The 144,179-nt window shown below is 39.1% G+C and overlaps 4 protein-coding genes across 4 annotated transcripts in view; 2 read left to right on the top strand and 2 right to left on the bottom strand.

The window, feature by feature from the left end:
• Positions 1-1,769: 1,769 nt before the first annotated feature.
• On the bottom strand, positions 1,770-34,579 carry LOC139731366 (SPARC-like). The gene is made up of 7 exons (XM_071642258.1): positions 34,377-34,579; positions 11,815-11,848; positions 6,049-6,282; positions 5,359-5,516; positions 4,334-4,513; positions 3,174-3,251; positions 1,770-1,820 (listed from the first exon to the last, which is right to left on the bottom strand). The coding sequence occupies exons 1-7, from the start codon at positions 34,422-34,424 to the stop codon at positions 1,770-1,772; spliced, it is 783 nt and encodes a 260-aa protein (XP_071498359.1). The 5' UTR covers positions 34,425-34,579.
• Positions 34,580-44,579: 10,000 nt separating this feature from the next.
• LOC139731324 (uncharacterized) lies at positions 44,580-109,994 on the bottom strand. The gene is made up of 2 exons (XM_071642213.1): positions 109,517-109,994; positions 44,580-47,339 (listed from the first exon to the last, which is right to left on the bottom strand). Exons 1-2 carry the CDS (start codon positions 109,911-109,913, stop codon positions 44,740-44,742), a joined length of 2,997 nt encoding a protein of 998 aa, XP_071498314.1. The 5' UTR covers positions 109,914-109,994; the 3' UTR covers positions 44,580-44,739.
• Positions 109,995-112,267: 2,273 nt separating this feature from the next.
• On the top strand, positions 112,268-130,016 carry LOC139731291 (hypoxia-inducible factor 1-alpha inhibitor-like). Its single transcript, XM_071642178.1, has 8 exons — positions 112,268-112,432; positions 120,620-120,864; positions 123,438-123,586; positions 124,124-124,269; positions 125,739-125,845; positions 127,837-127,900; positions 128,773-128,883; positions 129,605-130,016. The coding sequence occupies exons 1-8, from the start codon at positions 112,268-112,270 to the stop codon at positions 129,677-129,679; spliced, it is 1,062 nt and encodes a 353-aa protein (XP_071498279.1). The 3' UTR covers positions 129,680-130,016.
• Positions 130,017-139,329: 9,313 nt separating this feature from the next.
• Positions 139,330-144,179, top strand: part of LOC139731290 (uncharacterized) — a 12,404-nt gene continuing 7,554 nt past the window's right edge. Inside the window, exon 1 of the mRNA XM_071642177.1 lies at positions 139,330-139,458. Within this exon, the coding sequence (XP_071498278.1) occupies positions 139,446-139,458 (13 nt within the window). The 5' untranslated portion in view covers positions 139,330-139,445. The remainder of the gene's footprint in view (positions 139,459-144,179) is intronic.

Genomic DNA, 144,179 nt, shown 5'->3' with positions numbered 1-144,179 from the left:
CATTTTGTAAACGATAGAACAAGAAGCGACAAAGTCCAAATAGAATAGAAAAACAAAATCTATACGATCTTTATTTCAAAAAATTGTGTTGGGAAGAATCTAAGAGTTAGTGACTTTGAGCTAGTGATCATCAGTGACCACTATCAAAATATGAAATGTGGGCATCAACATTTTCTTTAGACCCTCCCAGTATATATATATATATATATATATATATATATATATATATGAATATATAAGCAATCAAGACTGGAAAATACCAAAGTATCTCTGAATAGTAACGTCTCTAGGACACACCCCTTTTATCTAAGACAGTATTCATATGCAAATCACACAACAATCACTCACGATGCATATGATGATCACAGAATGATCAGGCATTAGAATCTAATTTCTAAAATAAGTATTTACTCGCTAACAAACCACAAAAATGCGTACCACAAAAATGCGTATCAAATTTGTATTTAGCAGAATTGTATAAAATTAAGCGGGAAAAAGATAACAAGAATTACGGGGTCGAAAGTTACACTCGCAAGCATTACATAATAAAGGGTATAAAAACATAGCACCAATCATAACTCATATCTTAAATACAGTAGTGCAGCTACAAAGCATAAAATGGACAAGGCACATACCGTTATTATTTACAATAGGCTGTACATGATAGAGAAATAAGAAGCACTGATAGATCGTATGTTGTTTCTACCCTGTGGTACTTCCTTTACACGATTCTAGAAGGAATACATAAAATGGAAGCTAAGAATGGACTACACAACAATAATAACGTCTATAATGTCTACGACTTATTATGATGACTAGAAAATCGTCTGAATGTAAAACCTAGGAAATATGGCAAGATAAAATGTTGGCCATCTTAGTGTACTCACTGAGTTGATCTTTAAATTCTATAGATATTGGTAACTAGTCATACCTTGAACGTGAGATCATTATGGTTCTGAATCCTCAAGTGGAAGAAAAGTAAAAATACCGGCTATTTCATTGCATGTCTATGTAGGCACATGCCTGACTGTCAACACAGCAACTTCCAGAGCCCTTTCCTTCATGATATTGATTTACAATCTGTGCACTTTGGGATAATTACAGTTGCTGCAGCAGTAACATTAATTACACACAACTGCTTGGTTATTCTCTAGCTGATGACAGAGTGATTGATGATATTGCAGCTTACAACAATAGAAAACCATTTTATGAAACGAGCCACTGGTTCTTTTCATCCCAGCCAAACAAGCCATTAAAAATACAAGCACCAAAAAATCACCAGTCTAACCAGACTTGTGTCATGGGTGTACATGCGACTGAACTGACGAACATAATTTATAGTCCAACAAAAATTTTCGTTGCTGTTGACGGTTTTATGGGTACCTTTTCGCAGACCGTTCTTCCCTCGATTCAAGACCATATAACAATCTAAAAGTTTAATGTCATTCTTCAACAGGAGTATGAGATAACAATTCTGTCAGACCTTCACTTTATCAGCGATGTTCTTACATTTTTCCTCTAGATATGCCAATGACCATGTAGGGTGTCAGTCAAAGAAGTGATTATCAGCACAGTTCTCACAGTTGGTCACGTGATTAGACACGCTGGTTTATATTGTTGCGCCATCAGTCTGTACAAAGGTCACAAGTACGTCTCGATCACTTGATGAATTCTATACAATTGCCCTGTTTCCAGCACAGTATCGTCGTCACACATTATTGAGTCAGGAATTTAGTACTAAAAAACTACACTTTGATATGGCAGTGTCTTCAGTAGAGAGCTGGTGGTATCGAGTCAGTATTAGCTTCATGGACTCCAATCTGGTGATGGCGTCGACATGATGAATTGAGCTGAGTCATGGTATCTTCTGTATCATCTCTTTCTGGCGGAGTTCACTTATGGTGCCTCTGAAAATGCAGTAGGATAGAGGTATTCATTCAGACATCAATTTGATTTTGATTTGATTTGATTGTTCCACATCTCAAACACAAATAACATGATACAATCGATTGAACATAAGACTAGATATAGCGTCTTAATTCGAAAAGAAGACAAGAGAAGACAATTTATGCAAACATGAAATGTGGGGGACCTACTTACTAAAAAGTATAAGGCAATAGCGAAGAGTGATATCCATTATTGTTGTTATCGTAAACAATACAATGCCTAAATGATTTGATTTACAGGTCAGGAACCTCATGTGTTTTCACGCTTCCCTCGAGGATATGTTCTTACAGATGATGATATCATGAGACATTTAGGCACGAATTCACGAAGGTGGTACAAATGAAACCATGGTTTAAACCATGGACAAAAACCATGGAGCGCCAAGTGGCGCACGGAATATTTCGTTACGAAATCAGTCATTTCGTCGATGAAATGATTATTTTGTGACGAAATGACAACATTTTGTAACTAAATGAACATTTCGTCCACGAAATGATAATTTCGTTAACGAAACGGTCATTTTGTCGACGAAATGACCAATTTCGTGACCAAATATTCCGTGCGACACTTGGCGCGCCATGGTTTTTGTCCATGGTTTAAACCATGGTTTCATTTGTACCACCTTCGTGAATTCGGGCCTTAGAGATTTAAAGGGATCGTATAGTTGGGGTTGAGACCTATCCTCGGATTTGTAACGTTTGGGCACGCGCGCGTGTGTGTGAGAGAGATAATGAGAAACCTCTTATGAAATTATGAAAGAGCATACAATTCCAAGAGGGATTTAACATTTGATGAAAACATTGGTTTTGAAATGGCTGAGATATCCACAACAGAGCAATTCTAATAAAAGGTGGACCCACCTTATAATATTGAAATAGCTTTGTTTTACTTTGTTTTTGGATGTCTCAGCCATTCCAAAACCGATTGTCATCTAAGAAACCTTGAATTCATCTTATAGAATGGTATGCTCTGTATTATTTTATCAGTGGTTTCTTGGTATCTCACAAAAACTTAAATTCCCAATCCTCACCTCCACCAATACTATACCATCCCTTTAAGATAAGAATTATTGTTTTTGGGACGGTAAAGAGACAACTCAAAGAGTGAGTTTCCATATCCTGCTAAAAATGAGTGTGTGAGACACATGATCACCTATCACCCTACCTCTATCTATCTATCTACTGTTCATCCTCTTCCTCATCAACGTCCTCCTCCTCCTCTTCCACCTCCTCAACGGGCTGTTGGGCCTCCTCTTCGGTCTGGGCGTTCTCCTCTGTCTCCTCAGGGGGAAGCTCGTCGTACACCTTGAGGTGTGGTAGGATGGGTAAGAGAGAAATTGGTGTGATTTAGTGGGGTACACGTGGGGTGCAGGAAGGAATTGGGCGTGGTGGGATGGGTACAGGTGCAATGGAGTTTAGTGGGGTAAGGGAGCAATAGGGTGTAGTGGGATGGAGTGCAGTGGGGTGTAGTATGGTGAAGGTGCATAGTGGGGCAAGGATGAAATGGGGTGTATGTGGGTATATGGTTTAAGAAGATAGGTTGAGTAAAGATAGAATGTAGGGGGATGAGGGAGATTTGGTGTGATTGGGTGAGGAAGATCGCGTGATTTAGATTGCGATTTTTTAAAGTTTGTTTTTACCAATTATAGAGTGACGTGAGGTAGGGCGAGAGGCTACGAAGGCAAATTTTGATTTTTATAAGTCCATATTTTGATACAAATAATATTCTTCAGCGTATTTCGTTCGTTAGAGTTGAATTACTGATTAAACTAGGCACTTTCTTTTTCAAATTGAAGAATATGTGCTCATTTTTGTTTCGAACAAAGTATTCAAGTTTGAATCATCGTTTACATTAAGTGGATTTGCTTTTGTAAGTCGAGGTACTTTCTCATTTCCCTTCCACCATACAGCGTTGAACTCAAAGAAATCAATTTCCATCGCAGCGCCATCTGTTGGTCACCGTTGAAGATCCATCTCTGTCCAATTACTTGCTACCCCCTAAGCTTGAGAGTATCACAACTTTAATGGCATAAATGCAAATAGCTACCTTCTGGCATCAGCATTGAATTCCAGTGAGCTTTCAAAGTTTATTTTGTCAGATATCATTTCAACAACTTTATCTGCATCAAAATGTTGTAAAAAGGAAGTCTGAGAAATTTCAGAGAAATAAAGATGAGCTATTTCTGTTCTGAGACAAAGATCCGCTCTAACGAACGATTTGATTTATACAAAATAATGTGCCAGAACATTACATTGTGACAGAAAAGACAACTTGACATTGCTGACTGAAGCATCGGAAAAATATCCCCTACGGTGATGGCATGTTCTGTTGACTGAGAGACAAACAAACTATACATCGCTCATGTTCTTTGGAAGGAGTATCTCACCTTGAGACAGTCTACCCACTCCTGAGCACTGATCTTTTTCGCTATCTTGTCGCCCTTGGCGCAGCGGGTGAAGAACGGCGCGGCGCAGTGCTCGAGTGGCATCAGCGCATAGCGGAATCTGAGCAACTCTCGCTTGTCAAGCTGGTCGTCATTGTTCTCATCCATCTGGTCAAACTTCCACTGCGTGGTCGTTGATCACGGGGTTGACAAGACGGGCATACAATGGGAGAAAGGGAGAGACAAAAAACAAGTAGAAACAGTTAAAACAGGACTGTAATACAGCATGTACACCAATGCTTGCGTTTCTGATTATCACGGTGCCCCTAACATTAATATTCAAATTTGCATAAGCGTCCAAACGAAATTACCACAGTGTGGTTTTAAAATAGGCAGAATACAAATCTCTGAGCAAAATGAAGCAGAGGTCACTTCTCAAACCATATATGCAAGGAGTACGTAGGCCTATAGCTAAAGCCAACGGGGCAAAGCATACACGGAGAATGATGGTGACCACGTGGTAACCCACCACTGCAATATTTTGCTCAGTCACTGCTGGATGAAACTACATAATACTCCAGCTTGTGATGTCACATGTGTAGAACGATATAAGAAAATATAAAGGAAATTCAATAAATTTTCACTTTTCAAATGATAAAAGAACACATGACTTCCATCTTTCAGAAGGCAAGGGGAATTATTACCCCTAACATACGTCAGTGACAAGTCGAGGAAATGTACTCTTTATTCCAAAAAAAAAATTGTGAAATTCTCTTTATATTTTCCTTATATCTTTCTACGCATGTGATATCATACGCTTTAGTAGTCTTCTCTTCCAGCAGTGACTGCGCAGATACTTTAAAAATGCATAACTTGTGAACGGATTGTCCGATTTTCCCCAAACTTTCACCGATGTGTTCTACTAATATTGCTGCATTTACTCAATCCACATGTATATGAAGGTGGACTTGTCCTTTAATATGGACTTGCATTCGAAGACGCCAACGAAGAAGAGGAGGACATCTCACCATGGCAACGTTTTCCCTGACCTCTGGCCCGAGGTCAATGATGTGCCGGTTGGGGTCGATCCTTCCCATCTCCTCCTCCGACTTGAGGTGCATGAACCATTCCAGAAGGCGGTAGGGGAACTGGGAGTACTCTTGCTTCGTGCACGGTTGCTGGGATGCTGCCACCAGAACAGAGGGGAATAGGAAGTGATGACTTTACACAGACTACATTGGGTGAAACGCGCTGACAGATCCCACCGTCAAAAGACAATGATTACTTGTAAAATTTTCTGCCAACTTAACAATTTTTGACTGAGAATAATGCACGCTATGTTGAAAGCAGATCGACTTAAGGTCTACATTGTTACAAACAGAATATCTAGAATAAATACAACTTATTCCTTGAATAGTAGAGGCCTACTTTTCACACGCAATTTGACTAAGGTTTCGTATAACTTGTTACCATCATGATCCAGCTTTAGAATGAAATTGTCACGTGTTAGTGAGAAGCATCCAAAAATTCAAAGAGCGAACAAAACATTGACATCCATCTGAGGTAAATTACTAAAAAAAGTAACAACAGCAACAACAACATACTAATAATAATGATAATAATAATAATGATAATAATAATAATGATAATAATGATAATAATAATAATAATAATAATAATAATAATAATAATAATAATAATAATAACGGCAAACTCACCGACACAGGGCTTCTCAAAGGCAAGGCGAATGACCTTCTTCTTCTTGCACTGAAACCTGTGGAACTCGCAGATGTTGTCGTACTGCTTGCCGAAGACGCTGCACACGGGTTTTTCGGGAAATTCCGCGCAGCTTTCGGGACATCGACACTCAGCTGTGGGTACGCCCTCCCTCATGACCACCTGACACCATGAGCCACGTGGCTTCTTGCAGCTCATAGTCTCACACAGCTCAGCTGTATGCAGAAAAGATCGTGAAAAACAATAGAATTATGATACACTATAAAGAACATTCAAATATCAGATTAAAAATGATATAATTCGTTTATAGTCGCCCTATATACGAGTAAGTCATGTAAGTTGGAAGTACAAAATATAAAGGACAACGAAACAGAAATCCATTCTTATTTTAGACATTTTCGACACCCCTTCAACGGTCATGGAATCAAAAGTATATAGTGCATTCCCGTTATAACGAACAATGTTATAAAGAAATTCCGGTTATAACGAAGGAAAAAAAATTTGCCGGTTATAACGGAGACGTCGACTGTATACAAATCCTTTGAAGCGTATTTTTAATATAGAAATACGCTGTGTATAGCGTAAGTCGAGAGGGCGCTTTCTTCAGTGGATTGAAGACAGTTTTGTAGTCAGCCTAGTCCATCGTTCTGTAGTGCCACCGAGAAAACGAGATCATTCATCACAACCTCGGATCTCATCACATCTCACTATCTCGCCTTATAAGACCAGGGATATCGAGAAGACGAGAGCTCACTATCCGCCTTCTCGCCTTTGCGGACAGGATGAAGACGATATCTTCTTTCACGCTTTCTTTCCTTCCCGGAACCAAGAGGTCGAGAAGACGAGACCTCAAATCTGAGATCTCAAATCTCGGTGGTTTTTTTTTTTTTTTTTGTCTCCTCGGACCCGAGAAGTCTAGGAGACGTTATCTCGGATATTATGGCGTGCTATATCAATGGTAGCATCTTTGGTAGCATCTTTAAAGGGGTTTCTGCCACCAGTGCCCTATATAACGTTGAAAGGTATACTCATTTACATACCTGGGTCGGGAGGGATATGGTGGGTAATGACATCTTGTCCAAGGGCGGAAGAACTCGATTCAAGAGTTTTATCCTCTTGTCAACAGCGCCCTCTCGCGTTCTCTTCTTCTCGGACACCAAGAGGTCGAAACGTCAAAGAATGACTATTGCTTCTACTTCTTAGTAGCACTTTTAAACTTCCCTGGTTCACTTGTATGGTCTCTCAACGAACTCTCGCAGAGAACACACTCTCGAATTCACGATGCTAATTGGATACTTAGTGACGAGTGAAATAGAATCGGCTGCTCGCAATTTTGGTCAGAAATATTGCAACACAGTTTTGTTTGTTTGTTTTTGTTTCTCTTATAGGCCAATATTCACCAAAATTTCGCAGACCCAATGTTTATTTGGGGACAAGCCGATAGGTGATGGATGGTGGTCTCCAAGCGAGACGCCCGCATCACCAGCAACTGCGAGAGGATGACTCTAAAAAGAAGGACGCAGTCATAGGGTCACAGAGAGGTGATGTCTTTGTGTTCTCTGTGAGCGCCTACCAACATTCATGGGGCGCACTGCGTGTGGTGGGGTGCAGAGTTCTACATGCAAACTAGCTTCCTAGTGATCTCAGTAGTGAGCCTGGGATTAGTTATTCTATATTCCCCATGCCTTCTCCGATCGCTGCAAACTCCCATTCTTTTTTTTCGCTGTTGTCCAACCGTTATACAGAAAACTTGCGTATAAAATAGTAGAAGTCAACACCAAGAGGATATAGGGGTATAAGTTTATCACAACGAAATATTCACGGTCAAACTGAACAATGTCATAATGCAAGTGATCAATTGAGAAAAAAGAGAATGTGAAAAACATACATTGTTGTGGGATGGCAAAATATGAATCCCACACATCATATAATTTTCCAAAAGGTTATGACTACAAGCTATTTTCGCGATTTACATGGTATTATAAAGTAATCTAATTTTGTCTTGCGAAGTTTGTCTTTTTTTACAATGTTGAATGATAGCAAAACTTGTGAGCGATTTTGTGCAAATAAAAGACCCTCCTTGCTATCATAGATACAGTATATATAAGTTCAAATCATGAACGATCATCGATGATCACAAAATCAAAGCGCCCTTGTGATCTATTCTTTACCGTGACGATGTGTGAATACATGATTGCAGAAGAACATAACGCATAAGGCAAGCTACCTTTTTTTTAACGAACTAGCAATGATATCAGAGATTGTTTCTCCCCTCCAGGCGCAGTGAAAGTCAGCGTTGATAACACTGATAGTTTGGGATTCGAGTTGGGAGGTTCAGGGCTAAGCTGGTGTCAGGGGACACAATTAGTTCTGTCCTACCACTGGGGGGCAGTTTGCTTATAGAAGATATTTCTGCCAAGATGCCATGGCGGAATCATGATTTCTAAAAATGGACGATGATGGAAATGTAGGTGTTTACCCATAACGCTATATATGCTTGGTCTAACTGAGAGACGGTCCTTTCCATCTCCCCTGTGTTTCCAAGTTGGGTTACAAAAATGACAATGAATAACAATTTGCTACAACCCTTCCCAATTTGTTCCCATATCAACGCGCTCCCAGATCTCAGTATGGGATTCTTCGCTCTTTATCATGATTCCATAATAAAATGATTTCTATGGGACAATTATGATATCCTACTGCCAAAACGGTGATTCTTTGTTTAGTCATTGTAACTGTAAGATAGTGCGGATGAAGTGATGACCAAAGGACCGCAAAAGTTCTTTATCTCATAAATCAATTTTTTTGTAAAATTCTATCCCTTTCTTCATCACATTCAGTGAATTCCTTGGTTCCATCTGTCGCCTCAACTTCGGTCTTCCTTGTGTGTCTGTTTGCCTCTTTGTTTATTTGTTTGCTTTTTGAAGAGACCGCCTTTCTTGAATTCCGTCTGCACCTATGTTTTTCACAATCTGTCTCCTAAACATACGCACCTACAAAAAAGTAGTATCACAACTCATTGCTCAATTGCAATAATGTTCAATCCTGCGGGTGTTTTTCTGCTAAAATAGGAAACCAAGTAACAACATGATGCACGAGTGCTGTTGGAGAATGTGTAAACCCCATTATAACACGGACGAAGCAGACGTAGATCTCTTCTCGTCTGTCGGGGGAAAAGTGTAAGATGTCTCCACTTTCACAGGTTATTGATGTTGATGATCAGGAGAGTAAAGGTCGTGAAATCTAATTTAAAATCTAGTTATGATTCTCACTCTTGAAAGGGCGTGTCACCTGAGCTGGTATTGTCAGACCCATATGCTGCCACAGTCACGCCTTGATATTGGGGTTAGTGGCCATCCAAGGGTGGAAGAAAACATGGCGCACCCTCCTCAACCTCTCACTGTGGGATTCTTGGCAACCTGTTCTTTCAGTACTCTCTTCGCATACATGTGATGTGCTAAACCCCGTTGCGAATAACATTAAGGGATTTCGAGTAGAAATTGGTTCATGTCTGGTTTGAGATTTTCCCAAGGTAAACATTTTTTTTTTTCATTCCATGGCTTGAAGTCACACCCGTAGTGTGATAATACGTAACAAAGATGCCAGAAGACAGTTCTAACATTGGGAAACCTTCATAGAAAAATTTGCGTCTCTCATTACCAAAGGAAAAGAAAATTTTACCCAAACTTTGGCTCCTGTGGCAATGTTTCGTTTAGTTTCATTTCTTGGAAGAGAGAGAGAGAGACAGAGAGAGAGAGAGAGGGGGGGGGGAGGGAGAGAGAGAGGGAGAGAGAGAGAGAGAAAGAGAGAGAGAGCGCTGATACAAATCATATCGAATCTTATCTTTACTGATAGGACAATTTCGGTATGATGTATATTTGTCTACATTGCTGTACGTACTTGTGTCCCTGATCAGAAGAAGAACGAGGTTGAGACGTTACCTTAAAGGGGATGGCTAGTAACCGATCAGTGGGAATCAGTGGGAATGCTAAGGGATGATTGTTCCAGTCCTTGTGGGATTCATTTAAGAGTACATTATATATCTACTGTTGTGTGAAAAGTATTTGCTTCAGAATGGTCTCATATTCAAGTAATGTGCAGATTAATGCCCCGTCACTGACCAGGCACGCTAACCTGGAAACATTAAACTGCACATTACTTGAATATGAGACCATTCTGAAGCAAATAATTTTCACACAACAATAGATATATAATGTACTCTTAAATGAATCCCACAAGGAGTGGAACAATCATCCTCCAGCATTCCCACTGATTCCAACTGATCAGTTACTAGCCATCCCCTTTAAGGAGCCCTGGCAAGCAAATTTCATCTTTGAAAAAGAAATGGACTAGAAAGGGACCTGGCTTAATTCTTTTGTCGTGGATTCCTCTCAATAACACGAGTCTGAAGCATTTAATCCTAGTCTAGTATGACACAACTTTCCTGTATCTAAACGAGAACTTTCATAGACTAATTTTTTTGAACATCGCTTTTCTTGCGTTGCAACGCACGAGAAATTTTTCGTCTTTATACAATTCATACATGGTAAGAAATCTGTAAACACAACCGCTTTCTTGCACTCTGTTGTTGACTGAATTTGATTTCACTTTCAACTACATTATATATTCTTTCGAAACAGAAACGAATAGGGCAGTATTAAGTATTCTTGACTATGAGTGATGCCTGGAATGTACTAAGCCATCTCAAATACGCCGCGCTAATGTTCCGTGAAAATCAGTCATTCCAGCCACATCAGATTGAAAAGCCACAATGAAATACGATAAGAACAACTCTTTACTTTTTAATACCCCTTTCCTTCTCGTTATACTGTTTGACTCTCTTTCTTACATATAACATATCATATTTCATAGGCGAACGAACAGTAGGGGTGAAAGGTCAAGTTTGGGGGATACTCTGACCTGATTTCAGAGACGAATCCTGCATCTGTTTCACGTCTGTCCCTTCAACACAGACCGTTATGTTGGTCCAGCGGATCAACAAGATCATATCCCTATGACTGATGAGTAGCAGGCATACGTCTTTAAACTACATACTACCCATTGAAACAAGATTTCGCAAATGAACGCTAGTCATTCTGATACTGTATAAAAATTGGTTGTATTCATTTTCCTTTTGGCGTAACATTTCGAGATATGGGGACACACATAAAAATTCCAATAACAAGCAAGATCAAATGAATATTGGTCCAGTTCCCTTTACCTGCTCAAGAAATGTGTATAGGGCCTACTTCTTTTCCTTGTCATCTTTCCGAATCCTTTTAGAGAAAGGGGGGTGGGGGCAGAGGGGAGACTGAGTGTGTGTGCTCTGTGTGCCTGAATGTGTTATTTATATATATATATATATATATATATATATATATATATATATATATATATGTATGTATCTATGTATCTATGTATATATATATATATATATATATATATATATGTATATACTATATATATATATATATATATATATATATATATATACATATATTATATATATATATATACATATGGAAGAGAGAAAGAGAGAGAGAGAGGAGATTAATACCGATTCGGAGTAAAAACAGAGAAGGGAGATGGGGAAAGAACGAGAAAGGAAGTAAAGCAGGAGGGGAGAGATGGAGGGGGGGGGGGCACGTTACCAACCACCGTCTAGGGTTGTGAAGGCGGTCTCACTTCCATTTTGCAAACGTTTCATGTTCCCCTCAAAATTCACACAAATTTCGAGGCATACTCACCATACTGTTCTGTCAGGGCATCTTGAGACAGAACCTGACAAGAAAAATAAGCAGAAAAATAAAGGAAACACATAAGTGAAATCAAATGCAGTAGTCTTTTATTGCTGTTATCAAAAAACATCAATAAATTCGTAGAATTCATCCTGTTGGGAACATAGAGTCATAAACAGTACGAATAAGATATAAAGGTCATAAAGCAAAATTGTTGTTTTTATGACTTTTATATCTTATTCGTATCGTTTATGACTCTATGTTCCTAACAGGATGAATTCTACGAGAAACTTTGCTGGAATGTTTACAACAGCGAAAATGACATTGACTTACGTCCCCATCAATCAAAAATCGATATAAATGACAGTTTGATCTCAAACGACATCAAACATGAAAAGGGCTGAATCATTGCAAACGATATGAGATAATTATAAGCCATTTTGTAGGGTATACGTGTAAGAATGTGTCGATACGCTGGTAAATATAAAACAAAACACATGTAAGCCCGTGCCAACAAGTGAAGAATCTGATCTTAAAGTAAAAACGGGTTAAGTACAGGTTTTAAACATTTTCAGGTAAGTCCATCATCAGGGCAAAAATAAATACAATTTTTCCAGTGATAACTCATCTGTTGCATAACAAGGACTTGTTAAGTTATGATTGAAATACTAGTAAGCTGTACTTTCTTAGTATCTACTTTGCTTTTATTTTTAGCACCTTTATAAAAATACCTCAAATTAACAAAAATGGAGTTAATTCTCTTTGTAATCAAACTCTTACAGTACTAGCGACAGCAAATCCCTGATATTAATTGTATCAAATTTTCGATACATGGTTAGCGTTTGGGTGGAACAAAGACGGTAGACATGGTAGAGATCGGTGATTAGTTTGTAACATGATCAACACATCACTGGTGTTTATGATAACAACGGAAAATGATGATTGCATCATTGCAAGGTGGTATCAATTAACAAGCTGTCATCCACTTTGACCAATGGGATATGATAATCAGCTGGGAGACAGACAAGACAGGAAATTGACCAAGGTATCCATCCGCAGCCTATACAGCCGACATCTGGAATGATGGATTAACTTTTTGGCCTGGAGATGAGTTTTGTCTGACATTCGATGACCTCGATGGAACGAGTTATTTTTCTCCAAATTAAACTAGATACGACCAATTTCCTTCAGTTATTTTGTTTATAAAAAAAAAACTTTGCCAAAAAGGAAAATAGCGATGTGAGAAACTTGTATGAAGTACGGAATTCTAAGTAGTGAATGAACATACTCATTCAGGATATTTTTCATCGTTGAAGAGTCAGAACAGACCTCTTCCTATGGCACATGCACAAATTAGATCATGCACCAATTAGAGAAAGAAGACTTTATCAAAGAAATGTAAAGCCATCATAACACACAACGCAGCCAAAGAGATCCCGGGGTACAGCCGTTCAGTCGTGCTTTTATTTTTTTTCTTTCTATTTCGATCTGATTGTATAGATAACACGGTTGGAAAATACGCACTCATTTCATTTCATCTGATAGCTGCAGATGGAATCAACCTCTGAAAGCAGTTTTCTCAAGAGATAATACAACAAGGTTGAGAGTTCTTGTGAGAAAAGTATTCCATTTTTACATGGATTTTGGCTTTGCATTCTAAGTCGCTGTTGCTTATCACAGAAAAGATACCGTGTGTAATCCAGCTTTTCATATTAGCTCGTGGTCAGTGTTCGCGGTTTTGGGCGTTGGTTATAAACTTAAACAGCCTCTCTTAAAATCTCAGATGGCGGGGATCGCCGGTACGATGCAGACGACAGTAGCTTTTGGAACAGATGGTTGTATTTTCCTCTCCCGCCATGGTCAGCTTCATCCGTCTGGCTCTACGGGGGACCAAGCTATGGCCCATCTGTCCAGGAAGGAAGCCACGAAGAGCAATCACGACAGAATGCATTTCCTTCCCATTCCCGAAACGAAAATAGCAGGCAGGGAACAAAAACGTGGCGTATTTGTTCTATAAGTCGGGGGCTCTCGATCTTTGATGCGGATCATGTGTCCATTTTCAGTCCACTCTGCAAAATATCGTGAATGTTCGCTCACAAAGACAGAGATACCAAAATGAAACTACATGTATATACAGGGCTCGATTTCAGTACGAGTATCCCCGCCGGATTTCGTCCAAATGTAGCTGAATAACACCGTCCTCGCTAGTCACTGCTAGTTCGTAGTTGCTTGCTTTATGGAGGTGAGAGGAAACCTCCCTGCTTGCATTGGCATTTACAGGCCACAACCTGATATTTGGTCATGTATTATGCTGAAAGAGAGTAAATAATGCATACATCCGTCATATCAAAGTGTCTTCAAAGCTGCGTTCTTAATTATGTCAACCACATTAAGCAAAGCGTCAACTATTGGCTTCGCCCACGCTTAATGAAGTCTTCCTTCACGACCTTGGAGCCTATCGGAAACGTTCGTTTTGGTTATAAGGCATTTTGATAGCTCGCCATACAGACGTGTGCTAAATACAGGAACAAAACACACGAAAGATATAGGCCTATGTCTCTTCGTGTATTGGATATGAGTACATTAACAGTTAGGCTTACTAGTTTCACCTGAGCCCTGGAATTACGGGGGGGGGGGGGGGGGGTGATTGATGTCTTAACACTCTTTGCAGAGGGACTTGGAGTAGGAGTATAGTTGTTACCTGTATACCTCAATTGTTTGTTTGTTTGTTTGTTTGTTTTGCTGATGAGGCACACTCTACTGAAATATGATGAATCACGTTTCCCACCCATCTATTCGCAAGCCATGACTCTTGACAGTGTTCAAGATGGTGCGTTATCGCAAAAGGCTATGAAATCTGCCCATAAAGATAGAATAACCCGTGAATTTCATTTGTCACTGTTCTGTGTTGCTATTTCTAGTATCAAGCTGTTGATCCTGATGTTACTGGCAGCCCTCCAAACGTGCGGCCCCTGTATTCGAAATGAAATTACTTACAGTCAATCACCTTGCCCTTTAGGGCTATCCAAAATGTGATTTAATATCATGTGACAGTGGGGTCTAACCTGCTATCTCAAGGTAAAGACTGAAAAGTATAAAAATTGATCTCAATCAGTTATGAAGTATAAATTCGGTTGGAAAGCAGCTAGGTGTCACTATTTCCAATCATTTGGCTCGCTTTCAAATTTTGTCATGTCAGATCGAGTCAAGTCGAATCGAGTGGCACTGTTCCCTTCGGAAGTTCTCATACATGCAATACAAGGTAATGCTGACATAAGTTTGTTTTATCGAAACATTGCATGGAGTGGTTCGTGAATTAAATTCATGAACGATAAGGACTGCATGGATTGAGGCTGTAAAGAAGATTCCCATGATTTTAGAAGACCTATTCTGTCGTTAATTATTAGTAGTTGCAACAGCAACCCATACTAGTAATTCAAGACTAATGCATGGACACAACGAGGATTATATTCTACTTGTGTCACTTGGGAGAAAAAAGAGAGGTTAGCATAATAAAGAACTAACTTTAATGAAAGTCAGATTAAAGTGTAATTCCACGCAAAGGTTCGATCAACAATGATTAATGGATAAAAATAAAGTCAAACAAAAAACAATGAAGGGTTTCATCAAAACCAACGATGTGCTTGGAAAGTAATGGAATTTCAAAGTTTTACGTAGCATGTTTTCATATATGGTATTGTACCGAGATTAGTAGCTGACACATCATCAAACATAATCATTGTAGGCCTATGATTACATAGGGTGATAATTTCACAGCGACATTTCATACACGTAAATCAAAATTGCCCCCTTTTCGACATATGAAAATAGAAGAAAAAGCGAAGTGATAGACCAAAAAAGGGGACTTTTTGTTGATATTTCATGCGAACAAATCAGATATAAAAAATATGTAATATTTTTTATATTCCATGACATGTTTACTTTCATGCTCTTCTGAGTTTACTCCTTAATCAAAATAAAGTTAAGTTCTGTGGAGTTGCACTTTAAACGAAGGGTTTGGTAGAAAAACAGTGGTGCTGCAATGAAGAAGGAAGTTTTCGTTGTGTATGTCTGTGGGTGTTTCTTTTTTTTTCAGTTTTTAGTTTTTTTGGTTTTCCTATAGAGAGGTATTGTTTTGTCAGATCTATTATCTTCTTCCGTACAGGCATTGACAGACTGGAAAGGTCCTGTTGGAAGAAACAATAAAATATCAGGACATGTACATGTCGGAAAAGAGTCAGGAATGTTTATATCACTGCACGAAGCTCGCCATGATCTGTGTATCGCTATGTACTGATGTCATGGCATTGTCAATTTTCCATGTTTGTGTTGTACACCTTGTTACCACGTTGCAGGACGTCGCGAATGACAATGCACATAAACCACAGAGTAGGGCTACCCTTGATAAAGAACGCTAAATACAGGAACAGATGAACTGATAAAATGGATAAATAAACAAAACTGTTAAGTTCCTGTTTTGCTCAGCAGTTGCGCTGCTAAATTGTTTTGAATCGTTTATTACGCAATTCCTGTTGAAACTTTAATCGTTTAAAATCATCAGCGCGCGATTATAATCGGAGAATGTTAGATGTAGGACATTATGGGGGGTAATTAAAAAAAGAGGAGGAAGTTGGGTTTCTTTTTTGGGGGGGGAGGGGAGGACGAGAATACAGATATTTTACGGAGTTATTCAAAATACCGCGTTCTCAGCGTCTGCCAACTCTTTTATAATACAAGTTCGTCATCAGACGCCTCCTGCCTCGCGACCCTAAAAGCGAAGTGACTGTGGTTACGGATGGCTCTTTCTTATCTGGTGCTTTCCTGCACTTGACTTCTGGTTCCTTACAGTGCGGTTCCCTTTCGCCGTGCATCAAAGGAGATTCATGAGACAGGTGAGGGGAAATGACATATGATTTTAGCGCGTTTCGAAAAGAATAGGATAGGAGTGGGTTGATTACAGGCGTCTGTCCGAGCACACATGGCTGCAAGGTAGACAGCTCTACATGAACTCTACAGACATTGTGAGGTTTCGGGGACAGCGGTGTTATCAATACGTCATATCGGATCATCTCCTCTTATTTGGGCTATGTTTATTTTGGTGTCTGGTCGTGGAATACTTCCGCTTTCTAAATCCTGCGATTATGAGAATATAAAACAGCAGGCTTTGACAGGCGACAAATTCATACCCCTTTTCGAAAACAGATTCTTAAAAAAGAAACTAAAATGCTGACAACATCACTTAAAAGAGACCTTCATTACCTGGTCAAGATGACTGAAGTGCAAAATCACACAAAGAGGACAGTGAAATCTTGTTTACATGAAACGCCAAAAGTATTTTTCATCAATGAAAACTAAAATGTTTTCCATACACATTGTTGTCTGCAAGATTTTTTTTTTTCAAATTGATTACTGATGGGGAAGCTATAAGATCGTATGGCTCGCACATATGAAAAGAAAAACATTCCTCACATTTCTATCTTTTGTCTAACTTAAAAAAAAAAAAAAATCAGTTTTCCGATGGTTAAATTTTCTTTATTTCCATCAGTGAGTACGTGAACTAGATGTGGAGCTCCAACGTAAAGCGTGTGCGTCAGGTTTATAAGCCTATTTCAACGTAATGATCCATTGGGTGCCCTGTCCATCATTATCCTAGTACGCTGAATAATCGTACAAATCTATATTGCTCGAAATCGCTGATTAACTACGTGAAAACGGCCAAATTTACCTACTACCCATCTATAGATATTTGAACCTTGAATGGGTAATCCCTGCAGCAGCTGGTAGAAAGTTAAAAAGCAGGGATGGTGAAGTTCACTGAACCCTGTATCTTTTAATTCATGTACTTATCCTTTATTATGGATTTGAATGATTTACCTTTTAAACAATACTCGAAAAGAGAATAAACGAGTTATCAGTGTGTATAGGTGACTGCGTAGGAGTAGGCCTACATAATCATGGTAACATCTCCAACGAGAGAACATGCGTCCAGGGGGGTGTTTGGTCTCACCCCCTCCTCCCCCCCTCCCCCCCCCCCCCCCCGGGCCCCCATGCATGATGCGTCAGATGTTTGTCAAAGTTGAGAGACCTGAAGGAAAGTAAACTAAAACTAGAGATTGTAATTTGTCATTACTGACAAATTAAGGTGATCCGATTTTTTTTTTCATCAATGATTCGAGTCCTGATCGCAATAGGCATGACCATACAGGTTTCGTCTGTTGTTAAAAACGTTGGCCGTGTGATGTTTGAATTCTCGTTTAGAAAAGGGAGTCATATCTGCCATCTTTGGTACCAAATTCCGTATACACTAGATAACGAAGATACAACAACAAATACATATGACCTTTGACCCACCTTTACACTTCCAAGATGGCATCTGAGGAAAAAGTGGATATTTTGTGAAATGATTCTTGCGACATCGTCTATACGTGTGCAAAATATGGAAAAGATAGGACAGGTATTCGCCAAGATACAAGATGAAACATTTATGACCTTTGACCCTAATTTACATACCCAAGATGTTGTCCGATCAAGTAGTTGTTATTTTATAAAATAATGTACGTGACATGAACTAAACATGTGCAGAATATGGAGGTGATAGGGCGTGTTTTTCTTGAGTTATTGCAAAGAAAGTTGCAGAAAGAAAGAAATATCTCAATACATAGAAGATAAGCTTTAATTTCAACCAAGTTTTTTATCGTGATCCCGACATCGTATGAAAAAACGAAATGAAAGTTATCGATAGCGCAAAGTCTCAGCTACAGCATATTAAAATCTAAGAGAAATTCACCGAAGGATAAGTGAGCTAGTGCTCGATAAAGACAATCATGTCAATTTTCACATTTAAAAAAATTCCCTCCCATAGAGATAACACGTCATAACGAAGATACAAAAAGAGGTACATATGACCTTTGACCTCAATTTGCACAGACAAGATGGTATCTGAGTAAAAAGTGGTTATTTTGTGAAATGATCCTTGTAACATGGTCTTTGCGTTTGCAAAATATGGGAAAGATAAGACAGATATTCACTAAGATACAGGATGAAACACTTATGACCTTTGACCCTAATTTACATACCCAAGATGGTGTCTGATCAAGTAGTTGTTATTTTATGAAATAATGTACGTGACATGAACTAAACATGTGCAAAATATAGAAGTGATAGGGCGTGTTTTTCTTGAGTTATTGCAAAGAAAGTTGCAGAAAGAAAGAAATATCTCAATACATCGAAGATAAGCCTGAATTTCAACCAAAATTTGTGACGTGATTCCGACATCGTATGAAAAAACGAAGGGCACACTTACGGTAGCGTAAAGTCTCAGCTACAACATATGTAAATCTGGGAGAAATTTACCGAAGGGTAAGTGAGCTAGTGCTCGATAAAGATAGTCATGTCAATTTTCATTTCCAGAAAAACTGCACTCCCATAGAGATAACACGTAAACTGGTCAAATTTGATAAGATTACTTTCAATCCATTTTTACGAGGTGATACCGTCATCCAATCAAAATTTTGTAAATATATGTTTGTAAGAACATTAAATAAGCTACAACATACCGAAATCTGGGTGAAAATTGACAAAGGACTAGTGAGATATGGTCGAGTGAACTTCAAATTTGATGACGTCATTTTGAAAATTCACTTTTTTTACTTTATTAAGAAATTTGATATCTTTTAATCATTTTGTCAGCATTGCCATCCAATGAAATGACATGTACAACTCATCAGCTTTCAAAATATGTAAAGAAAATGCGGGGTCACCGTCCATCCTGACGAGTAAAATCGGATTTAAAATTGGCAGTTTTTTTGCATAGTTGCACTGTATATCGCCATTGACGCGCGCGCGGAATTTCAACTTTGACGGGCCCGTATGACGTCATATATTGAGTCGGATCGACTTGAAACTTGGTAGAAATATTCCTTGACATTTCAGACATTCGATCCGTGCGATAAAATGGGAAATTTATATTGCATATGAGCTGTGCGTGCGTATATGCGCGCGCGCGTACGCGTCCGTCGATTTTTTCGAAATGCTGTAAATGACCTGAAACGTGTGCAAAACAATTTTGAGGTTGATTAGAGCATGTTAAAATTTCAACGCGCGCGTACGCGCTCGTTTACTATGAACGTGACTAAATTTTATGAATTATATAAATAGACCTTGACTTGAACTATATGTCTTAATTTCATTCAAAAATTCCGTTCCATTAATGAGATATTGATGTAAACGTGATTTCAGATAATGACGTCATAATGACGTCACGGTTAACTGATCACATTGATACACTAGATCTGTCGTCCTTAGGACATGATACATATATGGTATAAGTTTGAAAGTGATAGGTAGGGGACTTTTTGAGTTAACCGCTGCACAAGATTTGAGGAGAAAGAAATAAAGAAGAAGAAGAAAGAATCCGTACAGATACAATAACTAGGTGATCCGAGAGGATACTCGGATCACCTAATTAGGGAACAGAAATAGAGAAAAGAAGCCCGCTTTTGGCAAGAATGTGAGAATGCTGCTTTTTTAACAGTACTTCTCTTGTTCAGTTTGTGATGGAGATGTATCGGACTCAGGTTAAAGTCTGACGGATGAGGGCGGCATGTGTGAGTGGGTGTATCCAACTCTTGACCTGTGACCCCTGTGAGATGAACTTCAGCACAGAGTACCTACGATTATGTCGGTACTCTACTTAGCTACAAACGCAGCGTGCAGAATGAATCCCCACGTCCCACCCCAGGGATGAATGCAATTTATCCCCACCTCGTTCATGTATAGGGAAGATAAATATGCCACCACCTCTTTCATCTTTTTTTTTTCCCAGGTAATTTTGTCAATAACTATACCAATGTTACAGGTCCATGTAGCAGTGCTTAATTCAACTTTCGGAGGTTTGAGGTAAGAAGGGCATCACAACTGATAAAAAATTTTTACAAAATTTTGTAGGTGATGACGTGTCCTATAAGCACTGGATATGACAGATATAGTATGGGGCAGGGCTATTTCTTGTTGACCCCTTTCAGGGACTCACGGTTTAATATTTTGCATTCACAAACAGTGAGGATACAGGGAAACTATAAAGTTACGATAAATATTGCAGCTTAACCCATTGAGGACAAGCCGCGAGTCTTGTTCACATTAATCTTTTCAGTGTTATCACCTTTCGAGAAGAGGTCTGCCATCACAATTACCCAATCCCTTAGCTGTCATGCCAGTCAGGTACCCATCTAGGCGTATATAGGAGAGGGGAATATCTTGTCCAAGGATGTATACTTGGGACTCAGATAAGCTTCGAACCCATCACCTTAGATCCAAGAGCCTTATGAGCTATACCACTGTGCTCCCACACTTGCTTCAACCACTCTACTCATTTTTTTGTTCTTTACGATGAATGGCAAACCATTTATTACAATTAAACGCTGCATGCAACTATTTGCCGGGCATCCTTAAGTTTGGAAGACGAAAAGAAACACGCGTCATCTCCGTCTAATGATATACACACGCAATTTTTACGAAGAACTGATCAGTTTTGCCGTCGACGCACCGCCTATAATTATTTGCGGAACAATTAATTAAAGAATGTCACACGTGTTACTATACAGCTCTTGTTTAACTGCTGTGTCAATATGTCAGCTTCGCCTGTCAAGATTTGATTATCGAAGAGAGAGAGAGAAAAAAAATCCTACGTTACAATGAAGCAACAAAGACTTTAATTGGAATAAAAAAATAAAAACTAGAGCAAAAGCAACACTAAGAAAATGGAACGAACAGCAAATGTCTTTTGTTTTCTGGGTAACATTTTAGTCACTCGATCTTTCGCGCTAAATCGAGAGCGGAATTATGGTAGGCCTACACTCTCAGTTTTCTTTTTAGCACACATTTGAACCTGCGATAACCTTTGCAAGACATGTATCGCAAAGTTTACGACACTGGTAGAAGGCGTGGTAGCATCTTCAGCCATTGTTTATTCTGGCCCATCGGATGTTTGGGTGCCTAGCTAAACAGGAATGTTCATAGACTAGGCTGAATGGCTTTTTAGTAAGTCCTCCTAGTAAATCTTCTTAGATAAGAGACATATAGACAGAGAATAACACATAAAACTGAAAAAGTTAGGTTACTAGATCTTCCAGGATTCTGTCATGGTATATTATACAACGTTTATTAAATCGCCCACGTGTGCAAAGTCCAACACTGTTTCATTTCCCGCGCAAATCCCATCCACAGACAATAAAAGCCACCTAAGATATCCTATCCTATCTTGGACCATGAATCGAAAAGATCCTGTCATTCACTCCAATTCCCCTCAGAAAATATGAAATTGTGTCCTTGACATGGTGGCATACACGAACAAATTGGGAAATGAATTTTCAGTGCAATTGCAGTCTTTGAAAGCAGCCCTGCTCTAGTGAACGTCGTAGATGGTCTGGAAAAGGTGATCTTTTCAGTCCTTAATTGACAACAATGACAGCTAAACATTAAAGTGTCATTGTTTAACGTTGAAGGTCGGTTAAAATTGACTTCGTATATTTTTCATTTTATTTGTATGCATGAAAACTATTCAAAGAACCTAGAAAGTAATTATAAAATCCTTTAAAATATCAATTCATGTTTTGCACTGCAATACAGAGATATCGTTCAAACCACACACAAAAATGGAATAGATTATCATAATAACGTATCATTCCTCAGGAAGAAATAGAATAAAAAAAAACAACAACAACAACACAACTGCCTATATAGGCTATAGGTTTTTTTGGTCATGAGGTAAAAGAAAAGAAAAGAACAAACGCTTCACAATTCATATCGTTTGTGCATCATCGATTGATTACGTGCCCTGTGGGCATTTTTTAAAATTTAAATCAAGTCCAGCTGACCGGAAGTATTTAGCTATAATATTCAATCAGTCCAACTTGTCCTAGGGTATGTTGACTGCGTGAGATCGGCAATCAAGGGAAAGGTAAACATTCATGCTGAGAGAATCAGAAATAAGGCCACCGCATAAAGCAGCAGGCAAAATGAAGCCCCGATTTCCTTAACGGAAATCTAAAAAAAAAAATAAAAATAAAAATAAAGTTTAGACATTGGCTGGATGTATTATAACCTTATCCCCTCCCCCTCCCAAAAATAATTTTAAAAAAAATTTTACCCTGAAGGTGATGCTACAGATTATCTTGAAAACAACTCTTCTCGGTGCATTTTAAATTATAATTATTGAGTGATATTAAGTGTGTGTCAGCAAACAGAAAGTTTGGATTGTGAGTGTGGACATATACAAATTGGTATAAATAAGAACAGAGGGTAAGATACGATGAAGAAGACAAAAAGAAAATAAAAACGAGACAGACAGATAGACAGATAGACAGATAGACCGAGGGAGAGAAGAAGCGAGAGAGGGAACAACTGGTGGGAGGAAGAACAGAGGGCGGGCGTTATTAGTTGCCCTAATAAAACAAAAGTATAAAACCAAGACACAAATACCTGACCACGGTGGGAAAATGTTTGGGCGTATGCCCCGGATGCTCCAATCATCCTTCGGGCTTATCATAACTCAAATCATGGAATGTGTCATTATTACTCTGGCCACGAATGAACGACATCCCATAAAAATTAACATAACGGATTATTTTCCTTTATGTTCCAGTGATCAAATAAGAAATAAAAGAAAAGAATTAAACTTCTGAAGTGGCATGAAGTGACCTCATGATTATGTGATCTTGGGCAAACGTCGAAAGCTTAATTTTTCTATAGTAATTAACAAAATAAAATCAGTATTATCTCACATCAAAAAAATGATAAAGCATTTGTGTGTCAAATGGCGATCAGCGGTTAACTCATGCAACGTACCATAGTATGAATGAAAAAAAAAAAAGACAAATGAATAAATTCCGTTTACTTTTTCACAAAGACATGTGTGTCAAGCCAGTAAGCTTACTTGTGGCGAAGTGATAGAGGTTTGTATGAATTGAATGAACAAGAGCTTAATCCTAGAGAGTGATCAGAGTGTTCTTGGTTTTCTTATATAGGTTTACCAATATTTAATGAAACATGGTTCTTATTATATTATCTCATTTGTTGTTGTTGGTTTTTTTCGGCTTGAACTCTAGCTGCAGCTTTGGTTCTGCTATAGTTTTACTGATTGTGATCCCGTTTTGGGGACTTTGTAGACACTTTGATAAATCTTGTACATTTGCAACTTTTGTCGGAAATTCTAGAGACGGAGATTTGTCGTTTTGTCCCCCGCACAGTTGCTTTTGTTGTCTTCCGTTTTAGTATAGAGGTTAGAAATGGGCATTCCAAGTGATCAACTTTCACACGGAGTGGTATTTGTGTAGGAGGAGCCTCAATGCATAATGCAAGCCCTGCCCTACATGTCTTGCCCCTTTTGGGTCTCCAGTGTGACGTAGCCAGTAAAAGAAGGGATGATTATACACCCTTGTTTGTGTCTAACAGAGGATCATCCGTGTCATTGATGGTGAGATAAGAAGAACGACTTTATACTGAAATTCCAAAGAATGATCTTTTCCCCTTACATGCCTGGTTATCATCAGCGCGTAAGACGTGATGCTGTGTGCATCTCGCCACCTAACGAACTCTCTATCATTCTGGTCTAAGTTTTATCTATCTGCCTGTCTCTCCGTGTTTCCCAGACCTCAATTCATCGTCTAGACGATCTCCGCATCCACCACTCTCGCTTTCCTCTCCCGAGACAGGAACCAAGCAGGAACCAGCCAACGAGGATGCCAATTTCAGTGAGCGGGACGTTCCCTCTCCTCCCTCCGTTTAAAGGACCTACAACAGTACTTGAGTGTAGGGCGGAAAGCTATTTTAATTCAAGTAGGACATTTGCCTTCATGGATACATCTCCGGGACTCACATCTCACAACGATAACTGCCTTCTTCCAACTTCTATATTATCATCATTGGCATTATTTTCATTACATAATCAATTAATTTGATATATATTAATCTGTTTGGTATTTCAAATGGACGATAGTCACAAATTATACTAATTCTTTACAAGAGAGAGAGAGAGAGAGAGAGAGAGAGAGAGAGAGCCACTTTCTCGTAGTGTACTTCTTGTAAAAGGAGTATATAAAATTTATCTGATGTCGGCTGTTAACAACATCGAGAAAGGCCATGCATGCAAACTATTTTCGTTTATGCTCTCCTCAAATACTATGACCCGATTTTAAAATGGTAATTGTCAAAACGGCAATACAGCTTTATAAGCACACATAGGCAAAGCGCAATAGTAGAAATCGAACCACATTGAAATATTTGATGAATACAATGTATTATTAGGTGCATTTTCTGGGTGTTTTGATTTGATGGTAATACATCAACTAGACTTTAAGAAACTATCTCCATGAATAGATACCAACGATGCCACCAAACTTTATCCTAGATACCACCACCCCAGTCATTCTCGTTTTTCACCCCTGAGACTGATCTCAGCACGAATGCGACTTTCGCTCCGTGGTTTCCTCCCCTCTCGCGAACTTAAAGTGCCACCCAGGCAGAAAGAGAACGGAGCATGTATTTCAGTGACGTAGCGAAGGGAATAAGATAAAATATGCACACGAAATACATTTTTTTTTTGTCTGCAATAATGTGATAGTGTCTGCTCAAACGGCTTGTGGAAAGCCGCACGGAAAGGGTTCAGTGATAAAGGGTTCTTTTTTAGGCAGTCTTAGGGCCCCTGGCAATATAAATAAGATCTCCCTTTGGACTTGTTTTTCTTATCGTCTGCTTCTACGTCATCTCGTAAAGGCATTAGTAGAAACAAAAACATATTAGTCCTGACATCATTGTGTCGATCGATGTGATTTTTGTTGGTGTTGTTGTTGTTGTTGTTGTTGTCACTAGCTATCACTGCCATCACAGGCATTATTATACATCTTAATCTATGGGGCTCACCATCTCAATCGAAGCAATATTCTCAAAATGCCGAACTGTCTAACGGTTACAGTTCGTGATTCCGAAGGTTCGATTCTCCGAAAATGAAATGATGCTCATTATTCCAAAGGTTCGTTACTCCGAAGGTTCGTTAATCCGAAAATGAAATGAGGTTCATTATTCCAAAGGTTCGTAACTCCGAAGGTTCGTTAATCCAAAAATGGGAAAAAAAGAGGTTCGTCATTCCGGAGGTTAGTTAATCCAAAAACGAAATGAAGTCCGTAATTCCGAAGGTTCGTTAGTACGCACCTTCTTTTCATTTTCGGAATAACGAACCTTATTTCAATTTCGTACTAAAGAACTTTTGGAATCACGAAACTTATTTCATTTTCGAATTAACGAACCTTCCCGATGATAACTACTCTGTCCGACAGCTAAATGTAGTGAATGTTATAAGTAACTAGAATAAGTAGAACCCAGAGATATAATCACAGGGATAACTCGTTGAAGACGAGTCCCGAGCATACTCGGTCAGGTGCATGGGAAATGTGTGTTGTAGCAAAATCAAACCGTCCTCGACGGGACAGATGGAAAGGATGGAAAAAGTAAATTCTGGTTATTTCCATACTAAGGTAATTTTTATTCATTCGGATTGTTGATTATTATGGTGAGTCGGTATACCAACGGTGGTTCAACCCAACGGCGATCAAGTTCTAACTGGGTCTGCTGCTGCAGTCCCAATGGATGGGGTATTGTCTTCACCCCGAGGAGTAGGCTTGATGGCGGCCTTATGACCCAACATATTACGATTGGGAGTCACACGCTACTCTCTTTACCATAGAACGTGATTACAATGGATGTGTGTGAGAGTGTGTGGGCACTGGGTTGCATCAAGCAATCTGGACAACCCCCTCCAAAATGACAATGTTTATTTATTGACGCTGATATGTACCAGACGACAAAGATATCAACTGGATGTAGACTCAGACAAAAGGAAATTACTATCACCTTTGTGAAACAGGTATTCTTCTCAGCTAGTCCACAGCCAAAAATAATTGATACAAAACAAAACACATGAAATCACTAGCCTCGAGAGCAGATAACTATCATTAAGTGAATCTAGGATACAGGGTGTCATAAGAATGTTTCTATCCTTGAAGAAGATCTTTTTAGTGTTTATTCGTATTATTTGTTGGTGAAAATGACTGAAATATAGATTATTCGAATAGCAAGCTCGGAAGGAGATCGGAAATGTGGCCGCCAAACTGACACTTTAACGAAAGCGAAATCTCAGAGCATCGGTTGGGCCGATCGCGAAGAAAAAGGAGGAATGTATACAGGATAAGAAAGTTTGGTGCATCTAAGGAGGTAAATACCTCCTTCATTGGTACATCATTCTCGATATATGCAACATTTGCAATAAAAGAATAATGTCCATTCTGCTTCCTGTGTGCTTGGCTTGGCGGTTAAAAAAAAAGGAAGTATAAATAGACTCTCAAAATACTATACAATTGACATCCATGAAAAGAAGGTAACTCTAGCATACTTGGTTTTCTCTTGTTCAGAAATCCAACTCGAGCAAGTGATCTGATTGTAGCGAGGCAATTGAATTTGTTTTTTTCAGTTCCGAGTTAACAAAAAGACAGCGAAAAAGGAAACAGACAAACTTTTGAAGGATTCGGCTAGCTCTGAAGAATTATACCCATCAAAGTTATCAACACACAGTCATCTTTTTTTTTCTTTCTTTCTTTTTTATACGGAAGCCTATTTGACGTATTATCAGGCCTGCTTTTGACTAAAAAGTTTTGTGTCTGCGATGCAAAGTTCGAAAACTGTTCAAAAAATCTGCCCTCTCAGATATCTCAGCCTAGGGGTGAAAAGCATCAATGCCCTGGAAAGCACCGATTTTGTAAAGATTCTTTCGTTGCTTTTTAGTGTGACCATGCAGCCAGACTTAGGGCAGGGCTCTCAGTGCAAGAACTGACTACAAAGTGTAGTAGTACCCAGCGGTTTGAATGCTGAATCTCACCCAGATATTTTTATACCATGCACAATGCCACTGAGTAAACAGTTTAAGTGACGAAGCTAAATTTCAGGCATGGGAAGTCGACAAAATGCGATGGTTCACATTATAAACAAACAAAGGGAGTGCCCTGGGAAGGTTTCAGCTTTCACACACTCCAATATCATCCATTACTGACTCGCACGACACAGACAGAGGAATACATTCGGAAATTCAATTTTCTTTTTAAATTCATATATTTTCATTGATCGCAACATGTATATGTAAGTTTAAACCTCATTAGTTCATTTTCTTTTGAGATGAAAACAGTATTCCCGAGCAGTGCTAGAGGGAAGAACGGAGCGTGTCGCATCAGATCAAAGAAGATGAGATAGACGATCACCAAAAAAAAAAAAAGAAAAGGAGGAAGAAGAGATGGAGAAAGAAAATAAGAAAAAGCTGAAGAAGGAGAAGGAGGAGGAGGAGGAGGAGAAGAAGAAGAAGAAGATGATGATGAAGGAGAAGAAAGGGGAAGAGGAATGAGGAGAAAAAGAGAGAGAAAAAAGCGAAGAAATAAGATCTTTGTAACTTACACGACAGTCACATGCACAGATTGAGGCAATGACTGCTTATACAAAGGGAACTATGTAGGTTAACGATGTTTTTGCCAGATTCCGGGTTTATGTTGATCGTCTGATTTCAGTCTGTGACCTTTGACACCACAAGAATTAATGTCTACCTCATGGTTTATATCTTCTATACAGTTTCTAAATCAAAGAATTATATATTTCTTTTCTACGTATTGCACAATCTATTCTTCTCGTTTGTTAGGTCACGGTGGAAATGTTGAAGAGTAACAACGTTTACTCTGTGACACTTGACATGAAATTGTTGTTAAACGTTTTATAGTTTTGTTTGTTTTGTGTAGCTACGTGTTTGTCTTTATCTTTGTCTATTAATTATTTTAGTTTGTAGAAGGTGAAAAGGGGCCGAGAAGCGCGGAGGCAAATCTAAACAACATATCTGTACTGTTATAATGACCAATGGTTGACAAGAATTGTTGGTGTCTTGGGCAGACGATGTGTTGGAGGTGGATTGCGGAAGGAAACTGGCGTGTCATAAAAAGTGGTTGAGAGAAAATTGCTACAGGGAGAAAAACATACACTTATATATCAAATCCCCGAACATACACACGAGTAACAAGTATAGGCTACAATTTGAGCAAAATCAGACACATGTCAACAAATCTGATGACCTTTCAACTTAAGGTGAGTCACGTGACGCCCTGTGGGCACCTTAAATAGACGTCTTAGTCACGTCACTGTGACATCACTACAGAAGAATGTTTGACTTGTGCATTCTTTCTTTCGAACGTATTATGTATGTATTCAACACACTTGCCTCATGGTTGCAAGTCATGACAGCGAACTTTTAGTCACATCTATATTTCACGACACCCACGTATCATAAACAAATATATATTTTGCTACACATGACAGTGGGGAATAGAAATCGTAAGTTTTGAGGAGGAAAGCCGGAAGATCAGCAAATGACCACTCGTGGACAACCGTGGGCCAAAGAAGAGAAAGCAAAACAAAAACAAAAATAACAACGTACTCTCCATTTTAGATGATGACTGAGGTAGTGGATGAACGATTTTCATATCTCATGTAGACAAACACTGGCCGAAGATATGAACCAACACTTGGACACTGCTTTTGGCAATCATAAATTATAGTCCCATTTTCTCAGTGCTGTGTCTAAATCAACTTGCAGTTTCCACTTTTTCGCCCAGTCATTTCGAGATGTATATCCATAACGAATTATCCTCAGCCATATAATCATGATTCTGATAGGACAAACAACCTGGCCTAGTACTTTGTTTGTGCATGGTTTGAGGTTGAATTTGTGTTTGTGTGTGTTTGTGCGTATCAAATTACAAATTGTCGCATAACGTGGGAAAAGTTGTCATAATATGAAGGTGCTGTGTGCCTATTTGCTCACACAAAGCCGGCTCCTTTATATGGTACTTGCGTTGCTACGCTCATAAGTATGATACCATACAGTACGGACCAAAGCTTGCCTCTGTAATCGCTGTCCGAGCCAGCCTTATGCAGTCGCAGTGTTACCATCCATATAACACACTCACCCAGAGAGCCAAACATTCGTGGAATGCCGTCAGCGCGTGGCGTGTTCGTTTCACGGCCATCGGTATGGCGGACGAAGCGCTTGTAAAGGGACATGCAACTTTAGACAGCACTGACCGTTCGCGAAATGAGATTGACGAGACGTTTGTTTGGAATGTATTGCAGACGATGATAAGAGGAAATGTAAACTCAACGGTCATCACATCTTGTGAACAATTTGAAGTATAGTTTCTACACAATTTAAACTGTATGCCATCGTTTTAAAGATGTATCTTTTAATGCGCACAGTCTATGATTTTAATTGTACACATTTTAACTTCATAGATGTATAAACGTCATGTTACCATCATAAGTTGTGAAGTGCTTATAGAGAGGTAACGATAAATGTTAGGCGATATAGGGCCAATGGAATATAGAATGCCAAGATAAGATCTTATTACCACCATTATTTGACAATATACTACAATATCATTTCACAAGACATCTCTCACTCATGTCGTAGCTAAGTATTGTCTACTCTTGCACCTATTATAGCTATTACTACCCTTTTTATCTGTTCACTGAACGCTTTCTCGAAATAAAGATACACGCACGAATAGCATACCGTACTAGCAACCCATGTCTGAATAGTGTGAAAAATCGCAGATCCGTGTCAAAGTAAAGAGCCTTCGTTGATCAGGTGTATTCACTCATGACATCTCAAATGCAGGTCTAAATGAATGCAGTCGTGCGTGTCTTTTGCTATTTTCACACAGATTCAATCACTATCAAGTTTATAACTTGTCACGTTCTCGCTTCTGCAGTCCGCCGATCTACTTTTGGAATGAAATTTGATTTCGAACCTTTCCATTTCCAAGGTCTGATTTACCAATTACCAGTAATAAGGAGTGAGCACGATGTATGTGTGTGGGTTTTTTTTTCCCTTGGGGGGGGGGGGGGGGGAGGGGGAGGGGAAATGGAGGCGGAGGAGGAGGAGGAGGAGGAGGGAAGGGTCATACTACCGTGGGCTGTGTTCCATTGATAGACAACGGTGATTGTGTTGGTTGATGTGATTCCCTTGGCATAGCATTTTTTAAAAGTGACATAGCGTGAATGCCCTTTCCAGTTATGTACCTCCATCTACGCAGTGCACCAATGTTCATATCTTTTTTTACACCATTACACTATAGTAAAAACAATGCTTGAAAGGGATTTTCGAGAGAGTACTAATCTGGTACATTATCTTTTTCGACTGAATCACGACTACCATAATCATTTCACAAATGTATAAAACATGTATTTGCTCATGATACTGCAAATGATACAACACAGAACATTATGTACCGTACTACAACTGCCAGCCTTTGCCTTTTTCTAGGATTATGTTGTCTGTGTGTGCGCTGCGTGATCTCTTCCTTTATAGAAGTTGGTTGATAGGAAATAAATGATATTCCACTAAAAGTGAGAAATCTTATTTGGGGCTTGAGCTGACTAATTTCAGAATCGGTGACAGCAGAATATGTCCACACGATATCGCGCATAAAACTTATTGGCGATCGACGCTTCAACGAGCATTACATTCTATGAGATTTCGATAAATACTTTCAAATAAAGGCATAACTTTTGATACCAAACCTATTCTCCAATCACTGATACACTAGAAGATCTTCATTATTTAAAGGATTTTTTTTTTCCGGGGGGGGGGGTCATTTTATGTGATGTATCCCCACAAGAATGCAGATGAGCGGAACAACGCATCAACAGTTATACTGAATGATTGCATTGTTCATTGACACCTTTAGCTAAACATCGCAACGCATTCTTATCCTTACCATGTGTCAGTGTGGTTAAAAGTGAAGCTGAAGTTGCAACTACTTCAAAATTAGACTCACTAAATCCAACGTCTGTAACTGAGGTTAAGAATATGATTATGAAGTCTCCAAATAAGTCATGTGAATTAGACCCTTTTTGTACGGATCTGATAAAAAAATGTGTATCAGTGACTGCCCCTGCCATTACGAGCATAATAAATGGCAGTTTTGCAGCAGGTGTTGTGCCAAATGAATTGAAAACAGCGGTGATATTTCCAACCCTCAAAAGACCTCATTTAGATAAGAACATGTTAAACAATTATCGACCAATTTCAAACCTGCCATTTGTTAGCAAAGTTATGGAACGTGTTTCCTTTTCACGCCTACGAGACTACTTGCAGGAGAATGATTTTCTTGCTAGCCACCAATCAGCGTATCGCCCTGATCATAGTGTAGAGACATTACTTACTGACCTAACTGATCAATGTTTGAGACAAATGGATGCTGGGAATATCAATGCTGTTGTTTTACTTGATATGTCGGCAGCTTTTGATACTGTTGACCATTCCATTCTCACCCAGACTCTCAGATCTGTTGGTGTCACAGGACTTGCATTAGAGTGGTTTCAATCTTACCTTGCCAGCCGTTCACAATATGTTAAGATCAATGACAGTAACTCTGATCCGGCTGCACTTACTTGCGGAGTCCCGCAAGGGTCTGTAGGTGGACCACTTCTATTCTCACTATATCTTTCAAGGATTAGACACATTTTTGAAAGACACGACATTCAGTATCACTGTTATGCAGATGATATACAAATATTTGTATCCTTTTCACCAACCGGGACTGAACTCACTGAAACTGTAAAACGATTGGAATTATGCATTGATGATGTTAAGGCATGGATGGAAAGAAATGGTCTCAAATTTAATGACAGTAAGTCAGAATTTATTCTGATAGGATCCAAACAGATGTTGTCTAAGGTGAATTCTGATACATGTTTTGTTAGAATCGGCAATAGTAATATCAAGCCTTCGAACAAAGTTCGTAATCTTGGTGTTGTTTATGATGCAAATCTGACATTCAAAGACCACATTTCATATGTATCCCAATCTGTAAGATTTCATTTGCGTAACCTGGGCTCAATTCGGAGATATCTAACTAGATCAGCAGCAGAAAAACTGATGCATGCTCTTATTTCGTCTCGTCTAGATTTCTGCAATTCTCTGTTTTGCAGTCTTCCACAAAAAGAACTCAGTAAACTGCAACGTCTTCAGAATTGTGCCGCTAGATTACTTACTTTCAAGAAGAAAACTGTGCATACTACCCCAATACTTCGGTCCCTACACTGGCTTCCTGTAGAAAAACGTATTAACTTCAAGATTCTTCTTCTTGTTTACCGTACATTGCGCAAATTTGCCCCTGTCTACCTTCAAAATACTCTTCATCTTCACCAACCACCACGTAATCTACGTTCATCAAACTCGCTAAAATTACAGGTACCTCGAATCAAGCATAATTGGGGGGATCGGGCTTTTTCATATATGGGCCCAAAACTATGGAATGGCCTACCAAAATCTCTTAGAAAAGCATCTTCCATTGATAGTTTCAAAAAGAATCTCAAGACGTATATTTTTAATTTGAATTGACAATATTGTATGCCTGTATGTAATGTATGTGTACGTATATATTGTTTGTTGGTTTATTGTCTTATTATTTTCTGTGATACTGTTGTAACGTGACACAATATGTACTCTGTTCTATAGCGCCTTGAGTATCTTTTTTAGGTAGAAATGTGCGCTCTACAAGAGTCTCACTATTATTATTATTACTATTATTCTGGAGGAATATACTACGCGTGTAATCATATTCATACATTTTGTATTCTATATAAACCACCCCCCCCCCCCCCCCCCCCTGCCAAGGTGATGCCATATGTGCCGTTTCTAGCAGGCCCCCTACCTCTCGTGGCTGGGGAAACGCACATGTTTCCTGTCTCGGAGGAATGTCGGTCTGTCAAAATGTCCTGGAAACCTACTGGGTTGATCTGAATATAGTACCCGATATGCTTCAACGTGGACTTGACGGGCGATAATCGGTTATGTCACCAAAATTAATATTGCATATACCAAGTGCATGGTGCGAGAAGAGAGAAACGCTTATGGCGTTCTCTGTATTTTGAGGCATCGGATTCAGCTATTTTTAACTGAATAGTCGATGCGTTTCGAATCGTAGCAAAGTTCACAACGAATAATAAAAAAGTACAGCACAATAAAACAAAACAATACAAATAAGCACCACGAAATGTTTGTTGCCGTAATCAAAATCATAGAATAATATTTTCTTTGCATGGTTTGAATATACAATACTCTTTCTTCGTCTTGCTGTACGTCATTAAAGTGATTGATCTTGATTCCTCGGCATGACAAGGGAGCGCGTATATCGTGGACAACGTTGCAATTTATCTCTTGAACTTGCTTTCAGGAGTCAATATCGAGATTTAGGAGCATTGTTGCCTTAATGATGGGATGAAGAGATTCACGAAGGACAAATCGTTAAGTTTCCTTGCTTGATGACCAAAATATAATAGGTCAATATGTAAAACTATGTATTTGAAAGATTTAAACTATTTCAATTTGTTGGTTCTTATGACAGGAAAGATGTTTAGACACGGACCATCTTATCGGGGTTCAAGAAGATGGATGGTGAAAAGAGAGCCAAATGATGTCGACTTACCATGGGCAGAAACAGCCCGACGAGAGCAAACCAGAACATGTTCGTCATCTTTCTCTCACAGCGCCTCTCTTGGCTTATCCGAACAAGTAGAATACCAATTAAAGCAGACAAGAAGAACGAGGCTGGTATTCCTGTCCCACTTAGTCCTGGACTAGGCTGGTCCTGGTTCTGCAGGTTCGAAGCAGACTACTCGACTCTGCGTCCTCACATGCGCACGGTGGCTGGCAGTACTGGGCGATCGATCTATCGTCGCACAACGACGGTGGGTCCCTGAGCAGAAAAGTTGTTCCGTCCCGCGGAGTCTCCCATCGGAAACGGAGGACTTTACACAGTGACCTTGTCGCCCTCTACGTCCAGACGAGCGGTTGCTGGCGACAGACGCTATTGGTTGGACATATCCGTCGATAATTGAAATCAGAATTGCCGAAGGACAATAGATTATGTAAAATAGAGAATGGAGAATCTTTATGATTCAATAAGCCAGTTCGTAGTTCCACTTTGCGCATGAGCAGAAAAAGGTCATTTGTACCAAGAGGCACGGTGGTTTTTAAAGTCACTGAGATAAGCATCTGTCATATAATGATTATTCATGTCATCCTTGTAAATGTTGCTTGTCAGTACTCAGTACATCCACCTGACAGCAAACCTGGTATTTGGCAATATGAATAGAACAGTTTTTTAATGCATTCAAAGCAAAACAATGAAATGGATGCTTCCCCGATGATTGACTGATGGACCATTGTGGTCACCTGGTCTATGCAAGTTCATTTATTATTTGAACACGAATTCCATGAATTGTTACGTCTGGTAAGCTTCCCGGTACGAATGTCTCTTTGAAAACGATTAAAGTGCCTAAAAAACTGAGAAAAAATAAAGGTCATTTGTACCAACGTGCCCATGAGCTGATTACGAACTGGCTTATTTAGCCTGCCTTCATCCTTCTATTTGGCCTTCCATGCATACAGTGTATGATGCTGTTAAAGGGAAATGCTACCCTAATACACTGTATTTCACTTATGTGGATTGAGTAAGTGCAGAAATGATTAGTACTAGTAGAACTTCGGAGGGATATACCTCAATCAGCGGAGTTTGAGGAAAACCGAACAATCAGTTCAAAAGTAATGAAAAAGTAAAGTTTTGGTACCGTCATCTGTGGTTAAGAAGACTACAACAATTCGGGATGTCACAGTGGAGAAAAAAAAAAGATGTAAGTAAAGGCAATTCTACAAAATTCAATCTTTTAGTGAACAGTACACATTTCTTCCACTTTTTACTGACATTATGTTAAGGGTAATAATTACTGTTCCACCTGCTTTCTCAAAGACGTGAGCCAGTCGCTTTTTCCTTATGCTTTGAAAATGAGAAAGTGGAATTTTCATTACATTTTTTTTTTCATGTGCTGTCCTATGCAGTGATATCACAAATCCCTGTAGTCCTTTTATCCATCGATGACAACACCGAAATATAAAAAAAGGTATAACTATTGAACGGATTGCCGATCCTGATTCTACAACTTAAGTGCATTCATTCAATCCACGCGTGTGCATTTGGGTTTCATTCCCCTTCAAGGCTGTAATGAACCACATTATTTATCCCATGGTAAGGTAAACATTGCATGAGCATGATGGACCAAAAGGAACAAGATCGCAGAAAAATCATGAGATAATATCATGATTGTGTAAGTTAGGGCCAAATCATGATTTGGTGGTCTTGTGGCAGCTTTAATGAGCAATTTTGTTCACGTGACTGATATTACTTGTGTCGTTAATCTAAAGAAAAATCCGATGCTAATTTCTAATCCCCTCAAATACCGTACGTTACTATCAATCTCGAAAAGATGATATCTATTTTCTTTTTCTTTTCTTTTTTTGCTAAAAATCAAGAATAGTTTTTGTTTGTTAAAATTGCTGTGGAACTATTATTTCTTTTTTTTTTAACACTATAAAGAAAATCCACGGCGATCACGGTCACTTAACCATGAAATCTATTGCGAGGTTCGAAACTAATACAGAATTCTGTTGTTGGTTGACTGACGAACATTCCAACTACCCTGACGTTCACGATGTATTGTAAAACGTCTCCGTTTTTCTTAAAACATTTATGTAATGAGAGCATGGGTGGGAGATGCTCTTATACGTGCGAATAATCATCTACAAAGTGATTTCTGATGATGAGAATAGTCCTAATGAACTATTCTCAGATCTTTGTAAAGCAATGATCGGCTACAAATCAGTGCGTATATGAAAATTAACAACAACAAAAAAATGACTGATAAATGAATTCTTCTGCACCGCACAGTCTTGCTCTTTCATTAAAAAATGCTCTGAGAGATAGATAGATAGATAGAGACAGACAGATAGACAGACAGACAGACAGACTGACGGACAGACTGACAGACTGACAGAGGGCGAAAGAAAAAGGAGAGAAAAGGGGGTAGACAGATATCTAGATAATATCATTAGACAGACAGAAGCTAGGATAGAAAGATAGACAGCCATATACACATAGACAGACAGACAGACAGACAGATAGATAGATAGATAGATAGATAGATAGATAGATAGATTGATAGATAGATTGATAGATAGATAGATAGAGACGGACAGACTGACAGACTGACAGAGGGCAAAAAAAAGGAGAGAAAAGGGGTAGACAGATATCTAGATAATATTATTAGACAGAGAGAAGAGAGGATAGAAAGATAGACAGCCATATACATACATACATACATACATACATACATACAGACAGACAGACAGACAGACAGACAGATAGATAGATAGAGACAGACAGACTGACGGGCAGACTGACAGAGAGGGCGAAAGAAAAAGGAGAGAAAAGGGGGTAGACAGATATCTAGATAATATTATTAGACAGACAGAAGCTAGGGTAGAAAGATAGACAGCCATATACATACATACATACAGACAGACAGACAGATAAATAGATAGATAGATAGATAGATAGATAGATAGATAGATAGATAGATAGATAGATAAGATAGATAGGCAGATAAAGTGCAGAGGATAGGGGAATACACGAACCCACACACGTGCACACACAAACTCGACAATAGACGTACGTTGTATATAGGCCTGAATAAAAAACAACGGTAATGAAATTCTAAACTGCTACTCAAATTGATTTCATTGACAGATATATATCTCTCTCTCTTCTGAGGGGGTCAAGGGTCACACGTGCAAACCATAATGTTCAAGGGAGATCGTAGTAATATTATCACTGGGATTGTTTGGACGGTGAACAGCGGGAATTCCTTCCTTCCGGACATAATACAGGCATCTAGATGACTTGAAGTTGACTATTAACGGTGCTTTCATTGTTATTTGTTATGTTGTCTATCTGTCGCTTTATTTACACAACTATGTCTACCTATATTCTGTGAGAGATGCATTTTTTTTTTAAATTGTCATCCTCTGTATACCAATGCATTTGTAAGATCGCAACTGCTGATCGCCTTCTAAGAGGGTGACAATAAATCTCTCATTGTAGCCCATCTTCATCCCTCTGAATTCATGTTATCTTAACTAATACATATCTACCTAATTAAACTATTCATCTGCCCCGTGTGTATAGATGTATGTTCGGTGAGTGTGTGCATAGCAATTTATCTTCATTCTGGGGCTAGGCGTACAGAACAGTGCGACCGAATCAGTTGGCACACAGCGCTCTGCCGCAACAGCTTATTGCGCTGGACAGCCTTCGTGTACAGAGCTACTGTTTAGTATTAATATCGACAAGTAAAATAACTTTTAAAAAGTAAATTACCGCTCCTTTCCTATAACCTATGTACCTCTAAAATCCATTTTCATTGAATCTTGATAGAACATGAACAAAATATCAATTATTGCTTTTCAGAAAAAGTGAGATTGAACTGCAAAACTTACGTTGCTATCCCATTTTCATGCTGATGTAGTTTCAAATCAGGAACGGGATCTCGTCGTGCTCGAGCCCCACTCTTCCGATTCTTTCAAGGATATGAGAAAGGATGATTTGGATGAGGTCAACTCTGGAAATTTCAGTCAACTATACTATAATATACTATACACTACAACAATCATGCCATGTTTACTGTCAGGGTTAAAAAAATAATGATAAACTACATGTACAAAACAAAACACTTATGAGGTTGAGTGCTTCCTATGCATTCGTTCAGAGGGTTTGTTCCTCCGTTCAAGGTTCACAATAAGCGGTCTCCACTTTGTGAAGCTTGAATGATTCTTGAAATCATGCCATTTGCTCAGTTTAAAATGATTGCTTTATTAGTTAAAATGCATTATGCAAACTGAAAATTATCTACGTCTGTATAAGAGTATAAACTGTAGGCCTAGTACACTGTACATGACCAATGTGTACTTGACAGCTTTAGTGTGGTTCGTTCACTTCGTTCTCATGCGATGCGTCTTGAACCTGGCCCTGGGGGCTACCTGATTGTTTGCACATGTGTTTCCATGGTTACGTGTACAACGATGTTTGACCTCAAAACATTGTGGAGCGCTAGCAAAGCGTTGACCCAAGGGACCATGGATATTCCTCCACGCGATGAGAAAGCATCGATTACGGAAACGCGACATGTTGTGCAATGACAACACACAAGAGGGCGCTATATATTCATTTGCGTTCTCAGCTGCGGAAGCTCTTCATGTGACCGTGTACTTACTTGCACTGGACATATAGGGATGTGCCCACACACTGTAAAACCGATGCCAAAAAGAAATTGAAGCATTGGTACTACATGTATTGTAGTTAAAGTTTGATGGCAAACCGTTTTTCCCGCAGTTCTTGCTGCAAAAATTATTTTGTCTACACTGAACAGAACTCTTAAAACTGGTTTGATATTGTGACATATTTTGTGAAAGAATATACAACATATCACAATACAGAATAAATTTGCATAAATAATGTGATTGGTTCCTGAGTTTGTTATCTATTAATAAAGGAAATGATACCATGTAATATCCCTATTTGGTATGTAGTCATTTGACTGCTTGACTCATTGCCACTGTGTGGTAATTTGAGCTGTTTTTTTTTGCATCCACGTTTCCTAGAAGCTTATGTCTTCCCACTGATAGTGATGAGTGTGACCAAAAGGTTAAAAAAGAGATTCATAATTTCAATCGACCATAATTATGAAACACAAGTATTAATCATTATGATGATACTTGAAATTCAGTTTTCATGGTTAAAGGACAAGTCCACCTTCATATACATAAGGAATGAGAGAATGCAGCAGTATTAGTAGAATACACCAGTAAAAGTTTGAGGAAAATCGGACAATCCATTCAAAAGTTATGAATTTTTAAGTATCTGTGCAGTCACTGCTGGATGAGAAGACTACTACAGTGTATGATGTCACATGCGTACAACGATATAAGGAAAATAAAAAGAGAATTTCACAAAACTTTACTTTTTTATTAAAGTGCACACTTCTTCGACTTGTTACTGACGTATATCAAGGGTAATATCATTATTCCCCCTGCCTTCTGAAAGAGAGAAGGCGAGTGTTCTTTTGTTATGTGAGAAAAATGGAAAAATGTTGATTTTTCCTTATTCTTTCTTTATATCGTTGTACTCATGTGACATCACAAGCTAAAGTAGTCTTTTCATCCAGCTGTGACTGAGCAGAAACTTCTAAAATTCATAACTTTTTAACGGATTGTCCGATTTTCCTCAAACTTGCACTGATGTCTTCTACTATTAATGCTGCATTCACTCAACCCACATGTCTATGAAGGTGAACTTGTCCTTTAAATTGTTAAGCTGTTGATGCGATCCAATATGGGGGGATCATGTATCAATAGCTCCCTCCCCCCCCCCCCCCCACACACACACATGTTCATACATACATACTCCATACATATTTTGAAGCAGATGCACACACAAATGCACAAACATACACACACACACATTCAGGCATACCCACATACCTATACATTGCATATTCAACATCTTCACAGCATTCTTTTTTTTTCTAATCCAATAGGCACATACATTGCATATTCAACATCTTCACAGCATTTTTTTAAATCTAATGGGCACATGAATATCTTCAAAATTATATGTTTTGTAACTTCTGCAGTATCATTGAAGACCTAATTATTCTCCTTTTTTATGATGACCATACTTAAAAAAAACACAACTTTGAAAATAAACTTTGAAATGCTTGTGCATTCAAACTCTACACATACAAATTAATGTACAGTACTTAACTCTGCATAGAACTTGGCAGTTCCCCTCTCAACATAATTACTCATCAAGTGACTAGAATATGCTTCTAACCTTCTCAAAACGTATCCAATGCTTTCACTTTCAAACTTGTTCCATATTTGTGATTGATAATATTACAAGTTTGATGTTTCTTTGGTGATCTGTTTTATCTCAGTGATATTGTGCACAAAGGCCCAATGATATACTGTATCTTCAAAATATTTCTCCTGAGGTTAATGTTATGTGTAAACAAAGTGTTACAAGCGCAAATCTTATGATCTTCGAACGCTTGCATGGTGGTTTGAATTATGTGAGGAGAGTTTTGCATTTGACCATGGTGAAATGCAAACCAGTAACAGATTTTTCCTCTGTAACTTTGCCGTGGAGGCACAAATAAGACAGTCTTCTCACAAGATGTAGGAAGGTACTAGTCATACAGATAAGCACAGCAACACAGGTCATTTTCATTTCTTGCTGATAATTATCATCATTATTTAATGAGCTGTCATGTCAATCACGTCATTCAAAAAATTACAATTTATGCCAAAAAAGGACAACATGACATTGAAACATAATTTGACATGTACACGTACACAGAAAATATCCCACTTCACACAATGCATGATTTAGTCACTACTATGACCTTTAACCTTTCATTTGCTACCAATCACATTGAGGGTGGAACACTGGAAGCATGATGACAGAAGTTGTGATAGCTATCTTTACCTCATCAACATGTTTGCCGGAAAGTTTGGGGAAGAAAATGAAATCATGCATCGCTATACTGGAAGTGAAAATGTCTACTATCAAAACACGACAAGGAACTTTCCAAACTACATCGTAGTTACACGTGTAATTTTGAACTGGTGTCTTGGTTTTGCTTTGTTGTTGTTGTTTTTTCCTGTGCATCTGTAATCACTGGGGGGGGGGGGGGGATAGGAGAGGGAGCAGACCAACACACCATTATTCCATTTCTTACTCTAGAAAATAAATTATCAATAGTTTGTGTAGGCTAAAACTGAGTTCTTCTATTGTAGTTTTGGTTTGATAATGAACAAGAAATTACTGAAATGATCAGGTTTACACTATGGGGCATGTGTCAGAAAGTGCTACACTGTTAGTCAGTTGTATAAACTACACAAACTTGGGGAGAAAAATTTCCTTGGAGGGAGAGGGATAAATTTGTAACTTTGAGGTGTCATTTGGAAAGATTATCTTCCATCAAAAGACATGATTAGGTAAACATATATTATTTTTCATATATAAATTGAAAGACATCTCAGCATTCTTACAAACCATTGTCAAATTACACGATATCATGTTGGAAAAAAATGAACGTACACAAGGATGGTTTAAAAGACACTAAACATTCTACAGAAATCTGAATAACCCTTCTATTTTCCCTCATAATTAGTCTTTACACTGCTATATATTGAACATATTTAAATGAAAGATCTACTGCCCAACTCTTCATGTATGTTTCAAGGGGTATTTTACAATGTCCCCTCAAACAAAAAAGATGGGCTAAAAAAACAACAACCCAAAATTCTTATGTGTCTGTGAATCTTTTTCACCATATTGAACTGTGTTTCACATCGCATAGTATGTTGGGTCATAATACTGGGAAATAATCACTTGATTTTAAGCAAACAATGACAACTAACTGTATACATGAATTACGATATCATTAACTTTATCATTGATTTCATCAATAGGCCAAATAACACTTTCCTGAATTACCCGTACAATGTAGTCTGGGCTGTATTAAGGGCAGGTACAGCAATATGGCACAAGTAAATGAGAAGAGTACAAGAGTTATAATACAGGACTGGTGGCATAGTTAGTGTTTGGTTTAAAGTAATGTTGTTGGTAAACTACGTAAAGTACATTCATGAATTGTTGTTGCAGCATTGTGGTTAAGATGAAAAAATGTCACACATACACGACACGTTAAACTAAGTTACATCAAAAGGACATGTTACTAGGATATGCATGGCATTAGTACAACTGAGTTTTGCAAGCTGTCTCTGTATAGATGTAGTCATCAGTAGGCCTACCTTGTGACACATTTATCAACATCTGTGGCTCTTGCCAAGATTACTTGTCATCACTTGTCAAGATGATTTGAAACCAGGAAATTTCCACAAATCTATGGATCTAATCTTTGGAATGAGCTGAGACATTTACTGACTATTCAGGAATCATTGCTTTTTTTAAAAGATATCATTTCATAAGATGGTACACTTCTCAATCAAGCAGAATGTCTGTTTCAGCACCGTATCAGAGATCAATATATTTATGAAATGATTCTCTTTGCAACAATCTAATCACCGTAATCCTTGAAAATGTTTAAAGTGTGAAGACATACTGGCAAACTACATTGTACCTCCTGTTTCTATGAACACACAATGTTTACTAATCTCATTTTCAACCTCTATAACTTAAACATACAATATCTTACAATAAATATCTTCATTACATAACAACATGGGGAAGTAGATTAAAGTTACATCTGTAGAATACAGGAGCTATGTACAGATTCTTATTCAATGATACATTCTTCAAACATGACGTATATGATACAAATCATTATTCACAGAACATAATATGAAAGCTCTTCAACCTAATATTGTCACCACACTACTGCTCTTTCCTTTTAGACAAACCAACGAACATCACAACTGTTTTCTGCTAGCTCCTCACTCTCTTAAGGTGTGTGGCAACATCTCGTAAGTACTGACGTCTGTTCCAGAATTGATATTCACACCAGCTCAATGTATAATAGTACAAGTATCCATCTAGTAACTGTTTCAACATCAGCATCAGCTGTCTAAAAATGTACAGCAAGCGGGCTCTGAAGTACTTTGATGCTGATCTCTCATAGAAGACTGCAAATTTTTCATGAGCATTCCTACATATATATATAGGTTATTCATAAATTCATTGAAATTAATCATGATTATTCCTTTGGCTGCATCAACTTCATTTACATGACATCTCTTCACATGCATGTTACGTCATCATACATACAGCTAGATGAAACTTGTGTTCACCATTTGAATAGAACATTTTGCTGAAAAGAGCCACAAGAAAGCACCACAGTCATGTAACTGGCCAAATGCACACATGCCACAATTCACATTTCTGTCTTTAAATCCATCCAAAGTGGTCTATTCCAAAAATGTTAAATGTAGCAGTCTATCACTTCTTTGGTCAAAATGGATTGTAGCAAGGCCTTTCTATCTATGGCACTACTCTTTTCAATTATATTCCTCAGAGCGCTCCTCAATGTTGACCTATGGGATTTTGTTTGATATGGGAATATGATACATAATGAACAAATGATGAAACGGAAAATTTACGCAACAGAGTTAATGAGTTTTAAACATTTAACTTAAAAACCCCCAATATCTAACACTTGAGGAAAAATGAGTAAGATGTAAATCTAGCTTTTGGAAATCTAACACAGGACAATATCATTTGTAGCTTTTGATGTATACCGTACATATCAGTTTGGAAGCAAAAGGCATTAACTCTCTAATAGACCTTTTATTGTGTTTTCATATTTCTGTCTGTTGATGATATGTATGCTATTTCCCAAGATTCCAGAACATGGAATGGGAAGAAGTTTACTTCGATGGAGATTTTGCCACAGCATCAATGGGACGGTTGTGAGTATTCAGCATTGGTGACTCTAAATACTTATATCACTTCTGTTGCAATTACATATCATAGTACAAACTTCTTCTCACATGACTGCTGAAATGCTGATGCAACATTACAAAAAGGCTGAACTGGGTTCTGGAATACAATACCACTGTAGAGAACTTATGTTGCAAAAGTACATATTTCTGACATACAACATTATATTTGGTGTAGTAAATACCAAAGAATTTGGCAATTCATAACAGAATACAGTACAACTTGACACAGTCAATTATAGAATTAAAATATGTGTACGAATGGCATTGTTCTAGCTCTGTTACCCAGCAAGGTTGACAAACCATTTCAAGACTACTTAACTTTCCATGGAATCTCAGCATCAATAAGGCAAATATTGGGAGGGCAATTAAATACTACACAGAGAGCAAGATAAAATGTGGGATAAAATGGTCACCTCTGGTCCTGTTTCAGTTTCTCATACTGTTCCAATGACCTCATAACTCTTAACTCGGCTTAGTCTCTTGCTCCTGGAGCTATGACCTGACTTTTCTGATGATGTTGAGTTACCATCCTTGTCATCGCTTTCACTGCGCCGTCTCTCCTTCAGGGACTTGACGGTCAGGTCTGAGCTGCTGGACTGGTCACTTGTGCTGGACAGTGGGCGCCGCCGCTGTGGATCTGTTGGACTGACTTTGGCCATGGCCGTGCTGTTGTAGCCTCGCCGAGGGATTGGTCTGACCAGGACTGGGATACTGCTACTGCTACTGGAGTGAGACTTGATGGTCAGTGAGTCTGGGGAAATCTGCTTGGAGGGAAAACCGTTGGAGTTGAAGCCGTTGTTGACAGATGACCTTGGTGAGTTGAAACCACTGTCACCGGTCGAGCTTGACAAACTCTCCATTCTCTGGTGGGCTGGAGGTTGACCCTGGGGTAGGGAAGGGCAGCTACCATTGATGGCACCACTGGGACTTATTGGGTGACTTACAATGGATGGAGGATCACCATGGTCTGTGTACTCAGTGGTACTCATTGATATGAATGACTCCCGATCAAAGCTCCTGTTGAGTTCTCCATTACCCCCTCTGTTATAGTGCTCCAGGATTTCGGGATAGCTCTGCATGCCAGAGGACCTGTTCTTATCATTCTCCTCACGCTTGGAGTGGACTTTCAGTTTCTGGTCAGCCTTCTCATTCTGCATCTCTTCTTCTAATAGTTTGTCTATTTCTTCGTCTTTGTAGAAGGTCTCATGACTTGAGTGTGGTCTCTTCTGAAGCAAGTCATGTTTCCTCATGACAACCTTCTCCAGCTGGGTGCTGTCTCCCGTCCTGTCTGACTCTGGCTGCAGTCTGTTGTTCTCCAAGCTTTCTGACATCTGGTTGTTGGAGCTGTGCAGCGAGGAGTGGTGTGGTGCTGACTTGACCACCATCTTGCCATTGTCCTGGAATGCGAGGCAGATCTTGCGGCTTGTGGCTACCAGCTGCCTCTCATGCTCAGGAGGCTGCACCATCTGGGCATCACTAAGATCCTCCTCAGAGGAACATCTTCGTACTGAATGACTTCTCCGCTTCTCATACTGCTCAACTGCACTGCGTTCATAGGGACGCACGCGTGAATCCTCCTCTGCCTGTCTCTGGCTTGACACATTTGCTGTTGATCCATTGGGCTCTACCCTTTGACTCGCAAACAACCTTCCCTGTCTTCTCTCCCTCAAGAGGTCAGCATGTCTCTGTTTCAGCAACCTCTTCTCCACAGCTGCAACTCGCCTCCTGGGATTCATCTCCAATTCGGAGTCACTTCCTGCCAGGGAACTTTCACTGGTGAGGCCCTGGTATGGCTTGGGATTGTGAGGTTGAGATCTGTCCATGGAGTTGAAGTAATGTTTAATTTTGTCCCCCTTGTCATCTTTTGCTGCCTTCTGCGGACTCTTTGATAGTAACGGTTTTTGTTCTGCTACAGCCTTAGTCCTGTGCTTACCATCGTACATCTTTGTGGGTCGGAGGAACTCCACTTCACTCTCAGGCATGGACTCCTGCCCATCCTGGTACTTCTGCTGAAGAGCTTTAGCAGTCTGGGTAAGGCGTCCATGATCAAGGGCATAGTGGTGTGATGCTTTCACATTATTCATGTCTGCTGGCAAACTCTTCCTCTTTGTCTTAGGGCTCACCGTATGTTTTGGCATTGATGGCGCAGCTTCAAGAGTCTTTGATTTCTCCCTTTCTTCTCGGTTTTTATCATCATCCTTCTGTGTCTTGTTTCCCAGCTTCTCAGGAGTCTTTTTCATCCAGTGGTTATAGTTAAAGAATGGGTCATGAATGTCTGAGGGAGGAAACTGGGCAGAAAATGTTTGAAGAGGAGCTGCATAATTGTTTTGCATTTGCTTTGGCTTCTTCTGCACTGCTTTGCCGAGCAGTCGTCCAAGGCAGGATGGCTTTGCCTCAGAATCTGACGTCAGGTAACCTTGGTCATAGTAGGAGATGTCGCTTGGTAGCCGCATGGAGCTGGTTCTCTCAAAATTTGACCTCTTCTGAGGACTGCGCTTCTCCCTCATTGACATGCTGCGCTGGAAGGCGGCGCGACCTTCAGGAATACTGTCTAAAGCTGGATTGGCTGGGTAGGACAATGGCCTTGAGGAAGCGCTAGACTCTGCTCGGACCTTGATGCCCATGTTTTCATTCACCTTCTCTGGGAAGGTGTGCCTTGTCAGCACACCATCCTTGTACATCAAGTATTCCTTGGCTGGTTTCACCTTCTCCTTCTTTTTAGCAGTGGCAAAAGTAGCAACACTCTCAGCATCGGTGGTGTCTGGCGGTACCTCGTCACCCTTGGTGATATAGTAGCCGAGGCCATTGTGGAGGATCTTGCCCTCATTCATGAGATGAGTCAGAGACTTGTGGATGATCTCTGGGCTGGGCACAGGCATCTTGTCATAGCACTCAGACAGCTTCTTGCGTACCGTGTCCTGCGTGGCAACAAGCTTGCGTCTGTTCATCTCAGATATGAGCAGACAAAGGACCTCTGTCAGTGGGATGAACTGGGCTTGCTGGATGGGCCATAGCTCCACACTGGGAACATCACCTGCAAGGAAATAAAAAGATATACACTGGAGTAAATCCCAAGTGTGGTAGACTTGATCTGGTGTCCACACTGGACAGCCCAATGTAGGCATATATTGTGAGCAGAGCAATGACGATTATCAAAACAATCTGAAGTGGCACATAGTGTCCAATTACACTCTGGTCAAATGTTCTTATCATACCCATTGATATGAGATCAATTAATACCTGGAACTAAGTTAATTCTCAAGAAAATACAAATAAATACGAGAGTTATGATACAATATGCAAAAAAAAAAAACACACAAAAAAAAACACCAGGGCTCTCTCTAATTTTACTTACACTGTAGAGTAAATGGCACTAAAAAGGCATGATTTTCTGAACAGTATTTTCATCATTTAAACAATAATCATTACAATTAAAGTGACAATGCATGAAATATCACTAAAATCTTGTAAAAACAGGAGAAATGAGAATTAGACCACAAACAAAATGTAAAGAGAGAGCAAATTTAGATCGACGGGTAAACTGGCACATGTAATGAGGTCCATATAGAAGAGCGCCATCTGAGTTGACAAGCCATATAGTGTCCCACACTGTTTTGTCTGGCAGAGGCATAAAGGCACCACTGCATGGGGCTGGGACACCACGACAGAGCAGGCAGAACAAAACAACAATAACACATCAGTTGATGTCAACACTATCAAAAGGAACCTTGCATATTGTTCACTTCTTATTGTTAGATACTTGGACTGTCTATTTCTTCTTGTGTGTCTGTTGTTTTTTTTCATCCCTCCTCAATACAAAAGTACAGCCCCCTAACCAGTTTTTGCTGGAGATTTGGCAAGGTGATGCAACATTCCTCAAAACATGTTTACCTTTAAATCATGACTTCTGAGGGCAAACAGACTGTTTTCACTAGCTGTGCTTTCTTGGATTTGCAATTATCTCAGACAAACACCACATGGAGAACAATAACTGCAAACTTTATTTTGATAGGTCAAGAAGGAAATCCATTCTAGTATTTGTCTCAGAAATACAGATTACCACAAGATACAAGGCCTTTTCTTCCCTGCAAAACACACAAAACATGTCATTCAACTCAGTACACTCACTCTGTGTTAAAAAAAAACTGAGTTTGTGGACAAAGAGACAATTTTATATTACCAAAATGAGAAAGGAAGCCTCTGCAAAATAGAGATATATGAATACCATGAATTGAACCAACAGTTAAAACTTGTTGAATCATGCTAACAAAAGTAGACTCCAGGAAATCTCAACTGTGGCAACCATCTGTTCAACTTCACATTCTGAGCTCACTGCCCTTTCATGCAACCATGTTGTGAACCTATCAAATCACAATGAACACTTAAAAAGAGAAGGGAAAAAAAGAAAGAAAAAAGTTCCTATTCCGTCATGGTATATTAACTTCTGGTGAATGACGCCGACTATAAAGTCTCCTTTTTCTCACAAAGGCGGCAGATTGTCCATCATACATTGACCTTTGGCAGTTAAATCTGAACTTAAGTAATAATTCAGCTTTGACAGAGTCAGAAAATAAACTTTGATGGCGTGTTCACTGTCCTATTCCCTACACAGGAGGAGAAAGCCAGCACTGACAGGTCTACAAATGTGAGGAAAGAAATCTTTGTTCATATTCTGGTGTATGTGAGGACACTGTCATCTACTCCCTTTCATATCAATGAATATGAAGTGGTCTATTTCAGCTTTATCTCCAATATCAAAAAGGCATTCTCACATGATACACACTCTAACGAAATGGAAAAATTGAATGAAAGAATGTATGATATTTTGCTATTTTTCTGTTCTGTAATACAGAAGGGTTAGTGGGTCAGAGATTCCAACATTGCACAAATATCAGAACGAGTTCATCAGATGTTTGTATTCCATCCACTGAGAGTATGGATTATGGTACAATGTTTGCAACACAATATATTTCACTAATTTTCAGTGGTTTGGAATTTGAAGTACACTATCGAACCAAATTGTATCAATTCTGCCTAAATCGAACGAAACATGTTTGAATGAGGACTATCACTCCCTCAAGATAGTTTGTCATTGCAATAACTTTGAAATAACTTCTTGGAAACAGAAAGTATGAAAAGATTTAAAATAATCTTATCACACAATTGCTGGAATATGTCTTTGCAGGACTAGCGCTATTTCTGGCTCAAACCAAGACAGCATGCTACTACACTGGCAGCATGTCACATCCTCTCCTACCCAGGGAACTCAAAGCAAACATTCCAATCTGTCTCTGGTTTATTTTTCTCTTTTTTACTTTACCTTTCATTCCCCATTTCATGCAAGTTCTGAATGATGACTCTTCATCTTTTGTTTTCCATAAGTTAACTGAAAAAAGCCTACAGCTGACCAATTTCCAAAGTTTGCCATTTTCCCCCTATAGTATAGGTCCTACCTGTTCAACTGAGTATTCACTGCTATTCATATCAGGACAGTATATATATATTTTTTTTTGAGCATGGAAGAGTTATTCTAGAAGGGATCCAATATTAAGAAATTTAGACTCCTTCATTCATGTCATATTTGTCATGTTTCAGAATAAGAGAAAGATTCAGGCAGAAAGATATGCAAGTGATGACTACAACTTTAAATGCAGATGAATATAAGATGCACAAGCACACATACATACAGAAACACACACATCCACAAAAAAGAGACAAACAAATACACTTGTATATACCCAAACACATACACACACACACACACACACACACACACACACACACACACACACACACACACACACACATACACAGAATACATACACAGTGTTGCTATGCTACATATTCATAAATACCTTGGGAGTAATTCAGAAATCTCAAAGCATTCATAATAGCTTATCGGAGGCATTGATCTACTGCAAGTTATTAGGCATCATTTATTTCTCAAATGACCCATGTCGGCTTTCATCATGGTACCCCCCTTTCTGATCTATTTACCAAACACTCCCCCACACACACTCATTCAAATTCAACTGCAGCAGCTGCAGACGCACAATCTGACCACACTCAGGCATGGTTTATTCAAGAACTGCTTGTCGATCTACCTGCACTGCTGAGGATTGAGTAGAATTTCAATCACCTACACCATCTCAACAAGAGTGAAAAATTACGAGATGAGATCTCCCATGATCTACTCATAATTATAACTTGCTAACAGAATAAAAACAAAACAAAAATCTACCCTCAGTTTCTGAATGCACTGTAGGTAGTTTGCAAAGTTTAGTATCTCTGTAAGAATTTGTTACTCAATAAGTACAGCAATGAAACGTGACATCAAGCAATACATTTGACTTAGTTCACATTTAATCATTATGACTCAGAAGTGAATATATAACCGTATGACAAGCCCAGCTCTCAAACAAACAGGTTCATAATCTTGCTTGTAATATCATACATATCCACCTATAAAACCCTTTTGGTGTTTCACCAGACATAGTGATCGGATGATGCTCCATTATGCATAAGACAAGAAAATGCACTAACAGTAATTAGGGGCTCCTTGAAGATCTTTCCATAACTTGGCTTTTTGCTCTATTCCGTTCACCAAAACAGAATGAAAAGAAGAGAATTTGTTGCAAACAAGTCTAGCCGCACAGCCTGTTTCATTGCTTTCTTTGTCAGAATTCTGGGTCTCCCGTGAATGGATGCAGAACGGATGTCTCTGGGCTACACAGGGAATTACGAAGAAATGTTCACCGCCCTTTTTTTCCTCTTTCTTTCCTTGCATTCTTTAATTTGTTTACCAAAATTCAAACACAGGACCTAATCTGGGAGGCTGGTGAAAGGGGCAGGATTTGGGGTCTCATGAGTAAACATATTTCCTCACTAAAGGTATTTTTGTTTGCCGCACTGCTAATGGAATGATGAAGGTTCATTCATTATCCTAATCATCCCTAATATAATACATAATACCAGATAACATCTTGGCGCTCCTAGCTCTGTGCTATGCAAGGACAGAAGTTTCTAGGACTTCACTTTATTTTTTCCGGGGGGGGGGGGAGGGGGGGGGGGGGGGGGGGAGGTTACTGAAAAGAGCTATCAGACCAGGCACTGCATTTCTGTTGTACAGTATATACTATTAGTCTCACAGTGTCATGCAATGGAAAATGAGTGCACTAACCGTTTTTATCCTCCCCAGTATTTGCTTCAGGTACTTTTTCTTCTCAAGGAAACTAGTTTCTGGCAAATCCTGTCTAGGCCCTATGAACCATATTCTCCAGGCTTATCAAGATGGTCTGGCGAGATGGATGAACAATACACATCATGCAAGGCTGCCACCATTCCAAAATCAAAATCAAATAGCTTTCGACGAGGTAGTACAATGCTGCATGCATTTCAATAGGTAATAATAGATCCAAAATCCACAATATTTTCTATACTTGTGTCAGGACGTCAAGAAATGAATAATTTTCAGGAAGCCTCCTGCAGAATCACGGATACTTGGCTAGATAGATAAAAGTAAATGGGGAATGTTAGCACAAATGAGAGACAGTTTTTCCCAGCATCATGTCTGTCTTGTTTCCATGGATACCAAACTGCACATCTCTCTTTCTTCCGCCAACATCCAAGTCAACTGTCCACTAAACTTTCTTACCACTTGGTAAGTTTCAGTGACCACAGCTCTCAATCTGTAGTTCATGTTGGTTTGTCAGATGAATGTGTATTCTCATTGTAACCTTTGTCACTGAAAATATCATGAAGAAAGAAAACCTTGCTTGGCATCAGAATTACAGATAGCAGATATATATCTCACAAGTCGGTCTATCTTTATGTTTGCCAAAGTTCCTACGTTAATAGTAAGACGCCACTGAAAAAAAAAACGACCCCCCCCCCCAAAGAAAAAAAAATTGAATTTGCTCACTGTTCTTTCAAGCACATTATGGAAATTCTGCATTTTGATGTACTACTACAGCAATTCAGGCAATGCAACTATACACAAGCACAATTTCGACACTGCTCTCTCTCCAATAATGGCCGCACAAACGTCATCCACAGGCTGGACAACAAAAGCAAATCACAGGTGGTCAGTGTTACTGTGCAGAACAGAAAGGCTGGACACACGAGGGCGACAAAGGAAGACGGAGGAAGAGAAAAGAAAAGAGGCAGACATACAAACAAGCAGGCGCACGGAGAGACAAAGAAACAGCTAAGAAAAGAGATTCCTCATCAAAAGACCACCTTGACATGGGCGTCGATTATTCCATCAACCATACAGTAAATTGCTATTTTTCTTTTTTTTTTCTGTCGGCTCCTGAGCCTCGTGGCGCTGCCATGGAGCTCAGACGAAGTGGAAGTAACTGGCGTAGATCAGCAAATCAATAATTGTTACCGCTCTATGAGAATGGCACAGTTGCAAGATGGCGATATGGAGAGACCGAGAGCACTTCCTATTGTCAAGCCAACATAGATGCTGGACCCTAAAAGCAGTATCAATTACTTGTTATTGTCTTGTATCGACGTGTTGTGGGATTATCTTCACTTACACCTGGAAGGACAACCTTTTAAATTTGTCTACATTGGAAAACTTAAGTCTGGCTTCACATTTTACAACTCCAGATGGATATCTACCCTGGATAAAAGAGAGGGAAAAAATTATATGCCATGTATGTACTTGCTTAAATGCTCTGTTTTTTTGAAGGTCTAGTAATTACATTACAATTACAACAGTGCCAGAGTTTGAACCCATGACCTCTTTGCTGCATGCATAGAGGATAATCCACTAGACTGCAATACCTCACTCTAATATACCACATGTCTGACAAATCAATGAGTTGGAGTAACACATCCTTTACATTTACAGAGAAAAGAGATTACAGTACAGCGATATCTGAGGGGTATTTTTTTTTTCTGGTGATATCAAAATGCAGGAAGGGCCTCAAGAAAGCGCCAAAAAGTATGGGGATACTCTTCAATATATTGCATGCATCACTTTTAATCAATGGGACTTAGTTTGCGGTTAGAGAGAAGCTAGGTGAACAAAAGGTGTGTGTGTGGCGGTAAGAGACTGTAGCTTAGGCCAAGCTAACACCATCCAGGTGTCTGTGATGAAAATACACGCCACCTAGCTGGTGTGAGTTTTGTCTTTTATATGTCTCCACGACTGTGAGGCAGATATAAAGTATCAGTTAGCCAGGAGAATTAGACACCACGGAAATTTGATGAAGAGTCGAGACTTTCAACCCGACAAAGTCAAAATTAGAGGTCATATCAGAGCTGTGAAAATGCCATCATAAATGGCGACAAAGTTGGTATAGACTTACACAAAGGCGGAGGGTTGAATCATATTATGACATATCACTCATACCTCTTGTGACGCCTGAACATAATATGTCTGGACAAAAAAAAAAAGGTAATGAAAATCTCTCACGTGCTGTGGGAGCATTATATTACCAACAAATGGAGCCAACTGAATCATAAACAGGCACAAATTCTACTGAACTTCTACTGAGAGGTGATAGCACACTATCACTCTACAGATATAGATAGATATGACCATAAAACATAGATACAACCATAAAAACTTGAACACTCCCTTTAGGGTTCCGCATGAGATCGTCAAACACATGATATACTAAAGGTCAATGACCTGTAGTGATCCCATATTGTGAATACAAGCTCTTTGTAGCATTAAATAGGGGCAAAGAAAAGACAAGGGAAGTGGCAGTGATGTGACACAAAATGCATTCATGTCTGACCACAGCTTATGAACAGTAAGGTGGTCCTACTTTCACCACTTTTTTAGTCTTGAGAAAACAAAACCACGAAAAGGAAATGCAAGTGATCTTAATACTCATACAATCTTATTCTTGGAGATTACTGAATGGTTGTTGATGGTGCTTAAAAGTCATTGACACCACCTTCTGTCTTGTTTGTAAATAAATTCCTGCATGACTACAGGTACGTACATTTTAAATTAAAAAAAAAGTCATGATGATGTATATACACTGTATAGTATGCATTTTACTTGTCAAAAACAGCCCCTTTTTGTATATCTATTTTTGTGTGTTGCCATATCCTTCACCCTTTCCTCAAGGAAAACTGCGGTCATCACGATCAGCGATCTGAGTGATCAATCGTCCTGCCATTGTCAAGCAAAAGATCGCTTTGATCAAGTGCCCATTGTCCACTATTGATCGGGTGAGGCCTGCTGGACCGGTTGCCCATTCTGTGAGACACTAGAGGAGTGTCTCTCCCCATTGTTTACATCTCTCGGAAGGATGGGGGATCTGTCTTACCTCTTGCAATAACCCATTTCAAACCCTTCCCTACTTCATATCCTTCATTAAAGGACAAGTTCACCTTCATAAACATAAGGATTGAGATAATGTAGCAATATTAGTAGAACACATCATTGAAAGTTTGAGGAAAATCAGACAATCCGTTCAAAAGTTATGAATTTTTGAAGTTTTTGTGCAGTAACCGCTGGATGAGAAGACTACTGCAGTGTATGAATAACTTAGATGTCACATGTGTACAACAATATAAGGAAAATATAAAGAGAATTTCACAAAATTCCATCTTTTGAAAAAAGTACACATTCCCCTGACTCGTTACCAACAAATGTTATGGGAAATATTATTCCCCCTGCCTTTAGAAAGAGGCAAGTCCAATGCTCTTTTATTATGCGAAAAAAGTGAAAATATGTTGAATTTTCTTTTACATTTTCTTTATACTGTTGTACGCATATGACTCACAAGCTGTAGTAGTCTCCTCATCCAGCGGTTCCAACACAAAAATTTGAAAAATTCATAACTTTTGCATCGATTGTCCAATTTTCCTCAAACTTTCACTGATGCGTTCTACTAATATTGTTGCATTCTCTCAATCCTTATGTTTATGAAGGTGAACTTGTCCTTTAAGCAATGCAGCTGGCAATATAAATTATCAATTGGAATGTACCCCCAAGGCGATGGGAATATGATGCGAAAATATCAATAACAAAAGAGATGGATCAACCACAAAGTTTAGTAGAATTTGACGAGTACAAAACATATAATAGAATGCTTTCATATCCATAACTATGAATGTACAGTCATACATGGTTGACACCCTTTATCACAGCATTCAGGGGGAAACCTGCTACACTACATTGAACACATGGCAATAACACTGAATGCATATGAGTACTTTAAGTCTTTACAGTAGTGAAATTTTTGCAAGAGTAAGATATACAATTTGTATTTCACTGCTCATTTTGCTCATTGTGGCTCAAAGTATTGTACAATGTATACTGACTAATAAAACAACATAGATGCACCAAAGATAAAATGTCCTTCAAATTCTAACTTTGGAGAGATCTACCATCTCAAGCTTGTGACAAGGCTTTGTGATAAAGTGTTAAATTTAACATGTGAGGTGTGAAATAAGCCTCTCCGGTGACCTCAAAATGTGTTGATTGGCAAACTTGTGACCAACTAAAGCTGAGATTTAAGAGGCATACGGAAATTAGATACTCCATGTGTGAGACAATCACTGACATCCCTTCACACAGCAAAGAGCAACTCATGTCACCTTTAGTAACTCTGAGTAGAATAGTATTTCATCCCCCCAGCTCCCCATCTTATCAGCCAAGTCTACTTCCCTCTCCCGCCTCCCCCTCCCCCCCCCCCCAAAAAAAAAAAAAAAAATACACAGAGGACTTTCAGAGTGACTTTGACGTCAATGTGAGATTCATGTAAAGATGTAATAATTTTTTTTTTTAATAACAGAAATCTCATTATTTAGTTATTCAATGATGTCAGGCTAAAATGTTGACAGAACTAGGTCACAAATTTGATGTGATAACATCTCATGAGATTGCTCCTGGGAAATCATCAAGGCAGCCACGTGCCTGGAGGACAGGGGAAAGATATGTGGCTGTATGTCATGTTGCCATGCCAACTCATGATTCATCATATGTAAACATCTTAAATCTTCCATCCTTGCACCCACTAATATTGCAAAAAAAAAAAACAATTATCTTCTTCATACATGACAACGTCAAAGGGAACTGTTCAGAAGTCATCAAGAAAATGCCTTTGACCTTAGGAAATATTTTGAAAGAGTCATAGAATTTAAAAAGTAACACTAATGAAGAAAAATCAAATTTCACTCAGTCTGAATTCATTGGATTGTGTGTTCCTGAAGGTGTTTGTCATTTTGTTGCCTAGTAAGAACGACCAGGCACTGTCTACAAAGGAAATAACAAGGAGTGTCTCATGCAGAAATGTATGTACCCGAAAACACATGATGTTGATAAAATAAACAGCAAAAACACATTTCTTGGGAGAGGATGGGTTAATGGCAGCACAAACAGACAACACTTGCAAAATATTATACCAGTTCTGAGGAACAATGATTACCTCATTGTCACTATAAGTGTAACACATCGTTCCATATGTTGTAGCCATAGTTTCCGTATTAAGTTATCTACGAAATTTGAGTTGAATGGACGATTCATTGAAGATGGATGGAAACTTAGGCATTTAAGAACATAATATGATATTACATATCTTTCGTTCTTTCTGATCATGAACAAAGATAAAGATAGAGTATGATATGTATCATTTTCATACTAACATATTTCGGTGATATAGTTTTGGACACAACTTCCTATGATGAGGAATGGATCAGTCATAGGTTTTCAAGTCACGCTCGCCCATGCTCTGATTATCCCAGTAATGCATATTTTAGGATCAACTTTCAAAACTTGGGTACAATCAGTGGGGTGGGAGGAGAGAACAATCCCGACCATCATTGGTAGGCAGTGTGCGCAGCAATAAAAATATGCGGAAAACATTCCATGGTCTTTCTTGGATACAATCTTAATCTGGATGTATTCCGGCAGCAGCCATGATATGCTTGGAAGAAAATCATCACCTGGTAGATTCTGAAATATCACCTGTTCTATTTTCATCAAACAAAATTGGCCTCACGAAGAAAGTTGATTTCAACCGTTGAGATTCGAGCAAAGTTGAGAAAAAGAAAAGTTTCAAATTAGTATTCCTTTTCCCCCCTCTACTTCCCACCTGTCCTCAGAGAAAGAAGGGGCTGGAGGGCAAAAGAGGCACTCTCGCCCCTCTAAGGAGCTCCTAACAGGTGTTTGATGGAGCCCCTCTCCCACGGCCTCCTGGTTAAGATTCACCTGAGCTGCTCTCACCTGCCTCATCACTTTCTCTCTCCAAGCTACGGCATATGACCCTGTTTTCACTTGATGCTTCTGGAACAGTTCAAATTGCCGATAACTATAGATAGAGAGTATGATTTGATTTTTTTTCCCCTTGAAGAAACTGTGGGAAACATTTGCCTCAACATAAATTTCCTTCTTGAAGGCAATGATGTATCAGATAAGCGTACTTGTGTTTGACTATTAAAATGAAGTCCACTGTTCAAATGACTGAAGTTTGGTACCACGTTCTTTAACGAGTGTAAGATAAAATTTCAGTCATCATTTTGAGAAATTTTCAATTTGCTCACCATATACTAATACAGCATTTAGTCAATATTTACAGCTCATCAGTAAGAGAATTTGTTTGATTTTGATTATAATCATGCACCAAATTACACAGATAGTCTGCCCAAAATGTTCTGTAACATTGCACAGTATGCAAGCAGAACAATCAAAAGTTCTGGAAACAGTTTGTACACACCTGTTAAATCTTAGAATGAGATATCAAGGGGTATATTTGAAATATAGCAGATCATGAAGCCAATGCCAGGAGGTCCCCATCTCATTTGGAGCACAGTAGGTTAATCTCCACAGAATAAAAGTGTGCTGGCGGAAGTGTGTGCTTGGAACAGCACCCAGTGGAAAGTGCTCCCTGAGGCTTAGGTTCCTCTCAACAGCATCACTCAGGTGTGGCATACATTACACCACTCAAGGGGGCAGTGGCCTCCCACATCACTCCATTGACAATCCTCCAGTTAGAAACATGAAAACTGCATGAATGTGGTCAAGTGCCATCCTTTCTCTTTATCACACAAAAACCAGGGCACAGGTGAGGCCAAAACATGGGTGGGTTTGTACTCAAAAGGTTGGGGGGGGGGGGGGGGGAGGAATTGGGCAGGTTTTGCATTGTTGAAGTTTCTCAAAGATTTAATACTTTGGAAGGTAATTCTCCATCTTTTCAGACAGACTGACAAATTCTGCACTGTTTCAGTGAGAGGATTTGTTGTTTCAATGAAACCTTGGGTGATAACAGATCATATAAAGTATATATATTTTCCATCATCAGTTTATTTTTCAGTGGCTATAATGATCAGATTTTAGATCAAATCTTACATCACTGCAACAACAAATCAGTGGTACAAGCCATTCTTTGATACCTGCATGATTTCTGTTGCATCACAGATATCCTGAGATGATATTTGCCATGATCAAAATGAGATGCCTGCTAGATTTCAACCAATAGTACTGAGAGGTTGAGCTTTGCAGAATTAAGGTACTCCTTGGAAATATTTGTGAATGCCGATGCAACGAATTGTAATCTTGAGCAATAAGGTGATTTCAGTTCCACATCCTTCAATGGTCTCTGAGTGAGGCAGGTAGGTTGAAACGTGAAAAAAAAAATACAGACGGACAAGAATAAAGTTTCCTTTCAACCTGCTCTCCCCATTTGTCCCCCTCGATTTAAATTCACCTGTGTTCTAGAGTTTCCTGTGGGTGCGAGTCTCCTGACAGCTTTCAAGTAAAGGTAGCGTATGAATAATCAGTCCAGCTAATCATAGGGGCCAGCTAGAGATGCTGCAGGTTTCTACCTTACTCCTCCTCTCCTGCTCCGCTTCTGCCTCTGTCTTTTCTTTTTCTTCTTCTGCTTCTTCTTCTCTTTTATTTTTCTTTTGAAGGGGGGGGGGTGGTTGGGCTCCCTCTTACCTCTCCAGAGCTAAAACTTTCTAAACATAAGTAGCTGCCAACAGACTGAGCAACAATGATAGATGGATATATAATGCAAGATTGTATCACTATATCTGAAGTTGGAATAGACTTTTTCCCTCTTGTAAAGTGAATGGGTTGAGTATAGAATACTGCTCATTTAGAAATAAACTCTGATATTACCTGCTTTCCCCCTTCACATATTACAATCTTTGCAATAGACCAGGTCTGAGTAACACCTGGTGCATGAGCAGATACAGAGAAAAATGACATAATGAGACATAGTGTTGTAATGAGCAATATCAAGGACAGGGCCTGCATGGTATCTTTACATTGCAGTGAAAGAACATTTCTACATATTCAACTCAAGGGAGCTTGTCAGCATAAAACAAAGATAGGTTTTGTAAGTGGGTAATATCTAGCTTCATAACTGCTCTCTTTCAATGGTTAAAAATTCTGGGTCATTTGTTCCATCACTAACTGCAAACCGGTCTATTGCATCATGATAGATTCATACACAATGAGCACTGTTATGTACTTTCTTCTTGGATTAGCAACATTAGAACAATCCAGGTTTGAAAATAAAAATGGCATCAGGTACATGTTGAGTGTAAATAACTATGTTAAGAACAATCTCTTGAGAAATTTCCATTAGCTAATGAGTTGTTGAGTCCATCATTAATGCATCTGGGACACAGGCATCACCTGTTATCAATTTACATCTTGGTCACCACGCTTTCTCATTCATCTCACACATCTCTCTCTTATGACTTTGTATGTTGCACGTCATAAACAGAGCCAAGAAGATTTACGATGCCTGCTTCGCAAATTACAGTCGGGAGATAATGGCGACTATGGCTAGACTCTGTAAATTGCTGGTCGAGGTGCGAAATCTGAATGCAAGAATGCGGTAAGTATCGGCACGTTGGCTTCCACATGCCACGATCCATGCAAAGTTGCCTGTCACTCCACATTCCCATTCTTACTCTCTGTTGACTCTGAATGAGTTAAAAGTCTCCCGCTTCTTCAAAGAGTCAGAGACCACTTCAACGGAGTGACCTGGCTGTCATCTACTGGAGTGTTTTCCTTGGAATGTGGGTCACATCTGCCATTTCCCCCAATCCTCCTGTATCTTCTTTACTTTACTGCCGCTCTGTCATGTCTTATAAAGATTCCCTTGTGCCTGTTTTTACACCTTTCGTAATTCTTTGGTTTGGTCTTCCGCTCTGAGGGTTTATTTTGTTCAATTCTGATCATAAAGAGGATGCAATTTTACTACAAGCAGGCTCCTGAAAGTAAGTAAATAGCTTTGAAAACTCTTCTTTTGTGGTCATCATTCATCTTAAAGACAAATCAGATGAAATCAGGTTACAAAAACAGAGGTATTTCATGCATCATATTGCTTCTATGATGACACTTCACAACTGTCTTCTTGTACAGGCATCAGTGACATATTTATCATCTTTCAAGTGACCTCATTTAGTACACATATTGCAAATGAATTGAAGCTCGTAATTATGCCTCTTTACAAAATGTATATGCATATTCAATCAAATCTGGTACTAATGGACAAATATTAGCTGGAGAAAGACAAAAGTTGGTAACATCTACAGTAGATTAGATTATTATTATTGATTAATTTAATGTACACAGAAAAAATAAGGGGACAGATTATATGCATTGGCTATTTTGCATTACTTTCTTGTTACAAATCACTTTGAACACACTCACACATTATAGCATCATAGATGAATTATTTCAAAGACTTGGAATCTCTGACTGGTAGAGGAACAGTCAAGAAACTTGGCAGCATTGTGAATATATATATACATCTTAAAACAGGCACTTGTGAATAAACACCTTAAAACAGTTACTGGTGAAGAGGTTCAATATTCTGTGACAGAGATTTTGCCTTGACATTGCTGGCTAAAATTAAGTTATATGATCTGAAAAGGTCAATGACTTGCATGATTGCAACATTACAAAGAATGTAGTTTATGGTACAAATGTACTTGTACAAGTAGTAGAGGTAACAGTGACGAAATCAACTCTACAAAGATAATAGCACACTCCGTAGGGAAGATTTACTTTTATAATAAAAGTGGCAGCAAATACATTGACTTATTCTTCTCTCCCTTCAATGCTGATGTAGAGAACAGATGATAACATAACACATTCTATATGATTATAAAATCAATTTGGTAACATACTTTTCTCTCTTGTAACACCAACTTTACATCCAACATCATCCTGACTAATGCAACATTGTATACACATGTACATCATTCCTCCACAACGACAATATGTTTACATATATAATATGCTTCATTTCAATTCATTTTCACCCATCCCCATACAGGATGCGAATTATGAATTGAAAGCTAACTTTATTACAGAAATCCAAGCAAAAGCAGACGGTACAAGACCTGATGAATGGAACCACAGCCAGTGACTCAATGTCTGACATTGTACTGGGACAACCTTGCATTCAGCTCACGTGTAGTCCCATTGCTATTCCCAGCCATTCACGTAAAAAGATAACCAAATGCCAACACTGACAAAACAATCTCTCGCTTTCTGTACATAACATGCAGGTACTATTCTGTATCAGGATATTAGGTCTTTGAAAAGTGTAGCAGCTACAACATTATGTACCAAGGTATGGTTCTCAACAGTAGCACGCCAGGTTCCTTTACAAGTTCTTGTTGATTTTGACAAGAAAGAAACTCCTTTAGCAGGAAGCATTGTCGCTCCTTCCGTACAATCTCATACAGGTAATTATTCTAGGCACATTTATGTATTTTGCACCCCATGAGAAGAATTTTATCCAAAGGAGTCTTTGGTAACATTGGTTTGCCCTCCCAGACTGGTAGTGATACCACACCATCCCCAGATAAGGATAACTCTTTCACCCTTTCACAAGCACTATTGACACCACAGACAGGTTGCTAAGGGTAATGAATGAGCTCATCTCTGTGTGTGGATGCATGTGTATGTGTGTGTGTGTGTGTGAAAGTGTGTGTGTCTGTGCTTATCTTTTCAAGGTCAATGCACTTTTTACGGCAGGTACGGCATCCATATAGACAACAATAGACGTCATGGTTGCTCGCGCCGAAATGACTCCATTTATTCTGCTGATGATTGCTACACATTATTGGCTACCTGCACACCCAAAATACTGAACATCAAACATTATGCTCAAAGACGATATACAACTGTATGTTAGCCCAAGTGTGTTGGCACGTAACTCATACAGCCATGTAGAGTGGAGCAAACTGCTTTCTGGAACAGTGCTAACACAAACACTCTTTTCTGTTTCTCCATATCTCAAACAGCTGCAGTTACTGGTACTTGGTGACTTCTATTTTGGGATTTCCAAAAGAGTGCAAATATCCTCTCAATCCAAACTCACTGACAGGAGTCAATAAATGTAAAAAATTCTTGTTCATCAGACAGCCTTGTACACCAGACGTGACAATGTGTCTCCACAAGATGCGATCCGCCATTCTTTCTTGATAGTTCTTATCCCTTTCTGTGCCAATGAATAAAATGTGCATAAATTTCACACAAATACCAACTGGAAAAGAAATTAATGGGGCACGCAAGAAGGTTATGTACTCCTTCACATGTTTTATCACTCTTGTTAAAATTCCTTTTATCATTTCTACCACCTCATCAATCATCTATCCTACAGCCATTCAATAATCTATCCTGCGATCCGTCATTCCCCATACCTTATTCCATTCCTTATTGCCAGTCTTAATACCACTCCTGTTGGTTCACGTTTTGTTGAGCTACCCTGTACTACAATCCTAGAATAAATTTTACTTTCATTCTCCCTTCCGCTGTCCCATTCATACAAATCCCTGTGCTTTTGTGGAGCTACTTTGCATTATCCAAACCCTTATTTCTCCTCCTCTCTTCAGTCTGTCTGTCTGTCTCTTTAGTCCAACCTTTACTTCACTTCAATGCATTTACATGACGACATGCTCAATTCCCAATTACGATTTCCCTCCGTACCATCTAAGGGGAGGGCCAAAAACGTGCCGCTGACTTCCTGGGGAGACAATTAGGAGAGGAGTCCTTGTTGGCGAGTGTCGGTAAGCGGAGGAAGCCGCCACTGATGGGGGGCCTGGACATGACCAGAATGCATCCTTGCAATTGCTTGGTATCTCTGGTATCGCATCCTCTCAAAATATTCTGCCACTTTTAAAGGTGCAGTGCAGAAGTCCTGGTTGGATCTTCGTGCTGGTTCTCACAGCATCAGCATCAGCCCTAATGTCTAGCAAATCTGAATCCCTCTTGATCGGACAATAAGATCATCCCTCACTTTGCCAATAATTTCCCCATCAGTAATTTTCATACAGTGTCTGAATTATGCAACTATTTTGTTGTGCTGAATCAAGCCAAATATCTGTTCAAATCTTTATAAGACAGTGTATATCACTTGAATGTAACCAATTCATATCAACTTGTGAACATCAAAGCTGGGAAGAGAAATCTCAATTTTCCACAACATGGTATTAACTGTCTATGAAAAGCTAGAGAATAAATGATGGCTAGGAATGACCATGAAAATGGAGGGTAGATATTTCACATAAAACAATTAAAACATGCCAAGAGATCATCTGCAATAATTCCACCTCGTATGCAGTGAATGTAATTTTGACATGTTAGTCAGCAGGTGGATATGTAATTTTGTCACATGGAGGGAGGTACTTTCTACCATGGACCTAACCATGTTTCTACGCTGCAATAGATGTAACACGCATCAACCTGGGCAACACCATGCAAGTCATACTGTAAAACACTATATTTTCACGGCATGAAAGTTTCACGAATTGGAGCCGACAGCCTTTTTTTGCAGCATGAAATTTTCGTGAGTTGCCTCTAACATTTGATGCGTATAGTGTAGACAAGAACTTTCATGTGCATATTAATTTCGCAAATCTTGGCTCTCGCAATATTCGCAAAATTAAAATGCACACAAACATTCCTTGTTTTTCAGTAATTGAGGTGAGCTGATGGCAAACATGATAGACCGGTGATACCTGGCCTGCATCATAATGACCTGAATTCATGAAAGTGGTTTAAATTTAGAATTAGGCATACCTTTGATATGGGCGTATCAATGCACTTTTGTCACTGGATGTCTATTGACATGCACAATCCGTCAATCATATTTATGCAAAAGAAATTTCCATAAATCACGATTTAAAAACCACCTTTGTGAATTCATGCCAATGTTTCCAACTGGTTGTCAAAGTCTTCAAATACACATACTCTCTTTAGGTTCCTTCTAATAGATAATGATACAAAAATGAACAGCAAACAAGATCTGAGAGAAGTAATATCTAAGTTCATTGATGTTTTCATTTCGACAGCTCTACTAAGAATGTTTCCATTTCATTCACATGATATACTGTATACGCCTTATATTTCGTGAATCTAAGTTTTCGCGAATCGGGACTTCCCGACAATTTTGCGAGTGGTTAAATTTGCGATCATGGAGCCCTGTATTGAACGAAGAAGTGTACACGCGTACGTCACATTCACATCGGGATCAGAGTCAATATTTTCGCGTGTCTTTAATTTCGCGAATAGCACCTGACTCGCGAAATTTGCAAATATAAAAACCTCGCGAAATATTCAGCGTATACAGTAATTACTTACATACAGAGTACGTGTGGATAGACTGCCACCCTGAAAAAAAGTGTGAACTATATTGCAATCTACTTGAACTGAATTGCAGTTTGCATTAACAATAATCATTAAAACATAGATTTCTAACTGCTGTGTCAAAATAGGCCAGACACTATTGTATGTTGCATACCGAAGACTACAAAAAAAACATGTTAAAGATACGGGAGTGTCCTACGGGAGAAAAACAGGCCTATTAATGAGGTTGTTTTCATTGTCGGTAATGGAAAAGATAAAAGGAAAGCGCAGGGTAACAACGTCCTCCAGGAGTGTACATCTCTTTTTCCTCTCCCCCAGGATGGCATCCTTACACCGGGCAGCCCGACTGATGATGGCAACAAGCCACTTGTGATGTAGCTTCCTATCTCAAACAGCCACATCACTCACTCTCTCACTCTGACCACCATCCATCTAGACTCCACACCAGACCCCTCATCTATCCCCTACTGCACTCACATCCCAGTAGATCCCACGGATGAATGTACTCACAAGCACACTCACCTAGAATGACAAACCTAAGATGACACTAATGAATCCTTGCCAACGTAAGCACAATCATGTGTTATACAGATAGGCACAGTATCAGGCAATGGATTCTGTGAAAATCATTCTTTCAAGAACAATCTGCGCAGAATGCTTTTCTACATACTCATGAAAGTGCTCTCATTCAGGCAGCTCGAATGCAACTGCCATTTGAAATTTGAATTCACAGGATGACAATGATGATGATGGCTTCTTGTATAGTGATGGTATCCGCCTTTGAAGAACGCTCATGGTGCTTGACCTACAATGTCTCAACTTCAACTTTGTAACAAGAAATCAAATTACATGACAGAGTAACAATAAGGAAATAAGGCAGAAATGAGAGCTGTATTTCAACATCTACTGTAGATATATGTAGTTGATGCTAATACTGTAATATATCATTTTTTTAAAATTGATAGTTCAGTTCCTCATGACAGATGGCCTGTGCTACGCAAAAATAAGATTTACTTTAAGAATTATATTTCTGCTTGATCATTTTTTTATACTTGGTCTAACTTAAAAGCTTAAGTCCACATGTTGTTGATACATCATTGGCTATTGACACTTACAACTGTAACTACTGACGGCATAAACATATGGTAAAACGAAGGAGAAATAAAGTATTTGAAAGTGTAGTTTTGGCAACAGTATCAAAGAGCGCAAAACAAGCAAAAATTTCCATACAGAGAATTTTCCATATTAACAGTTGCTATCATTTCACATTTTCAAACTCTTTTTGGTTATAGGAGTTTCTCCACAGCAATGAAATAGCTGTGTGAAAGGAGCTAAGTAGTGGAAAGATTCTGTTTGTTTGTTGTTGCTATTTCTAAACTTGTGTGCATGTGTGTATGTGTCTGCTTTCCCTACACAATATTTGGGCTTCAGTTCTGTCCTCGTATTTCGTGTAATCAGCTTTATCAAATTACTGTTGCTTGTGATTCCCCCAATTCTCTGCTTACTTTTCAGCCATCGGGCTCTAATCTCTCAGCTCCTCTCCAAGTTGGTGGCTTGATAGCTCTTTACGACCCCATCTTAACATTAAGTGGGTTAATCAACAGAAGAACAGTCATCTAATGCACATCATTCCGCATGGGAATTTCACGAGAACCCTTCCCTTCCTGATCATTTCCTCGCTCATTCCTCAGACAGTGACTCACGGCCATAACTGGAAATAAAATCTACCTGTATGAACGGCAACCGTTGGCTAATTCTGAGAAAATTCTCAAGTGTTCCGCCTGAAGAAAGAGACTACTGGTCACTTTGGCAGAGAGCTGATCTTGAAGGTGACAGGTGGTAGAGACTGATCTCCTTGAGAATGGTTATATTTGTCTCCCGTCTCCAGAGTATCATTTATCAGAAGTCCTTCAAACCGCTGGGCATCATCTCAAATTGATTTATCACAGACACCCCTTGTATATACACTCTGTATTCCCCACAACCCAATCAGATGTCCAAATATTTCCCCCTTAATTACTTCCCAGAGGAATAAATCAACCCAACTCATTTCCAGGAAAGCAACCTTATCATATTGACCCGCAGCTGAAATGCACTCCAGCAATTCTAACTTTAAATGGATAACTGTAATTCATTACTGAGATAAATAATATCTAAATTAAACTATTCTTCATAGAATAGATTCGTTGTTACATCCACATCTTTAAATTCTCATAACAACAGAAACATGCTTCTGTAACAAGAACTACACAGAACAGACTGCAAACTTGGGATCTAAAACAAATCTTGTATACGAGCAATGCCCATTGCATAAATCTGCAGTGGTCTTTTCTTGGATCGTGATATTATGTCTCCTGGTATAAATGGATAACAATATATGCAAATACACAGCCGCCTTCATGAAAAATATGACACAAGGCATGCATGTAATATTCTTATGGTGAAATATTAGCGTATCCTTGCATGAGATTTGGATTCTGTGTGTCTAGATTGTCATTTTCAGGGAGGTGGAATTCACACGATTTATTCATAAGATTTCATCTTTGTCTGCTTAATCCATGCAAAGCCAATCAACCCTGAGTCTTGGTGGAGTCTTCTCAAAAGTGACTTAACATGGCTGCTTGCATCCTAATACCATCCCTCTTAACCATGATTAATTGGTCAGAACCTCTCTTCAGATGATGTCATATCTTCATTGAGATCCATGCATTTGTTGACAATTCAGTGCTGCAAACCGCACCGAGTTGCATCCATCACATTTGTCGAGTGACGGATGACTAACGGCACAGAGAGACGAAATTCTTTCCACCAAAATTAGGGATATGTTTCCAACATTCATCGCGGAAATTGACAAGATTGAGATCGAAGGGAAAGAGTTCGTGACACACAAGACAAGATCTGACTCCTCCCCTTTCAATTTCTTTTGCTGAAATGTGATATTGGGGAGCCCCCCCCCCCCCCATGAAGAATGAAGTGTGTACGAATGTCATTGATGAGATATCAATTATTACATGAACACGGTGGGCTGTGGCACAGAATGAGACCAAACTGGAAATAATTCCACAGATATCTTCCTCTCCTCCTCTTCTTAAGGCTCACTCATGCGGGACAGAACCCTCATCCCTCGCCAAAAAATGTCTCCAGCTTGAGAAGCACTGTCTGTGGTAGGAGCAGCACCAGGAAATTGAAATTGATTTTGCTGCCCGAGTTCAGGATGAGTGGCTACATTCCTCAGTCTATTGTAGAAGAACATCGCAAGACCCTGGCTATACTCGGTCCATCAAAACTGCCTATTTTTTTAACCCTTACTCAAAGAAACTTGAACATCTTCTATGGGTTAATATGAGCAAGTGCAGAGAGTTCACTGGTCATAAGAATAAACAAGCAAAAGTATTGCTAATCTGCAAACTATCCTTTAAAACTTGCTTGGTATTTATTACCCTTAAGGCAACACCCTTTGGGATCACTTGCTCTTTGTTTTGATGAAAATGTGATTTGTAAAACATATCAGGCTTCGAAAGTACACCTTGTGATAACTAAAAATAAACTTGATGCACATGCCTTGTTAAATATCACTCCTGTGTTAAGTTGAAATGCAGCGATTAGATGAATTTGATTAAATCAGGAACAAAACATCAAAAAGGTCAAATGAAAATGTATTCCATTCTCTAAGTTTTTTCCTGCAATGTGTATGGCATATCATAATAATGGCAAAAGGAGCTCACGGAAAAATGATAGCCTACTAGCAAACAAAAAGAAAATAAACTTACTTATATTATCTTTGAGAACTTTGAAAGTACTCTGACACCATTTCAGCCAAAAGCCTTTAATAGCATTCCAATGATTTTGATTTTGCTATTTTTCTCTCGCTGCTCTGAAAGACGAGAACTCCATATGAGCTCACGTTTCCTCAACATTATGGAGCTCTTTTGTGGATTATGTTCTGCCATTATGTGTCCATCGTAGCAAATAACTCAATGCATTGTTCCTTTCAATCTGCCTAGAGTCAAATTCTATTTTATAGTAATGACCAGAAAGAAACACAGATCACGTTCCATGGAGCACAGGGGATGAGGAATTCCTAGCTGTGTTGTTTTTGTGTACACAACATTTGTATTTTATACAGTATGTCAGGATATTTGTGTATAAGGAAGTTTGTTTTATTCTTGTTTTGTTTTTTGATGGAAAGTGGAAAGTGTGCCTCATAATTAGGAAATAACATTTTAAAATAAATATACCTCAAATAGTTGTTTTGGCCTAAAAAGTTGGGTTAATACTTATTGTACTTCATAATTTCAGTTTATAACTGCAGATTCTGCATCACCTGCCTGGCATTAATGTGCAGCTTAATTTTACCATAACCTCTCATTTTGCACACATTTGCAAGCACACACACACACACACACACACATACTCTCTCCCTCTCTCTCATTCTCTCTCTCCTTCTTATCAAGAAATCCTTCTCTAAACTAATTTCATACTATTCCAACTTATCCCCCCCCCCCCCCCGAAAGGGGCAATTCAAATTAGTATGTGAGGTCTGTGTTGCATGAAATTGAAGTGAGAAATACAAAAATAATAGTTTTTTTTTTCATCATCTCTGAAAATGATAATATTCACTTCAAGCAATTTCCAAATACAGCCAACTGTATATATTTCATTCACATGTCTCTGAGGACAATTTTCCCTTTTTACATAACTCTATCTGGTGACTATTGCCTTAAAACCTCTGGATTTCACAGGCGATAGCTGATTGTCAGCATATTCAGCGTACTCCCTCCCCTACTCTGACACGGTGTACCCTCGTCACCCCTAGATCCAATCTCCAACAAGTCGACCCCTCACCCACGCCTCCAGCCAGTCTGGCTGAGCGTCGGTAAATACGTTTGAGAGAAAATAGAAAAGTTCTCCCAGCAAAATATGTCTGTCCATCCCGACGGGATATTTGCACATTACAGACACAAACTTCAATTACTGGTATTTGCTCAGGAGCCCTTTACATATTGTCATCCTTAATCTGTTCCTATCTTGTCGGGTGACAGTCGCCGCAAATTCAGCATCCATCTTCATTGCACCCTGGGTTGTGACAGGAAAGAGGGTCTACGTGGACATTACCCAGAATGCCTCAGCTACATCAGTGACAGCTCCTTTGACGTATCCTTACTCAATCCACTGACCTGATTGTCATGTCAATAAAAGTACAATGTATGTCAAATATTTCCATGAAGATATAGAGATGACATACATCGATAAGGTCCAGCAAGCCATCTCTCACTTGCCTGAAGGAGAAATTCATTAGACAACACACTAAATGAAAAAAATGTATTTGTGTACCTTCAGAGGCATACATTACTATGGATTACCGGTAATGTTTACCTGAAAGACTGGGTAGTGTGGGATTCACGGGTGGCCTGATTTATTAGCTGCCCATTGAGATACATTCTTAAGATATGAACAACACAGATCGGTAAATATGTGCATCCAAGCGTAAGGTCATCATTAACAGTCCACTCCACGTGAGATTCTTTGGATATGTGTGTACTTACAATTATCATGCATCCCCAGACTCTCATGTATATAAAAAGAACTAATAGTGTAGAATTTCACTAATTTCTGATCGCAGTTACTGTGATATTTTCTGGGGGTTTTCCTGGAGTCGTTCATCTCAATAGGCAATGGAAAATAGTGTGTGTGTGTGTGTGTGTGTGTGTGTGTGTGTGTGTGTGTGTATAGGTTCTCTCTGAGCTCATCATTGATTTGAGCTCTGTTAACCCTTTAAGGCCCACCAGATTTAATGTCACTGACACTACTCAAACAAGTCATTGATAATAATGACAGGGTTAACATGGGGCTAGAAAATCAACTGATATGCCACAGTACAGGGCAAGCAGAATACCAAGTGGTATTTACTTTTCCTAGGCAAATTTAAATTCCATTCTTGTAATAATGTAAGTATGTTTGAACTCCTTAACTCACACTATTACCTAATCTAATCAAAGCACAAGGCCCACCATAATTAAGTGAGTAAATGAACCATTATTGCTTGATATTCATTGATTGGTTTCAGGCTAATATGAAGACAGCTGATGAACACACAGCAGTGAAGGTGATGGACAACCCCCAGTCTTTTTCCCACCTCCCTGAACAGGGTGGATCCATAATAACTGACACGTTCTCTAGAACAGGCCTCTTTCATTGGCCAAACTCTCAGCTCATGATCACGCCAAAGATACTAAATGCAATTAGCCATATTTGTGTGTGTGTGTATGTGTGTGCCAGGGTAAATCTGCCTGTCTGTCTGTTTGTCTCCTATCAAAAAGTTGTCTCATCAATCTAATCATCACAGTTTGGTTCTGACACCTTCAGACCAGAGCGATTCCTAATTTGCCTGATTGCAAAGCTCTGCAATTTTAATGCTGATTGTTTTGTGTGTGTATACATATTATACATACATAGCCTTCTGCTTGGCTGTACTGATTGCATATTGACCGCTGTTGTAATGACTTCTGTACTAATGGTTGGTAGCTGTACATGTTCCCTGATTGCTGAGTAACGAGCGGTCAATGACCTACAAGGGGTCATAGCCATCCCTACTATAGGACTGTATCAGACACTTGTTCATTAGCAGGAAGGTTTTTGTAGAGATGGAGACCTCTGATACCACTGCACTGATTGTGATATGGAACCGCATCCACTTACTGATTCCTTGGAGGGAGTGGCCATGGTAACAGGAGGAACTGGAACAATGTCTTGATTACATCACATCCATGCTCTCTCCAGTGTAAATCTGTATGTACGGACACTGTTCATGACAGCATCCACTCATAGAGCAGGGTATGGTTTGATTGAAGATGTTCTATCACAGTCTACAGTGTCTGAGTCAAAGATAGACAGAATCCTGCAAACTGTGTCACATACAACTTGCATCATGACACCCAATGAGCTCAGCTTTAGAGAGTTCACTTCAAATGCACTGTATCCTCAAACACTTTATCAGCAGACAATTACTTTCTACATAGATAGATTGTTGTACACTAAAAGATGTAGGGTTCTCTGGACTCTAGGAGAGAAATCAATTATTCACAGTCTGTCTTTCATGGTAAGCCCCATATTTCATTCAACATAACTTTCTCTGATGTAATGGCTATTTACTATGACAAATGAAACACAAAGGAAAGTAAAAAGTGTGGCTGACAATGAGAGTTCAAGACGAAAAATACAGGCACAATTTTTTTTTTGTGGAGTTTATTGGCTTTTCGTTCAATGCCTTGTCTCCACTTCTGCGTGAATTCCAATGACATACAAGCATGACATGATGTGAAGATACCCATCCATTTGGCTGCACCCATTATGGTTCAGTATTTGAATCATGTGTGAACGGAGCACCCCATGCTATGGGTCTACACTCTCATCTACTTCCGATAACCTCACTGATTGGAAGCGAAAACGGCAATTGCAAAATTGGCCTCGTCCCCTGTCTGAAACGACAGGGCGGAAAAAACGTAATCAGTCAGAATCGAGCTCTGCTGCTTGTCTATTAATTTGTCGGGGATCGCAGCGGCTGGTGAGCGGAGGCGGGCAATGATTAGAGATGAGGTAGGAAGAAGGTGGAGATGAGATGGGATGAAGTTTTGGTAGAAAGGATGAGGAACAATATTTGAAATAATGAGGGATTCTAAGTACAACATGCCAAAACAGGCAGACAAAGCAAAAAACAGAATGAATCTAGATGAAATAAATGGGGAATTTCCGATACAGACAAACACACAAAAACAAAACAAAAATCAGAGCAATACACATCCATCTGCGCTCGCTGGCACATGCTCACAGACAAAAGCATCAATGAAGGAGCCTAGCGACCGAGAGAGAAAATAATCATTGAGATCCCTAGCAGAGGCTGGAGAATGTAGGCTGAATAATGCATGAGCAAGTCAGTACAGTCTCAATCTGAAGTACACATAATCACCAGCCTGTGACTCCAGCAGAACAGGTTCTGTTTTTGTGTTTGTGTTTCTTGGGAGTGGAAGGGCACATGGAAAGGATAAGGAAAAAGAAAAGGACAAGAATTGACGACCCGGGAACAGGTGAATCCAGAGACAAGCATCTACAGGTGTAATGGGGAGGGGAACAGGGGATGGTAGGCTTTAGGATGTGAATGAGATGGAGCTCTTTTGATGCAAGCCTTCTCATATCCACAAGATCGCATCCAAAGACGATAATTGGTACCACACAGCATGGATGCAACACATCCAACCACAGTTCAAAACCTCTCCATGAGACGGGAAAATATGAATCTTACAATCTGAAAATATGAACTCTTTTATAATAAGGTGCAGTATAAGACAAATTGAATGTTCATTGCATGTTTACTTTGCTGCTCACATCTTTCAGTCAACAGACATGAAAATTGTTCTACAATACTACATTTTGCAATCATGTGCTGAATGCTTTTACGATTTCAGAGTTATGAGAACACCTAATTGCTCTCAAGGACCTCGAACAGTGTTCACAAAAGACAACTGCATTGTTTGAGGAAAGGAGGTGGTGAGATCAGAGCTGGAAACTCTCTCAGTGGCATATGATGGACAAGTTGTTTGGAGTAAGTAATCAGCAAAGAGGCATAACAAGACGGGCAGCAGCACTCTACACAGAGAGAGGAGCAGAATAGATTGAGAAGGGACTTCGATGAAATAGATTACACAGGACATCCTTAGGCAACAGCAAATGAGGAAATTAATTCACTATATACCATACTCTTCATCTTTGTATTCTACATATTGCAAAGTACTAATATGGTTGCAACAGCAGGGCTTACGTAATTTGTCACTGTACATAAAGCTAAACAAACAAACAAATAAACAAACAGGCCTAATGAATATGGAACAGAAGAATAGACTATTGGCAAATATGAAATTAAACAGAAACAATGAACCTGTGCCAAAATTGATACTCCTTAACCTGTTGAAGACGAGTACCGAGTATACTCGAACAAGTGTCAATGGGAAATGTGTGTTGTAGCAAAATCAGCCCATCCTTAATGGGTAAACAAGAGCCATGGGTGTACGTTCTCTAGAATATTTAATGAAGTGAGCTTTGCATAGCAAATTCCTGCAGTAGGGGGCATTTATACTCTCTAAAAAAGAATCGAGTGAAAATATTCGCTCTTAAAGGAGTGAATACACAAAAGAGTGAATTTAGAGTGAAATTGGAGTGAATTCACTCTAAATTCACTCTTTTTTGTATTCACTCATTTAAGAGTGAATATTTTCACTCTATTTTTTTTTAGAGAGTAGAAGGCATTTAATATTCAAGGTAAACTTGCTAGGGTAGAAGGACTATGGATAAAATCAGCAGACAAAGAGATAAAGGATGAATGTACATGCCGTAAAAATGATTATAGAAAAAAAAAAAAAACTAATCACATTGATTCCTCACATTCATGAGGGAGAAGGCGGATGAAAAACCCTAGATGATTAATGATGCATGATTACAATGGCAAAACGGTGACTCTGATAGCAGAGCAAACCTATGTTGACTGTACGGGAGATGCTAACAGATTGCTCCATGAGAAATGGCTGAATTGATGGAGATGAAAATATTGATAAGAATACCAGGCAGGCTATGAAGAATGTTGCGATGGATCAGAATGATAAAGTTTCAAGGGTCCAAAATATTGAACTCTGAGAATAGTTGATGGGAATCTAAAGGGATATTCTTATATGAATATTCTGGAAAATTTTGATTGATCACAATTGTGAGATCTGCATTGGTCATTAATGTTGAATGACATATTATAATCCATATAATGATGTCACTCATCCTCACAATTTATACTTTTTATTTTAACAGTAACTAATACAACAGCTGTGTCAAATTTATTCAATGAAATGTAAATTTATATCTGAGATAGATTGGAAATATGATGATAATTTCAAGAAATAAGTCTGATAAGAATGAAAGTACAAGAAAGTATGATCTTCAAGAACTACAAAATGTACTTTTCTTTGGAATCAACTTCCTTTGAAGTCCTTTAAACTTTCTGGCAATGCCATTCCACTCAAATCTCACTATTCAGATACAGAAATGAGGAGATTTTTACCTTAATGCAAGGCAATAATGGCATAAATATCATATTCGCAGACCCAAGTCCAATTCAAATCGCTCTCCAGGCTTAAGCTGATTTCATCTAACCCTCAAACCCTGACCCACTCTATTCCCCTCCCCTCCTTCCCCCATGTCCCACCCTTCCACATCCACCTAACTCTCCATCTTTGTCTACGTGAGGAAATCCATTCTCATGTTTCAGGATGGAGAAGCACATGGTAGGGACAAAGGAGCATGGCAGAGGACAAACATGGCGTGACGTCATCGTTTGGTTTCACACCTCCCTCTATTCATACCTGGCTCCCCTTAGTCCCATCCCTGTGGGGAATTGCCCCACCAGAACCTCACACCCACTGGGGCCTTCTCCTCTTCCAAGGTTTGTCCAGGAGGAGTAGGAAGTACTTAGGGTTCGCCAGCTACCAAGGCCATACGCACGGTCCTTTTGTCAGGAGTTGCTCCAAAGAATGAAGTCCCTTCAAGTTTTGAAACAGCAGTTTTTCATATTTCCTTCTCTTTCTCTCCCTCCCTCCCTCTTTTTCTCTCTCTAAAATTCAGGAAATCAAGCACACTTAAAATGTGACCATTTGCAGAGGAAAAGAAACCTCTTTCCTCTTTGGAAGAGTTTATTTTTATTTTTACTTTTTGTTGAGGAACTCTCCTTTGACGGTCTTCTATATGTCACATTCAGCCAAAAGGAAATGGATATAAATCATACAATATGAAATCACTGGGACCGAAATCCCGGTGATCAAATTGCTGATATATTTTCCATCATAACTGAAAAAAAATATCAATTTGCTTGCATACTTTCTACCATCACTGAAAGAGATCAAATAACCTATATATATTTCATCATGACTGAAAAAAAAAAAACTTGAAAAAAAAACTTATATGAGCAAAAGTGGGCCTTCGGTTAAAAAAGGTTGAGAAGCCTGGCTTAGGCTGTCCTGGGTTTCAATCTTGAGAGATGATTTGGAAGAAAAACCTCAGAGTTTGTATCTAAATGTGATATCAACTCTTTAGATGTCAAGAATCTCATATCTGTACACGGTACCTTAGAATATACTACATGTATGAGAAGTTGCACTGATTAACAAATTGCCCTACATCGACGTAAATATGCACTAAATTGATCACACTGAATTGGTCTGTGTTTTAGTAGTAGCCATGACAAAAGAAATCATGGGCGTACACACACAACACTGATCAATTCAGTGCTTATTCACGACAATGTAGGCCAAGTTGTTAATCAGTTGCAATAAACTCAACAGAAGAATTTCATAAATTTGAATGTATGAGAAGATTATGACCTATTTGAAAACTCCTCCTGTAGTCATCATAGCAGACTAAGTATCCGCTCTTATACTGTAAATGCAGAAATGTTTGCATATTACACACCACTTCAGGCTAGCATGAATTCTAAAACTCTTGAAAATATCTTCACAATTTTCTTGGCACATTTTGAAAGGGTTGACAATTTGTCCCACTTTTCACGAAGTGACGGAAGCCGCACGGTTTCCATGCGGCTTTCCGTCACTTCGTGAAAAGTGGGACGAATTGCGCAGCACGAATTCAAGAACCCGCAAATTTGGTTTTGAGCCACTCAGAGCGAAAAAAATAATCACATGAAAATACTGACACTTACAGTACTAGGGATACCCTTTTCATCTTTTTGGTAGGTTATCAATGCAACTAAATACTGAATTGGTTGTTATCACTTGGTTAATTCACAAATGTGTGCTGATAAAAAGATGATTTTTACTTGAAATGGCATCCACGAAGCCAAGCCTCGGAGTAAGGCATTACATGGAGAATTAAGAATGGGGGGGGGGGGGGGGGGGTTGCTACCTTGCTACCTCAACAAACACTTTTACAAGAATGGAGCTACCTTTTATGTTCATCCATCAGCAATTTCATCTAAATAAGAAAGATTTTGTAATTGAGTAAAATAGGTTAGCTTAGGCAAAGAGCATTTTAGTAGCTGATTACTCTACACAGGTGAATAGGTTGCTGCATACAGCCTTACTTGGTTTCAGTACAATTACACCAGAGACAAAAATCTATGCATAAAAAGGCAAAACCGTAGCAGACTGGGCAGGTAATCGGTTCAGAAAATCTGATTAACTGTAAGCAGTGAGTAGCTGCATTCAGCGTGGAGTTGACTTTAAGGTCTTCCCTCAGAGACCTTGGAGACTTGCAGTTGTTTCTGCTCCACAAACCTTTTATTCTGGGCAGAGATGGTTGTTGAGCTTCAGGTATTGTACATCGAAAGTATCAGTTAGTAAAGATGTCCATTCTGGAGTAAACAAGGGTCACCTGCGGTCATAGCTATGTCCAAAAATAGCCCCTCTCTCTCTCTACAAAACACAAACAACGGACAGAAATATTTAGCTGAAGAACTCTATCCCTTCCGGATTACAGTGCAAAAAATCTCAAGAACTAAGACACTGATTTCCACTCTTTCAGCACATCCCTTTGGCTTTATACTCTTTTAAAGAATATCATATACTTGTTTGTAACTGGTACAGAAAGCGATACCCAATCCTACCTTAAGGACTTAAAGAAACTCTCCCCTCCCCTCCCCCCCCCCCCAAAAAAAAAAACCAACAACAACAACTCAGAGGCATAAGATGAGCAACCTAATTTCTTGTTTGAATGTTCAATGAGCATTATACCATTATATTATGAAACTTGAGAATGATGAAATGTTCAAATTTCATACACATCGAGGTGCAGAAGGAAACATTTTCATAAAAAAACTGGCAACCATATTGCTGAATTTTACAGGTAGCTAGCATTGACACAGTGATTACTTTTTGTAGATGAATCTTTCATCATAGCTTTAACTTACACATGGCCACAGCTTTAATCAAACTGCAAAATGAGACTCACACAATAGCAGTTCTGCGATCATCAGAACACTTTGTAACAAATTGCTGACACTGAGGAATGAATGCAAGAAGACAAATTGGCTCTGCTCCTTCTCACAGTTTATTTCTTCTTGAAATTTGAGCAAACAAAAATGCTGGGGGAGAAAGAGAAAGAGAGAGAGATGGAGAGAGACGGAGCTACAGGTTCCGGTCACACATCTCCTTCCCCCATCACAACGGATGACATTTGTCTTCCCGGTTTCTCTCCTTCCTCACACCATCACGAAGCAGGAGATGTCAAAAGCAAACAGCAAACCTGGAATTCTTCTTCAAACTCCCATCCCACTCACGTCACCAGCACACGTGAGTCTCTCACCACCTCCCCCCCCCCCACTTTCTTTCTTTCTCTTTTCCCAGTGCTATACCAATCTTGACCCTCTCCAAAATCAACCATTCCTATTCATTTTCATTTTTTTAAAAGCAAACACCACTGCCTTCCCTCCCATCTCTCATTTTTTTCCTTCTCTGCTTCCTTTGATTGCTATCTATCCTTTGCATATATACCCTCTCCCTCTCTCTTTCTCTCCCCTCTATCTCTCACAGTCTCTTGCACTCGTTCTCTCTATCTCTATCTATCTCTTTGTCTATCTTTTCTGTTTTTCTTTCTTTCCCATCTCTCTATCTCTTTATATCTTTCTCTATTGCTCCATCTCAATGTCTTCTGCCTGACTCTTTTCCTCAATTTAAATGAACTTCCATTCATTTCCATTGTATGTGTTGACCTTGCACATATTTTTCTCAAAACTGACATGTTATTCTTGCAGTTTGTAGCGATTCCAGACCGCTGAGTAATGATTTTTCACACCGAGGTTCAAATATTTATGTTGAAAATGTTTACGCACTGCTAATGGAGGCTAAAATACACACAAGTTGCCATGTTCCACCACAGGGCAGAAAAATCATTACTCTTCAACAAGATTACAAAGTAAAAAGTGTGTTGCAGTCGTCAACGTAGTTACTGACGTGCTACTTCAGAAACATATAATTTGTCATTGTCATCTGTATCATTGTCAGAATTAATATTGACAGTACAAAGCATGCAGTCAAACACTAAAGCTTCAATTGCCGTTTTTTTCCCAAAATCATGCATAGCACTGTTGTTGAACCATTCCATATCTGAAGCAAAATGACTGAATTCATAACATCTTCACTTCTGCCTTAGACAGCAGGCAGAGTTTGCACTGATTTGAGGTGATTCAAATAAAAGATTCATTTTTGTTTTTGTATTATGCTCTAGGCTTTCTTCACTGCTTTAGAGAACTCACGATAATAATTTTGTGTGGGGAGACTTTGCTGTATTTATTGATCATTCTTGGCAGAAAGTTTGAGGTTTACAGCTTCCAAATGCCATATAATCTTAACCAGCAGGTACCGAAACTCCCCATTACATCCATGTATGTGAAACAGGTCTCCCTTGTCGGAAGATTTGATGTATGGTAATCAGCACTGTGTCTAATGCACCTTATTTGTCCAAGCGATCTGAGTTCACCGCCGATATTCAAAATGAGCGCATCTATCGTGAATCATCCTTCTGCTTAATTACACAGATTCCATTTGCATTTTCAGTCAATACCCTCCGATACAGAAGACAGAGTACCTGTGTTTCCTAGTGTGTGCGAAACAAGTGGTGTTTTACAGATTGAGTAGTTTTTCTTCAATAAAGTGCAGTACATAACATCTACAAAACATTAAAATGCTTGATCATGAATTGTAATGAGATATGACATCATGTAAGGACTATTCTGTTGTTAAACCCTTTCTGTGCCTGGGACTTTAGACAGTGTGCATAATGCCTTGGGGTTTTCTGTGCCAATCAACACTGAAAGCACACAAAAGGTTAAATGAATAAATACTGAGTAAGAAGTTTTTTTTTTTAAATATTGAAAGCAACTCCCATGTAGAATCTACCCACTACCATGTATCTCATTTCACAGATCTTTAGAATGGCTTTTAATGCATCAATTGAGATGCAATTCACTTTAGTATGTAGAACTTCTATTATGCAAATGGAGAGTGCAGAGGAATAAACCTCTTAGTTCATTCAAGAATTTTATCAAAGTCATATTGTCTAAGTATATTAGGATAATCATGATGTAGTAGATAGCAATTTTGTTATCATCACACAAAGGTATTCTAAGCTTAGGAGAGTTATTAGTGGAAAATTAAGCAAAGAAAATGGAAATCCATTGGGATTCGAACCCGAGACCTCCGGATTCCTAGCCCGGTGCTCTACCAATTGAGCTATAGAAAGCCCTTAGGAGATTTATTCCAAAAATGAATTACTATTTGTTTCCTCACCAAACAAACTACAGTATGTATACAGTGAATATAAGTGAAAAGCCAGTGGTTGTATCAATAATGTTGTTTATACATCCATGTAGATGCCATACTTCATACACAAACCCACTTGTGCAAGCCAAAGTTTATACTGTATGTATCATAAGATGTGATTGGGATTGATCCAATGTGTCTGGTGGTTCATTCGGCTTTCAAATGTGATCGTGTCTCTGCTGTGCCGAGTGCCATTAATCCTGCTTTCCTGCCTTCAAAATTTCAGGATCAATTTGATGTGATTAACAGGTTGGGACTACAGCAAACTATGTATCTATCTAACTATTTTATGTTGCCCCCTCTCTCCCTCCTTTCACTCTTACTCTTTATCTCTGTATGCCCATCTAAATAGCTTCCTCTCTTCAGACAATGTTGCATTTTTATAATGATGATGAATGACTCTCTGTCAGATATTATGCATCAGTTGACAGAGCAAAAAAAATCAGGACAAAGAGAGAAAAAAGAGAGAATAATTTCATTCTACATAGTTTGGCATCCGTAACATGGAAGTTATTACTGTAGATGGCAACTTGCTTGTGGACACAATCATTATGCCCCTCACAATTTCTAGTTAAACCAGAGTTCTGCAAGAAGGTCTGGAGCCAAAGACTATCAGTCGCCATGGAGACTTTGCATAGAAGATATTTTTGTTTGCACAAGAAGGTGTTGGTACACACCATAGTAGTTCAATTTGCTCGTTGCTCATGCAGATGAAGTTTTCTGCTAACTTGGCTTTGACAGTAACACCTTCAGGTTTACTTGCAGTATGCTCCTTATCATATCTCTCCCTCTCTCTCTCTCTCTCCCTCTGCCGTTGTGTATGCATGAAGGTATCTATCCCTTTCACTGTTCATATATCCCTTTCTTATATGTAAAACGCAATATGAAAGATATGCCCATTGGAAGTGCAGCTTTGGATCAATTTTCCATAAAGTTTGTATGAATCAGAAGTTGCCGGAAGGATGTTCTTCCCCCCGCCTTGGTAAGGAGGACGTTCAAATTTGCAGAGCATGACTGGACGTAATAATCCACTCCCGTTGTAGTACACGCTACAAGCACAATGTCAAACATGAATACATCGCCAGCCTATGGCTTTCCATTCCTGTCACGTTGCACATTACTCTACCAACCATATCCAGCAAGTTTGTTCAGTTATCAGTCTTATGTTGCTCTTTTCAAAAGAGAGAGAGAAGGAGGAATAAAAAGAGAGAAAAGGGGAAGAGAGGGGGAGAGGGAGGGACCCCCCCCCCCCCCCCCCCCCCCCGGAAAATCCAGAGAGAGAGAGTGCGAGGGATGTACAAAAGCGACGAACAAAAGCTGCGGATACAATTTCCTCTTAAAGATCTCCCCTGCACAGTGATGCTGAATGCTGCCCCATTGAAGTTGGTCCTCCGGTGGCCTAACAGTGACATGAAGACTGACTGCCTTTTGTTTGAGACACTCTCTGGATCCCTCTCACTAACTGCAGGGCAATTGCAGTCACACATGCTACTATCTGGTAGTTCTAATATTTAATATAATTGCCTACCCTGTAATCATCAGCACAAAAGGAAACGATGTGCACAAAATCCAGGTAGGCAGCTTGTTTGTTTGCTTCACTTTCCATCTGAAAAGATGGCTGTAGGTTGACAATATGGAACAGGAGTCCATTGTACCTTTCTTTATCACTCAAAAACATCTATATAAAAATCAAACCAAAATCTTACAGGAAACCAGTACTGCTCTTCTTGCTAAACTATGAGTTTATGCCTACAATTAACCATTTTTTTTTCAAACAGATTTCCAAGATCAGACAGAAAAAAAAAAATGAATGAGAAGAAACATGGTCTTGTGTCATCCACGTATCACCAGAGAAATTATTTGGATGGGTAGCATTCTTGAGCTGTTTGTTGTTTTTGCCTGAAACATTATAATGAACTGATAATAGGTCACAAGTAGTCAGCAACTTGGCATCTTACTTGAGTTCAGGGTAACTTGGATATCCCTTACATTCCTCAATGAATCAACAAGATTTGTTCTTAAGTCACAATGCCCCCTCCTGTTCCCCCCTCCCCATCCTACCCCTCCTCCTCCTCTACCTCTCCTTTCACATTTTCCTTGACCTTCTCCTCCACTTTTTCCTACATACTCTCCCCCCTTTCTCCTCTATCTCTTCTCCTTCTTCCTCCCTATCCTCCTCCTCCTCCTCCTCCTCCTCCGCATCATTCTCCTTCTCCTCTTCCTTCTCTTCCTATTTCTTTTACTCCTCCTCTATCTCTTCTTCTCCTCCTCCTCTTCCTCCAGAGCACATGAATCAATTACTGCCCCTCCCGCTCCTTGGTTCTCTTCCTTGTCACTCATCCCGTCCCGTGTGCACGAACAGGTCGCTCCAAATCCCTTCTTGGAGGCAGACGAAACCAGACTCAGACTATTTGGGCAGACATGGAAGAAAAAAAAAAGTGAATTGAACTCTGGTGGTATTGAGGAGCCACTTTTTAAAGGTCCCAACTCCTCTTTGGTCCCAGCTACAGACCAACTGATCTCCCTCATCATCACGTCTGCTTCCACTGGGCACATCTGTCTGCACTCGATCCCACTTAAATTAGGAGTTTACTTGTGCTTGGACCTGATTATGAGGGTCTGAAAAGGTTCTCACACTGGAGTAGGAGTCAAAAGGAGGATGTACAGGAATAGGCTCCAAAGAGAGGGTAGGGGTATGTGTAAGAGGGGGGAGAAGATGAAGAGGAAGAAGTAGAAGAAACAGATGAGCTAAGGAAAGTGAAAGACAGACAGTCAAGAAGATAGATGGTTACTAATATTCACAGTCTTGCTATTAAATCCTCTGTTTCATTTACTGAAAAAAGTAGCATTGCTATGCATTCAAATTCTTCAATCCTCTTCAGACAATCACCGGAACACTAAGATCAATGTAGGGTAGTGGCGGCACAGTTAATGAGGCAGTCACTAATGAGATGCTGGGTGTGGTCACTACCAACCACTATGTGCTTGCCAAGTGACCTGAACAGTCAAACTACTCAAAACTCTTTTGAGCATCTCAGCAGCATTGGATAGTTTAATAGATAGTACCAAAATCACAACCACTGAGTACATGGCACACTGATTTCACATTAGTTTCTCTTTTAGTCCAGTCCGGCAAGAACTACTTTAACCCGGTGAGGACGGACTGATTTTGCGAAAACACGCATTTCCCATAGGCGTCTGCTCGAGTAATACTTGGGACTTAAGTTCCAAAAAAATATCCCTTTCTGTGTTATGTTATAATCATACTCTTTAGAAAATCATATGGTACTGCAAGACTCAGTTAAAACCTGAATTCCTGGCATTTCTGAGGGTGTGATATTTGTGAGGTAAGCACGAAATCAATTCATTTTCTGAAATCAAGGGAATCGACATAATATATTAACATGGAAATGAAGTGATCAAATGACACATGAAGTTACTTCCCTGCCTTGATGGGTACGTGCATTCATGGGGATAGACATGTATTTGAGGAAGCAGGGATATCCTTAACATTTGCCTGGTGTAGAGTGTAAGATGTTGTAAAAGTCTGATGTTACCCCTGTCTTTTGTTCATCGTTTGCTCGCGAGTCCTCGCGTGATTGTCACCGACACGTGTGCGCTCGTATCTTGCCACGCACCGAAAGGTATCTCTGACACGTTTGGACCGAGCAAACATCCATCTCTGTCGGCCGCACACTCTGTCCACTTCCTTCATTACTTTGCTCATCCACTCCCCCTCACTGGGCTCTCATGAATGCATGATAACATGGAAGTTTTCACAACAGCAAACAGGACAGAACTGTGGTTCATTCTCTTTCACCAACTTGCATGAACAGCTTTCAATAACCATCAGCTGAGAGGCAGAAGAGAGTTTAATTCTATGGATTACCCAAAGCATTAATGCCATTCTGTTCCTCAATTTGCAATTTTGTTTCAAAAGCAGTCAATATTACCCTGTTTATACTGAGCAAAACACAGGTTCTGAAGCCTCCCATAGCAGCCCCGAGGAGTCTTTCAGCTCAGTATAAACAGACAGACGTCAGAAAAGGAGACCTGTGCTGGTCAGGTTCTGAAACCAGCTACAGGGGTTGGTTTCAGAGCAGCCTTGAAGATCCTGGCTGCAGTGTAAATGCTAGGGGGTTCAAGAGGCCACTTTTTGGCTGAACCAGAAGTTATCACTGAAGGTCATCGGCAGCTAACATTCAAACCAGCCGTTGCAACCAACCGCTGCTGATAAATGCCGCACAACTCGCACACTTTTGCGCTCAATCATGTTTGTCGTTATGTAAGAAATCCAAAAGCCTGAGCCATGTATCGGAGGAGAACTTCGTTACCATGGGAACGGAGTCAGTTGGACCTGCTCAGCCTGAGCAGTATAAACAGACAAGAGACCACTTTTTCGAGCGGGCTTTCGAAGCTCCTCAAGGAGGCTCTGAAACCCGCCGGCAGTATCAACGGGTATAAATATCCTGAATTACAAAATAAAAAAAATATTGCCTATCTAGACAACTTCTTCTTCCCTTTCTCCCCCTCCTCTCTCTCTCCATCTTGTTACTAATCTCCATCTATTTTTAAGAAATCTCTTTTAGACTTTAAATGTTACAAATGAAGTTTGTATCTTCTGATGAGTCAACTTTTTTACCTCCCTCTCTTACAATCTTTTCTCCCTGTCTCCTCCTAGTTTTTCTTTCTCCATGTCCACATTACTTTTCCATCTCAATTTGGTGAGGTGTTCCTCAACGTGACAAGCAGCATCATGCATGTGGATGTCACCATGACACCTGATAGGAAAGCATTCACCATCCTGTTTGCCTTTTATCTTTGCCCGTCAATATTGACTTAATCCCACCTGAAACAAAAAAACGGGGAAACCTTGGCGCTGGTGTCTACGGGCCAACAAATTAACCGCCACGTTTCTTTCTTTCTTTTGCAGGAATCCCATGGAGGGCAAAGGGCAGATAGAGTTGGACACGTAGGGCAAGGAGCATATTTGGCAAGGAGCATGTTTTAAGATCTAAAGGGAGGAAATACCTTGGCATCCAGACTTGAATCACCATTCAAATGTCTGCTGTTAGGCTTTACGAAAGAGGTATCACACACCTCTTTTGCTTTATCAAATGAGGCAAGTAATATATGTGACTGAGAGGATTGTCTTCACTCAGCAGATTGAAAATAATCCTTTCTTTCAATGTTTCACTGAAAAACATATCAAGGTTTTTTTGTCTACCATTGAGATCATACAAAGTATACTACTGAGAAAGAGCAATTTTTATCTAATCCAATCTGAAAATGATGACATCATAATGTACATCAATGTCATAGTTCATACTATCTTTATAAGCACTGAAAAGCACAGTAGGTTGAAAGATAACAGTCAAAAGTTTATACGTAAGCTCAACCAGATTTGGTAGCTTTGTTTCGTGTCCAGATACAAAGTTATACAAAAATATCATTTATCTTCTCTCTTTCTCCAGCTCTCTTTATCCCTTTCTCATGAACAGTTCACATTAAAATTATAAGTTGTGTGATGACAGTTCAATCATTTTTACTTTTTATACTGTGCAAAGTTTCAAGTTTCTTGAACACCTCTGCTGCTCATAAGATAACACAGGGGCAAAAGGAAATGATATAAGTCACAGCAAACAAATTGTATCATTACATCAATATTTCCTATCATTCCCAGGATGGACATCCAAGGTGGACTTATGGACAGATCTTAATTCTACAGCACAGGTCTATTTGCCAACTTTCCAATCAACTATACAAGACGAGTCTGCCTTTTGAAATAGGTTTGTTTCATAACTTATTCCCACGACGCATTACAGTGTATGTAGGCTTCTGTGCTTCTTCTGAGTTCATCCAAAGCAATTACAATGTCTGTGCAATGCGATCACCTTCCATAGAAAATTGGCCTTGATAAGGTGAATGAGGCATTCATCCCTATAGATATTGATCCTAGCCATCAGTTTATATATACTTTTCTGACTTTTAGAAATTGAGAATTCATGCTTCATTGCATGTATATCCCACAGGGTAGACCCAATCATCTGTTTATTCAACAAAATACACAGCTACTGATCCCCCAAAATGAAAAATCCAATTGTCATATAATACATCTTATGAGAATTTTATTTTTCCTTCATGTCTTTTTTTTGGGGGGGGGGGGGTGTGAGTAAAGATTAGGAAGGAAGGGGTAAAACCAACATCCAGTTCAGACAAAACTACTCTCTAAAAAAAAATAGAGTGAAAATATTCACTCTAAAAAGAGTGAATACAAAAAAGAGTGAATTTAGAGTGAAATTGGAGTGAATTTTGAGTGAAAATGTTCATTTTCACTCATTTTGGAGTGACCTCAGGGATCACTCAAAGATTTGGGAGTGATCCCTGAGGTCACTCTAAAACGAGTGAAAATGAACATTTTCACTCAAAATTCACTCCAATTTCACTCTAAATTCACTCTTTTTGTATTCACTCTTTTAGGAGTGAATATTTTCACTCAATTTTTTTTAGAGAGTAGTTATAATCCTCTTTTCCAATACATTTTCCTAAACTCCCTTCATAATTTTCCCTGTTGATACATAGATGTGTTCATAGTGAGCTAAAATATTGGTATGTTTAGACTGAAGTATACTCCCACCCACTGCATGGCTAACCTTTTAGCCTCTTGGGATAAACATGGAGAGGGTCCATTATCAAATGCCAATATTTCTATGCACATAATGAGCTATGTTTATGGGCCATTAGATATTCCCCTCATTACCAATCCTTCCTCGCCGCATTCAGACAACCTCCAAACCAGGGCACTGACATAAAAGCACATGCCTAAGGCCAAGGCAAGGAGATTTGTTTGGGATATTTGAAGCTCCTAACTGATATCAATGGTGAGCAATTTGTAACAATTTAAATCAATTTCAAATAAAACTAAAGTGGGTAATCTGTACCATCTTTCCCTCCAAACCACAAGGTAATGAGGGTAAGGGGAACTTGACATGGATAACTGGTTTAGGTTTGCTTCCCACTTTCTTCTCACATCACTGATTCCATAAAGTTTAGCAAAATCTTTGGAATTATACTGATGTGGATGTACAAATAATAAGAATTCAACAAAAAGGGAAAAAAAAAAACACCCCTGAGTTTCCCGTCATCGCGCATTGTAAGGAAACAAAAATCTGCAGCAAGCAGCAATCTGTTGAATTCTATTGCACCTTTCATCCCTATCCCATCTGGTGTAAAGTACCAGTATAAAGCAGGTAATTTACTTCAAAGAGTATTTGGATTTGAGGAAAGGGAGAAGGTAATGCCTTCTGTTGCAACCTGTAAGGCATTTGTGGGAGAGGTCTTGTAGATGTCGCAACAAAGTTTACCTGCACTTTGTGGACAAGCACGGGAGAAAGAACAGGGGGGAAAAAGTCCTGGAGACAGGGGGGAAAAAGTCCTGGAGACGAAATCTGCGACCGGAAACTCAAGTCAGAACAGAGGATCAATGACACTAAGGATTGTTTGGTTGTTTGGGGTCAGGAAGTTATGGTGGAGTGAACCTATTTCATGCTTGACTGCCTTCTGGATCGCAGGGATAAGAGAAGTGGGACTAAGCGAATGAGAAGTCTAACCAAAACAGAATGTTGTAGTGAAAAGACATAAAAATGGAAAGTAACTTTGCATGTTACTGCGAAGAGCCCTGTTTTACTTTCCTTAGAAGAGAGATTGCCACACAGAAGAGGTAGCCTCATGAGGAACTGGTGGAATTAAAATAGCACATCAGCACAAGTTTGTGCCAACTTCGAAACAAGGCAAGCGAAAGTTACAGCATGGAATTTTGTACATTGTTAAACATACTTTTCCCACATGATATGTGAAAGATCTACATAACTCTGAAGTAAATGACATGTATTACACAAGTGACATCACATCCATATGACTTTCTAAATCTTGCTGCTTCTCTGCCATAATTACCCATAGATTTGATGCACGGTAAATCTGATTCCGATAAGTAATGCGGAAAGATGACCCTGATGGATAGTTGTGTGATCATGCCTGAACACTATTTGAAAAGGTGCAAAGGAGAATTTGGAGTTCACCTAAACCAGCCATGGTCATGACAAATGAGCTCCATGAAAATAGAATACACTTTTCATTAAGATTTTTCTATGATCTCACTTTATTAATGATAGGCAGTAAAACTTTGATGGAAATTAAATGTACAGCTACAGTACAGAGCAGAAGAGAAGATGACTTCAAAGACTGCTGAACTGTTGAGTAGACTTCACCATTTTCAACACAATAAATGCTCCTGATCAAATTGCTCATCTTGCTTACCAAGCAAACTGGCTGTTCATGAATGAGCAAGGCACACCAAATCTAGAGGCCCGGATATGAAATATGAAATGGAGACCACCTCATGCCAGTTTTGCAGTAACTGCCACCTTCATCCATCGTCATGGGAACCATTTTGGAAAAAGATGAGGAGTGAAGAACGAGATGTGTATCGGCAAATATGTACTGACATAACAAGAGTGTGTAATAAGAGAGAGAGCTGAGAAAGAAATGGCTCCAATTCCTCTTTTACAGAAGAAAAATCAATTGGGTTGAGACTGGATCACGCCATGCTCGGAGCTCTCTCAGGTACACCTAATGAAATCCTCGTCTTCCCTGGTGGTGGGTGCGAAGAGCGGCGACCACCGACTGAGCCCTATTTAGTGAGTCATCATCCCAGGCTTTGGTTCCTTCCTCAAGGCTGCACACCAATGCCATCCTTAATGAAGAAGTGAGAGAACATCACCTCCTGGTGCCCACTTACAACCAGTTGAATAATCCCTAACCAATTTCTCCTCCTTTCTTTTTTTTTTAATCTTTTTTTTTTTGCCTCCTCAAATACTTTCTACAAATGTGTCACTTCTACAGTCATACCAATTTCTTCATCTCTGCGGAGGCCATACAAATACCATCAACACTATCAGGAAGACAAAAATATATATGTGACCTTCACATTTGGGAAAAAATAATACCTAAAATCTATTTTCAGGGGGAAAAAAGAATCCTCGGTGGTTACTACTGTGCGAGTAAATATAACTGAATGATAAGGCACTTGGACAATTGAGCTAGTCAGAATTGTGTGCGTTTTTCACATTGTTTGCATTTCAATGGCCAAATTGAAGTCACTTGAGATCGGACTTGATTAAATCAACAAAATGCTTACTGAGTCATCATAACCACTTCCAGGGTAAGTCATCATCAAGGAAAAGTTCGGGGTGAATGACAGGATGCTGAAAATGTTGTCCCAATATCTCTTGAGTCTAGTGATTGACAGATTTCTGAATAGTCTTTAGCTGCTCCTTTTTCATGATGGATGATCCTGATTGTTGTCCATTATGCTTGTAGCTTACATCTTCTGTAATAGATATCCCTACTGTTGGATACAAGTAGTTTGCAAATCATATGCTCTTCAAGATAATGATGATAATTGTGCCAGATCTATACGCATTTTTAGACTTCAACTTCTATCATGAGAAATCCACACATCTCAGGCATGCTAAATCTTTTCTGAAGAAACCTAGCAGTTTACAGGTATACTTAAATTGAGCAAAAGCCCAAAGAACTTATCACCTACTGTGATTACAATCCATTATAATCTTCATCTAAATGAAACATACATGAATGAGACATACCTTCACAGGAACATTTAATGATTTGTACAGATTTCTGTGATTCCACTTGCACTGCAGACTCCCTTCATGTCATTCGATCCCAATCAGCAGTAGTATTATATACCAACTGTTCTACAAAGATATAAATACTCACATTCTAAAATTATTCTGATGGAATTCTGCTTGTAAAGATAGTCAATTCATTCACATTCTTTTGTTGTTGTTGTTGTTGTTGTTGTTGTTGTTGTTGTTATTGTCAAAGAATGTGAGACTATGCACAAGTTTTGACTTTCATGACCCTGTAAGGTGACCATGTAGGTCCTGATGAATATATGCATCACATGAAAGTCTGGACAACAGACTAGGCAAATGTCCGCCTGCAATGGCACGCAGCTTTCGGTTCTCCCCTGCTGTGGTCGACTGCTGGCTGGATGCAGACCCCTCCCCTTCCTTAGCAACGAGGGCTAATGATGATTGGGTGAAATGAGGCAGCATGAAGATGGATGCAAGGATGGATTAATGATGACAGAGGGACAACTCATTAATGGCCAAAATGGATGGGAGAAAGGAAATGCGAGACAAATGAACAAACATGCAACGTTATCTCAGGGACTAAGATTGTTCAGTTAACTGCCCATCAAGGTAATCAAATGTGATTAGCAATTTCAAATTTATGACTTAATGGATTCTTTAACTTATCTCCTAGTTTCCAATGACAAATCATGTAACCAATGTAGTTTTAATCTAACAGCATTGAATGTGATTCATTTTATGAGAACATATACTCACACTTGATAAATCATGAAAGAAACTTACTTCTAAGATACAGCAGCTTTTAGATTAATAACATAAGATGAGAAAAAAAATGCCATAGTGCAAAAAGCCTTTATCAGAATACATTATAATCATACTATATTCTTGCTGTTATACACCAAATAAACATAACAGGCAATAAATCTGGAATCGCAAACCATTATTCCATCTCACAGCACACCATCAAATATATATCTCTTGAAATTCAACAGTTTGATTTACATGTGTCTAGTTATTTTTCAAAGGACTGAATTTCTATAACTGCATGAACTCAACTTTCTTTCAGAGAACAGCAAACTACTCCTGTGATCGACAAAGTCAAAGCTATATTAAATATCTTCTATAAAAGATGGCATCCAAAGAATCATCAGTAATCAATTCATGGAAAAAGGCTGCTAAACTGGATGTCAACATATGTATAATGAGAAAGAAAGAGACCCATCCACTGATTAATGTCTGTGCATACTTGTCTTGACAAGTAACAAATTATCTATAATTCAAATCAAATACCCCGAGAATGCATTATTTCGACATACTCATGCACAATTAAACAAAGTTTGAAGCTGAAGAACGAGATTCTGCTTTCATTTTGAGAATGACACTATCTGTCCAGCTGCTGTAAGGATTGATGCACAAAGAATTGATTGGCACTGATTCCCCAGACCATAATTAGTGTAACAGGTAGCAATTGACAAGAGAAGATGAGCGAAATCACTTCTCAGCAGGAAAGTCGGAGGCATTCTGATTGGGATGTGCTGACAGGTGAAATATAAATGCACAAACCATTCATCAGTTTTCTCAATCCACCATCTACAATCAAACTTTAGGCAAGAGCCATTTCCGTACATTCTGACACACTCATCGAGAAACAACAGATATTTTCCCCCAAATCACATCAGAATCTTAATCTACCCTGCATATGCACTTTCTCACTGATGAAGTAAGCAGTTTAGCTGACAGTAAACTTGTGGAGACATATCAATAGAAAGATAATTCTTTTTGGAAAGCAAAGGGCTGTAGGAGAAATATACTTCTCAACCTTTAACTCCTATTCCATCTGACTGCTCCAGTTTTTATGTGAAAAGAAAAACTACTGCTTTTGAGAGCATAGACCGGATACTATCATACAAAGTGCAAAGTACATGTGTATATTTTCTGGAATTAAACTACTCACTGACTAGACTTTTTTTTTTGTTCTTCTTCAGATAACTTTGCATCACTTCACATATGACTATAGCTTCATGTTTCTTTAATTTCATGTTTTGTTTCATACACAAACAGGGCAGGACAAACATTGATCATTCATTTTTTTTCCTGTTTTATATAGCATTACAGAGTAAAAAAATATCACTAGAAACAATCCCAATATAACATGATAATTTGCATCTGTACAGGACAAGATATGGGAAACTGGTAACAAACACTGAATTATATTTCTTCATTTTCACAATATCACAAGATATGTAAAATCAAATGAATGACAGTATGCTTCAAGGTTATCATAAATGAGCCATGGGGAAATTAACAAATGTAGAAAATTGATTAAATCCAATGGGCAAGCATTTTTCTACGCCAAGCACCGCACTCGTACACACAATTGAAAGTAACCTAAGAAACAGCTGCATGCTTTTTCAGCAAACCATAATCAGTGACTACACTGTAGCTAGGCAAGCAAAACAGCACACACGGATATGGACATGTGGATAACATCAACTACAAGTATGTACACTTGTAATGTGAGCATAATCACTGACAATGTTTCAAAACAATTAAAATCTAACAGCAAAATTATGAATTGTGAAACACTTTAAAAAAAGAGGATGCAATGACATTTGTTAGTGTAGTCTATAGACTTAGAATATTTGAATGGCCATATCTCCACCTGATAGATAAATTCTACCAAGGTATTGTTCTAGTGATTACACATTCATTCCCTTAGGGTGCATCTTTTACCCTTCTTTTCTACCTGTCCAAGTCTTTCAATGCAAGCCAAGTCTCTAATCTACTACTGCTGTGAGTGCACTCAGGTTATTGCAAAAGCAAACATTTGAATCATCTTGAGTTATCACAGTTCGTTTTACCGGTAACGTTCAGTTTTGTTTGCACACGCTCAGCACAAAGAAAATTGGTAAACTGTTGCTATGTGTGCATGTCGTTTCAAAAACAGCGTAGCAGGAGTGTTTGGTATTTAGCACTGCAATGGCTGGCATCGTACCCTTCATGCTTGTTGTTACTAATCAAGATTTTAGAGATGTGCTAACACACAAATTGTAGTACACCAAATCAGGAGATTTCAACATCTTTGCTTCCTTTTGCTGTGGATGGAGTGCTCTTACAATCTCATATTACAACTCTCAGAGTGTTTTGAAGAACATATTGCCCATGGAAAATGTTGCAACTTTGACGCCCCAAAATTAGCACCTACATGTATAACTGCAATGGTCCATTTCTCTGATCCGTAAATTGCCTGAAAACTGCAGGACATAAACAGTTATACGTGCAGACCAGGAGACACAATCAATCATCCACCTCGTTTTCTGGGCTTGTCGGTAACGAGCACGCCGTTCAAAGCTGTGAAGATGGGAGGTCTCACGTCTGCCAGGAAATGATGGATAAATGAAATACTGCCATCTATACTGATCAGTGCTCTGCCACGGAACATTTCCTCACCCTCAGTCAATGATTAGTACCCATTATGAGTTTTCCTCATCATAAACTCCAACACTCATCCAAAACTCATCCAAATCCTGGCTCTTTCAAAAACTGGCATCTTCAAACCAAAAAGGATTCCCTCAGCTTTATAAAAAAACATGAAAAACAAACCGACAAACAATATGGCAGACATAACGGTACCTATATTCTTATTTACTCTTCAGAGGAATGAGGCTTAATGCATAACTGAGAACAATCTCAAGAGCTGGAAAGGATATCTGATACTGCACAAATTCAAAATTTGGCATTCTGAAAGTAATAATTGGAAAATGTATGAAAACTGATTATAATTACCATTGTAACATTTTAAGATTTTGAAGACCATGATGATCATATTATGAATATTTACCAGCACTGTGTATAGGAGTTAAATGATGATATTGTTTTGAGTACAAAGAAGACAAATACGTTGAACTGCCACAATTTAATTTTGACAAAAATGAAATTGATACTCACATCCATACATCCATATTCATATACTACAACTTGTATGTCTCTCTGCTGAAACTTTTATAATGTTTTGTTTTGTTTTTCCTCTTAGTTTAAAACACTCTGTGAGGCTGTAGTTTATCTGATTTATTGAAATTACATTCCTCTATGCAATATCAGATTTGTTTAAATTCCCATCATTACTAAATGCTTCAAACCCCCTTCTCCAAATTTTGGTTTTGTACATTGATTTGTAGTAGTAACACTACATGTATACCGTTATGTACTTTGGCTTTGTCCCTACATCACATCTCCAAGGCACATGTATAACGTCCCTGTGGAACACCTACGCAATATCTCACTGTACTTCTCTCGAATGTCAATCTATATTTCTCCAACTGGATCGTTCTAACCCAAGCATGGAATGTTTATTTCCCACCGAATGAATGGTCCAGTGGACAGGGAAGCCACTCTGTTGACTCAACACAACGCTCCACAAATAGAAGCTGGACCTGTTGCCAAGCGTAACCAAACTCTGGGTGTCATGCTATTGCAATCAAACTTTTGGACTTGGGACTCACATATGATCACTGGAGATGTAATATCACACAGTATACACTTTGGCAACAACTGTTCTGTGCACCGTAACTAATTGAAAACAATTATAAAAAAAAAAATAGGTGGTTATCACTTTGAGAGCGAGTTCTATAGAGCAATGTATCATGCTAAATGATGAATAGCTAATGAACATACATTTTCCAGTCCAGTACAGTGCACATACAAATTTGCATGAGAAAGCATGACAGCCAAACGGAAGTTGCATATCATGGTATACCTACATGAAGCATGTCATTTCCAAAAAAGCTGTTATAAAAAAAAAGATACTGTCACAATGCCGGCCAAGAAATAGCAATGTAGGTTGTTTGCTGGCTGCTCAATTAATGTGGCATATAAAGGTTTCAAATCTAGCTTTAAATCTGAAAGAATTTTTTTATTGCCACTAGTACTCAGCACCTTTATCTTACATTAACCCGTTGAGGATGAGTCCCGAATATAAACTCGGGCAAGCGTCTATATATGGGAAATGCGTGTTGTAGCAAAATCAAACCGTCTTCAACGGGTTAAAGTGTAACATCAACAATGTACAATGTACAGTTGTATGTGTGGATCTTGTCAAAAGGTTGAAAGGTTACAGTATCTCAGTCACTCATACAATTTAAATTGTGCCATTATTACATTTGAAACATTGATTAAGCCTTACCTTTAAACATATCGGACTTGAATCTTCAACAGTGAATCAAACTTTCTTTAACCCTTTACATACGGGACCTTGGTGGATTCTCTATACTATCACACACATGATCTTCCAGATTAATACAGGAGGACTCAGGACTGTTCCCAGAGCCATATTAATCTATCGTAGAAATCTTTCCACCCAGGAGACAAATGCTCTGTGCAATTCTAGTTCATTCCCTTGTTCATATGTGTGCTCTGAGCACTATTTTCAATCAGCTCTTCTTTTTTTAGGGGTACCTCTCTCTTCTCTTTTGGGACAAGAGCCTGAGGGCTATTGCAAGGAAGTGGTGTTTATTATGACAGACATGGTACACTAAACATGAATTGCACACAATGTTTTGTTGATAGCGCTGGAAACCAAAGTCTGAGGCCTGGGAGCCTATTGCACTCTTTTGATATGCTATGATAGCGGATTATGATAAATTGGTCAAGATAACTCTAGAGATACAAGTTTGCACAGGATTCTTTTTCCTATCTCTTTTTCTTCATCAGAATCACAACTTGAAAGTATAGGTCCTACTGGAACATGGATTTGGCCATAACTTTCATATACAAATGAAATACTGATGGTAGACTTGATACAAAGATATATTGGTCCCCGTTTTAAAGCAGATACATGGCATGCACAAGTAGGGACCTCTGTTTGAGCCTCTCTCTGTCATTTAAAATGTAGTTTCAAAGAGACTTACTTCTTTCTGTTGTCTTTTGTCAAAAATAAAGAATCCATCAGATAATTCAGCGCATCTCAAAATACATTTGATGGCATCAAGTTTTGAACAATATCATTTCCCTGACAGACTATAAAATCAATGCCGGAGTTGAAGGCATCCTCACATCTTCAAACTGATCAAAGTTGACACAGGGAACCCTACGGAAAGGGCAATGTGACTTCTGCCACTTACAATAGACCAGTCAGAAAGTGATATTCATGTTCAGCCCCACTACCATTGGCTTAAATCCTTGGGCTGTCTCCCTTTGGGTCTCTGTACATTCATTGGACACATTCAAATAATAGCTAGATGAGTACAATCTCACACAACACAAGCTGTGGGAACATTGCAATGAATTATATTGTTACATGTACATGTGGTTCATCTGCAACATTTCCGAAACTTTTTGCTCAAAGATACACTGATCTCTTCTGTGATTTTGTTCCCATGGAGATATGAGGCGAGGAGTTTAAGTGTTTTTTCCCCCTCTTCCTTGGCGTCTGGGAGAGTTTATAAACTCAGCCAGTCACACTTGGACCATGATCTGGCCTAGGTTTACCCATGGAGCTACAATACTAACAGAGTCAGACAAGCTAATGTGGAAACCACAATTCTAGTCCTCACAGGAAAGGTATGGTACTGAGAGGGTTAAGAAACTTTTTTTTTTTTTCAGCATGCCTTCTCTGTCATCACCGAGCAGAATCTGAATCAATCTTGCACAGGCCCTGCCCCATCCAGCTAGCGTCCTGCGTTCAGGGTCAAAGGCAAGGGTTACCTCTTTACAACATGGGCAAACACGCCAACAATGCCAGCTACAGGAGGACCCCAAACGGTCGCCCAGAGAAAAGCACTCCCCTAAAACAGATTTGTATGTATTTGTGTGTGAACTTCAATAAAGATGGGTGACTGAAACCAGTGCACTGAAGGGAATACACCTTATGTGCAATATGGACAAGGAGTCCAAGGTACAGAGCACATACATGGAACTACACATTGAACACAATGCCATCAAAAGAGTATTTATCACATAGATAACGAAAATTATGTCCAAAGTGTCACATGTAGATGCTAGACCCAATCACCTTTCAATGCAAACAGAACCAGAAGGTGATCTATGTGACAGCTATCAATGGCAGTTGAGTCGTTGAAGGAACTGGAATTTAGCTGACACTTGTACAGAAGTTACCCTACTCATGGTAAAGAGCATTTGCAAATATCTTCAGGCTTGGGCAATTAGCCTACTTTGTTGCAACAGCTTCACAATGATAAAGGGCCTAATTTGACACGTTCTCAAAGTGCTGAAGTCTGTGCACGTGCAAATGTCAGAATACAGCAAAACCTAAATCTCACCTGTACACCTACATTGTATACATAAGTTGAGTGCTAGAAGGTTTTAAACAAAGTACAGCAAATCCTGTAAAGTGGTAATGACCTTATATGCTTTTAGACCGATATCATCCACTGATATAACACCTGCACTGATGCAGGGTGCTATGAACCCACTTGCTTAATAACTTAGAGCAATCAAAGTTTATGTTGGGCAAGTGTCTAACACACACGGACACTTGCCCGTTGAAAGTACAGCATCGTCCGCATGCCCACTTGGGCCAGTTAGGGAAACATCTGTAATAAAGTGTCCTTACTTTGCACCTGTTAGTGACAATATTGGCAAAAGGAAATATAATATAGAGGTGTGTATCGAATCAACTAAATTCAGCTGGACTGAGGGAAATGCACTTTTTGTAATCAACTCAGTGACTTGCATTATAAAAGATATGAAAGGGCAGTGTGTACACAGACTTGGGAATAAAAGAAAATGTGTATCACACAAAGTAAATGTGCCACAGCCCAGGTCACCACAGAGAAACCAGCAAAGGTTGAGATGAAAAGGCCTGTGATACCAATCTACTGGGACAGATTTTGGGCATCACTTCAATGACTCATACTATCTATCAAAGCTGCCTTCCCCTTACCCTCAAATGTGTGCATGGCTTCATAAACAAGACATACAGTTACACTCTGCTGGCCAGAATAACTCCCTGGGCGCTTTCTTGCCCATGGTCCAAATCTCTTTCCCCCCTTTTGATCAAACGGCCATTGTCCTCTTGTTTGCTGGTAAACAAAGGACGGCTTAGCGAGGTTCAACACTCTAGTACTACTCGTCTTGCCTGCCCTATTCAAGGTGAGGCTACTATACAATCTGGCGCAGTGTGGAGGCATCCTATACGGTAGAAACACGGCATAGACCGTGACGCTAATGTCAGGCTGCCATCACTGCCTGCGTTATCAACCGGAAAAAGAATCAATTGCTATTGACAAAGGCAAAAAAGTGAAGCTTGATTGGTTTTCAATGCACTGATTTCACCCTACAAGTATATAAAGTCTGCCATTGATTATCTCTCACCCTAAGCATATTTTGATGTGAACAAATCCAACATTTACTGTATATTCCCAATTAATTTAAGTGCTTAGACTGGGCTTGTAATAATTCCCCAGTAATGTACTGCATACATTCCATGTGATTCTAGACTGATGCAGTGGTTTATCAAAGACAAAAAATGCATTATGGATATAGGAATTGGCCTTTGCTTCAGACAAAATTTCACTAATGAGCACTGAAAATACACCTATTTCATATAGCATATAATTAGTTAATTCCATTCCTTCTTTCTGTTTTTTCTTTCTTCCTTCTCTTGTGCTGTGTGAGAGATTTTTAATGCCCTTTGAGCACTCAGACTGAGTGGTAAAGGGCATTATAAATACCCCCTATTATCATTGTTGTTGTTATTATTATTATTATTATTATTATTATTATTATTATTATTATTATTATTATTATTATTATCATTATTCTCCAGAATGCATTGTTCATGGATTCAATTATCAAGCACTCTCCAGGGAGAATGAAGTTTAGCTGTATAAACTATCATGTCACTGTCAGTGGAGTAAAATGTTCAACAACAGATTTGTTACAAAAAGAGCTTAATTTCTGCCTTGCTTTGTACTAATATGCAAATTACAATCATTTCCCATGTAAATAGAAATTGAAATGCTTTAATACCATATCTGGCACGGAAGGTGAGAATGTTAATAATTTCTTAGTACTTAATATCTCCAACTTTTATTGCATTAAACATTCTCTAGACAGCAAAAATATGGACCATGAACTTTCATTGCAAAAGAATCAGTACAACAATCTTGAAAAACAGCAACAACAAACAAAGAATGTGATCAATATCAACTTGATAAACCTCATATTAGAGAAATCAGTATAGCAGATTTAATCATTTGAGATCAAGAATAATATTTGGCATGTAATCTGAACAAAATTTGAACAAAAGTGATCTTTCCATAATGATACATAAAACTATACGAGTACAATTCAGGATAATCTTTGGATAAAACAATAGAGCTTACATGTATATTGGTTCCCTTCAGAACAAACCAAAGGTGTGTATTTTTTTCTATTCTTTTTTTACGATCAAGATGCTACAGCTGTTTACGAAAATTTACCACCTCCAGTGGCAAATGAGTAAACAAGCCACTCAAACCCATTCATCACTCGCCTCATCTAATGGCTAAACAATCTGCAGCCACCTTGAATTTCGACTGACATTGATTGGGAGTCCATTTACAGTTGAACTACCACACCACTCACCCCCTCACCCCACCCTGACCCATTAGCGGTCACTTAATTGATCAGCTAATTAATCTGAAGAACACAGATTCTGTTACATGTGCAGCATACATACAGCATCTAACAGCACCCCCAAAGCATTTGTTACTTTGTGTGACAGCCTGATCTGCTGGCTGACTTTTGAAGCATTGATTGAACAGTCAAGTGAGCTCATAATTTTGAGTGCATCAATTGTTTATGCAACAAATCAAAGATCAAACTGCCCACATCAATATTTGCATAGCAGGCCGCCTACTGCATAGAATTTCTCCTACTTCCAATATTTGATTGACATAATGAAACAAATCAACTTTGGTCATTCCTGGAAGAATAAGAATTGAATACCAGAGGTACTATGCAGACTCAAACAACTAAAAGACTGGATTTGGAAAGTCAGGTTCATTACATTTCCAGCAAGCTGAATATAGTGGCTATCTACAGCACATGTACATTGTATGTTAAATCTAATGCATTCCACACTGCCAGCCAGCAACAAAGTGTTTTGGTATCACAGATTGATAACACCAGGTGTGTAGCTAGGCACAGAGAGGACGGGTAACATACCAATCCAACCTCTAACCTCTGCCAGTATTAGTTTTGGGGTACTATTTCTCCCTCATAATATGTCCTCTGGAGTGATGAGGACCAAAACTGTTATTTGGCTTCCTGTAAACAGAGAAGAAGAACAAGGTAGCATGGAAGTGAACTCACAGATTGTATGGGGGTGGGGTTAGGGCTGTATCTTGAGGCTATCGCCTCAAATTCTGAAATATTTCCTGATGAGCTAGAAAACGAGCAATCTCCACGTAAGCCCCAGCTTGATGTAATGCATTAATCTCACAGGGTGACAGATATGTGTCCTAGATGTTGAGAAAATGTTCAGTGAGATGGCATCTAACCGGCCGGTGGAATAGATCATCCAGTGCTCCATACATCCATTTGTAAGATTTTGTTATGGCAAGCTCAGAATTAATCTGCATCCACCGTAAACTCTCCCTGACATCAAGACCAAGCACAAATAATCTGGATTTATGTCTTCGGAGGCCGGTTGTGGTCACACATCTGACAAAATTCCTATCACATGCCTGATGGGACTGTTCACATCACACCCTTAGATTGCGCTGGAGATACAAAATATTGAGATGGCAATCTCCCAGGAATGATCATGTTGTATCAGGAATTGGTGTTGAGTAATGCACATGACTGCTTGACTTGTAATGGTTAGAAATATTTGGTTGTTTAAAGGTCAGGTAATCGGAGGGTGTAAAATCTACATTGTATGTGGAAACTTGTTTGGCTAATGACATTCAGTAAAGGTAACATGTAAGTGTGAGCATATGGTTGGATTACAGATCAAAAGCAAATTTCCTTGGAATGATATGCTCCATCCTAGATTCTACTCAGTAGATGTTTTGAACATGGCCTCTGTTTTTTTGTTTTTTGTTTTTTAACTGGTAACATTTGGAATTAACAATATAGAATGGTCATTTGAAATACACTAAACAACCTACTCTTACTTAATGCATTATGCACAACTTAACATCTCATCTTTTTAAAAAGAGAAATAGAACATGTTTTTTTTCCAAATCAATATGGCATGCAGAATTCCATTTATAAAGCATTAACTTTTTAGGAAAGAGACCAAAAATGCAATTAAATCAATACAGTTAATAAGCACTAAACCTCACTGGTTCTGAGACACTGAAAATAAAGGAGACATCACTTGGATGCTATTATTTTCTTCCAAGTATTTTCAACTTCCAAAAGTACACTATAAGTTGGAGCTATGTTCTCGTTGTCATTAAAACACCAATAGCACAAGCAGCAAGAAGGGAATCATTAGCAGATTTAGCGAGTCAACTTGGACTTGTGTGAAATCCGGAAGATAGTGCACAGTAGTGGAGATTCCATTCAAGCTGGAAGATAGTTCCGAGTGGGGGAGACTCCAGGCCAACTTGGCCTGATCTGAGCAAAGAGTGCCTTTGATCCATGCCATGAGTTATGGCTAGATGACACTGTGGGACAAGAAGGTAAGGTCACCAGTTTTTCTGTACTTGAGAATACAATTGTATATTGAACAGTAAGTCCATCAACTGTTTCCAATGCATACTGCACTAAAGCTCAAAGAGGCAAGTACTTTTACCTATAGGTGTTGCAATCACACTTCATATCATAGTATTGTTTTGAGATGTTGCGTTTGATTGTCAGGAATTTACTTAATTTTGTGTCAGTGGCTGGGCTTGGTCTGAAAACAGCACATACAAAGAATCTTTTTCCCCATACATGTGCTTAAATGGTGGTATTGAAATGACCAACAAAAACGCAGCTCAAGTACCGGCAGTGGGTTGCCATATGTATACAAATGAGAAATGTAACGTATCTGAAGTATGAACTTCATATTTTTACAACCACACTAGACACAGTATACGTACTTTGAAAAACAGAATTTGAGCATGAAAATGCATCAATACTGACTGACTACAGAGGATCATATCAGTTCTTCATGTCACATGATTTATGAGCATTGAGAGCCTGATATGAAAATATGATGTTTGAAGTTTGGCTGAAGGTTAATATCATTACTAAATCATTTTCGCTGACAGCAAACCTGCGCACAGTTCTATCTGTGTCTGTGAACAGGAATAAACCCTGAAATAAAGGTCCCTGCTTTTTTTCTTCAAGTTCCTTTTTATTTTTTTATTTTTTTATTTTTTTTTTTGGGGGGGGGGGGGGAGGGGATGGGGTGGGGGGTGGGAGGAGGTTGCGCAGAGAACATTCTGTTAGCTCATGGATGTGGGAATCAATATACCAGAGCCCAAATCTAATTTGACCGCTTAGAAGTTTGCGGCAGAAGATATTTGATTTTGAGCTTGAGTGAATTATGATCCCATGATCCCATGCTCTAATGCAATTACCACAACCACCGTGCATCCTCTGTGCAAATTTTTTAGGCTGATCTTACAGCTTTACAGCATCACAGCATAACACGGGTTTCACTCGTTAAAACCTTGAGCTGCGTGTTACGTCCTGAAGCAGACTTCTTACGTTGAACATCTACATGTACACAACTTCCTTCCCAAGATGGTCAACTTTCAGGAAACCAGCAACTTGAAAATTGAGATGGTGGAGAAGATGCATCCCTTTTGCATAAACTTCATGAAGTTTCATTAATTATTACAACAATTTCCTGTGTTGTGATAGGAGATGTACACAAGCTCAGCTTCAGGCTTGCTGTCAAAAATGTAATGAATACAATGATAACATCTCAATACTTCAAGTAATGGCAAGCAAAGTGAAGTTATTAGTTTTCATATTTTTATCTTTCATTTACATACTTCAGTTAGGATATGTTCCTCTCAAACTTAAAATCTGCTATGTTTTCAACATATGTATTTATAAAGCATACCATTGCATAGCTTCAGCAGAGATCCAGTTGAGTATGATGATCTCCATGAAAAATGTTTGCAAGAGTGCTAAAAGTCTCCTGGTTCTCAACTCAAAATGGTAATGATAACAATATATTCTTAATAAAATCAGCATGCACAACATTCAATTTTTGGTACTTTGATAGAAACCTTGCCCTAATTCAAAAAGAATGTAAACATAACCACCTCATTCACTGGTCTTCTACAATTGTATATCATACTCTTTGTAAATATCCCTACAAATTCATGGCTATAGGAACCCTACATTGTACAGGAGTAGCAGGTACAGAAGTGTGGTACGGAATCAGGGGATGGTTGGTTCTCCCCTGTAACATGTAAAGTATCATTGTTTCAAGCTGTTAGGGTGCTGGTAAGGCAGCTTCATTCAATTCTTTTCTGTACATCAAATCCTCTACCAATAACTCATCAGCCATCATTGGTTCACTCAGCTGCCCTAATGTAACAACCACTCTCCCTATCACACTAGTCAATTAGCCCTCCCTGAATGACTGGCGGCCCCTTTCTGTACTCCCACCTGGGAGTGATTTGACCCCACTCCCAGCAATATTAGGACATTTATTTGGACCTCGCCTGGGGAAATAATGTGCTACCTCCATGCATCTAAAATTTCAAGGATTGTTGATATGATAGTTCATGTCCCTTGGGGATCTCTTACAGGGTAAAATGAGGTTGATGCCACTTTGGTCCCAAAGGTACACAGTCCTGCACAGCAGCATGAAATTGCCACTGAGATTGTTGCAGATATGATACATGCACAAACTGGTCTGTCTCCTGGATAGAGTGCTCCCTCGTCATTGAAAGGTATATTGAAAGGTACAATGGGAAATGAAAGGATCATAAACATGAGATCAGTGTCACGAAATATGATGCGAGAGAACACATGTCACAAACAACAGATGAAAATGATGACAGATGAGTTAAATCCAGATTTCAAATGTATGCTACTGCTTGTTTCTGGAATCCCCTAATAGGAAATGTATTGCAGGAGATTTGTCCAACATGTTCATTGGCAAATAGTTGCAGCATTTCTTTGTTTCTCTTGGGTAAAGGGGTTAAAATTGTCATTCAAGTCTTGCTTGAATTTTCGATATTCTACCATCAAACAAATCATTCAATACATAACCTGCAAAAGTATGCTGTATTTAATTGTGCCCTGATTATAACAATTACCCCCCACACAGAAATACACACCTGTGCATACTCAACCGTCACTCCTGGGCTTGATCTTTCTATTCACAGTCACCGGCTCAATTCAAGGCCTTTTGTTGGAGCATGATTGCTTGGGATAAGTTGGCCTTGTAATCATTACTGGGGTGTATTGATTTGTTTTGAACCTGTAATAATAACAGGCAGCTCTTTCTCTGAAGATGTGGAATTGGATGTTCTTCTTATTAAATCCTAGACACTACTGTTGGTTCCTCTGTACCGTAGGTATGTGCATGGTTTACTAAAGCTGCTTCTCCAAAAACGAGGGCGAAAAGTGCTTTTATTCTTCAGTTCTGTGGAGTAAATGTGATCACCTTCTGATATCTCAACTTCAGGACAAAGAAAATTGTGCCAGCCTAATGACACAATTGCAGCAACATACTTGTAAGCCATTTGCCCTTCTGCATTTCATTTGTATCAGCTTTTTACCTGAAGTTCATTAAAGCTTTTAGTCATGAATGAGACTGTACATCATTATTTGTGATGCCCTGTGGTGATACTGCAAATTGGCTTTTATTTATTACATGGTGTAGGAATGGAAACATGTACAACTGTAGGCCTTATACATGATATCCAAGGTCATTTCAAAAACATATCACATGACAAGCTTCTCAAATGTGAAATATGCAAGATAACTCAGCCCCCTGTTTACCCATGTAGGCCTACCATGTAGGCATGCTGATTATTCATTTAATACTACGTTGTATTTTTTTTTATCCTGAGAATGAAGATAGTGATACACGTAGGGGATGAGGGTACAGTGTACCCTCCCCCTGTCTCCCCCATCCCCATTAAGGTTACATTGTGCATGTACAAATGCACTTGTGGGCAAAATACAATACATGCATATATTGCTATAAAACCCACAAATTTTCATATTACTCTACCAAAAATCAATATACCACCTCAATCAATCAATCAATTAATCCACCAAAAATCAATCTACCACCTACACGTCAGTCATCCTCTCTGACATCATACAACACTTTCATTATAATTCAATTCTTTTTCTTTAATAGTAATAATTCTCTTTCCACCCTCCTATTTTTTCTAATCTCCTGAAGATCCTTGTGGTATTCTGGGTTGCGGAGAGCAGGTGTATGCATCTACTCCTTTATTTAGTAGTAAATTGATAATGCAAGGTGCTCTGACAAAGCGCAAGAGTGTGGCTCTTCTTTACATATATTCAACCTCAAATTCAACCCTCCCACAATTCTGACCTCAAAATGATGCTGATTATGATACCTCAAGCAATGTCTTATTGAACTTGTTCCCTATGGGAACCTGGTGACCTGTGTACTTAAAGTCTATGGGGATTCCAGAATTCAGTATTAGAATCAGTATCAGAATGGGTTAAGAGTATTGAGAAAGTTCAGAATACTGTAAAACCAGAAATGTTTGCATGCATAAAAGTTTTGCAAACATGACCATTTGCAACAGTTTCGTGCCACAAAAAAAGCAGTTGGTTCCAATTCGTGAAAGTTTCATGCCTCAAATTTGTCTAGTTTTACAGTACAATTTGTACATGAGCATTGTGCTTGAATGGTATCTGTACATGATAGCAAGAAATACAGCACAACTCAGAACATGACCTCAGAGGTATAATTTAATTAATACAAAAGTTGTGTTTGTGACTAGAATGCCAGAGAGACAGTTAGCAATTACATCCTAAATGGTTGTTTTCTTACAATGATTTCCATGGAAAAAGTGATATTTTACTTGAAAGTTTAAATCTTTCCCTTTCTACTCTATTTGGAGTCAGTATCATGACTCCTAAATAGTAGAAAAGAGGCATAAACTCAAGGTAGCATACATACTGTACATGCAGACTGTATGTCTCTACAGAAATCAAGAAAGCATTAAGGTTGCACGTTGATGCAATGAGCAACCTTATGCTATGTACAGGTACAGAGCTAGAACTACATAATTGTATCTCAAAATCTCTAAAATCTGAAAAGAAAAACAGTTTCTTGAGGTATTCCATAACAAATGCATGGCTGCCTCTAGTACAACTAACAACCCTCAGACACAAAATGAGTGCAGTCACAAACAGGCAGACTGGACTGCTTTTCCTACTATTGTCAACTCAATGGCAGTGAGGGAAAATATGAATAAATGGCCTCCTGGTTTGTAAAGGATTGGATGTGGTAGACAATGGAGGCAGATCTTGTCTCCATTCTTCACCAGTTTGTCGATGAATAGCTCCAGGGGTGGGCTGTGTGCACTGGGTCTACACACAACAAAGAGCCGCAGCGCCCTGATCAGACGCCGTAACCCAGTGGGCAAACTGCCTCCTCCCTTTCTTCTCTGTGTTTTTCTGTTCATCTGGACTCTCCTGCTTTTGCAAGTTGATAATTAGAAGCCATGAATGAGGCTCAATTATCTATTGGGCTGAATGAGCTCAGTTATGTGGCTATGCCATGAATGAATGGTGAGATACACTTAACGACTCTGACACCAAGGGGCAAAGAAAGAGAATGGGGATGAGATAACCATGCCAACTCTAGCAAGAGGGGGTTAAAGATAGTGACAACAAAGAAGATGGATGAAAGAGGAGATTAACCCTTGAAGTGTCAGGATGATCTTTTAAAAAGAACAGAAGATTGGAGTCTTAAGAAGTGGGGGATTAAATGAATGACGTGAAGAGGAAAATGAATGGTACTGGAAGTCCTGCTGTGTCTTGGTTGACAGAGTGAAGATAAATTAGTCTGCTGAGCTAGACTCGAGCTTAAATGTATGCGAATGATGAGTCACAGACTTTTCTATGTGTGGAACTTTGAAAGGTATCTCATTTCTTCATCTCAGTGGACACTGGCTCCATTAAGTGGTCTCCCATGAGCCATAATGTTGAAAGAGATAACCCATGAGAATTGAAGGCAGAGAGCAAAATGTCTGAAACGAAGTCTAAGACAGACAATGCAGTGGAGAATGGGTATGAAAATGACTCATAAACTGAACTGTCCGTATATATTGGGTTCTCTGGCTTCCCTGCATCAAAATGCATTCTCCAATTAGATAACATTTTCTTGGTCATTTATGCACACAGATTTTGCTTGTGAGATAATGCACATGTCAACTCAGTCTTTGGCTAATATTCTCCTGCCACAGAGACTGCAAGGCAAAGATAATAAAACAATTCAGCTTTCCTGTACTATTCGATTTATCCTGCTCAATATCATGTGTTACAGTCCAATGCCAGTCACATTCTATGAAAAGATTTTTTATATAAGTAAAATAATGAACAAAGACAAGAAATGCATTCCACTGTTTCAGTGTTCCAACACCTGAAAAAAATTCAGTAGATGATAGAACTTTTGAATGCAAAACCTCTTTGAGTCACAAACAGTTTGGTAAAACGAGTATTGTAAGGACTGTCATACACGCTTGTAATAACAACTTTTCTTTAGCTAGTTCTGTATTAGACACAGGAGCTAGCAGATGGATCAATCTCTAGTTCCTGGGAATACATAATTAAGGAATTATTACTGAGCATAATATTGACATGTCATCAAAAAGATACACATAGTCCACAAAGTTATCTGCCATAATCCATAAACAATTAAAAAAATAATAATATTTAGCCAAACTAATGACATATCAAAGGAGCTGCCCATTCTCAGAGAAGCAGAAAAAAGAGGCTGCTCTTTGGATTCAAAGTGGGCTACCAAAGAATGAACTGTACTGTGGATCACATGAATCAGCCACATTCTTGACATACATGTACTACACTGGACATTTAGTATCTGAAATAATTTATTAATCCTGATCAGCAACAAGACTTGACTGGCTTTCACAAAAAAGTGATTTTTTTTCCCCCCACGTATAGACAGCGAAAACGCCAGATTGACAGTGGGATTATCCACTAGTGAGTATTTAGAGCAGAACTAGTGAGTATTTAGAGCAGAACTGCTACTTCCTCATACACCAAACACTGTTGGATAAACAACATGGAGTTCCAAACAAACATAACAAGAAAGTGAAAAATGTGGTACTCCTACATGATACTGTTGAGAGGGGTTTGAGGGTTGTATTGGTGTAATATTATAATTGGGCTTCCAACCATGGGCCGGTATCTGTGCAGCGGGGTGTGACAGTAGGGGGTCGCCTTTCACAACACGACCCTGTATCCAAGGAGGGCAAGACCTAGTCACCCATAGGTGATGCCTCGTGCCTGGAATGCCACGGAAACCAAGAAGATTATTGGGCCTGTCAGATTGGCAGATTGTGGGTTACTGCAGGTTAAGGGTTTCAGGAGCTCCTCAGGGATGTAGCAAACTATCCTCCCAAAAGGACAGAACTATTCGACAGGCTGATCTTGTTCCCCTGCTGCTTTTTAAGTATTCAGACTTTTTAGGACTGGGATATTCATTTCGTAATAGTCCTGATTGTTCTTCAAAATGTTTGCTTTCACCAAACTGTAATTTCATCTTCTTGATGTCTCTGCCATTTTTATTCCTTTTAGTATTATCATAAAGCTCACCGATACCATACATTTGTACTTCAGTCAATTGTCATAGCTCCATGGTCCTGTATGGCGCTATAACAAATTTCAATTTTCATTCAATACTAAAGAGAAACATTCTGTTTCATTAAAATCTGGCTGTACTACAATGTTTTGAATTGCACAGAATTCAATAAATGGGTTGCATTTTTTTTTTTTTTTTTTTTGGGGGGGGGGGGGGGGGGTGCCCGGTGTTTTTACGAATATGCCGTGACAGAGATGCAGATTCATATTCATTTGCAATCATTAAAACAAAGTAGGAAAAATTTCCTTCAGTCCCCTGCCTCAACTAATTTCGCCAGCCACCCTACACTACCCTACCCTTCTTCTTACTACCTAACTTACACAAGGATGCACATATACACATGCACTATCCTTGGCAAGTGGTGGGGTATGGGGTGGGGGGGGGGGGGGGAGGGCAATGGAAGTCTTACCCACAGTAGGGAGGGGAGGGCAATGGAAGTCTTTATACCCACAGTAGGGAATGTAAAATCTAGCATCAAACATTACAGCTCTTGTATTGCTGTTTTGTTTTGTCGGGGGGTTTTTTGCTTTCTTTCCAAAAGTTATCCCTTCTTCTAATGTCAAATCCTACATTACAACCCGATACGGCGATGGCATTTTATAGCATGTACAAAAATCAATTCTTTATCCCGGACAGTAATTTAATTTCTACCGTCACTCCTTCTTCTGCAATGCTCTGGTATTCAGAACTTTCAAAATCTTCCTAGAAGAGGTGCAGACAGACGTCTGCAGACGTTTTAGCAGACAGAATATGGCACAACACGCAAGTTGCAGAAGCATGTATCACACAATTTCTCACCTAGGTTGGAGATCATGAAGTTCCGTGGAGGCTTGAGAACTCTTCTGGCATAAGCCGACCTCAAACAATCCAGCTGCTGTTCCGTTCCCTTCACAAAAATAGTCCAAGGTTCAAAACTTCCCAAGTAAGATATCCCTCGAATGCTGTCGGCCAGAGGCTTATTCCATACACTGTGCTTGTTTTCTCGCTGCAATTCTTTGAAAAGCTCCTTGCCATTTCTGGCCGTATGCCGGTGATGTGCGGTGTTGGACGAAGCATCGGTCTCTCCGCCCGCCGAGGGTTTGGGCGGGACTGGTGAGAAGATGATGGCTATCGAGTCAGGCGCTATTGTCACATTTTTACTCACTTGTTTGCGGTCTCTGGTGGGCGTTTTCTGAGTAGTTGGATACGAATTCATGATGTCTCAGCGTCTCTAACTAGTAATGGCGTAGAGAAGTCATTTGAAAACAACAATAACGCAAGAGAACATTCAGGTACTCAAACTTTTAGCAGCATCCCGTATGGAGTGACTATCTATCTTATCTTGCCACGCTCAGCGCGCTTGTTTTGTTTCATTCACAAGCGAGCGAGCCGAGCGACTAGCTAGCTACGAGCTCGGTGCCTTGTATCGATATATCGGTACGGTTCCCTTCAGTTCTTAGGGCACACGCTTAGCAGCGATCGCCCACTACGTGTAAACGCACTGATGAGTTGCGAGTATGAACAGTCCCATCTGATACTAGTATGCGATCGACCGCAAGCTCTTGATTGTTGCCGAGGGATGCGCGAGTGGAATGGCTTACCATAGAATGGGTACGTGGCGAACGAGTGCGTACCCTCGATCCCGCGCGTGCTCGTGTCCGTGCGTGCTGCACGACCTAGGGGGTTTAACAGCCGCAAGAAAGTTGCAATCAATTGCAACTCCACAAAATCTATTGCAAATCCTGCAATTAAATGCAAAGAAAGATGCAATCGATTGCAAATCAATTGCAACTTTGCAATAGATCTATCTATTGCAAACTAAGTTTGTAATAGAAACTCGACTTTTTTGCAACACCCCACTATAGAAAAGGGATATTTGATTGAAGGGGTGCTACTCTTTATTCGGACGTGTCCTTGATTTCTCTGTAAGGATTTCGGTCATAAAAGTTCAAACTGCGACTGAAACTCATGCTGTGCAGTGGTAGACACTTGGCACATCTTGTTCCAGATCAAGGGCACAGTTTTAGTATTTGACTCCTTTTTGGGTCTGAAACATGGCCGGTGCCACACTTTCAGAAGGGGGGGGCACTTTTGGTGCCACTTCCGGGTTTCATCGGCCAACAAGCAACAAAAACAAAAACAAAAACAAAAAGGGTCTTCAGGTGCTTCAGCCCAACTTTGGCATGGTGCCACTTCCGGGTTCCGGGTTTCTTCAGCTGAGAGAAAGAGACCATTCCGTTGTATGGTGCAAAAAAGTGCCCCGGCCCCCTGATTCCGCCGGCCCTGTGAAAAGAAATGTGAATGTTTCTGGGCTCCATCATTTTGCCCGGCCAAAGATACCAAAATAACACAATGTCATAAGATCTCAATAGTTTAATTTGGTTGAAAAGGGTAAATTTCTAAGCAAAAATACAAAATAAAATCTGCGGGGTTTTGATATGCTTTCCTTCCTGTATCGAGAGACAACTGGGACAAGATCATTAGCACAAAACAAAGAAACAAAATAGAGTGAGGACTGCCACAATGGAGTTCTTATTCTTAGTTTCTAATTGCGTCTTCTGATTCATCGTTTTACCGTGATCATATAAACCCGCTTCTGTTCTGTTGTATCTCTGCTATCGGTTATTGCGCGTGTTAGGTATTTTTGAAATGAGACTCTCTAAGAATTGTAAGTGAAAACAACTTATCAAAGAAAGAAGAATGAGATATTGGTCAATTTCCAAAGTTCTGTGTCCCTTGTAACACGAGTCACTCACATTACTCCTCTCATCACAAAATTTCATTACAATGTATGTATCGTCGTTGAGTATAGGCCTATTGTGTGGAAGATTTGTCAGGCAGAGAGAAAGTCTATTGTAAGATGGAAATAGACACCCTACATGTTAGGGGTACTTGCATGAAGAATGAAAAGGAAGTCATAATTGCTGAAAGTAACAGGGGAATGTACAAGTAGGCCATATAGTTGTAATAGTGCAAAAACACGATGTTGTATAGCTGTTTCAGTTATGTGTTGACATATAGTGTATGCTGTTTTATCGCCATCGATATGGATTATCACTGATTTTTTGAGTTATTATTAGTTATAATGATTTATACTAATGTCAATAATGAACATACAAAAAAATCGTCTATCACAATGTTTTTGTTATCATATTTTATGATAGGCCTATATTGATGATGACCATCATTGTAATCTTCACCATCACCATCACCGTCACCGTCACCGTCACCGTCACCGTCACCGTCACCGTCACCATCACCATCACCATCACCATCACCATATCATCATCATCATCATCATCATCACCACCACCACCACCACCACCATCATCATCATCATCATCATCATCATCATCATCATCACTAACATCGTCGTTGTACAGTGTATAAATTGAAAAGAAGGGAAAGAAAGGAAAAGGAAGACGTGAGGGCGTTTTCACTACGCGCTGGCACTGGCGCTGGCAAAGCCCGAAACTTCTCGACAAAACTTTCTACTGGAAAAGGCCACCGAAAAGGCTCATGCGTACTAGTATGTGCTAGAGCGCCATCAGCGTTGTGTTTACAAACAACATGGCGTCGTCTGCAAGTGAATGCGGAACTTCGAACCCTCAAAAAAACGGGACAGATAGTTCCGATTTAGATCCTTCCCAGTTCAGAAAGTATACATTCCCGACAGAACAAATTCCAAGGCTTGATGTGTCAGACCCCAAGATTGAAGAGTATGTAGCAGAAGGAGTAAGTATGATTACTATGCTCGTATATAATTGACAATCTTGAGTGTGTTGATGTCTGTGCGTTATCTATGACGTACAATGTGTGTTGGAGTGAAGCTGAAAGTCGCAGCTACGCTACCTAGCTAGGTAGGTGTCGTGTCATTAGTGCAGCAGGATTTCCCGCAAGTGTTTGCCCGTGTCAGCCGCCTGTGGCTGGCCTACGTGATCGCGTGATAACCCGCTGACGCACTAGAGCCGAATTTGGACAGAAGCCAAGTTCACAATTACCCATGCTTCATAAGGTCATACACAACTTCTACCATGTCAACTCAACTGTCTTGTTGTTTGTAAGACTAAAACTGAGTAACACCCTAGCTAGAACAGCAACTTGCCATAATTTCAAGGGTCCTCTCCTGCCTTCACTTTTCTAGTTCTACATGTTAAATAAAATGTTCTATTTTCATTTTTGCCATTGTACATGTCTAACACAGTTATATCATTTTACATTTACAGACCACAGTTAGTTTGATAAGTGATATTCATTTCAAATGTAATTGCAGTAGGCCCTACCACTAGTTCCATGCTGACAGTCTGGAAAGACGTGAGGTCCGGAATAGATATACCAGATCATATCTTGACACTGAACAGTAGTAGGCCCCTAGATTATATCTAGAAAACTTCTTTAGTTACATGTTAGACTTGGAACACATCAAGATCAAGCCCTACTCGAGTAAATTCTTGGTGGTCCACTGAGCGCAAGCTCTGTCATGACTTATGTGCATGTGAACCTGACTATACTCCTATCTCGGCAGTCTTTATATCGCTTTGTTGATTATCACTTTCTGCAAAAATACATGAGAGATAGGGTCTGGCAGATATTAATCATATTCTTAGTGACAACTGTATTATTATTATTATTAACTGATTTAAACAGAAAGGTGGAATTGAAAAGAGTATCTCTCGCAGCATTGTCAATTGTTGACAGCCTTCTCTAGAAGGTTTTACAAAGATTTTTCTTTGTTGCATTTTGTGTTCGGGTCATAAATTATTGTTTCACAACAGTGATGTTGCCTTTTTACCGTATATCAATAGAGCCAATACATGATTGTGGACATACACCTATTGCACATAATGTTTTCAAAGTAGATCTATGCAATAGTATGGTTTGTTTGTGGACAGATTCATACACTTTTAAAATAGGTTTCCAGTTTCAGTACTTCATAATCTAGAGGCTGTACCACTGATAGTTTAACGTACTGTATGAGCCATGTATTATTAGCCATCAATACCTGTAGTCTGTTCATGTTGCAGGGTAACTGTGACCAGCCATTGTAGGATTTCGGATCTGGTAAGGAGTAGTATTGCAGTTAAATTTGTTCTTATATACTAAAAAATGTGTCAGTTTGAATACTTACCAATGTACGCTGGTATTCCAATTATTGACAAGAGGAGTCGCGGGACGTTATTAGTCCGTTAATAGTCAATTTCTGTCTATATCGATGACTTTAAGTGATTCGGTCAACAGGGATCTCTGAGATCGACATATGCTCATGAAGACGGGATTTGAAACCTCTGCGCTTGCGCCAGTCGGTAGCACTGTAGCCTTTTTGAACAGGCACTCTTGCTGCGCGACATTGTGTGGCGCCCTATCACTCGCTGGGAGCTGGTGTGGGCGCGTTTCACTCGCCACGACACAGCGCACAGCAAAAGGGCCTGGTTCAAAGACTAAAATCATCATGACTCTCCTGCGTTATTCATATCGCCAATGCGTAAAGTGCCACGCAGAGGTTGCATCGAAAACCAAAGAATGAATGGGAGGTACATGTATATGTAGATGATCTCGTAGAAAAATGTTTTTAAATTCAAGACTGCATGGGATAAATGTAGAAATTATCAAGTGAATGTTTCGTGTGAATAAGGTAAGAAACGTACGTACATTATAAAAGTAAGCATTTTGTTGGTAAATTGTGACCCTGCACCTCAAAACAAACAAAAAGTCGCCAGACATGAATTTCTAGTTAAAAGACCATATTCTGAAAGAGCAGACTTTAAGCTTTAAAATGATGTATAACTCAATCAAATGGACTCTCCTAACCTATCTAAATATTGGAAAGAAAGCACAAACTCAGGAAAAGTGTGAACTGAGAAAAGAGGCTCTGAAGTGCAGTGCCTATTTAAGCGCTTAATCTTTACCAAACCGTGCTGGCTGTGTGATGAATGGGACAAAAAACAGGAAGTAAACCACCGGAGTAACAACAATGAAGGGATTATCAGATTAAACAGAAATTAAGCATGCCTCATTAACACATTCTGTCCATAATTAATGCCAACTTTCAAAGCAGTAGCACTATCCTTTCAAAAGTTATTAGAGTTGAAAGTGAAGAGTGTGGACAAGGTTTTTCAGAAATGAAAAAGGGATTCTAAAGACACACCTAATCACACTATTCTACCAAAAATGTTCGAGATAAACTGCTAAAAAACACACTTTCCTGCCCATTTTATGATACCAAATTTTAGCATGATGTAAAAGAAGACCCGCTCTTTCAGAAAATATGACCCGCGACAACGGTTTCAGGCAAAAGTCGCAGGAGCACATTCCCTCCTAGGCGGGGTACAAAGATTTTGACCATTATTTTTGTCGATTTAGGTTTTTTGCAGAAATCAAATCTTTGATATGTTTTCTACATCTACACTAAATTTCATAGCATAAGACGAAGTTTTTCCTATCGAAAATGGAATTTCAAGCACCCTATGTTGGATCGCACTCGTCAGTTTCGAGCTTCTTTCGAACACCGCGCCAATATCCTCAGCGTTGCTACGGCGCAGGGTCTCGCATGCGATTGGCTGGTGCGTCGCATACATTTACATAATTCGGCTTTCGGAGACACCAGTTGCAGCGTTTGGGGAATGCTTTGTCCACGCGTGCATGATTACATGCTCCATTGTTCTTGCTATAGTGGTTTATATACGCTTGCTCTAAGGTAGTGCGTGCTCTTCGTTTGGCTTTCTATCTAAACTATTTTACCGCAATGTTCGACATCGGAAGTGAAACAAAAATCATGAAGCATGACATAATCGTGTGAAAAGAAAACTAAATATTCTCAAATTTGTCTACTTGTACATGAAGTAAAAATTATGACAGCAAACTGACTCAGTGGAAGGTAGATGAGAGGAAAGGAGCGGTCACATGTAACCAATTATATTCAAATACTACACGTCACGATCGCACCAAACTAACAAGTCTTGTTTGTTTGTTTGTTTGTTTTAATTTAATTAGCACCACCGAACAAAGCAACACATGCATGTCTTGTAAAAGCAAAACAAACAGGAAGCGTGACCCTTGCCAGCACTAGCAATTTTCTGCCTTCAAAAGGCACCACAATAAAAACGTGATTTGTAAATGTGTGGATTCGCCACCTCTCCTGTTACATGCAAACGGCCATGGCATGTGGATGCCATTGCGTAATGCGTGCACCATGTACATTGTACATGTACACCATACGTGCAATTACCGTATTCGCCATCTTGAAAGACGTACTGGTAAACAAACCCGAGCGATATGCATTGTTTTTACGGCTCCATACGCTGAGCTCCGAGGAAGGTGCCCGGAAAATTTGACTCTCTCAGTGAGCCAATCAGAAGGCGATGTGGTTGCTAGAGGCGGAGCTTAACATCGATTGGCATCATCGTACGGATGGGTGATTCTCCCCTCGCATCGCCGCTCGGACATTGTCTTTGAGAAAGAGGTGAATCTTCAAAGCCTGTTTTCTCGCAATTTTGTCAGGCTAACAACTTTATAAAAAGTGCATTTTATTTCTCTTCTATGCCCACTTATGGTGCCGAAGAATACAAGTGTTTTATATCAATGCAAAGGTTAGGAAATGGGCAATGAGATTCCGTGAAAAACAGAATTTTCAAAATTTCCGACTTTTGCCTGAAACCGTTGTCGCCGGTCACATATGAAAAAGTCAAGTTCGGCTAGCTTGACCCATTTCACTTATTTTCAGTCCTCGCGCAAAATCAGTGTGTGCGACTTTTTGTTTGTTTTGAGGTGCACGGTCACAATTAACAGGGTTCGAAATTGGCGATGGTCCGCTGGCCATTGGCCACCCAAAATCACGTCGGACTAGCTAAAAATCATAAAATTCTGAAGTTACTAGTCCGTCTGGCTAGCCAAAATATTGCTTCAGTGTCAAAATTGATTCTAAGTAGTCCGCCTGGCTAGTTAAAAAAAAAGTTAAGTGCGACCCCTGAATTATGAAACTTGTAGTTGCACGAAAGTTTGTGTTGCTTTTCCACTTACAGAGATAGCACTCTTTTGACTCAGGGCGTTCCCACAATATAACTGTGTATAAGGAGTGCCCTGGGGTTAGTTGCAGGATACTTATGCATATGCAAGGGAGGTCTGAGGTAAAGCACATGCATATTGATGCAAATTAATGAAATATATACATAATTTTTCTTATGCTTTAGTTTTATTTTGTCAGTGTGCCTTGCAAGAAATACACAACACATAGTGGGGGGGGGGGGGGGGGGGCGCTGTGGCATAGTGGATAAGACTCCTGACTCCCAATACCGAACTATGGAATGCTACATTTTCCTTCATAATGTGTTGACACTCATATGTCATGACAATTTTTCTGAAATACTGGAGATATGAATTCTGGGAGAGCAGACATTTTGATCACAGATTGTAATAGATTGTAATGTTGCAACCTTGACAATTGAGACAGCCGCTAGTACAAAGAAATTAAAAGATCAATGTTCAAGCTTTGTCATGGCTGAGTTGGCATGCATGCGACTGATAATGTTTGCCTACTGAAATGTACGTGTAGAATGAACTACGAGATGTCAAAGGGTCACTTTATATCAACACATTTGTGCTATCAGCTTCCTTTTCTCTTGGCTGTGTCCCGTTCATGCCAAGAAGCAAATTGTATGTGTTGTGGGAGTGTTACATGGTGCTTGACACGGGTACAGAATCAGTCTTGCAGACTTGAAGTCCTGAGGTGCACTGATGATAAATTATGAGGCTGCTTGCCCTCAGCAAAGTTCACCACAATGAACAGTGTTTACATACCTAAAGTACAGTACATTTGTATCTTTATATTGTTGTATTCAAATTTACTACAAGAACCATTTGAAAGAGATAAATGGAATTGTTTAGGCCAACTAAAACGCAAGAATCTAATTCACCAAGCAACTAATGAAAGCGAGTAGGATGAAGATGGCAACTAGAGCTCTGAGATGTATACCTAACACAGAATGATGAAAACAAAAACAAACAAACAAACAAACAACAACAACAACAACAAAAAGATGTGGGGATGCAGTGAATGAACACATCTGAATATGAAAGGAATGAAGGTGATGAGAAAAATAGTGTAGAGGTCAAGTGGGAATAGATGACAACCTAGCGACCTATACAAACTGAATTAATACTAAACCAAAAACTAAAAAAAAAAAAAAAAATCATCTTTAAAAGCTGTCTTACAGTATCTTCTTTACATTTGCATATTCTTGTATACATTGCAATTCTGCAAATACTATATATGTCATTCAGTAAGTTTTTGGCAGACATTTAGAAAAAGAGATAAACTGCCATTTTGGTGTAATGAGGAAACAGCCAGACAATGTTCTCTTCCATACCTGTGGCCCTGTGTATGGTTAGAGGTCCTCACCTTGTAACATGGTATGGTAAAAGAGAAGATATGCTCAGGTATCCAACATTCACAGCAGGCAGTGTTACAGGTATTCCAAGGATTTATCTTACCTAATGTGGAGGAAAAATGTCAAGGTTCCAGGGTTGTTTGTTTGTTTGTTTTGCTGTTGTTGTTTATGTGTGTGTAAGATTGGCCAAAGTGTCATGCAGTACAAAATATATTATCTGAATGCAACTAACATGTTGTATGTATGACATCCCCGTACATTATACATTTCATGGACAATAAAAGCTAACTCAATCATGTTTTAACTTTGCATATCCATGGCTAATTGTTTTGTTTTGTGTTTTTCTTTATTGTAAGATTTAAGGTCTGGCCAAAACGAACAATAATGGGGTCGGACTTGTTCTCAGCTCCGGTGTTCCCAGCAGGGGCCCTCCTGGGAAGCCTGTGGGCATTGATGAGGGGTATGGTGCGCATAGCTTCTTCCACCGGAATTTTTAATAGCGTAGCAAAAGTAGAGAAGCACTCACCGTAGACATCCTCCGGTGTGGAATTGGGTTTCCCGTAGATTAGGAGATTCAATTTACGTTCGTGAATTTCAAAAAGTGTGAACTTCTCATCCAGTTCGTCTTTAACTTTCTCCAGTTTTTTTATCACGTCAGGGATTCGGTTGCTTCCAATATCTCCAATCCGATTTGAGGCATCGTTAACAGTTTTTTTGATACCAGACATTTCGGATTTCAGAGTGTAGACATCAGATAGGAGAGTGTCCAACTTCGAATTGAGCTGGGCGTTGTTTGCTTCAGTAGCCGTTTTCATACTGGTTATCAGTACAGCCAGGTCGCTATTAGATGGCGCCGCGGGCGTGTCCGAGACTGAAGACGCATGGTCGAGTTCCGGGTATGGGGCGGCTTCGCTGTCACTGATTGTGTCAACTGAAGTGTCACTCAAGGGGGCATTTCGTCCTACAGATTTACCCGTTTTATTTCCAATTTTTGCGCGGGTATTCATGTTGATAACTGGTCCTTTTCTGAATGATGATATTTGCAGGTTAATTATAATGCAGTTCGTTGATACAGCACCTCATGAAATGGTAGCGAAAAAGGTAGTTAGGAGAAAATTCTGGGAGCTCACATTAGCTGCGTCCGTCTAGTCCGACATGCTTAACATTCTAAATATTTAAGCCTTAAATGCATTTAAAAGGTATCATTAATCAAGCTAAATGCCAATGACTATGACAATAGTAACATATGAAGGAGAAAGGAGGTAACACATATGCTCTGTTTAAGATAGGATGTTACAAATTATTAAATACAGACATTTCGAAGACTGCTGTGTGACCTGCTTATTCTTTTCTCTATTTTTCTTCAGTACAGTACAGAGTAGGGATCAGAGGGCTTGTGATGGTCTGTCATTTCATATCATTTCAAATCTCTGTCATTCCATCCAAAGCCCTCCCTACCCCCACTACCCCCACACGCTCGTACATGTATCCACCTTCCCACAATATACAATGTAACTTTACTACTTCAGACAAGTTGAGATTGCATTATCCAGGCTGTTATGAATCAGCCAGTTGCTGAAGCATGTCATTGCAAAGATCAAGTCCTTTTTCTCTGTCAGTGTGTAGCAGATAGTTCCATCTTCAGGATGTCATTAGTTCGATATCAACTTCAATGTCACAGCAGCCGTAACAGCTGTATACATGTCTTGTGGTCATCACATCTATTGATCATCATAAAAATGTACCTGTCACATTACGTAGTGAGGATTGCTCGCTGCCAGCTTTATATGACGGTTTTCATGCATCAAGAGATGAAGAACCAAGCACTAATGATGTGTGGTATTGTAGAGTTGGTATGGACTGCAAAAATGTTTTGCTTGTGCTTGAGAATATCATCATGGACTGTAAATTTAGATCTGTGATATGTGTAAATGTACATTCATGTTATCGATTAACAAGATCACAAGTCCTCTCTATTGTCCACTGTCATTATTTTGCATCAATGTTGCTTTAGTAGCTCTTTTTCAAAGTTTCAGGGAAGAAGGTGTCTCCTCTATATAGTGACCACATAGAAATTGCAAGAGCATGGGACTTTGTTTTATAATTTTCATGTAGAGCAGTTAAACAAATATGTGATGCATAAGTTGGATACCCTAGGGCCCGAATTCACGAAGGTGGTACAAATGAAACCATGGTTTAAACCATTGACAAAAACCGTGGAGCGCCAAGTGTCGCATGGAATATTTCGTCACAAAATCAGTCATTTTGTAGATGAAATTATTATTTTGTAACAAAATGACAACATTTTGTAACTTAATGAACATTTCGTGCACGAAATGGTCATTTTGTTGACGAAATGATCAATTTCGTAACGAAATATTCCGTGCGACACTTGGCGCTCCATGGTTTTTGTCCATGGTTTAAACCATGGTTTCATTTGTACCACCTTTGTGAATTCGGGCCTATATGTCTATTTTATTCAAAAGTTGACAAATTTTTCACACATCCTGTAAACAAATAAAACTCTTTATCTTCACAGAGACCAGTGGTTATAACAGGTAGCAACCTGGTTCAGACGGCACTCAAGTGGGATCTGAACTATCTGGAGAAAAACCTTGGTGATGGCAAGTTCAATGTGTACATCTCCAAGAACCACAAGTTCATGTACTACGACAACAAGAAGTTGAACAAGGAGCAGAAGTTTTCACCAAAGTCTCGGCTGACGGAAATGACATTTCCAGACTTTATGAAACTGCTGGAGAAGAGTGATGGCAAGACGGACAAGTGAGTCAAACCAGAGAGTGAATGTTCGCTCCATGCTTTCTGTGTGTGCCACGTTCCGTCAGCCGCAACTCAGTCGACGGTGTGTCAGCTTTGCATATTTTGCTCATATATGCACAACCACACATAAACCGATAGGACTGATAAATCTCAACATTCCATGGCTTATTGAAAGGTCATAACCATAGCTTTGTTGTAAGATTTACATCACAGAAAAGCTTGCTATTTTCTGTACACCTTTGCTGTACTGTATTTCTAGTAGTAATGCTAAATGGCCTTGAAAAACAATGTTTTGTGAGAGCGCTCATGCATTGCAGGCTCAGTATAATGTGGCACATTGTACCCTGGGGTTTACACCATTGCACGCAACAGTTAAAGAGACAGGGCTCTAGTTCTGTAATTGGTATTGTCCAAAATGCTATGCTTATGCCTCGACCATGAAGTGTTGCCAGTGGCGTTATGTTTTCAGGTTGTCCATCTGTCTGTCCCGCCTGTAATTGATCTTGTGGATGACATAATTTAACTCTTTGTGTGCCACGCTTGCATGCCCGACTCGGTCGACGGCGTGCCAAGTTCGCATATTCTGCTCAAACCCACAAACCTGCCCAAACCGATCAATAAATCGTCAAATGCCACAGTATTCCTCTCACATGTAGCTTGCATTTTATGTGGTGATTGACTCTCAAACAGCGTTCCCTAGTGGATTTGCGAGTAAATTCTGAGTTTCAGTCACTGTTTTGTGTGCAAATGTCATGCCTCTATAATAATGCAGCTACTGGTCATTTGGAAGGAAAACAATCATAGATTTGTCATGCAGTGTATATCAAAGCAAAGTTTAGGAAATTCTCTATAATTTTGCTCATTCATGTTGTGGGTAACAAAATTTTATAAAAGTTAGGTAGATTTGAACAACGAAATGCTTTCCAAAACACGACTATGTCATAGTCAATAATGTGGCACACATGGAGTCTACACCTTGGCACATAAGAGTTAACAGAATCGTTTGGCGCATCCAGATGAAGTCCACACATTTCATGTAGTTTTATACATGTGCAGTTTCATATTTGTGGGATAAGATGTGATTGACAAAATTCTGACATGCCAATCTTGTGAGTTTTTAGCTCACCTGAGCCAAAGGCTCAGGTGAGCTATTGCGATCGCCCTTCGTCCGGCGTCCGTCGTGCGTCGTGCGTCGTCCGTCGTCCGTCGTCCGTCGTCCGTCGTCCGTCGTGCGTCGTCCGTCGTGCGTCGTGCGTAAACTTTTTACATTTTCATCTTCTTCTTGAAAACCCCAAGACCGATTTTCATCAAACTTGGCAGGTAGCATCCCTAGGGGGTTAGGAACTCAATTTGTTAAAATGGGCACCATGCCCCACCCAGGGGGCCCCCAGGGGGGCCCAAACCCCCCAAAATTAAGGAATCTGTAAAAATCTTCTTCTCTAGAACCAGAAGTGATAGAGCTAAGTTAATACTATGAGTTAGTACATTGATGACTGTAGTTTCAAGTTTGTTCATGGCAGAATCAGGGGTGCCCCCCTTGGGACCCAGGGGAGGGGGGTGGGGAGGGGTTCTAATGGGGCCTAAATTGTACATTTTCATCTTCATCTTAAGAATCCCATGACCCATTTTCACCAAACTTGGCAGCTAGCATCCCTAGGGGGTTAGGAACCCAATTTGTTAAAATGGGCACCATGCCCCACCCAGGGGGCCCCAGGGGGCCCAAACCCCCCAAAATTAAGGAATCTGTAAAAATCTTCTTCTCTAGAACCATAAGTGATAGAGCTAAGTTAATACTATGAGTTTGTGCATTAATGACTGTAGTTTCAAGTTTGTTCATGGCAGAATCAGGGGTGCCCCCCTTGGGACCCAGGGGAGGGGGGTGAGGAGGGATCCTAATGGGGCCTAAATTGTACATTTTTATCTTCTTGAGAACCCCATGACCCATTTTCACCAAACTTGGCAGGTAGCATCCCTAAGGGGTTAGGATCTCAATTTGTTAAAATGGGCACCATGCCCCACCCAGGGGTCCCCCAGGGGCCCACACCCCCAAAATGAAGGAATCTTTTAAAATCTTCTCTAGTATCAGAAGTTATAGAGCTAAGATAATACTATGAGTGAGTACATTAATGACTGTAGTTTCAAGTTTGTTCATAGGAGATCCAGGGGTGCCCCTCGGGGAGGGGGGGGGGGGGGGGTGGTTGGGAAGGTCCAAATGGGGGCCTAAATTGTACATTTTCATCTTCTTCCTGAAAACCTCATGATGGATTTTCGTCAAACTTGGCAAGTAGCATCCCTAGGGGATCAGGATCACAATTTATCAAAATGAGCACCATGCCCCACCCAGAGGGCCCCAGGGGCCCCAATCCCCCCAAATTAAGGAATCTTTTAAAAAATGGGACCTTATTGTACATTTTCATCTTCTACTTGAGAGTGCCTGGTCAAATTTTGGTAGAGCTGTGAATAATTTAGATTAGTGACTGCGTGAAAGGTGAACTTGCGATACTCAGGTGAGCGCTAGACCCGCGGGTCTCTTGTTATTTTCTTGTGATCACCATTTTGTTGTTTTTGACTGCCAGGATATACTTACAGCAGGCACTGAATGACACAGTAGGCCCCAACATTGTGGAGGACTTTGTGAGGTTCAGCTGGCAATGGGTGACGGGCTACCAGAAGAGGAACAGCTGGGGGCCACTCACTTCCAACTTACTCCTCATCTCAATGGAAGGTGAGATACTTTCCTCCACAAGCTTCTCTTCTTTCATCTCCTTTCAGTTCCTATGTGTGCTTCTGCTATGATGAGACAAAACTCTTCATGATGAACTGCCATTTGTGTACATGTAACCTCCACAAATAGTAGAGGAACCTTTGATTTTGCTGTCAAAGTGACAAGTGCTTGCTCTTTGTGCAATATCTTTTCTCTGAAATATTCACAAGTTAAAGACCCTGATATGCAGTGAGGTGCTAGTTATTTCTTGGGTTACTCTTTACTTTTGAACTCTCTGAAGTTTAAAATGAAAGATGAATAACTCTGACAGAAAAGATAAAAAAGAAAGAAAAAAAAAGTGAGAACAGTGACCTTTAAATGATAGAATGTATGTTTCATGCAAATAACCCTTTTTGATTTTTTTTTCTTTCGTAGATCAGTTCATCATGTTTCTTTCAAGGGGTTTATTAAGACAGATATTAAGTGCATTTATCTTTTTCCCAATCTCTCACCATACATTTTTTTTTCTCTCTCTCTCTGTTTCCCACCATGATATAGGCAATGTGACACCAGCACACTATGATGAACAAGAGAACTTTTTTGCTCAGGTCAAAGGTTACAAACGCTTCATCATGTTCCCACCCAGCCAGTTTGGATGCATGTACCCCTATCCAGTCCACCATCCCTGTGATCGGCAGAGCCAGGTAAGGGTCTTTCTCGTCATACGTCTCAGCCTGTCATAGATGCATACACAAAAATCTTTGCCAGATTTCCTGCGTTGTGGAGTACTAGTGGTATCTCGCCAGTGATGATATACAAGGGGGAAATGGATTGTAGATTTTTGACTACAGAACAAGCTTAGTTGGTGGGATGGTTTGTATGTGTACACAACAATCACATATGAATTGAATGTGGACTTTTTATGGTCTGATATATCACAGATTATCTTCACCCCCGGACTGGCAATTCAATTTAAAGAAAACATTGTAAAACAAGGAATGTTCACATGCATTTTAATTTCGCAAATATCGCGAGCGGCAACATTCGCGAAATTAAAATGCACACGAGAGTTCTTGCCTACACAATATCCATTGGATGCCAGTGGTATGTCGCGAAAATTTCATGCTCTGAGAAAGGCCGTCGGCTCCAATTTGCGAAATTTTCATGCCGCGAATATATCATGTTTTACAGTGCACTTGATGTTCAGCGATGTTTCATCATACTTCTAAGTCAGTAGTTCAAATGGTAACTCACACAGGCATGTTCATCGATTTAGGGGGAAAAAAGTCAATATTATACAAAGAAGTAGCTTCTTTGAGAACTTTTGCACATATGGGCCCATACATTGTATGTGTTCCTAACCTTCTGATTCTAGACCCCTCTTATTAAAAGTGCCTCTTAACCCTTTGAAGGCTAGTCCAGATTTTACTTGTTCAGGTGTCCGTGGTGTAGCTACTTGGAATTGGTATGTTCATTGTTTGATATAGAGGTACCAAGTCCAGATAATATTATGTGTAAGTACACGCAAGAGAAACATTAGTCTTGGAGACTGGATTTGTCATTCATGGAGTAGCTTTATTTCTTGAGTTTAAAGTTCGAACTCAAGACTCCAAAAGTTTACAAGCACAAGTTGCCTTCGCAATGGTGTCAGAGAGCATTCTGAAAGTGGCATTCTCCCATGGTGGATGTTGAATCAGAGCTCCTTTCATTCTCCAAAAGTGTATCAAAACACTGGAAGAACCTTCTAGTCAAGCACATGGAGAATAGAGCTTATGATTGGCTAAAACTGCTTGTCAATTACAGTTGTTATGACTACAAGAGGAGTGGCAATCAGACAGGTCTTACTGTACTGGGTTTATTGGAAATAGATGAGGGAGGATATGGCTTTCATCTTCTCAGTAGTTTTTATGGATTTGGTGAGCGAATTGGGAGTGTAGGGAGGACCAATGATTGAGTTACTTACACCTGAAGAACAGAGAGGATGAAAGTCTTATTGTTCTGTCAGAGTAAACTTTAAAGATTTATAGGAGGGTGACTTGTTGTAAGATGAAGAGGGCATTCAATTCTCTTCTTGAAGCAAGTTAAATTGAATAAGATGGATCTGTCTTTATATTAATCATTACATATAACAATAGCAATATCTGCTCATCATCAATTGGTATGCATACCCTAGGTGGACTTTGACAAACCAGACTTCAAGAGATTCCCCAGATTCAGAGAAGCCAAGGCTGTAGAGGCGGTGGTTGGTCCTGGTGATGTCATCTACATTCCCATGTACTGGTGAGTCCGTCAGAAATATGTCATCTATTGAGATCTGTAAGGATGTTTAACCCATAGATTTTGCAAAAGCATTAATACCCTTCTACTTCTCAGCTGGTTACAATTTTCTTCTGTATTCTATAAAATCCCTGTTTTCTTTGATGCCTAACAGACTACAGCGGGTAACATGCAACTGTATGTTTTCCCCCAATTTCAAATAACGAATTGCAGTACTGTTCCTGGGTATTGTTTTCCATCCCCCCCCCCAAAAAAAAAGTATAAGCATTGAAGATCGACATAAAACTTAACAGAAAGTGCCTTTCAAATTTCCCCTTCATATTTCGTATGAATATTGCATCTGTTATTGGTGAGGCTTTTGTTTAAATTCTAGCTTATTATCAAACATTTGAAAGAGAGTGATAAAGGTACCTTTTGCATTTCATCTTGCTTACAGTAGAATGCATTTTAGATGTCTTGAAGTTAGGCCAAGATAAAGATATTGATTCCCTTACATAAATGGTTAAGGGGATATCTCAATGAGCTGCGAATGTTTGCGAGCATAGCGAATTCTAGGGAATTTCAGGGTTTGTTAACAGTTGTAATCAAATTTATAAACAAGTGCAATCAAATTCGCAAACAGGTTTCATTGTTGTAAACGCTTTTTGTTGTCACAAAGAAATTTTGAACATGTTCAAAATTTCTTTGGGACAAGAAAAACTGTTTGCGAATTTGATTGCAACTGTCAATGAACCCTGGCAAAACCTAAAATTCCCCAGAACTGGCTGTGTTCCCAAACATACGCCGCTCAGTGAGATGCCCCCTTTATTGTCCCCGCGGAACGAGTTCGAGCAGGGGACTATGAAACGGGCTCCGTACGTGTGTGTGTCCGTGTGTCCGTCCGTCCGTCCGTCCGTGTGTCCGTGTGTGCGTCCGTGTGTGATCAAAATCTTCAATTTGCTACTTCTCTGTCATTTATGAGCCAATTTTGATTCTGTTTGCTTTATATGATAGCACTACATGGGAGCTTTGAAACTTCTACACAGAATTTCAGTCGTGACCTTTGACCTTGACCTTTGACCTATATTGTACATTTTGCTACAAAATGCTACTCCTTCGCCATTTCTAACCCGATTTCGATTCCGTTTGCTTTATGTGATGGCACTAGGTGAGGGCTTCAAAACTTCTACACAGAATTTTGACCTTTGACTTCTTTGACCTTTGACCTTGATTTTTGACCTGTATTGTACATTTTGCTACAAAATGCTACTCCTTCGCCATTTCTAACCCGATTTCGATTCCGTTTGCTTTATATGATGGCACTAGGTGAGGGCTTCAAAACTTCTACACAGAATTTTGACCTTTGACTTCTTTGACCTTTGACCTTGATTTTTTGACCTGTATTGTTCATTTTGCTACAAAATGCTACTCCTTCGCCATTTCTAACCCGATTTCACTTCCGTTTGCTTTATGTGATGGCACTAGGTGAGGGCTTCAAAACTTCTACACAGAATTTTGACCTTTGACTTCTTTGACCTCTGACCTTGATTTTTGACCTATATTGTACATTGGCTACAAAATGCTACTCCTTCGCCATTTCTAACCCGATTTCGATTCTGTTTCCTTTATGTGATGGCACTAGGTGAGGGCTTCAAAACTTTTACACAGAATTTTGACCTTTGACTTCTTTGACCTTTGACCTTGATTTTTTACCTATATTGTACATTTTGCTACTAAATGCTACTTCCGGCGGGGACATATATTACGCACCGCGTAATTTCTACTTTTCCTTGTTACTTATGCATTGAGGAATTCAGATGGCATCATGTCAACACATAAAGTATGATAATGCCATGACTGCATGAAACAAGAAATGATATCTGAAACCTTTCATTTACTCAACCCTTTTTGTGCCAGTGACCTTAGATAGTCTGTATAATGCTTTGAGGTTTACTGTCCCATTTCCACTCAAAACACACTAAGGGTTAATGTACCTCTTTGTGGTTTCTCCATAGGTGGCATCATGTGGAATCCATCCTTCATGGTGGTGTCACCATCTCAGTCACTTTCTGGTTCAAGGTGGGTTAAACTTTATTACATTCTTCGGGCACTGCAACATCAGTACCTAAATGCCTATCAAATCAGTGTCAGCTGCATTTTAATTACCACAATTACCTTTAATTCTAAAACTCTGTACCCAGTATAACCGGTTTATAGATATTCAAATGCTGAAGTCTGAAAGTCATCCCAGTCTCCTTTAAGATAGCTGTAAACTCTGAGGCCCGAATTCATGAAGGTGGTGCAATCTTTGTCCATGGTTTAAACCATGGACAAAAGCCGTAGTTTTGTATGGGGCGCCAAGTGTCGCATGGCTGATTTTGTTACAAAATTAGCCATTTCATCGATGAAATGACTGATTTTGTATCGAAATTGGCCAAGCAACACTTGGCGCCCCATATGTTTGTCCATGGTTTAAACCATGGACAAAGATTGTACCACCTTCGTGAATTCATGCCTGAAAGTCCCTTTGTCTAGAGTCTGATCTTGTGAAGCTTGACATGCTCCTTCTGTAATGGCACACAAACAGGCACCTTGTTTGGCTGTACCTTATTCACTTGGCTCTACCTTATTCATTTGGCTCTACCTTATTCACTTGGCTCTATTATGAACCATACTAACTTTGACAGTTTATTAAAAAAAAATCTATATATAATTTACTACTTCTACTACTTGTTCTCTTCTTTGTCATTAGTGCCCTGTTGCACAAAAATTGAGATCAAACATAAGTCAGAAAATCAAACATAAGTCTCTGAAAACTCAATTCTCAGTAGCTGATACCTGAGTTATGTTTGATTATCTGAGTTCTGTTTGATTGCATCATTTTATGCAACAGAGCCCAGGTCATTGTAAAAACAAAAAATGTCTAATACACTGCTGTTTTTATGGTGCAGGCTGGAGCAACTCCAAAGCAAGTTGAGTATCCACTGACGGCCCAACAGAAGGTCTCCATCACAAGAAACATCGAGAAGATGCTGGGAGAGGTCCTCAAGGATCCTAATGAGGTTTGTCAATTTAATGGTCCTTTCTCAGAAGTCCTTGTTAGGGTTGTATGTTGGTTAAGCACTTGTCAGGGAGGTTGGTCAGTTGTGTCTACCAGCTGCTCAGTTTTTAGGGTACCATTTGACTTTTCAGAGTGGGTACTCATTCCTCAAGGATAATGTTAAAAACTGCCCAACATCTGTACCCCTTACTAAAGAATCCTGAAGATACACTCACTTCTTGAAGAAACAAGTGAGATATTTCTAATGCACTTTCACTCCTTAAGGATCAGTGTTGTGGTGTTACTCTAGAATTCTAGTAGGGGGTGCCAAGGAGTTGCAAACTGCTCTGGGATCCCGTTGAGATTTGTGTGGTAGGTGCTCATGCAATGCTGTACTCGGTACAAGTACTCATTAGTTTTTGTACTAGTGGTGGGCATTCGTTTTGCTTTGTTTTTTATAACTAAGCATGTTTAGTAGTGCACATTATTTTTGTGTTTTCATAACTAGTGTATTCATTAGTGCTCATTCAGTTTGTTGTGTGTTGTATATCGACCAGCAGTGTGTGTTCAACAAATCCTTGTATTAGTAGTACATGTTGTATACTCAAATTTTTTTTCATGGTCGGCAATTTGCAAAAGTTCCATCCTGCAAAAAGAAAGAAAAAAAGAGTCTCATGTTCAGATTGCTGGTTTTAGAGTGAATATCAATGGTATTGGTCTCTTCCTGTCCCTTGTTCCCACAGGTTGGACCCCTCCTCCATCTCATCGTTGATGGTCGCTATATCGATGAAGTAGACCCCATGCCCCCTACCAGCTAGCACCGGTAGTAAATGCCTACCTCAGTCATATCCCCACCCTCTCCCCATGGGGGGCTAAGGGTGAGATCCTGTGTCAACTGTCTCTCACGGACCTGCTGTGCTGGTTAATGGTATGCGGGTGTTATCTGATTTGGGTGAGATTTCCTCCAGTTCTTGCAATGTTGGTGATGATTTACGAATCGAAAGAATGAACCTTGCTTGCATAGAGAGATTTGCATGATTTAGGTGACGGATTATAAGCAGTGCATCAGTCCAAATGAAACTCTCAATGCTCTGTAGGCCTATGATGTTTCCCGTAAATTGTCCCCCACAGCACTGGAGTATATTCATGTATGTTTATAGAGAAGCTTTGTCTATGTAGATTTGTTTTTTTTTAATCACAAGAATTGCTGGACCGCTAGCAGTCAGTCGTAAATTCCAACAAGATTGTCAGATCTATCTATTACTTGGTTGAGATGAGGATAGTGTACAGTTGTGAGAGAATGTTGCCTGTTTTGCAGAAAACAACAAAGATATATTAGCAAAAGCAACAACCAAGAACTAGTCTTGAGGAGTTAAAATGATATTCACTTCATGTATTTTTGCAGGCTTTATGTTTTCCTCATACATGTTTATCTCTACTTCTACGTTGTGCACTTTTAATAATCGTAAACATGAACAAGAACATTTTTTTCTTAAGTATGTATACACTCTACACAGTTGCTTGCATATCATAGGCCAAATGGCATATGACAACTGTGAGATTCTATCCTTGACAACTTTCTCTTTAAAAGCATTTCTCAGAATTTATATTCAATGATTATTTGCACGATAAGAACTACTGTAATTTATGATAATTGCAGGTGGGGACAATAAAAAAAAACAGCTTTCTAGTTTATACATCATATACAATGATGTTTCAACATCTTCGCATATTACTGTATTATGCTTTGTGGTCCACATAAAATATTGGTGATGAAATAGTTACCATTGTTATGTGAGGTCTATAATCATAATATGATTACTTTGTGAAATATCAGGTATTGTATCAGATCTCCATAGTTTCTAAGGAAGAAACAAGGACCCTATTGCTTTTGAAATAGATACTCATGATGACAGTGATTGAAATGAAAGCAAGCAGTGGACAACAGATTGAAATCCCCAAAGTACTGTGTTGTCACTGTGATTTGAAGTTACTTATATACTTACTTAGCTCTTAAATACAATTGGCCTAAAGTCAATTGCATTCACTCCCACTGAACAATTTTTTGTTTTTCAAAGGACTCAAACAAACTTTGGTTAGGAGATAACAAGGCTTTCATTTCCGTACAAGGTACTGTGTAAGCTGTTGATTTTTGCGTACAGATATTTTTGCCAATGATTGAGATGTTGTTTTCGGGAATCGACACCGAAGCTATCATAAATGTATCGCTTCCATAGCATATGGCAACATTTTTGTGTGTTGTTAAATTTGCGATCCAACAGTGATTCGGGAAAATTAAACCCTCGCAAAATTAACAGCTTATACAGTATACCATGCGGAGTTTGACGTTGACAATAAATGTTTTTTTTTTTTATTGTTTTTTTAAGGAGAGCTAAGCACATACAATTATCACATGGATGAATTTGTACACGAGCCGTCGGATACAAAATGATGAGCAGAAATGAAACAAATTGCTTTAATAATTAAACATCTGTCAGGCATTTCTTCTTAGATCCTTAGATTTAATGTTTTCAACCCGATATGTGTTGGATTCATTGGAAAGGATTTAAAGTAATTGCATAAAAATTGTGCCATTAATTGTTATGGTGTTCATGCCTCAAATATGTCAAAAAGACGTATATATCGAATGTGCAATTTTTTCTCTTTGTACATATGAAAAAAATTAGTGAAGATTTATGTTTTACATGCTTGCTGCAAACTGGTTGATACAAAGACACATTCAGTTTGATTTTGCCCCTTTTTCTCTGTGATGTGTGATGACATTTGTATATGTGTGCCTTTTATGACTGAAGTTGTGCATGGGAGCATGGAGGGTTTGTATGTCTGACCAGAAATGATGGTTAGACTATGTGTAGAGGTACGTAATTTGAAAGAGTTGTGTGTATTCAATGAGTGAATGAGTGAGTATTTTAGCTTTGGAGAGGATCCTCTTTACAACTCTCCTCTTGTTCAAGTTTTGTTCTTTCAGATAATGAATGAGTAGCAATTTACTTTCTGGTAAATTAGATACAAAATACCCTTTTTTTCCAAAGGGGTTGCTGTGTCATGAACAAGAGCGAACAAAATCTTACCGTAAAGGAGCAGCATGTATTTTTTCCCCTTTTTGTTGAAAACTTATTTTGTAGGGCATAAAACTGAAATATTTTTTGCTATGCACATTTTGACTAGTTGTGCAAGTTGTGTTATAAATGGAGAAAGAAATGAAATATTACCTGTTGCTTCATAATTACCTGCTGTCTGAAGCATTTATGATGAACAGAATATGAGATGATATGTGACATTTGTGACGGACATAGTTTGACGTACACTTCTATGTAGGATAAAAGGGTGATCATGTTATGTGTCATGTTATCACTGCGTTAAAACTGATTGATGTGGAATAACTTCAATATATGTGTGGAAGGCTTTGTCAAAACCAATCACATGTCAGAAACACTGAAAAATAAAGAAAAACAACCTCACACATAGACAGTAATTTTTATAAAGGAAATTTCTATGAAGTTACTGTAATTGTGTGATTTTTTAAAAATTTCTGTTAACATTTGGTGGCACGTTTGATAATATTAGTTGATCGCATTAATTCTTGAATAAGTACTTGGTAATTGTTTATGGCTTGCTGTCTTAAATTTGTTTTCAGTTGATATCATACATTGCAGTAACATACTGTATATAATATGTGGGATGCATAATGCCACTGAAGTAATCAATATAGAGAAGTCAAAAGTGTAAAAGCTGATAGGATATGCATGGTTTATGTCAACACCCAGATGTATATAGAAACGTTTTTGGCTAGTCCATTGTGCAGATTGCAAACTAAAGTCAGCTTGCTTTGAAGAACTTGCCCATGTAGGATACCAGTTTGATAATGTATCCCAATATGTTGAGGGATGCTTCTCTCCACTATGCACCGTCATGAACTTGTCGTTACACTTGTATGCTTCCATTTCATTTCTTTGCCAGGATTTTTTTCCCTGTATGAATTGTTTTCAGGGCAGGTAAAACTTTGACAAGCTCAAGGCATATCCCTCCACTAGAGTGGCAAGTATAGTATTAAATGGCCTTTGTCCAGTGTTAGGAGTGCACTTGACAGAAAACATGCACAGGCAATGAGCTCTGCTTCCACAGTTGTATCAATAACTAAAAAAAAAAAAAAAAAAAAAAAACAGTTTTGTAGTTCAATTAAGTTCCTTGCACCTTCTATCCAAGAAGTATCACTTGTTGACTAATAGAATTACTGTGCCATGGAATATGTGGAGAAATTCAGTGTTTGAAAGAGGAAGATTACTTTTTTCCTCTTGGCATGATCTTAAGTTCTGAATTTATATACTTGTATGTGGGATGCAAGTTTGTTTTGTTGTAACGTGTGGAAATGTGTCTTTTTACAACATGTACCTTGAAACACTTCTCTTAGTACTGAAAGATTTTTTTTTTTTTTTGGGGGGGGGGGGGAGGCTCTGTAGTGTATGTGTTTTGTGAAGAATTATTTGTAAATCTTCAAAATTTTTGAACTTTCTATATCATTTTATCAGTCAAATTGGTTTACCTTTTCTGCTTGTTTAAGCTTCTCTGTAATGCAAAACTTGTAACATGAATTGTGCACTGTGTAGTCCAAATGCACATGAACACATAGCCAGTGTTTAATTTTTGCTTGACAATCTGAAATCATGTCACATCCATGAATGAGAGGAATTACAGTGTAACCAAAACTGGATTATTGCTTTTGCACTTTCTGCTCTGCTGCAAATCCACAAACATAATCCCTTGTTGTCCTTCATGGTCTGAATTCAAGTACAAGTATACTGTTGCATCCTACCTCTTGAGGTGTGAACCAAATTTCATGCATTCCCATTTACTGTCACTAGTGTCATGTATGCTTATAACAGCAGCCAAATTACAGAGCTTAATCTGTTAGAAGTCTCAGAAATGTTTAGCTGTGGGGTTTCTACTTTGACGAAATTAAAACAATAGAGGATTTATGGCACAGTCATCCGTCAGATCTGTTCCCCTGTTCTCAGGGTATGATGCCTGTTTGTACATGTATGTGTCAAGAACATGTGCATTCTCATGCAATCAAACTTTGACTCCAAAGTATATTTCAAGATAGGAAGTGTAACTGTTCTTGATAGAGTTGGATGATCAAAACTTTTACCATCTTTCCTTTCTAGTGCTTTGTATTGTTTGCTTTTCTTAATATCATTGATCTTTGCATAGCATTGTTAGAGTATTTTACATATTTTTTCCGTCTTTTTTTCAAGACGAGTGTCTTTACAAGTTTACATCTTGAAAAGTTTCTGTTATTAAGAGGAATGTCTTAACAAATGGTTGTCTCTTATTTTTTACTGCTGGTGGTGTTGACAATATGCATATTCATCAGCAAAATCCAGTAATGTGAAACATTTGTCAGATTGTTGTACAATCATTTATGAATATGATATCTTAACTTGCTTGTGTGTAGTCCTACAATCCTTGTTTGTATGAATTACCAACAGATCAAGAATACAACAACAACAACAGCAACAAAAAAACAGTGGACTCCCATTATAACAAAGTCCTCGGGACCGGCAGTTTTCTTTCGTTATATCAACATTTTGTTATAACCAAACAAATAAACGAAAAAAGAAAGAAACATAAAGCAGATAGTATTGTGGCTTGAATTTTGACTTTGTTGTAACTGGAATTTCATTATAACCGTGTTTGTTATAACCGGAGTGCACTGTACTGATGTATACATGAAGAGTTGTAATTGACAAATTTGATGTTCCAAGTAGACTAGAATCTTTATGAGGAAAATGTCAACAACAAAAAAATCAACAGATTTTAAGATTATATTGAAAGAATTGTTGTGTGCCACAAACTATCAGAAGCCACTACAACTTGCCAATGAGAAGGCATGATGTCATGATAATGATAACTATACAAGAATTTTAGCAGCGATAATTACCTCCACCAAGGGAAGAGGTTATGTTTTCATCGGCATTTGTTTGTTGATTTGTTTGTCTGTGTGCAAAATAACTCAAAGAGTTGTGAACAGATTTGGATGAAACTTACATGAAAGGTTGAGAATGACACAAAGAAAGGATGATTAAATTTTGGTAGTGATCACAGATTTTTTTTTCCTCAAACAACCATCAGAGTTCTCATATTTCAGCTTCATCTCTCATCCTTGGGTTTATTTTGGCGTGCAGGGAAGACCAAGATTTGTTCCTAGTTAAACAAAACATGTCAGGACTAAAACTTTCTGGTAATAGCTTCAATGACATCTGCCCAACTTCCATTCTCTTGTTATAATTCATATGAACAAACCCAACAAAGTAAATTACCTTTGTATATTTTTGTTTTCCAGGTACAGATGTTGATTTGTAGCCATGCACCATCATAGTGTACCGTGCAGATTAGGAAGCTCAATACATACGTCTTAATGTTTGTCAAATTGCTGTAAAGTAGATATGGTATTATAATTTTTTTTTTATTATTTCAGACAAGCCATCATTTGGGTTGGCCTTTATTTTCAACAATTTTAAAAGTGAGAGAAATCTGCTTTCTTTTGTCATTTGCAGCTGGGAGAATTGTGGTATTTTGTCTGTCAGACCACATTTGAAATTGTTTGTGTGTGTGTGTGTGTGTGTGTGTGTGTGTGTGTGTATGAATCAAGAAGATTTAACACTTAGCCAATTTGTTTTGTAATTATATGAGAGCTGTACATATTCATTGGCAAAGATATAATGAATGTTTCTATGGAATTTGATGCTTAGAGTAGTTATTTTTCATTTGTTCCATTTGTATGTTGCATTTCATGAGGAATAAATGCGGAATCACTCCACATGACTGTTTTGTTTTGATGTGTTTGTCAGTACCTGCAGAATCCAACGAAAGTGTAGGTCCTTCTCTCAGTGGCAGTGTGTAAAATCTATTCTTGGATGGTTTTGTTTCGTGAGGTTCCATAACACATACTACATTGTTTATGTACCATGATCAAATCGTTTTATACACTTCATGGTGAATTAAGAGCAGAGCTAAGTGCAGGTGGGAAGGGTATGTTAACTATCTGTCAGTGAGTCATGTTCAGGGAGTTCTCTAATCTAGAAATTCGTCAGTAGTTGAAGATGTCCCCTTCACACCTAGGACCAAGCTCTGATAGGCAATTATTGTAATGAAGTTACGAAAGAGACACAGTCTCTTGACCATAGGTACCTGTTTTTAACTTTCATAAGCATGTCATTATTTGTTAACATCAACTGAATACTCATTATCTTATCTAGCAATCTCCTTAATTTTATGTGTGAATCTGTATAGCTGTGACAATTTTCAGTGAGTGAAGTATAGTCTGTGTTCAGATTTTTTTTTCAACCTATCCTACACCAGAAGCATAATAATCAAGAAGAATTTTGATAGTAGGCATAGTAAGGAAACATTTTGATGATAGGTCACATACTGACTAATAGTTCCTTGAAGTGTTTTTTTTTTTTATTTCATGATAATTCATGAAATTGCTCCCTAATCTTATTCAATGCACTTCCAGCAAATCTGAGCACAGAAAAAAGTCAATACCAATGGCAAGCCTATTGAATGAATACACACACACACACACACATATATTATATGTATATATACCGGGTGTCCCCAAAAAAGCGGAACGGTGGATTTTCAGTACCTTGCAGTCTAAAAGTTATATATATTTTGACATCAGAAAGAACATCTTCCACAGAAGACAATGATACAAAAATCATTAAATTTGGTTCCGTATTTTTTATTTTACGCCAATTTCTGAAAATGCAGTCATTGCCAAATTTCGCCGGATTTTTGCGACTTATGAGATAATGATTTCAGTGCAACACGCGATCCAAGGTGAATATTGTGTAAGCTCGGTGATCCATGTCAACAAAAAATACAGCCTTCACATTGGGCACGGGCCAGGAAAAAAAAAAGTGTCTGCGTGTGTCTGTGTGTGTGTTTGGCAATGCCCGTCAAGATAACAATGAGATTAAAAAGCCAGTTTAACACAATGAGAGACATGAATGAAAAAGCAAAAACAAGTTTTTGTTCTCTTTATCTCTTCATAAGTTCAAACAAAAAGAAAATGTTAAACTAAAGGAGGAAAACAAGAATTTTCTGTCACCTTAAACTTCAAACAACATAGGAAGTAATGACATAAAGATGATTAAATAAACAGAATTTCTTTATTTCAATCTTCTTATTTAGTAATTTAAGGATTCAGAAGACAAATTTAAGAACCAAATATCATTTACAATTTTCCTATTTTTTTTAATATTGCTTCTCTTATTTTATTTAAAAATAACGGTTTGACCCGAGATTCCTCATTTTTGTCCCTTATTTTTAGCCTTTATTGATATTTCGGGCTTCAAAGATATTATAGAAATCAAAGATTAATATTTGCTACTTAATTCATGTTAATTGTGTTAAATTTGTCTTTTGTTCTTATTGTTATATCGAAGAGCACTTGCGCATGAATGACAAGTCGTTCAATTTTGCAATTTGTGCTTTTGTACCTTGGAAGAAAAAAAAAAACAAAGATGTTCACTCATGCGTAAAGTTTCCCTCTTTAGTGACCTACTAGGCTGATAGCCAATCAAATTACCTTCAATATGTTATATAGCCAAGTATCCTATGAGAAATTTAAATTTGAAAAAGTGTTTACTTTCTTCTTTTTTTTGCTGAGTGTAAATATACATATTTATAAATACATATGCATGTATACTGACATAAACATATATACCACTTATCGTGTATTTTACATAACATTCATATTTTATTATTGCATACACTCCTGTCGAACAGAGCTGTCACAGTTACCACAGATTTTCTACTGTTTCTTTGTTCGGCTTCCCTATTCTTATCCTTGTTTTGTATTGTCTGGAGTTATGATCTTGTGGTCAACGCATTTTGTCACACATGCTGCTTCTCCTGTAACTTTTCTTGTTATTGTAACTGCAGACGAGTTTATTCTAGAAATAATTTCATCTTAGCTATTATTCACAATTTGTACATTTAACAATACTTAAAGTTGCCTATACTGATTAGCAGCTTTACATTGGTTGTTTCTGTCTCTAACTCACATATTAGAACTGCATGTATTTTGAGGCACTAAAGCTGGGTTTTTGTTTCATCTGCAACTGTTAATAAATAGTGGGACTAAGTAAATGTATATACACATAAATATATAATGTATTTGTATACATTCATATATATATATATATATATATATATATATATACAATATAATATATGGATACATGCTTATATGTGTACATATATTTTGATGAATCACTACGTCAGCCATACGGGTGGCGTGAGAAAGCAAACACCAGTACAACTGTATCCCCAAACCCCAAATATAATCAAGAGGGTCAAAGGCCACTTGACAAGAAAGTTGCTGAACATACGAGGTGATTCTGCAAATTGCCACCTGGGACGATCAAAGTGAAGACCTATATTAGGTCTTCGCAATTTCCCTAGTAAAGCAATGACTCATTACCGTCAACGAAATTCTCATATTCCACCGGTAAATCTCCGCAGTATATGATCATGGTGTATCTCTTACGAGAAAAAAATCAGTTAAATGTTCGAGAGTACACAACTATGAACGCCAATATGACTTGGCATGATCATGTCAAAATTCAAAATCTAGAAATGTTGGCATAATGATGCGAATAGAAATATTTGATATCTGTAAAGTCTTCATTTATGCTATACAATGACCTCAATTTTCCTTATCTTAACTTTCCCAGTTTGGGGGAACTGTGGCAAAACCAAGGAGAAGGCAAAACCAAGATCGAAGCACTCTTGCTACTGTAGAACATAAACATGCATTTGAAAATCGTGAATTTATGGTATGTTTAAAAAAAAATCATATAAGCATTTGGTTGTCTATAGATCTTAACATAATATTCACGACGAAAATGAACGTTGTGTTATATGATGCTCTGTCCTTAAAATTCATAGCAATATATGCCTAATTGCGCATAATACATGTACTCCTAAACAAATTTCCAACACATAATTTGCGTAGCTACAGTTGTCCCATAAAAATCAGGCCCTTCCTCTTTTTATTCTTTTTAGTCACTCGTCCACAACTTGAACTAGGCGGATCCTTATTCATTGGGAAACCACACCTTAATCTTTTCTTGTCATAATGTTCCTTGTTTGATATTTTAATCAATTCCGAGATGACAAATGGCTAATAACTGTTCAGGGGGAATCAGTGAGAATGCTGGGGGATGGTTGTTCCAATCCTTGTGGGATTCATTTAAGAGTACATTATACATGTATATATCTATTGTATTGTATAGCGGGAAACTCCCTAAATAGGGGGGGGGGGGGGGGGGTTACAAATATAATCTGCGAGAGACCACACAACCAGAGTTGGGAAGTCTGGTACTTAGACTAAGGCCGGTCTCGATCATTAGAGAATATAAATGCTGCCCCCACCCAATTAATTTTAAATTATAGGGAGAGCTGGGACCCCGTTCTAAATCTTCATTGAATCTCATCCCAGCATACCTCAATTCTTCATCTGCATCAGATTAACAAGCACCAGCAAACATCATGAATCTCACAGGTGAGTTAACTCACTGCAATCACATTCTAGCTCTAGTGTTGTTACATTGTTAAACTCCGGCATGAGTGGCCAGGACATGCACATTTCTACCAACACGTACGTGCGCTGTATAAAAATCCCCTGCGATACATCATAGTGGATACCCGCGGATCAGCATATAATTACTTTTATCTAACTGTGGCTGCCTTTTTTTTCTTTTTTTCTCTCTTTTATTACTTTCTTATGTCTTATTTTTCAGTGCTTTGTTCTGTTGCTTCAAGTGTGTTCATACCCATTTTTGTACATATGCTTTCTATTGTTCAATAAAAACATTTTTAAAAAAATCCCCTGCCGAGCAGTGTATAACATACCTGAAGGCGCAATGGCTAGGCTTCGTTTGCTTAACTGCCGTATACAAACTACATAGCTCACAAAGTCTACTCTCGGGATGCCCACTCCATACAACTGATATACTAGGCCAGTTTGTCCTACTCAACTGACACATTCTCGTGATCCAGGCAATTAATTTCATGATAGGCTCTGTTCCGATATAAATGGTGGAATTGACATTCAAAATCATGGACATTCTGTCCATGAGACAAATCGACGTCAGTGTACGAATCACTACAAAGGTATAAGCCTTTGACTCGGTCCCACATCAGCGACTATTAAAGAAAGTGGAAGCCATGGGTATCCGTGGGAACATATTGCGTTGGATCAGAAATTTCCTGACTGATCGTACACAACGTGTGGTGGTGAGTGGGAAAGAGTCGTCATGGGCAAGAGTCACAAGCGGAATTCCGCAAGGAAGTATATTGGGGCCATGTCTATTTGTGATGTACATAAAAGACCTTCCTGACAATCTGAGGGGTCATGTAGAGATGTTTGCAGATGACACTAAAATATTTGCCAACATCAAGGACTTACACGATACCGATACATTACAAGAGGATTTGAATAGCTTGAGTGACTAGGCAGAGGAATAGCAATTGAAATTCAATGTTGGGAAATGCGGTATCATGCATTATGGGAAACAACATTCCCCTAACACATCATATACGATAATATGAGAGATGGAATAACATGAACCAAAATCGAGACAAGAGAGGAAGAGAAGGATCTGGGAGTAACATTTGATCCCACACTCAAGTCCAGTAAACATGATGTAGGAAGAGTGGCAAATAAAGCTAATAGGATTGTGAGCCTTCTCAGAAGGACTTTCAACCATATTGATGAAGATAATGTTCTCCCTCCTCCTCAAATCATTAGTGAGACCCCATCTTGAATATGGCAATTGTGTTTGGAGCCCACAACTCAAGCGTGACTCATAGAAAAAGTCCAAAGAAGAGCAACAAAAATCATACCTCACCTACTTAATCTGCCATATGCTGAAAGATTAGAAAAATTGAAACTGCCTACTCTTGCCTACAGAAGACTCAGAGGTGACATGATCCAAGTCTTCAAAATCATGAATGGCTTCATTAACACCAACAGTTCTAAGCTCTTTAAGACAAAGGATGAGAAAGTTTCTCTTCGGGGCCACAACTTAAAGATCCAGAAACAACATGCACGTCTGAACATCAGGAAAAACAACTCACTAGAACATGCTACCAATTTCAGCTGTGGAGGCAACTACAGTCAACAGATCAAGTCAGAAATAGACGCTTTCCTGTCAAAGAAATACAAGTTCACATACTCTGCAGAGTAATCATCTATAGTAGCAGTCATTACTGCAATAAAAGACAAAGGCATTAAGTTGACATACAGTGGAAATTTACTGAAAGTGGGAGGGCATTACAAGACTTATACTGTCTTTCCAGAAGCCCGACAAGACAGGTGAATACAGGTGAATACAGGTGAACACTATACAGTGGGTAATCTTCAAGCATGAAGCTGCACTTAACGGGAGAAGAAGAAGAAGAAGAAGAAGAAGAAGAATGGTATAGTGTCGTGACAAACAATTGTTCACTGCCTATACGTTGTAAACAACTTATGATGACACGCTTTTCTTTAACAGAAAGATTAGTTTACACCTAGAATATAACATTAGTTACGTTGTTTTAATTTAATCTCTACAAATGTTATGGATGGGTTGTATTTCTAAGGTTAATGATGCTTGTAGTTGTATTCCCATCACGGCAATAACGCTCCTAAATCTCGGATAATATTCATGATATTAGGTCAACCCAGAGACACTGCCCTCAGCAAAACGCAACCAGCCCTGAGCTCCGCCAAGTTTACTTATATACATGTATACAAATTGTATCAGCTCCCCAGTCACCTCGCCGAGATTTTCAACGGCACCTAACTGCTCCGATTACAACACTAGCTCACTCTGTCGGCTCAGTGTGCATCGCCTATAAAATAAACCAATTACCAATGCAGTCTCGAGCTACTAAAAGCTCGCGAACGTTGCCTGAATGCCTACCAAAAATATAATCCTTGAAACCATCAGTCACGAATACCAAACAGCATGTGTTATATACCTGTATAGGTAATAAACGATTAAAGACATTTAGGCTCCTAGACTGTTTATCTATTAATTTAACAACTTAACATTCATTATGAATATTACAGACCATATCCAATAACTCATTGAATATATCTTATTATACAACACCTCAGAATGATGTCGAATTGTGATTGGCCAAGAACATGTCACATAAAACTCATTGAGAGTGACAGCCATACAATAGGCCCCTGGCATGGGCCTATTGCACGGCTCGAAGGTACTATAGCACGGCTTCGCGGGGGGCTACTAATGCATGGCCGCTCACAGAGTTCTGTGGCTCACACCCGTAGCAAAGCGCCAGCAAACTACATTGTACAGTGTACGCGCTGGCCGGCTGCGCTGCGCTGCCGGTAAGTCTCACAGACCAGGCGCGGCGGAGTACTGCAACGGTGTACGTGCAGTTATACCTAGCTAGTTGCATGTATCGCGACCACACAGTCACAGGAATCACAAACTCCGCAGGGTCTATACCCATTCTACGCTAACGTTAGATCGAGTTAGGCCTGACTGTTAGGCCGATCTGAGATGTCGGTAGATCTAGTAGTAGGTCTAGACTTTGTCTATTTCCGAAAATGATTTTGTATAAAAACACAGAAAAATAATCAAATTACGGTTTCTCAACTTGAAATGAAGTCTTGATTTTGGGATCACTGTGGTCCACGTAGCAGATCAGAGTCAAAAGTAAAAACACAGCAGTAGGTATAAAGGCCGCGCGATACATGCAACTAGCTAGCTAGGTAAAGTAGCTGCGCGTACACGTACGTTAACGTTGCAGTAGGGGAAGTGTGGGAGAGTTGAGCCACTTTTTACATTTAGTGATATTGTTCAATAACTATACACTAATTATGGATTATTCGTTCGCTGGTGTATACTACAACTATTCAGGCATAATATGATAGGCCAATAAGACACCATAGCACAAACAACTTGGGGGTGACACTTCAACAAAAATATTTTGCAAAATGGCTCAACTCTCCCTTGATGTGGTGAGAGTTGAGCCACGGGGTTGGGAGAGTTGAGCCACTATGCTATAGGCCCTACATATCATATTAAGAAGTTCAGGCTTATAAAAGAAAATGACTATGGAAACCTATCTAAGGGAAGATGGTGTAATAGTAACAGAGGGGGCGGGGGATCTGTTTGACTTACGGTTGATCGGATGGATAATGTGGATGTTGTTGGGGTCCACCTACGATCACATGATCAGGATTTCTAGATGCACTCTGATTGGATTTGCGTAATAAGTCAACTGTTGGTGTTAGGAAGAAGAAACCGCCTGTAGGGCGTCACCCCTAGCGAGAACACCACATACCTTTCCAATATTCCTCACCTCATCCAATTGCAGACCCGTTTCTTGACCAAAAAATGACACTTATTGAGCCACTTGAAGGGAGGGTTGAGCCACTTGAGGGCTGAGCCATTGGAATACAGGGTTTAGCCATGGCACAACTCTCCCTCGACACGTTGGCACAACTCTCCCCACAGTCGCCATTTAAACTAACCCTCAAAACCTATGAAAGTGACCACACCAAACATGTTGAAATTTGCTGAAAGAAACAAATGATATACAGACTATCTGCTAATCCAACTGATACGCACTTATCCTCTACCATAAGTGTGAGAGAAAACCACATATCTGACAAGTGGACATTCACTTTTGGTGACCACTTGAAAAATGGTTTTTCTTTGACTATTTTGTCATGCTTCGTCCAATGTCGCTGCCTCATACACTGGTATATAGTTAATCATAGGCATGAACAAGAAATGGCAGAAGCTGACTGCTGTCAGTCACTATGAAGATGTGAGGTGGCCTGGATCAACTCTCCCAGTGGCTCAACTCTCCCACACTTCCCCTACTCCGCCGCGCCTGGTCTGTGAGACTTACTACGCGCCTTGTTGAATAGACCAGTGGCTCATCTCGCGCCTCGTGCGATATTCGTAGAAAATGTATTAGCTACTGATTGGATTATCATCTCTATACACCAGTGATTGGAATTAGGTATTCATAATTATGATAAAAATGCTTGCTCTCACCAGGGAGGTGGCCTCCCTGCTCTCACATTACTATATACATTTGACGTGCAAGCTTCTAATAAATAACGAATATGCAAGCTGATTATAAACAATGGATATACAAACTTATTATAATCAATGGAAGCTTATTATAATAAACTACGAGGTACTGAACAGTGTAGACACTACGTCACTGCTTCTCGCAATGTAGGACCTA

Source organism: Diadema antillarum, unplaced genomic scaffold (genome assembly GCF_040938485.1).
Source record: "Diadema antillarum isolate AM-2024a unplaced genomic scaffold, OU_Dant_1.0 seq00000368_RagTag, whole genome shotgun sequence".
NCBI classification, from domain to species: domain Eukaryota; kingdom Metazoa; phylum Echinodermata; class Echinoidea; order Diadematoida; family Diadematidae; genus Diadema; species Diadema antillarum.
The sequence above is the reverse complement of the archived record's forward strand: the minus strand, read 5'-3'. Positions and strand labels throughout refer to the sequence as shown.

Coding starts and splice junctions, on each gene's coding strand:
- LOC139731366 (XM_071642258.1), bottom strand. CDS start 34,424: ATGACGAACATGTTCTGGTTTGCTCTCGTCGGGCTGTTTCTGCCCATG. Junction 6,283..11,814: donor TGCCCTGACAGAACAGTATG/GTGAGTATGCCT, acceptor TTCTGCATACAG/CTGAGCTGTGTGAGACTATG. Junction 3,252..4,333: donor AGTGGGTAGACTGTCTCAAG/GTGAGATACTCC, acceptor CCACACCTCAAG/GTGTACGACGAGCTTCCCCC.
- LOC139731324 (XM_071642213.1), bottom strand. CDS start 109,913: ATGAATTCGTATCCAACTACTCAGAAAACGCCCACCAGAGACCGCAAA. Junction 47,340..109,516: donor CTTCATGATCTCCAACCTAG/GTGAGAAATTGT, acceptor ATTTCCTTGCAG/GTGATGTTCCCAGTGTGGAG.
- LOC139731291 (XM_071642178.1), top strand. CDS start 112,268: ATGGCGTCGTCTGCAAGTGAATGCGGAACTTCGAACCCTCAAAAAAAC. Junction 123,587..124,123: donor ACTCCTCATCTCAATGGAAG/GTGAGATACTTT, acceptor ACCATGATATAG/GCAATGTGACACCAGCACAC. Junction 125,846..127,836: donor ATCTACATTCCCATGTACTG/GTGAGTCCGTCA, acceptor GTTTCTCCATAG/GTGGCATCATGTGGAATCCA.